General features: G+C 42.1%; 1 non-coding gene across 1 annotated transcript; it reads right to left on the bottom strand.

The window, feature by feature from the left end:
* Positions 1-16,577: 16,577 nt before the first annotated feature.
* Trnas-uga (transfer RNA serine (anticodon UGA)) lies at positions 16,578-16,652 on the bottom strand. The gene has a single exon. It is a non-coding gene; the product is annotated as a tRNA-Ser (tRNA).
* Positions 16,653-144,179: the final 127,527 nt, after the last annotated feature.

The raw sequence follows: 144,179 nt of genomic DNA, 5'->3' as shown, positions 1-144,179 counted from the left end.
CCGTGGACTGTAAATGTATGGTACGGAATCATTGGCGACCACCTCATTGGTCCTCACTTCATTGCAGGGGCCCAAACAGCTGCAACATACATCGCGCTTCTACAGAATGATCTGCCAACGTTTCTCGAAAATATCCCACTGTAAACGCGTCGACGTATGTGGTATCGGCATGATGGTGCACCTGTACATTCCGCAATTGACACTTGGCAGACCCTTGACAGGATGTTCGACGGGCGTTTCATAGGACGTGGAGGACCCATAAATTGGCCAGCCCGTTCTCCTGATCTTACACCTCTTGACTTCTTTCTGTGGGGTACGTTAAAGGAGAATGTGTACCGTGATGTGCCTACAACCCCAGAGGATATGAAACAACGTATTGTGGCAGCCTGCGGCGACATTACACCAGATGTACTGCGGCGTGTACGACATTCATTACGCCAGAGATTGCAATTTTGTGCAGCAAATGATGGCCACCACATTGAACATCTATTTACCTGACATGTCGGGACACACTCTATTCCACTCCGTGATTGAAAACGGAAACCCAGTGTGTACGTGTACCTCACCCCTCATGGTAATCTACATGTGCGTTAGTGAAAAAGACCAATAAAAAGGTGTTAGCATGTGGACGTAATGTGCTGTTCCAGTCTCTTCTGTACCTAAGGTCCATCATCGTTCCCTTTGGATCCCTACGTAAATCGGTGATCTCCGATACACTCGATCGAACAGCGGAGGAGTGGTACTCAAGCGTCAACTTTAGGTTAAATATCTCCGGATGTAATTAACATTTTACAATGCAAACAACGGCACTGATTACGTGTTTGTTTATATGTTCAGGTGTTCTAACAAAACTAACGGGGTTCCATTTTAAAAAACGTAGGTTTGTGTTAAAAAACATACGTCCGTGTATTTTTTTATGGTTTGTATTAACCAGTTACACTAGGCCCTCTCCTCACATTCGGTCTGTGGAATCGATTCGTCAGTATTTGATGTGGTTTACGAAATATATCCAGCGGTAATGTTAGGTGACTCACCATGTATATAGTTAAGGCTCACCGGCCACTTGACTATCTTCTTCTTCTGTGCGAATGCACAAACACTGCCCGAACTCTTAAGGAAAAAAAACAACTCGCCGTGAGTTATGAGTATAATGGGCGGGGGCACTGCGAATGTAGTGCGGGATAATACAATGAGAATGTGGGTTTCGCAGGCAGCGTGCCAGAGGTAAATCCCTGCAGTCGCGCTATCCTCTGTGAACTCGGTGGCTCAGATGGACAGTCGGCTCACAGCCGTGTTAGCGTGTGGAGCTGCTCCGCGCGCCGACCGACGCTCCGCTCTCGGCGGTGTTTACTTCAGCGGTGTTTGTGTCTATCGAGTCCAGTACTAACGTACTCCATGGCGCACTCATACCGCTGTGCAATGATCGCAGTAACGTTTCAGGCCGAACATCCACGACCCAGAGCTTTCGAAGTCGAACAGTTCATACAAGAGGATCTACGTTTGAACCCCCAGAACATAATCGGCATACATTTTTCCATCACTGGAAGTGTTGTCTACATCAAGATGTCGACGGAGGAAATTTGGACTGACGTAATTCACCGTCATGCCACCGGACTAAAATTTAAACACTCTGATGGATATATGGGTGCTGTGACAGTCGCCCATGCTGGATTCGGTCTACGGACACTATGGGTGTTTGAGCTCCCGTTCGAGGTGCCTCAGGATGTGGTCATTGCCGCTTTCCAATCATATGGCACCGTCTTGGGTCACGTCGCGGAGAAGTCTTAAGCATTTACAACCTACCCCGTATTAAATGGCGTCCGGCAAATAAAAATTGAGCTGACGAAACATGTCCCATCGTACTTGCAGCAGTGGTTAAACCACTGGACTCGCATTCGGGAGGACGACGGTTCAATCCCGTCTCCGGCCATCCTGATTTAGGTTTTCCGTGATTTCCCTAAATCGCTTTAGGCAAATGCCGGGATGGATCCTTTTAAAGGACACGGCCGATTTCCTTCCCCATCCTTTCCAAACCCGAGCTTGCGCTCCGTCTCTAATGACCTCGTTGTCGACGGGACGTTAAACACTAAATCTCCTCCTCGTACTTGCTAATTGGCGGTGTGAGGGTCATCGTCATGTACGGTGGAAAGCCACGAACGTGCGCAGGATGTGGCCAGGAGGGACATGTACGCTCCGAATGCTTACACAACCGTTTAATACAGACGCCGTTACGTGAAGAGATCCAGGCTTCGACGGTCACGTCCTTACCCATCACCTATGCCAAGGTTGCACAGGACCCCGTCGTACCAATCTCGATTGCGCCAGCAGCATCAACGCCACCCGCCGCAGCACAGCGCGCCGACGACGCAAGCACGGCGTCGCCTCCAGTTCTCGCTTCAGGACCGTCCGGGTTGCAGACCGCAACCGATGTTCCTGTTGGAACCATGGACGTCGACCTCGGTGTCGCTGCCTTTGTCCAGACAGGTACGGCGTCAGACGACAGACGACCACATTCTGATTCAGAAAGCCACATCAGAAAACAGCGGTCGCCTCGCAAATACAGGAAACGACGACGAACGCCTTCCGATGACGCCCTTTCTCAGACGGCCCCGCAAGATGTCGACCTGATGTCTGACGGTGATCTCCCGCATTGCGTCCAGCCACGCGATGCGGCAGCAACAGGCACCCCTCCTGTGAAGTGTCCTCGCCGTTGTCAATCAATGATGACGGCGGTCCCCTGCCGCTCATGATGCAGAATCCACAACACCCGTTCCGGAAGTACGTGACCGTCAGCTTCCTGGGCCGATGACGTAGAAGAAGAAGCAGAACAGACTGCCAGAGTGTCTGTACAGGAGTCCACCACGGCGACACTGGGGCTGGCGCCCCGCCAGTAATTATCACCACTGCGGCAACACCGGCGGATCTCCACCTGCCGGCTACTTCTACACCACGTTCTGCAAATACTGAGGATGACCGTACACAGAAATATCGTATCGCCACGATGAATCTTGCCACCATTCGTGCCCCCCATAAACTGGCCATGTTCCGAGACACTATTTACTCTGCGGAGGTGTTTGTGGCTGACTTCCTAGTTCCCAACGGATACAAAGCCCTTTTTTCCCCTGCATTCGACACCGGTATTGGCGTCCCCATCCTGCTACGCGACGGACTCCCTGCACAGGACGTCATCTACCTCACCACTGCGCGAGGTATGGCCCTCACACTTTCGGCGTGCGTATTATTAACATCTATGCTCCGTCCGGCACTCGCCGCCGTCATGACCGACAAACATTTTTTGCCGCAAGCTTCACACTCGTCTTCACAGGTCCGCAGGACGATTTGGTACTCGGTGGGGATTTTAACTCGACACAAGAGCCCGCGGACCAACTCCCGCGACATTCACCTTGTACATCTCTCTAAGTGGTCATCGACCGTCTACGACTTGTTGACACTTGGAAGAAGCTCCACGAAATTCAACCGGGCTATACATTCTACACCTCTCACTCGTCAATCCGCATAGATCGCATCTACGTTACCCGCTGATGGCACACATCATGCGGAAGTCTGGCCCTTGGCCTTTTCAGACCATGATGCGTACCTCTGTGACGTCACTCTCTCCCGACAGCGAGTGTGGCACAGTCGTGGTCTGTGGAAACTCAATGTCGCTCATGTAACCTCCTCAGATTGTCGCCGTATGGTCGAAGAAGCGTGGGCACGCTGCCGCCATCGTCGAGAAGCCTATGACTCCACCTTATTATGGTGGCTCTCCTGTGCAAAGCCGACCCTCTGGAAGACACTGATGAGTTATGGGAAGGAATTTAAGGCGTGGCAAACTAATACCCTGCACTTCTACTACACCCTACTACGTGACTGTGCGACGATGCCTTTCTCGTCAGACCGGCAATCGATGGTCCATCGCACGAAGGAGCAGATCTCCTTGATCAAGCGGCGTCACTTGGAAGGAACTGTAGTCCGTTTTCGTGCTCCTAATCGTATCCCTCAAGAACGTCCGTCGATGTACCACCACCTTCAGGAACGACAACGACGACGACGAGCTCTGGTCCAAGTCCTCACTGATGTGGAAGGGCGCCGGCACGACACCCAACAAAGCATCGGTCGTGCTCGCGATGCTGATTTTGCCGGGCTATACGCAGCCGTACCGCATTCTGCAGCACTGATCACAGAAGTCGCTCAGCTCACTACGAACACTCTTCCGGAGGATGCAGTGCATGACCTCCAAGACGACGTAACCACAGATGAAGTGGTAGATGCTATCAAGGCGGGTTCCGATAACAGATCTCCTGGACCTGACGGTATCCCCATCGAATTTTATAAAAGTTTTCATTATTTGTTGGCTACCACGTGGACGGCAATCGCACAAGAGCTGATGTGACCGATGACAGTGGTTCCGAGCGCCTTTCTAGATGGCATTATTATCACCGTACATAAACCGCAGGGGTTATCGAGGGTCCAGGACTGTCGACCAATTACTTTGCTCAACAGCGACATGAAAATATTTATATGGTTACTGGCATCGCGACTCAAAAAGGTCGCACGTTACGTCACATCCTGCGACCAGACTTCCCTAGGAGGCGACAACAACATCCGTACGGCTCTTTGCCGCTACAGAGACATTATAGCATTAGCGCATTATCAAAGTCTCCCTGGCGCCTTGGCTTCACTGTACTTTAGCCAGGCCTTCGACCATGTTGACCACTTGTATATACGGAGAGTTCTTCAGCATATGGGTTTTCCTGGCGGTATTGTCACAGAGATTATGCGCCTGTTGAGTAGTGCAACCTCTAAAATCATGTACAAGGTCGCCTCACACCGGCCCTGGTCATCGCACGATCTATACGACAAGGCTGCCTTCTTTCCACGATTTTGTATGCTTTTGCCTTGGAACCCCTGCTCCAGTGCATGCAACGTTTGGAAGATATGGCTAGGCACCGTTTTTGTTGTACAGCCTGCGCAGACGATATAGTACTATATCTGCGCAGTGAAGATGAAGTACGAGCAGCACTAACATGGGTGACGACTTACGGCGAAACGTCGGGGAGCTGCCTCAACGTGTCAAAATCCAAGGTCCTGCTCATTGGTGAGGGCTTGCCGGAGAGATGCGTTACCCCCTTAGTGTCGCCGCCAACATACGATGTCTTGGATTTGATTTCACAGCAGATCTGCGCCGCTCAGCGAGATCAATGGTAGACGCTTGCTACAGACAATCAGAGCAAATCTCGCAGATCACCGGCTACGAGCTCTCGACGTTATCCAACGCGCGGAATACGTGAACATGTATCATGCTTCCCGTATACCACACGTGGCTCAAGTACTACCAGTCCCAAATCTTCTGGCCCGACCACTGTTAATGGCTTTCGGCTCATTCTTCAGTTCGGGGATGTTATTCAAGGTTCAATATGAATCCCTTGCACTGCCTCGAGATCGTGGCGGGGTGGGACTCATCCATGTGCCGACTCGTGTCAAAGCACTTTACGTCAGCTCCCAACTAAAACTTTGGAATCGTTGTCCGCAGAGCCTTACTAGCCTCCTTCTTCATAACTTTGCGCCGGCCTCCTTGTCCGCCCCAGTACTGGTATCTACCATTCCAATCCCCTTTTATTACATCCAACGATTTTTGCTGGAGTACAGTTATGTCTACGGGTTCTTACCACTTACACTTTTGTACCTCACGAAAACAGTCTCCGAATTGTTACAGCAGTGCCGCCCGTCCAACGCCATCGAACGTAAGTATCGACAGTACGTGTGGCGACAAATATGGAAGGCGATACATGCGCGTTTTCTCGAATCAGACGTTCAATCAGCGTGGTACATCACCGTGAATGGCAAACAAGTTAACCGAGATCGTCTGCACCGCATCCATCTCGCCGATTCATCCCTCTGCACCCACTGTGGAGTGGATGACACGGATGTCCACCGGTTCCACTGTGGCACAGCGTTCCACGTCTGGACATTTGCGCGGCGAATTTTGGCGTTTCTTACTCGACAGACACCAGCTCAGATCGACATGCTTTTGTACCCCGATAAGACTTTCTACCCCTCCGCTAAAACTCACTCTGTGAATTGGATCTGTGGCCACACGATCCGCTATCTTTTTACTTCTGGAGATAAGTCTACGCTAGGATATTGGACTTACCTCAACGAACGACACTGCGTCCTGATACGCAACCCACGCTATAAGCAATATTTTTCCAATTTCTTACGGAGCACCTTCGATGACCCACCTCGTAGCTGGAACGTCCAAGCCCTGAGAAGCTGAAAACTGTATTAACCGATCCGAACTGAATAGATCTGCTACCCAGAACCCACGTCTACGCAATGAGAAGACACGTTTGGACGTGCTGGTCTGCTGTAGCCGGAGACACTTCAGGCGTTCCTGTAAGAACTGATCTTTAACTGCAAGTCGCACGACGATATATATACATATATATATATATATATATATATATATATATATATATATATATATATATATATATATATATAAAGGAATAATAAAAAGATGGATAGAACGTCTGCCATGTAAACAGTATGTCAAGGCCTGTAAGCAGCTAAGGGTGTTCATTTCAGTGTTAGCTGCAATTTTAGTTATTTAAATCGTGAAATTTTTTGCGCGTTTGTGGGAAGACTGTTTGATGCACAGAAGAAACAGCCAACACACTGATATGTGTACGTATTAAGGTATCACACACAAAAATAACTGTACTTCATCCATTACATCCTATATTGCAATAAAATTATACTGATAATGGAGACAAAAACATAAAATGTTAACAACAGCCAATACTAGATTATCTTATTTCACCATTTTGTGAAAAAAACGTGCATAGATCATAATGTTGTCCCAGAAAAACGTAAGAGAAGGGTAATATTTGATAAAATGTAATAGACGTTTATCGGAGCATCCAGATTAAAAACGGTGAAATATTTGAACTGTCCGACACTGCCAGATTAATTCCGACCAAGTTTGCAAATAATAGTGCTGTGACTACAAGATGTCAAACGCTGAATAAATACAATGAACAAAGATAAAATTTTATATTCATCTAGTACTGACAATAATTCAGTCTGGTATAGCGGACAACGCAAAATTTAATTAGGTAGCGCTGTTGTAATTTAGATGTGCTTTGTGTCGATGAGTATTTAATCAGTGAATAAATTCGCATTGCTGCATAATTAAAATTGGTATCTACGATCTTTTGATATATTAACATATTTTGTCATTCGTTTGAAAATGTTTGAAGAACTTGAAATTGTTCGAGAGCTTTAAGTCATTGGAGGTAAATGCTTCCATTACAGCACTGCCAAAAATACCACAGTTTCTGCTGGACCATTTTCATGGACGACGTGAAAATCACTTTCTGTGGAAGATGTCTGAAATTCATATAGTACATGACGTTTCTCATCTCTGCATAATAAAAACGGTGAAAAATCGAAGAGTGAAATATTTACGTTTCCAAATTTAAATTTAAGTGAAGCTTAAACGTAAACTGGACGTAATCTTGGTAAACATCCCGAATATATGATATGGAAGTGATTAATTTTTGTAGTGATACAAGTTACACGACGAGCTCGTTTCGATGTTTTGCCGTTTTCAAGTGTACCTGTGAATATGGCATAATAGGTATAATATTGTTCCTTACGTCTATGTTAGTCTGTGTCTACATATGGTACCATATGCTGACGTCTTAGCTGGTATATCGTTGCCCTTCAGACGCCTTCGAACGTAAATGTAGTTTTTTTTTTTTTTTTTGGTTATGAGATGATCATGTTATCTATACGTTTCTCTTTTGTATGCGTGATCTTCTAAAGCTATTTTTGACAGTTTTGCTATATGTTTACAATGAAATTTCTGTTTCGTGGGAAGTCAATACTTACGTTTCATTTTTCAGGGCTAGTATATTGTGGTTTTTACGCAAATTATAAGTGTTGTATTGCTTTGTGTTCCTCGCGATGACTTACTCTTCTTCTTGTATAAGGTCAAGAAAATTTTCGTTGTATTTCTTACTATGGGTGTAAATTTCGATAGGTTCAAAAATGTTCATTGTATGTCCTTTAGGTAATTTGTGTAGCATTTTTAGGGCATTTTCAATATTTCCTATTTCATTTTCTTGGCTTTCTAGCACACGAAACAGCGAATGCACCCAATCCACATTTTAGTTACATTTCAGAAGCAAAGAACATAGAGCAGAAAATGTTGAAAATGCTCTAAACATTCTGCACAAAAGCATGTACAAGACATACAATACACATTATGGAGAAGGTGGAAATTTACACTAGTACACAAAGTATCCAGAAGAAATCCTCACTGAACAAACATATTTTAAACATATAGAAAACCACGACAAGTTTTTGATAAAACAAAGGAAAAAGGATAAATTAGCGCGATAAACACAAAAAAATACAATACTTATGATTTACGTAAAAACCAAAAAAATTCTCTGAAAAATTAAACGTTATCACTGACTTCCGCAAAATAAGGTTTCCATTGTAAACATACAGCATCACTAGAGCCGAAGCTGCCAAGAAAGCCGTCAAAAATATCTTTACAAGACTACGCAAATAAAAAGTGGACATTTAAATAACATTATCATATTTATGCTCCAATATACCATATGACCAATGTCGTACCAACTAAGATGTATGTATATGTTCCTATATGTAGACATAGACTAACATACACATAAGAAACAATATTACACCTCTTATTCCATCTTCACAGGCATACTTGATAGTGGCAAAACACCGAAACGAGCTCGACCTGTAACTTGTATAAGTAAATAAATAAATAGTGCAGCAAAAACTTGCACTTGAAATGAAATTATTATTTTCATTATTATTGACTGCAGCAGTGGTAGAAGTTCTGCCATCAATATGGCATATTGTCGTTTTAGGCAATTTATAACACTTAAAACACTTGTTAATGGCACTTTTAAGCCGAGTTCATGATTGTATAAGTGTAAATGTAACACTGTAAATAAACAACAGTCTAATGGCGGTACTGACTTTAAAGAAGTATATTATGACTGTGGCCCCCCCAATATGAAAAAATAATTAAATGAACTTTATTAGTTCGTGGTCGGTATTATTTTCTCACATCGTCTATATAGGCACTCAAATAATTTACTACTATTTGACTTATCTAATATTGTTATTTCTTAGGTAACTATGATGTGTAAAAGTGACTGCATGTGGGGTAGTCGCGTATGATGTATGAGAGGGCCTGATGGCTCGTGTCAGATCAAGTTAAATAAATAAATAAAAACATATCTTGCACAAAGTTTTCTCTTAGCTTTTCTTGTTAACTGTACTGCATTCTTTATCTGATCCATGAATAACGCATAACAGGGGTTCTATCTCAATGTTTTGAACTACCGTTGTATTTCTGAGGGAAGACTTTAACATGGAATACTTTCACGAGAAGAGTATATGTTTATTAAGCTACCCAAATAGGATCTTTCACCACATTATGCTTGAAATCAAACACAGACTTTATTTGTACCAGGAATATCTGGTAAAATAAGTGCTTTGTTTAGTACTACTGGTCAGTTTCAAGCTCTTTCTTCTCTTCAAGTGCACAAATGAATGAAGACGTATCTTCCTATCAATTAAATATCTAACTTTACATGTAGATTTGCACATGGCGTGTTAAGAAACAGACTCAATCTCGGGTAAATAACCAGATACCACCAAAACACAACTGTTTATAGCCCAGTCACCTCGGTTACACAAGTATTTGAACGAATGTAAAACTATCCAAGGTACAGAAGTTTGAGAGCTTGGTGCACTAGAACATCTACACTCCTGGAAATTGAAATAAGAACACCGTGAATTCATTGTCCCAGGAAGGGGAAACTTTATTGACACATTCCTGTGGTCAGATACATCTTATGATCACACTGACAGAACCACAGGCACATAGACACAGGCAACAGACCATGCACAATGTCGGCGCTAATACAGTGTATATCCACCTTTCGCAGCAATGCAGGCTGCTATTCTCCCATGGATACGAACGTAGAGATGCTGGATGTAGTCCTGCGGAACGGCTTGCCATGCCATTTCCACCTGGCGCCTCAGTTGGACCAGCGTTCGTGCTGGACGTGCAGACCGCGTGAGACGACGCTTCATCCAGTCCCAAACATGCTCAATGGGGGACAGATCCGGAGATCTTGCTGGCCAGGGTAGTTGACATACACCTTCTAGAGCACGTTGGGTGGCACGGGATACATGCGGACGTGCATTGTCCTGTTGGAACAGCAAGTTCCCTTGCCGGTCTAGGAATGGTAGAACGATGGGTTCGATGACGGTTTGGATGTACCGTGCACTATTCAGTGTCCCCTCGACGATCACCAGAGGTGTACGGCCAGTGTAGGAGATCGCTCCCCACACCATGATGCCGGGTGTTGGCCCTGTGTGCCTCGGTCGTATGCAGTCCTGATTGTGGCGCTCACCTGCACGGCGCCAAACACGCATACGACCATCATTGGCACCAAGGCAGAAGCGACTCTCATCGCTGAAGACGACACGTCTCCACTCGTCCCTCCATTCACGCCTGTCGCGACACCACTGGAGGCGGGCTGCACGATGTTGGGGCGTGAGCGGAAGACGGCCTAACGGTGTGCGGGACCGTAGCCCAGCTTCATGGAGACAGTTGCGAATGGTCCTCGCCGATACCCCAGGAGCAACAGTGTCCCTAATTTGCTGGGAAGTGGCGGTGCGGTCCCCTACGGCACTGCGTAGGATCCTACGGTCTTGGCGTGCATCCGTTCGTCGCTGCGGTCCGGTCCCAGGTCGACGGGCACGTGCACCTTCCGCCGACCACTGGCGACAACATCGATGTATTGTGGAGACCTCACGCCCCACGTGTTGAGCAATTCGGCGGTACGTCCACCCGGCCTCCCGCATGCCCACTATACGCCCTCGCTCAAAGTCCGTCAACTGCACATACGGTTCGCATCCACGCTGTCGCGGCATGCTACCAGTGTTAAAGACTGCGATGGAGCTCCGTATGCCACGGCAAACTGGCTGACACTGACGGCGGCGGTGCACAAATGCTGCACAGCTAGCGTCATTCGACGGCCAACACCGCGGTTCCTTGTGTGTCCGCTGTGCCGTGCGTGTGATCATTGCTTGTACAGCCCTTTCGCAGTGTCCGTAGCAAGTATGGTGGGTCTGACACACCGGTGTCAATATGTTCTTTTTTCCATTTCCAGGAGTGTATTTGAATGAAACACACACAGCACGACTACTTAATAAAGTCACATAAATTAGTGAGTTCAATATGTTTACACTTTATTGACGTTATTGCACAATATTTGTGCCAACGTGAAGATTCCATTGAAATTTGCATCGTCTCTTAGGTACATAGAGGAAATTCATCCTTGCTCTCGCTGATATACATTTTCCTGTTTCACAGCTTATTCTTCATTAGCAGTCGGTAACTAACGTGCAACAGAACTCCGTAGCAACAGATTCCGCTCGTGGTCGTTCAGCGTTCAAACTTTCCTTACCAGTTGAAGATGTGGCCCTGCGGCAGTAGCTGGAACTTCTAACAACCATACCACAACAAAGGTCAAAAATTAATTATGATTGTAGTGTTGCTCACGATACTAAATATTGCATTTTCCGGCAACAACTAAGTTATATTATGTGGCAGGTGCCATTAGAGCACAGTTAATAAATTCATTTCTTGAAATAATGGATAAACTAGGCACTCATCTTTTCCTTTCTTCCACGATGGCCTCGTTGTGAACTCATGGCTCAATCGTCGAAAATCTAGGTGGTGATGATTCCAAGCTCGGATGCAAAGAGGCCTGGGTGCTATTCTGTGGTATTCAAAAGTTTTATAGATGAGTTTTATAAACCATTCTTGAAGATTAAACTTTTGCAAGTTAGCACAATTGTGATGTAGAAAAGTAATCAGCACTCCGAATTTAAGTTACACTTCTTTTTTATTGCTTTTGTTGCAACATCATTTCACAATATATAACATGCTTGAAAATATCTCCCTCACTGTTAAAGTTCACATTTCATAAACTGACTACAATTTGCGTCTTTTCGACATGACGACCAAGACTTGACTCCCTAATAACCGCTTACGCGCCCAAAAATTAGCGTTACAAGTACGTCAAAGATCATAGTGACAAAAGAAAGAATACACATAAGAATAATATCATTGCAATATAAACATATCGATGTATCAAAGTACCTCTACATTAATGAAATCAAATCTGAATGTTGTCACAGAAATATCTTAATTATTTTACAGAAACACAGTAGAATATTGCTGATATCGAGAGGTTGAGGTGAGGTGGCGTAATGGTTACGTAATTCAAGTACCATTACAAACTGAAACGTGGGTGCTCTGCTGCGACGTCGAATGCCTTCTATGTCCTCAATTCGTTCCTCCAGATACTCCATACGACCTCTCGAAAGTCCTGGAAGCGAAGTGTTACTAGTAATATATCCGTATTATCAAGATTTATGGTATTGCTAGGCTTTATCAATTGTATGATTTCGCTGATAACTCACAATCCATGAGAATGGCGAAGCATCTTAGATCAGTCTCTGGACGCAACAACTCACAGCTGGTAGAGATCACCGACACACATTCTTGGAGTATAATACATACGCCTTTCATTTCAAAAGTGCTAATTGTTATTTGACGCAATCAATTGTAATACAGCTAGCACAAATACTTTATGTTCTGCAGGGACACAACAATATGACCTCCCACTTTCACTGCTAGCAGGCTACCCTACACTGGGCAGCCTGACTGCGGTATACCTTTTTATATCGAGACGTCATTCCCAAACGAAAAACAACTCATAGCTGCCACCCTTTCTCGAAACTGTCCACCGGGTCAGCCTACTGCACATTTCAGCTTGTGAAAATGGTGATTACCAATCGGAATAAGGAGAAGGGCTCGTTCATCCTCAAGGCTAATGGTTTCCCCAGTTATTTTTCAGAATACTAAGTACTGTGCAATAATAATTTATAATACCCATAGAATGAGTTCAGACAATTTACATTTCGTCTTCATTTAGATACTTAAGGCTAAAACAACAGAAAAATACACAATATCAAATCGTCTTAAAGTTTTATAAGGAGTTGATTACATCGCTCTCCACGTTACGATCACTAAATATTCATAAATAAGTCTACTCGTATTTGCGTAATATACTACGAGCAGTCCTAGGTAACACCTTTGATTATACATTTCCTCATTCTCTTGAAATACCGCATAAAGAATACTTTCAAGGAAATGTAAATGCACGAGTAACATAGCTTTGTCATAAACTTCTAGCGTGAAACTGGCTATCAAAGCCCATAATAAATTATACATCCTTACCGAAAGTATTTCTACATATTTTTAAAACATAACATACATTTCTGCATCTGTTTGCGGTTGGACATTTTTACTTTCATACTTTTCGTTGCCTTAGCTGGGCATTTCTTCCTTTACCTAATTTCTAAATTGAACAATAACACAATTATACTGAAATTTTGGTTTCCGTCCATAACTTTACAAAGTGAAAATATACCTGTATTTTAACACACCCTACCACACTTCCCTTTAAGAGCCTTTTGTAAAAAGTCAGTTTATAAGATCAGGTTTCAATCGGTTTCTTTTTCTTTTATACTCCTAGTTTGTTACTGAAAACCGCAAACAGCGTAAGACAATTATTTTTCTAATTTTTTTCCTCTCGTAATTATCGGCCACCGAAACTTCTCAGTATCGATGCATGGTTTAACAATTTTATGAACCTGATAAGCAGTTGAATGTATTCTTGCCGTGGTTCAGCACTGACATAATGTTACAAAGAGCCATTGTCATTCCTTGGCTCATAGACTGATGAGCAACAACATTATGACCACCTACCTAATAGCCAGTATGTCCACTTATGGCACGGATAACAGCGATGATACATTGTGGCATGGAAGCAAGGAGGCCTCCGTAAAACGCTGGTGGTACTGAGCAACACATCTCCACACACAAGTCACCTGAGCTCTGTAAGTTCAAACCTCTCCATCACCCTCCTGGCATTGTGACATGGCGCATTATCTTGTTGAAAACTGCCATTGCCATTGGTAAACATGATCGTCAAGAGGGAGTATATGTGATCTGCAACCAGTGTCTGATACTCCTTAGCCATCATGGTGCATTCCACGAGCTCCACTGGACCCATGGATGCACACGAAAATGTTCCCCAGAGCATAATGGAGCCGCCACTATCTTGCAAAAAAAAAAATGGTTCAAATGGCTCTGAGTACTATGTGACTTAACGTCTGAGGTCATCAGTCCCCTAGAACTTAGAACGACTTAAACCTAACTAACCTAAGGACACCACACACAACCATGCCCACGGCAGGATTCGAACCTGCAACCGTAGCGGTGAGGCGGTTCCGGACTGTAGCGCCTAGGAACGCTCGGGCACTCCGGACGGCCCACCATCTTACCTCTGGCCCGCAGTACAGGCGTCAAGGAACTGTTGGCCTGGAAGACGACGGATTCGCGCCCTCCCATAGGCATGATGAACCGCGCCAATGTACAGTTCCAATGGTCATGTGCCCATTTCAGTCATATTTGCTGATGTCGTGGTGTTAACATTGGTACATGCATGGATCGTCAGCTGTGGAGGGCCATTTTTAGGACTGTTCAGTTCACTGTGTGCTCAGAGACACTTGCACTCAGCCCAGAATTAAAGTTTGATGTTAGTTCTCACACAGTTCTCTGCTTGTCCTATTATACCAGTATGCCCTGCCAACAACGTCAGATATCCGTAGTGATGGATGGCTGCCCAACGACATAACGTCTGCTCGTGGTTTCACCTTGGTTTTGTCACGTGTTGAAGACACCGACCACAGAATTCCTTGAACATGCAGTTTCCAAAATGCTCCTGCCAAGTGTCTGGGCCACCATAACCTGATTTCGTCAAATTCAGATAAATCGCAACCATTTCCCTTTCTACACATGAACAGCACATTTACTGATACTATATACACCAAGCGTGTGTCTGACCAGCAGTCTTTCTGCACCAGGTGACACTGCCGTCGCCTGGATAGGTTTATATCAATAGTAGGTCGGTGGTCATAATGTTCTGGCTGATTAGTGCATGCTTTTAGGTTGCACACATTCCTTTCTTATAAGCTTTTACCAGATCTGGAAAACTGTAGGTATAATGGATTTGCATGTGGTATGTCTACCAATCTGAGGAGTCCATACCATACAAAAATAAGCCCACTCCTATCTCACTACCTTTGTCATGAGTTTTTAAGGTGTCTACATTTAACGACCTTACATGAAAATTATCCATAATAATGTGCGATAAATTATGAGGTCCCAAAAAAAATAGTAATTACATTGTAAGAACAAAGGGCAATTGCAGTTAATCTGATGTACCAAAAAAATAACAAAACAATCTCTACCAATATATGGATAGTGGCATAAAACAAATAAGTTAAAGCGAAACACATTTTGGAGATGAACCGAGCAGGTGGCTAATGATATCGTAAAACTCCCATTATCAAGAGAATGGCGAGCTTCATAGCAGAAAGGGGTAATACCAGAACAATACATTATTCCTTTCAGTGTAAATAAGGCCAGGACCGAGAGTAATTGGCGGCATGTCATTAACAGGGCAAGCGTGCAACACAGAAAGAAAAATAAAACTGTAGTTTCACCTCTAGCGAGATGGTGATTGGCTGAAGCCATACTTGGCAATGTAGACGCGACATGGTTGGGAGATACCCATTATGTAAAAGCATTTTGAGACCTAAAATTAAATCTCTCTCTCTCTCTCTCTCTCTCTCTCTCTCTCTCTCTCATCTAGTAGTGGACTGCACAAGTGTGTGGAAATAACTGAAGGCGGTGAGAGTTTGGTTTCTCCGAAGTGAAGATGATATGTTTCACGTATTGTGGCGACAGATAGCAAAGCAATAGTTAAATATTCCTGCGTGAATTTTTGCGGAGAAAGAAATTGTGCATGTCACTCCAACCCATAGCGAGTGTGCAATAGCCATTATTTCGACTAGGGAAAGATTAATGTTCTACAGAATGCAGGAAAGTTGCGACTGAGTGAATTCCGTCAAGTCCAGAGTAGGGAATTAGCGTTTTAGATCCAGTACAAAGACAATGCCACTGTAGATGTCACTTGGTAAAGTACTATCGCGCATTAAGCCACAGTAAATGTTGAGTCTAGATTTTGCTCACTCCAACTTACATACACTTTGACCATTGAATATCTGAAGCCAGGTTACTAACCTACCCACACATTGAGTACTTGAGAGTTTTTTCATTGGTTCAAAAAGTAAATTTATTCTCCAACAACTTGGTGCACTAACCAGCTACGACAATGTAGATTTAAATGAGCTGATGAGGATTTTTAGAACTATTCTTTCTTGTGATAAAAATTTTTTCATGTATAGAGATAACAATTTTAATAATCATCATTTCAATATGTCCAAGAATTAAGTATCTTGTTATTCCAGAATGAGATTTTCACTCTGCAGCGGAGTGTGCGCTGATATGAAACTTCCTGGCAGATTAAAACTGTGTGCCCGACCGAGACTCGAACTCGGGACCTTTGCCTTTCACGGGCAAGTGCTCTACCAACTGAGCTACCGAAGCACGACTCACGGCCGGTACTCACAGCTTTACTTCTGCCAGTACCTCGTTCCTACCTTCCAAACTTTACAGAAGCTCTCCTGCGAGACATGCAGAACTAGCACTCTTGAAAGAAAGGATATTGCGGAGACATGGCTTGGCCACAGCCTGGGGGATATTTCCAGAATGAGATTTTCACTCTGCAGCGGAGTGTGCGCTGATATGAAACTTCCTGGCAGATTAAAACTGTGTGCCCGACCGAGACTCGAACTCGGGACCTTTGCCTTTCGCGGGCAAGTGCTCTACCAACTGAGCTACCGAAGCACGACTCACACCCGGTACTCACAGCATTACTTCTGCCAGTACCTCGTCTCCTACCTTCCAAACTTTATTGCGGAGACATGGCTTAGCCACAGCTTGGGGGATGTTTCCAGAATGAGATTTTCACTCTGCAGCGGAGTGTGCGCTGATATGAAACTTCCTGGCAGATTAAAACTGTGTGCCCGACCGAGACTCGAACTCGGGACCTTTGCCTTTGCCTTTTGGTAGAGCACTTGCCCGCGAAATGCAAAGGTCCCGAGTTCGAGTCTCGGTCCGGCTCACAGTTTTAATCTGCCAGGAAGTATCTTGTTATTGATTATCAAATGTAATAGAACATGGTGTGGTTTATCACTTGGCCCCTGAAAGCAACCATAGATAAATGATATGTAGAATAAAAAAGGGAGTAGCGGTTTTGTATTTCTAGAGTAGACCCCAAACTTTCACTCTTACTAATTCATGTATTCTAGGTACTTGACAACAGAATTTATAATGACTTGTGTTATGGTCCGCTCCTGATATTACTTGCCTTCCAGGGCCAGGGTCATATTTGTTTAGAATGCCTCTTTGACATCCTGGGCTTGAGAAGACAGTTCAGAGGTTTTGTCCATTCGCGCGCTAAGTAGTAAGCTAAGTTTGTGCACATTAGTTCACTCACTGTGCACATACAAAGGTTGGACGATCGACAAAATGGTGAATTACAGCAATCTGATAGATTGACAGTTTGCTTTTGACAGGTATAAAACACGTAATCCTCTCAAACAATAAGCTGACGTAAATTTGCAGCAAAAAATGTAAATGTTAATGTGAATCAACTGTGTAGTAAGTTTTGATAGAATTGATGTACTTCTTATTTGCTGGCGCACAGAAAGAACGTCACATCGTTGAACTGAGTAGTGTTGAGTTCTGACTCCAGTAACCAAGTCCAGTAGCCAAGTCCAGTAACCAGTCCACCAGCTTCTACGCCAACCTGTGGAAGACCTGCGGAAGACTGCCCGTGTCCTCTTATTCCTCAAACCCAACAAACCCCCTTCCATAGCCCATTCCTATCGTACCATCTGCCTCACTTCCATCTTTAGTAAAGTCTTCGAATTCATCCTCTCCTGTCATATCCATCACCACCTTAATCAACACCGCTTCCTCCCCCTTACCCAGTGTGGCTTGCGACCCTCCTTTTCCACCAAAGACCAACTCCTTAACTTTGTCCACCTCTCTCCCTCCAACGTAACTGCCGTCGCTCCGCCATTTTTGTTTCCCTCGATCTCCAAAATGCTTACGACTGTGTATAGCACTCTGGTCTCCTCTTTAAACTCCAAAACCTACTCCCTGCCTAACAATTTTGTTCGTCTGGTCGCTTCCTACCTCTCACGCCGTCCTTCTTATGTCACCCTCCACAATACCAATTTCCGTATCTTTTATTCCACTGCTGATGTTCCCCAAGGCTCTCTCCTCTACCCTCTCCTCTATCTCCTGTACACTGCCGATATCCCCAAGCCATCCTCCCTCCCCCCCCCCCCCCACCTTCCCCTGTACACCTCCTCCAATATGCTTATGACCCTGCTTTCCTGGCTCTCTATTTTACCCTTCAACGGTCCCAATGCACCTTCCAAACCCACCTTCACCACTTGGTGCCACCACTGGTTTCTTCATATCAAATCTCCAAGCCCCAGGCAATCATAATATGCCGCAACACCCGCGCCTTCCCTCTCCATGAATTCTACATAACCATTTATGGTACTCCCATTCAGCTCACTCATACCCTGAGATACCTTGGCCTCACCATCGACCGTTACCTCACCTTTGTCTCCTGATCATCCAGCAGAAAGCTCATTCCCACCTCCGCCTCCTGAAACTCCTGTCTTGCTGGACATGAGAATTGCATCCTTCCACCATCCTCCACACCTACAAATCCTTCATCCATTCCATCCTCTATCATCCACACAATGAAAGATTCTATGTGTCAAAAGGAGACTGACGTGGAGCTGAATTTGATGGAGTTAGATGATACAGAAAATTCTAAAGAGGTGCTAACCAGCGGTAACGATTATAGTGATGAAGGTGATGATGTTTCAGGTGATACTGTGACGGCGAAAGTTGTTAAGGAGTTTAATAAAGGGCAGCGTGGCATTAGTCTCGTCAGCTGTTGACGAATTTGTGTGTGTGTCGGCGGTTATAGGTGAATTATTTTTGAAGGAAGGCGCTAATGATGTTTTGTGTGCTGAAGTTACGAAATTCAAAGCTGTAGCTATATTTATGTGATGTAACAGCAGAGAGTGGTAAAATTATGAACGGTTCTTATGTTGGTGATTTGTAAATGGAGGTAAATGAGGTTTTATTTGGAGGGGTAATTTTCAATATTTTATTTTAGGATTTAGTGTACCTTGTTTTTTGTTTTGTCGCATAAAGAAATTTTTGGCACAAGCTCGGTGCAGTTATAAAGAGATAGTTTAGATGCATATGTGGGTGCGAGGAGCGTGTATAACTCAATTATTTGGTGAACAGTATCAAGTCATTCACCAGTGCACCGTATATATCTGTCTATGTGTATGTATGTGTTAGGCTTAAGTTTTTGGATGGTTTTATGTTTGTTGTAATTTCCAAGTTATAAGTTATGGTCACAACAATTTGGGTGGATGGAAGTCAGAGAAATTTTGAAAATGAAAATTAATAATGCTTACCTAGGAAGACAGATGTATGTTTATATACATATCTGAGAATATTTTGGTGGAATTATTTATTGTTGTATGGAGTATCCATATGTGTTATTTATTTATTAATTAATTTACATGTCACGTTCCGTAGGACGAAATTGAGGAGCAAATCTCCAAGGTCATGGAACGTGTCAGTACATGAACTTACAACATAAAAGTAATAACAAATAAAAATAAATGTTCATAAAGCGGAAAGAAAATCAGTCCGTAAGTTTAAGCAAACGCTATCAACAACACAATGAGAAGCAGCTTAATTTTTCAAGGAACTCCTCGACGGAATAGAAGGAGTGACCCATGAGGAAACTCTTCAGTTTCGATTTGAAAGCGCGTGTATTATTGCTAAGATTTTTGAATTGGAGTGGTAGCTTACTGAAAATGGATGCAGCAGTATACTGTACACCTTTTTGCACAAGAGTTAAGGAAGTCCGATCGAAACGGAGGTTTGATTTCTGCCTAGTATTAACCGAGTGAAAGCTGCTTATTGTTGGAAATAAACTAATATTGGTAACAAGAAACGACAATAAGGAATATACATATTGAGAGGCCAATGTCAAAATACCCAGACTCGTGAACAGAGGTCGACAAGAGGCTCGTGAACTCACACCACTTTTTGCCCCAACCGCCCATTTCTGAGCCAAAAATATCCTTCTAGAATGGGAAGAGTTACCCCAAAACATAATACCATACGACATAAGTGAATGAAAATAAGCAAAGTCGACTAATTTACGTGTTAATGTATCACTCACTTTTGATACCGTTCGAATAATGAAAATGGCAGTATTAAGTCTTTTAACAAGATCCTGAACGTGGGCTTTCTACGACAGGTTACTATCTATCTGAACACCTAGGAATTTGAACTGTTCAGTTTCACTTATCATATGCCCATTCTGTGAGATTAAAACGTCAGGTTTTGTTGAATTGTGTGTTAGAAACAGTAAAAACTGAGTCTTACTGTGATTTAACGTTAGTTTATTTTCTACAAGGCATGAACTGAGGTCATGTACGGCACTACTTGAAACTGATTCAATGTTACACACAACATCCTTTACTACCAAGCCAGTGTCATCAGCAAACAGATATATTGTAGAGTTACCCATAATACTAGAGGGCATATCATTTATATGAATAAGGAACAGGAGCGGCCCCGACACTGATCCCTGGGGCACACCCCTTCCCCCTTCCCCACTTGACAGTACCCCACTCAGATCCCACATCACAGCCGTTATCAAGATTGTGAATAATGACCTTGTTCTGGCTGTTGCTAAAGTAAGAGGTGAACCAATTGTGAGCTACTCCCCTTATTCTGTAATGTTCCAACTTCTGGAGCAATATTGTGAGATCAACACAGTTAAGTGCCTTTGTTAAATCAAAAAATACGCCAAGCGTTCGAAACTTTTTGTTTAACCCATCCTGTACCCCACAGAGAAAAGAGAATATAGCATTTTCAGTTGTCAAACGACTTCTAAAGCCGAACTGTAGATTTGACAGCAAATCATGTGATATAAAACGATCAATTAACCTTACATACACAGCCTTTTCGATAAGTTTTGCAAACACTGATGGCATAGAAATAGATCTAAAATTATTTACATTATCCCATTCTCCCTTTTTATAAAGCGGCTTTACTACTGAGTACTTTAATCGCTAAGGAAACTGACCATTCCTAAAGGAAAAATTACAAATATGGCTAAATACAGGGCTAACATGTGCAGCACACTTTAATATTCTACTAGACACTCCATCATAACCATGAGAGTCCTTAGTCTTCAGTGATTTAATTATTGACTCAATCTCCCTCTTGTCTATATCAAAGAAGAGTATTTCAGACGTCAATCTCGGAAAGGCATTTGCTAAGAAATTTGTATTATTTCCTGTAGAAGCTAAATTTTTATTTAATTCACCAGCAATGCTCAGAAAATGGTTGTTAAATACTGTACATATGTCTGATTTATCACTAACAGAAATATTGTTACTGCGAACTGACTTTATATCATCAACCTTGTGGTGCTGAGCAGACACTTCCTTCACAACAGACCATACGGCTTTAATTTTATCCTGTGAACTAGCTATTCTGCTTGCATGCCACATACTTTTTGCCTTGCTAAAAACATTTTTAAGCACCTTACAATACTGTTTGTAATGGGATACTGTAGCTTGATTGTGACTACTTCTAACATTTTGATATAATTCCCGCTTTGTTCTACATGATATCCTTTTCCCACTAGTCAGCCAACCGGGCTGTCCATTACTGCCAGCACCCCGTTTAGAATGTTCTAATGGAAAGCAACTCTCAAAGAGCATTAGAAATGTGTTATGGAAAGCATTGTATTTATCTTCTATGTTATCGGCACTATAAACATCTTGCCACTCTTGTTCCTTGACAAGTTTTGAAAAACTCTCTATTGCTGTTGGATTAACTTCCCTACGTAGTTTGTAATTAAATACGACACTGGTTTGAGTATAAAAACCTTTTAGTGTTAAAATTTGTGCAGTTAGCAGTTGGCAAGAAGGTAGCTAGGAAGAGAAGGTATTCAGACAGTTTTACTTTGCATACATGCAATAGATACGACCAACTGTCAGAGTTGAGTGGTGAGGAGCCTCGTGTAGCCGTAGATGTAGGTAACTTGCAGCAGTCCTCAGCAATTAGGAGGCCTAGGTTAGCTTCAAAATCTAGCAGAAAGAAGGTTCTGCTTCTAGGCACTTCGCACGGTAGAGGTGTGGGCCAGCAGTTGCAGGAAGAGTTGGGGAGTGAGTACCAGGTCACCAGCATTGTGAAGCCTAGTGCATGGTTGGCTCAGGTGACTGAAAGCATAGGGGAGTTATGTAAGAATTTTACGAAAGAGGATCAGGTAGTAATAGTGGGCGGAGCAGGGCACAGTCTCGATAGGGACGGGGAATATGATGTCAGTGGTGACTTGGTTAAAATGGCTACTCAAACTGGTGGCTCTAATGTGCATTTCGTGCAACTGTTTCAGCGTCATGATCGGCCTCACCTTAATGCGGCTGTTGGGCGCGTTAATGTGGGGCTGGGGAGGGCACTGATGGCGGAGGGCATGGATCACATCTCAGTCGTGCCAGTTGGGCCTATCAGTAGATGGGGTTTCACTAGGCATGGCCTGCACCTCAATAGGTATGGGAATGGGAGGCTGGCTAAGCTTATAGATGACAGTGTAGTGGGTGGTGGTAGTGGTATCACTCATGGAAAAATTCCTGTAGTAGTTGGTGTTAGAGTTGCACCTTTTTTAGACTGAAATCAGCTGATAGGTATACCTGCTTAAAGGAAGTGCCTCTAACTAAGGGCTCACTTCCAGAGGATGTAATGTTTCCAAGTAGAGAAGGAATTAGCATATTTCATCAAAATATAAGAGGTATTAGAGATGAAATTAGTGAACTGCTAATAGGTGTTAACTCTGAAATTATTGGTATGTCAGAGCACCACTTAAATAATTTGATAATTCAGAGGCTTCCTTTACCAGGCTACAGATTAGCTGTCTGTTTCTCAAGGAGTGGGGTGGGGGAGTGGCTCTATACGTAAAAAACAGTATTTCATTTGAGTCCATAGACGTATCACGACACTGCACTGAACAGACATTTGAAAGTTGTGCAGCATTAGTTGAATTTAGTGAAACTAAACTTCTAATTGTTGTTGTTTATAGGTCCCCTAACTCCGATTTCAGAGCATTTTTACTTAAGCTAGAGAGGGTTCTTGATTCACTTTCTAGGAAGTACCAGAAAGTAGTTATATGTAGTGACTTCTATATTAATTTTGTACATGATCGTGCAACAAAAAGGATGTTGGTAGATCTTCTAAATTCATATGATCTGATGCAAACTGTGTTTTTTCCAACTAGGGTGCAGGGGAACAGAAGCACAGTCATAGACAATATTTTTATTCATTCTTCATTACTAGATGGGCATTCTGTTAGTAAAAGGGTGAATGGCCTTTCAGAAAGTTTTAGAACTGGATTTGAATTCTGCAAAGTGTTTCCAAAACTGTTATCTGAACTTCGATAGGCAGGACTTCTCGGAAAAGTGAAGTGTTAGATCGGTTCAGGACTGAATATTAGCTTCACTGCACGAAATTAAACGAGGGGTGAATTTTTTCATAATTTCTTTTGTTTTGAGTCTAAGGGAGTTATTTAAATTAAAAGAAAATATTAATTTGCCGATGAAGTCCGGACGAGCCCCCAATTGCGAGCTAACATCCTAAAGATGCGGTTCCTCATCGAGGAAATGTCTTGGCTCATACTCGTCTAGGGGTTGAACCGCACGTGTCGCATTACACACCCTAAATTATACACTTGTGACACTTTGATTAAATTTTCTGGCTGATGGCAAATTTGCGAAATACAAAGTTAATATGCCATATAATAACAGTAACAACAATATCGGGAGTTAAATTAACGACCCATAAATGATGTAGGCCAGTTCTGGTGGAGGCAGCTAGGAAGTGAAACGACTTTTGTGGTATCGCCGGATTTAGTCTCTGAGCGGTGAGCAGCCGCGCGCCAGGTGTGAACTCTCAACTTCTCGCATAGTAAACGAGGTAGAGTTTGGACTTATGTTTCGTGATGAGATTGTGAATGATCGAACTGTGTCAAATGGAAATGCGCTCGAGTGCAAAAGTAATTCTAAATACGACTACTTTCGCTATTAGTTTGCTTTCTGAGTAAACATTATTCTAACAAAATCACAACAGTATGGCCTACATTATTTATGGCTCGATAATTTGTTTCCCGATATCATTATTACTCTTATTATATGTTATTTTAACTTTGTATTTCGCAACCTAGCCACCAGCCAGGCAGTTTAACCAAATGGTCACAATTATCTAATTTAGGTCGTGTAATGCGACACATGTGATTTAATCCCTAGACGAGTTCGAGCCAAGATATTTCGACGAAGAGGAACCGCATGTGACCCCGAACATCTTTGGGATGTTAGCACGCAGCTGAGGGCTCAGCCGGGATAGGAACTTGAAAGGTGTTAGTTGAGGGATAAGAATCTTGCTAAGTGTTGGAGCATAATTGGTTAAAAAAAATGGCTCTGAGCACTATGGGACTCAACTGCTGTGGTCATCAGTCCCCTAGAACTTAGAACTACTTAAACCTAACTAACCAAAGGACATCACACACGTCCATGCCCGAGGCAGGATTCGAACCTGCGACCGCAGCAGTCGCACGGTTCCGGACTGCGTGCCTAGAACCGCGAGACCACTGCGGCCGCCGGAGCATAATTGGAATCTGGAAAGTGTCAGTTGTGGAATATGAACTCCGGAAAGTTTTAGAAATGGATTTGAATTCTGCAAAGTGTTTCCAAAACTGTTATCTGAACTTCGATAGGCAGGACCCCTCGCAAAAGTGAAATGTTAGATCGGTTCAGGACTGAATATTATGTTTCTTTAATAGCTGTGAAATTACAGTGTTAATTGTCACAGTTAACGATATTCTGTGATCCAGGTCCCAAGTCTGTGGCTGTTCAGGCAGTTTGCGTAGGGGCTGACCTAACCTAACCTGCGTGGGGGCTCTGAGCTACGAATTTTGCAAAAGTTCTGTGCACCGAGTTTTACCAGTGATTAGGAGTGACAAAAAACTAACGCAGAAGAAGAGAAACTTCGAGAGCACGTGGTTCCAGCCAGCAGCGGCGTCTTCAACGGCGGTTCATCGCGCAGCGGCGGTTGCAGTACCACAGCAGGGGCTATGCCGTCTTTAGCGTCAGCTTCAACAGAAACATCAGCAGCAATACTATGGCATAAGAGTTCAGCACTAAAATTTTAAATACCTGTGCTGATATTGAGATTATATATGATTCTGTAGTTCAATTGCCATTAATAGACGTCGCTAATATTAAGCAGTCGGCCAGTTTGTGAAGATCCGGAAATGCTAGCGACCCGCTTAGCCCGAAGACTGAAGTGCGAGGTCGGCAGTGAATTTAGTAGACAAATACTCCGAAATCAGACAAGGGAAATGAATTTGGGGAGACATGATGTAGCAATTGATGCAGTTGGTAAGAGGATTGGGATTCGAAATTAATTCTGTTAAATTAATTTTGTTAACTAATTCTGTTAAAATCAGTATGGGTGACGTAAATTTAAAAATTCATTCGGTGCATTCCGTAGTAACTTCGGTTGTGAAAGACAAAGTAGATAAAATTGCTAGTGGAATCGAGGAACTGATAGACGGAAAACCATTCGCGATGAACTGGGCAAAATTTCTGATGAAGTTGGGATACTTGACTCTAAAGCAGATCAAGCTAAGAAAAATTTCAGTGATAAGGTGGAGAAGTTGCAGGCAGATCTGGGAGGCAACGTAGGAAATTGTATGAGTAGGCAAGATGCTCTAATGGCTGAAACGACAGAGGCTATTGGCAGCTTATACGTTCGTATAGGTAAAAGAGAGAAAGCAGTAGATAAAATAAAGGAACAAGTAGAATCTGGCATTAAAACTGAAAATGGCGAAGTTGAAAAACACATCAATGAAATGAATACGAACTGAATCCATTAACTGCGCATCAAATCCCTACCGTGATCATTGTACCGTGAATGAAATATTTTGAGACAACGAGAAATATCACCCAGTAAATTTTTTAGCAGTATGCAGGGACGGTTTCATTAGGGGAATGTCCCACGAGGTGAAGATGAAATTCGCGAAAAGACATATGGAAGGTGAGCTGCCGTCGAGGGCAAATATAGACAGTGATACGTTCACTACCTACGAAATATTTGAAAGTGTTACCTGAACAAGTTCTGGAATGAAGCGAAGCAAACGCGACTCCAAAATGAGTTTCTGAACGGGCCAACACAAAAATATGGGAACGTGTCGATGCAAGAATTTTGTAAAAGTGAAGTTGTGAAATTAATGCATGTGAAACGTCCATTTGGAGTGCTTACTCAAATTACAACGCTGAAAAGGCGGTTACTGGAAAATTTGCAGTGGGATCTATTGCACAGTCCTAGCAAGTCAGTAGACGAATTTTTGGACATTGTAGAAAAATTAAACCGCTAAGTAAGCAGACAATTAGTTTTCATAGTGGAAATCATAACCACAGGACGAGCAACTACTACGAAAGACATCCTGGGGTTTATCAACAGCAGTTTTGATAAGGGAAACGGTAACAGGAACACATCCAATGATAAATTTCAAAGGAGTAAAGGGAATGTATACTTTCGTGACAGGGACCTACACCATGAATGTAGATTTGAGGGACCAGCACCTTGTAGGAAAGCAAGATGAACATCAACAAAAGCAAAACGAGGATAATGGAATGTAGTCCAATTAAATCGTGTGATGCTGAGGGAATTAGATTAGGAAATGAGACACTTAAAGTAGTAAAGGAGTTTTGCTATTTAGGAAGTAAAATAACTGATGATGGTCGAAGTAGAGAGGATATAAAATGTAGACTGGCAATGGCAAGGAAAGCGTTTTTGAAGAAGAGAAATTTGTTAACATCGAATATAGATTTAAGTGTCAGGAAGTCATTTCTGAAAATATTTGTTTGGAGTGTAGCCATGTATGGAAGTGAAACATGGACGATAACTAGTTTGGACAAGAAGAGAATAGAAGCTTTCGAAATGTGGTGCTACAGAAGAATACTGAAGATAAGGTGGATAGATCACGTAATTAATGAGGAGGTATTGAATAGGATTGGGGAGAAGAGAACTTTGTGGCACAACTTGACTAGAAGAAGGGATCGATTGGTAGGACATGTTTTGAGGCATCAAGGGATCACAAATTTAGCATTGGAGGGCAGTGTGGAGGGTAAAAATCGTAGAGGGAGACCGAGAGATGAGTACACTAAGCAGATTCAGAAGGATGTAGGTTGCAGTAGGTACTGGGAGATGAAGAAGCTTGCACAGGATAGAGTAGCATGGAGAGCTGCATCAAACCAGTCTCAGGACTGAAGACCACAACAACAACAACATAGAAAGTGACATTTAGGCAGAATGGTATCTTAAGTAGGAATGTGATTCTACTGTAGCTGATTGGCCGTGGTACAGTACAACATTACGATCGTTATTGTCTCATTTGTGGACTCGAGAGATTTTTAAGATTGCGAGAGGTCCATAAGCGAGAAAAAATGAAATTGGGGAGAAAGAAGCGTTTAATGAACTATTTTGGGACGAGTACTAAATTTAAGGGTGGATCGAACATGATATGTAGTGGCTGAATGCCCGCACCCTAATTCCTACCGACTCAAATACCCTGTCTGAGTTTAAGAAATGTGACAGAATTGAGACTGTTCATTGAGAATGGTAAAGCAGGTTAAGAAATAAGTGTAACTGCGTTTAGAATGTAAGATTATTTGGAGAGATAATTTTCAATGTTCTTTGAACCATTTTCAACACACACAGTCACCATTAGCACGTGTTAACACGTCTGCATACTTAAACGCTCCACCGTACTATGACATACACCAACGCACCTCTGCGTATGTGGACTGCCGCCAGCGCCACCGTGCGACGACCGCAGGTGAAATGCACCGCATGGTCATACGCCGAGGTGATTTAAACCCGCAAACCGCCCACCAGAGCGTCGTTTCACCATTTATCACATTATCCTTAACTTATGAGCATAAGTGTAGTTTAGACGCACATTTGTGTGCGAGGAGGTCAGATAACTCAGTCGTTTGCTGATTGGTACCAAGTCAAAAATGAGTACACAGTATTCGTATAAATTGGTTTTTGGGGGTATATAAGTGATTTATTAATATGTATCTATTTATGTATTCTTAAGTTTTTGGATGGTTTTATGTTTGTTGTAATTTCCAAATTATAACTTACGCTCACGCAAATTTGTATGCATGGAGGTCTGAGAAATTTGGAAACCGATAATTAATCATGCTTACCTAAGAAGATAGATGTATGTTTATCTGCTTATCCGAGAATATTTTACGGGAATAATTTATTGTTGTATGGAGTAACGATTTGTGTATGCAGCTTCATTTCACGGAATTAAACGAGGGGTGAGGTTTTTTCATATTTGTTGTCAGTTTTGAGTCTAAGAGAGTTATTTAAATTAAGAGAAAATATTAATTTGTCGATGAAGTCGATTGAGAATCTGTCACGAGAAGCATGTCTAGTGGAGCTTGAATAACGTGTCAGAATCATTGACGAATTTACGAGCATGTTGCAAACGAGTGTAAATCAATTGTTTACTGTGAAGTTTAGATCTGTTTGTATCGATTCCATTTGGGGAAGTGTTCAGTGCAGGTCCTGGGGGGTTTCAGAAAGTGTCTGTTTTCTGGTATTTACACCCGATTAGAATTTCAACAGTTTCATTTCCGCAAAACTTTGGCGATGGAATGCAGAGCCATACAGAATTTCGACGAGGTACTCGGCTCTGAATCTGTGGAGTACTGCTGGAGACCTCGTTGTGATGAAAACGTTCTGTGAAATTGAGCGCAGTGGGGCAGATATTTCGCGGCGTGTCAATAGACAGTCGATTTTTATAAATGTGTAGTTTTATTTCACATTTAATTAATATGCTACAAGTCATACTTTATGTTAGGTATAAGTTTCTTTAAATTTAAAGCATGCTGCATCAAGACCACTACAAATTACTACACTATTGACCTGGTGCTTAGCATATTTATGTTATTGCATTATGAATATGTTTCTTGTAAATTTGGGTGCTACTTCATAACATATATGGCACACCACCACGTTATGAAGTGGAGGTGTGTGAGTTAACGAGCATGTCGCTCTCATTTAAGTATATGGCCGAAAGAAACAGCCTCCAGGAACTGTGCAACGAACCCTGTAGTTCAGGACCATGTCCCACAAAGAGCGCAGATTCGCCACGAGATGGGGAAATTCTCAGATGTCTATTGTGCTGAATGAGGCCTAAATGCTGTAGTATGAGAGTGAGACAGACGAGAACCTACGTCATAGGGAAAGCCTGTAGGAGCTGTTTGTGACCAGGGAGACATAGTGTTAAATATGGTGGACCTAAAATCAGCCATAAAGGGAAACGTTTATGGAAACTATTTAATTCCGTAGTAAATCAGGGAGTGAAGCCACAGTCATTTTAATCTACCAAGTTTCTTAAATTTTCGTGGAGATCCCAATAAAACTTGTAACGCGACACATGCGTTTCAACCCCTACACCAGTTTGAGCCAAGACATTTCGACAAAGAGAAACTGCATGTGATCGCGAACATCCACATCCTTCACACCGTCTGCAGGCTTGATCCCACACACCCCCTATTGTCTTCCTTCCTCTCCACCCCCGCCTGTTACTGCACCTCTATCGCATTATCCCTCCCTCTCTCCACCTCCACACCCATCATCTACTTCCTCATGGCAATTTCCAGCAGCTCCCCCTCCCAGATGAGCTTCGCCGTGACATCTACCCTTCCTACCAATTATAGCCTTGTCTTGTTCTCCCTCCCCCCCATAGCCAGGGCCCCTCATTTTCCTCTCCCCTTCTTCCCCCAGTGTGATTTTTCTTCCTTCCCCCCTCCCCTGAGTCTCTGCACATCCTCCTTGGCTGTTTCCCTCCCTCATCCTTCCCACGATGGCCCCCTTTGGCGCACCCCCCGCCAATCTCCCACTATCCCAACCCCCTCTAGCACCACCCATCATCCCTTTCTTCCCTTCTCCCACGTCTCTGTACCCTTGGCAGATTCTCTCAGTTTGTTCATCGTTGTCTGTGGGCTACGTCAGTGTTGTGTGCTGTTCACCAGTGATGTAAAGAGCTGTTATTTTAATCATGTGCTGGCCTTGTATATAGTTTTTCTGTTTATGATTGTTATGTGCGACGCCGTCCATCGCAAGTTTTATGCTCCAGCCATACTTTGTCTTGTGTTTCTTTTAATCATCACACTTTGAGTTTTTTTTGTACATTTTTTAGATTTTTATCACCATTTTTCAGCCATATTTCCTCCTTTCCGTTTTTTAAATGTCTCCCTGTTATGTACTGTCCCTTGGTTGAAGAGTGGCATCTATGCTGCTGCCAGCCCGCCCCATATGGGGCATTGAAATTCAGCAAAAAAAGGAGTAGATGTTAAAGTAAAAGAGGAGGTTTATTACGATATTTCTTTGTTATTTACGGACAGTGGAGTAGAATCTGCTTCCAGTATGTTAGTTAATGTAACTAGTGGAGATAATGTAGATCCTCAAAGTGACATTAAGCATGAAATCAGTAACAACTAATAGTGTGATGACAATGTTTGTAGAGTTACTGAATCAAATGTGTCAAACGTTGATGCCAAATTTGGTATAGTACCGGTGGAACGTGGTAAACAGGAAACAGTAATGCAGAAAATAGAACCTGGAAGTGTGCAAGAAATGTTTGCAGCATTAATAGGTTGTATAAAATATGGCCGTACTAATTTGGATGACAGAATTGGTCAAAAAATCAGTAAACTTGATGAAAAAATCGAAAAGCAAACTAGTGATTTTAATCCAAAAATTGAAAAGCAGACTAGTGATTTTAATGAAAAACTTGAAAAGCAGACTGCAGTTTTAAAAGAATGTGGAAAAATGATTTGAAGTCGTTAGAAAGTAAAGTGCATGGCAAAATCTTTCAAGTTGAGAATAACTGCCAAAATCCATTAAAACTGTAAAACGTGAATTAACAGATGCCTTGAACAATGTTGCTACTGGAAACAAACAAAGGCTAGATTTGATGAAAACCAGCGTGCAGAAAGTAGAGGTCAAAATACCGGCGTAGATTCCATGTGTGTAAAGGATCACAAATTGTTAGACCGTAGAATCAGTTCTGTATATGCCAAATGTATGAATAAAGTAAAAAGTGTGTCTGACCGAGTGGGTGTGTCTGAAGAAAATGTTCTTCAACTAACTAATCAGGTAGAAGAGGTTGAAAATAAGGCGGATGAGCATACCAGTAGATTATGCCATGTTGAAATTAACCTCCGACATGGAACTAACAGTAGTGGGTGTAGTTTTGTAGCAGAATCGTTTTTACGTTTTGATCCAACGGAAAATGTACATTCAAAAGAATTTTGGAATGACTTTGAACGTGTTCTATCTAGTTTATGCTCAGACAGACAAAAAATAGCGTTTATTGCGTCTAAATTCTTGGGAGAGACTAGCATTTGAGGGATTGTCGCTACTGAACAGTACGACACTCTAGATAAATTTAAAGAGGCGATTTTTAAGGAATATTGGGCAATCAAAAACAAACGGAGTTGCTAAATAGCTTCTGGGCTGGGGAAAAGTTCAATCCCAGAAAGAAAAGCGTAAGAGAGTTTGCGTTAAAGTGGATGACAAATTTAAACAATAAAGTCGAGCCAGAACAAATTGTTATGGACCTGGAAGGCAAACTGCCGATGACATGGCGAAACAAAATTATTGCAGCTCCCAGGGATGACGTTCATAAACTCATTAGTTATTTGGAAAGAGTTGGGAAGTTATTGCATGGGGAGGAGGATGCAAATAGTAATGTTAGACTACCAAATAATGCAAACGTTAACAGAATAATGTAAACGTTAACAGAATTGACGTGAACCGTGAAAACAGCAGGGGCAAAGGTGCCGGGAGGCGGCGCTATCCAGCAAATGTAAGGCGAAATAATGGGGAGCAGGTGCACAATTGTCGGCCGTATTCTCTGGTGCAAGAGGATAATGTTGCACCAAAGCGACAGCAAATGGGGGTAAAAGTAAGAAATGATACAGAATCCCATAATCCGTTAACTAAATGCCGTCTGTGAAAGGGGGGGGGGGCTTTTACAAGAAGGGAAGTTGTAATCTGAACCCGCTAGCAAAACCCTTTGTACGTTTTAGAACTAAAGAGACAGGGATAATAAATGAGGAGCAGAAGAAGATAGTAACAAACGACTAAACGAACTACATAAAGATCTGCTCATTTAACGGAGGTGTAGGGGAGTTTTTAAACAGACATAAACAAAATAAGCATTGTGTTGCAGACGAAAAGTTTGATGCATTAGCGGATGCAGACGAAAAGTATGATGCATTAGCGGAAAATGCGACAGAACTTGATTGGCAAAAACTCTCTAGCAACCAAGGTGAAGTCGAGTCATGTTCTAGGGAAGGAGAAAGTACAGAAGCTGCAAAATTACACGAGATTAGTGATGTCAGTGTAAAAGAAATAATAGCGCCTATAAATGACGACGTTTGTGAGACTATAAGGGAGAGACAGGAAAATGGTGACCAAAATGGGGCTCAGTCGACTTATTAGGGAAAAAAGAAAGAAGGAGAAGAAATGGAGAATGGTGAAATGCCCGAAAAAATTTTGAGCTAACATTAGTGAACAGAGTAGTTAGTATTGGGAAGAAAAGTGATGAGGGTAATTCTGCAAAAATCTGTGTAATTTCTGCAAACAGGAAAGGTTTCGATAGAAGCGAGGTTATGAACGATTTCTTGGAGGAAGCTTCTGACACTAGCAATGAAACAAACGTGTTGAGTCAGCCGGTAATTAGTCTGCAAGTGTGTCATGAAGAAGTACAGTGTTCAGCAGATAGTGCCAATGATTTATGTCCTGTGAGTAAGAGTTGCTTAGAATCGTTGCCAAATAGAAATGAACTTGTAATAATGCCAACAATAGGGATGCAGATAATTGTGGCTACAGGAAAAGTTAAAAAAACCTGTTCAACACGAAGTTCTATTGCCAGTAAAAACAAATGGTGCGCAAGTACTCCATAACTTCCTTATAATCCCTGTTCTATGTATAAAAATGCTAATTGTCGTAAATTTCTTTAACCAGTACAAAGGAAGGTTAAAATTTAATTAAATGTAATAATTTTTGAAACAAATCGGAAATATTTGGTTGCACCATTTTTTCGGAAAAATAATTTGACCAAAGAAAAAGAAGCCTTGCTACTAGATGACAAAAATGTTTCCTTTGATCAACTTGGCTCAGTTAAGCAGTATGAATGCTACTTAAATGTAAAAGATAACACTCCTTTTTTCAAAAAGCAATACCTGTCGCTGACCGACACAGGGAAGTTGTTAGCTATCTGCTACAAAATATGATTAAATGAGGAAATGTGGAAAAGGCTGTGAGCATGTATAACAATCCAGTGATTGTAGTAACGAAAAAAGATGGATCCTGATGATTAGCGTTGGACGATAGGAATTTAAGTAAAACAGTTTTACCAGAAAGTGATCGTCCAGAAAACACCGAAGAGACTCTGCAAAAATGTAAGGGATCTAATTATTTTACATCCATTCACGTTACGTGTATTTATTGGAGTCTGCCACAGGCCAGTGAATCTAGAAAATATACTGCTTTTTTATTTGAAGGCAGATGGTATGGTACACTTTGGTTTAAATATAAGTGTGTGTGAATTTATCAGAGCTACGTCACAAGTGTTGGGGGATGAATTACTTAAGAAAATTAAGAAAATAACACTGCATGTAGATGATGATCAAATTTCGATTGTCACATGGGAAAAACATTGTGTATGGTTAAATAAAGTTTCGGACGCTGTTGAAGAGTGCAGGCTTTCAAAACGGAAAAATGTGATGATGTGTGTTGTGGCCCTCAACTACGTACCATTTGATACTGAGTTGAAATATTAGAAGTTTTGGTTGGTTTCGTTGTCTAGGGGCTGGGATACGAAGTTGCCGCATTACAAGGCAAATACTGCTGAGTCTACAGTGTACAACATGAATATACACAAGAATCGAATGGTCGAAGGTTCCTATCACTCGGCAATTGCGAATATAATGTAGACATTTATAAATGAAAGATTGCAATTAAATAAAATGTGCAGGTACTATTTAAACGACTTTAAATAGTGAGTATGATAATAGAAGTACTTTTAAGAATGTGGTATATTTCTGCAAAACAGTTATTGGTGTCGGTGGTCCAGCAGTTAAATAAGATATAAGTTGAATAACAGGGAAACAATAGATTCCTACTTCACGGAATTAGTTATGAACAACAACATAGTTCGCGAGATATTCACTTCCAAACGCGTACTACGGCTTCACTGCAGAAGCCACGGAAATCTGACAAGTACACAAGTCGGCACTCCGAATTATTTCTGTCTCTCGCGATCACGTGCAAACTGCCCCACTCCCAAGTCTTTCCGGCGACTGTACGTCGCGCCATCACCTCGAGCACTTTCCGTGTCCTGTGCGACTGTCTGAACTCTTCTCCCGCTTATATCCGGTCTCCCTATTCACGAGCATTGTGACTGGCTAGAGCGCTCGCGCCGTGTCTTGAAGCCAATGCACCCACACAAACATAATGAAACACATTCGAAATACTGGATTTACATTTAAATAAATGAATATTCCTACTAATGGACCATGAACACTCTCTAACACACATTATTAGATTTATATACAAGTTAAGTAGACATATCAAAGGAATAGAACAAAAGGTAGGCCAGTAGCCTAATGTCTCTGTGCTTTATAAAACACAGTAAGTATTTAACCAATTTATTCATGAATATTATATATCAGATATAAACAAAGTCATAGACGAATAAATATATTTATAACCATGCTGCTATCGTTTTTTCGTGTAACTGTATAGTTTTTTATGCCCTGACGCGATCGATAGTTATCGGCCAGTTTGACTTCCAATAATTCATGTGCTATTCAAGTTACATGCCTGTAATTTATAGCAAGTTAGGTTTACACTAATAGATTTCTAAAGACACGTCGATCGACGAAATCTGATAAAGCGTTTAGAGTTTGGAAATTCGTTACTGGGCGATACTTGTATAATATAACGTCAGATACTAAACCTTAAACTAATAAAGATATTGAAAATCTGATTACACCATCAGAATCGCCGTGCAAATAATTGTAATGTACATGTTTCTTTTTGAGGTATTATGATTCCTCTGGGTGCTATTAATTTCAATATGAACTGTGAAATGTCTGCCATTATGGTCTCACAAAGTCCGCCATCTTTGGCTCTCCCGGTGCACAAGTCTCTTTCATCAACATAGCATCACCAAGTAATTTCGAGCCACGTGCTCGATGTACCACGTGGTCAGGCCGTTGTGGGGCATCAAGAGCTTGCTAACGAGCCGCTCTTCAAGGAGCCCAAGCAGAGGCCGCCAACTCTGAACTTAGAACATTTCCAGGGCGCCACAACTCGCCGATTACCTCACACACCTCCACTTATTAACATTCTGGTTTGAAATAATGTTCAGAAGTAACACCCTTTAGTAGATACAAGTACATACAAAACAAATTTCAAAGTAACAGAATTAAGTGATTATAACGCCTGCCAATAGTGTTTACAAGATTTCTGTAGTGGTGTGCGAGCTGCATGAATTTCGAAATAAACGTAAACTAACAAAAATTATCAACATAACAACATATTCAATAAATGCCTGAATTTCAATTATGCATAAAAAACCATGAATTTCGAAATAAACTTAAGGGGAGCCGAAACCATGAAAATGACAAAATTTAACGTTTTTTGGTTCTTTTCCATTATAAAATTTTTTGGAGGTTTCTGAATAAAACAAATCAAATTTCACCCTCTAAGTGAATTCTAAGTGTGTTTTTTATCGCTGCAAAGTTGACACACCGCGTAAACGGTTGTAGCGACTTGTTGTGTCACCTCTGACGGCGCCGTTCGCTGGCTGCAAGCAGGGTATCTTTGTGGAATTAGACAGTGTTTTTTTTTTCCAACGTTGTATCGCGTTATCTCTGTGACAAGTAACTGTGCATATCAGTAAACACAAACGCTATAACGCGTGTGTTGACTTGTGGAGTTTGCTTTGCGATGTTTAACTGTTCGATTTTGCGTATTTGACGAATTTTGCTCGTATCTGTTTTACGTATTTGGTTTGTGGATATCAATATGCCCCGTTTCAGCCATCGAGCGTTTAAGAAAAGGCAGAATAAGTGAACGAAGAAATATTTTGTTGTTTCGAAGGGATATGCTACTCAGACTGACTACTCCAAATGAATGTGATACTACTTCTTCCAGGAAGAAACTTTGTGACAGCAAAGAAAAATTTGAAAACTATGAAAATGACAGTAATGATGTGAATGAAATAACTAACATTTCCTTGCTCTCATATTTTGAAACATCACGTATTATGCCAAGTTTGCAAAGAAAGAGAACTGGAAGTAAAAATAACTTCACACATTGGTTTGGCATGTAAAATGTTACTGAAGTGTAACAGATGTGCTGCAGAAGTTTCGTTTTATAATTCTAACAGTACTCCTCGTAGTGGTAATAGTGGAAAGAAGGTGTATGATATAAATGTTAGGCTAGTGTATGGCTTACGTTGCATTGGCAAGGGCAGTGCTGCAAGGACAATGTTATGTGGAATTACCAACTTGCCGAAACCACCAACCAAGTTTGGATTTTATAATGAATTAGTGGGATCTTCTGCTGAAGATACTTCTCAAGCAACAATGAAGAACGCAGTTGAAGAAGCTGTGACAGATAATGGGAATCGTAGAGATTTAACTGTTGCTTTAGATGGACCATGGCAACGTAGAGGTCATAAATTTCTAAATGGAGTTGTGACAGCTGCCAGTGGAGACAGTTACAGAGTAATTTATGTTGCTATTCTCTGAAAACATTGTAGATGTAAGGGCAATGCCAAAGACGAACATATTGAAAGTTGTGAAGCAAATTTTCACGGCACGAATGGAGCGATGGAAGTAGAGGGAGTGAAAGCAATTTTTTCCAGAATACAGGAGTGGTATAATGTATGATACATTAACTATCTAGGAGATGGTGATTCTAAGGGATGTAGAGCTGTAGAGCAACTCAAACCGTATGGCAATGAAATTCACAATAAAAAACAGGAGAGCATATGACATGTGCAGAAGCGCATGGGGACTCACTTGCGCAAACTAAAGCAGACATTTGGATGCCAGAAGCTTAGTGAAGGTAAAACCGTTGGAGGAAGAGGAAGATTGACAGATGAAGCAATTGATAGATTGCAGAGGTATTATGGGTGTGCAATTTGGCAAAATACAAGAAGCATTGAGCATATGAGGAGAGCAGTGAGGGTATTAGTTTTTAATACTGCTTCAACAAATGAGCACCCACAACATGCACTGTGCCCCACAGGTGATGACTCATGATGTAAGTACCAATCAGGAAAGGAATATGCCCATAAAAACAGTTTGCCAAATGCTGTAACTGTTGTAATTAAGCCCATATTCAAAGGTTTATCACATACAAGTTTATTGGAAAAGTGTTTACATGGGAAAACACAAAATCTAAATGAAAGTGTAAATAATTTAATTTGGATTAGGATTTCCAAAAGAGTGTTTTTACAGATAAAAACACTGCATTTTGGAGTGTATGATACAGTGGCAACATACAGTGAAGGAAACAGTATCAAATGTGATGTGCTCAAACTGTTAGGTTTACAACAACACCATTTCCACAATGCGTGTAATTGATGAAGAAAGACTAAAAGTTGCAGGAAGAAGAGACAAAAGCCTACAACATACAGCAAAAGGGAAGAAATGACCAGTGAAATGGAAACTAACACTGGAAAAAGAAGTGGATGCTGATAATCCATCATATGGAGCAGAAATGTATTAAAAAACTTTGGAAGAAATTTCCCATAACTTTAATATTTTCATCTTTGAGGAACATTTTCTCAAAAACTGCTAACAGTATATCAAAGAAATCTATACACAATATTTACTTCTTTTCCTTCATTTTTATAACAAATTCTAAAAAATATTGTATAATTCATGAGTTATAGAAGAAAAAGGGCAAAATTTTAGAAAAGAATAAGCACCTGTTTAAAAAAATTGTAAAACAAAAACTAATAAATATTTCTTAACATGGCATTATAACTTCGTAGAGAAATATTCATTGAACATGTAGTCCAAATTTCAGAGCAATATGTTTAATGGTTTTAGAAGAAATGTTCCTTCTATTTGCGAAAATTAACATGGAGGAGATGGATCGGTCTGGTTCTCCTTAAACTAACACAAATTATGAACGAAACGGCATATTAAATAAAGGCCTGCATTTCAGTTATGCAGAAACAATTTTTTGAAGAAGCAATAAAGTTTTTAAATGCACTTTTACTTATGTGCGATTCTGTAAGCATTTCTTGTGCCACTCACTCATCGCTAAGGGTCCTTCAAGCACAATTTTTTTCCGTCGCACTACACACGCTCACTCGGATGTTTAGCACGCAGTATTGATCAACTCACATCAGTCTTTTGAACAATTGCCTCGCAGAAATCGTGTCTGCCTCTGAATTCGAGCTCCACCGTTTATCGTGACAAACCTGTCTACAACGAAAACCAAAAGTAGAAACCCCTCAACAGACCATTTTCCAAAACCACCCAGGATCCTCGCTAAGGATTCCCTCCAGCGGAAAACGATACTTTAGGAACAAAGTCACAAGGCAAACGGCTGAATCACAGTAAGCTCTAATTCCCATAAATTGTGTTTAATTGACTTTAAACAATCCTTCCTACTACCACACACAAAAGTTGCATGCACATACAATTACAGTTTTAATAGCTTTCCATTTGACCACTAAATTCTTTGCCACACTCTTATACAAAGCATAAATCAAAACATATTTTACTTAATTCCACGAGGTCACTGACCTCCAGGCATCCTCAGTGTCTAAACTTCCCCAATTTGCACACGTAAAGTATCACAATAAACTAAAAAATTGCTAATGAATCCTCAGATATACATATAAATTCTCCTTCCAAAATTATTACCACTAATTACAGATTAGAAAAGCTTTTCACTTCTACCCTTTCTCTACATAACCTTAACACTTTTAAACTTCTCTCGTTTCCACATACGTGGCAGCAACGACCGTAACGTTCTTCCGTACCAACGCAAATCAGTCTCAGTAGAATCACACTCTTCCTTCATATACCAGTTTGAATGAACTTCATTACACAAACTATAGCCATCCAAACTATTTACTTCAGCCCTCTCTAAATTTCCAGTTAGTTCTTCCACAGACTTCGCCGATTCACTACCCACAGCATGCACGATTTTACTGTTTTTCCCCTCCAAAACATCGACACTTTCAGCTTAAACAAAATTACACATCAGTTCACTGTTAAACACTTTATCTTCCTGAAATAATACATCGATGACTAAACCGCCATCACCATAAATATTAATCTCAGCAACTTTATCTGCTGATACACCAGATAAATCACTACGTAAATTACATCAGAAACCTTACTTGCCTCCGTCGACAAATTAACTTCACGTGAATCGTACAAAACTTTATAGTACACTGATGCACCGAGCGAGGTGGCGCAGTGGTTAAACACTGGACTCGCATTCGCGAGGACGACTGTTCAATCCCGCGTCCGGCCATCCTGATTTAGGTTTTCCGTGATTTCCCTTAATCGCTCCAGGCAAATGCCGGAATGGTTCCTTCCAAAGGACACGGCCGACTTCCTTCCCCGTCCTTCCCTAAACCGATGAGACCGGTGACCTCGCTGTCTGGTCTCCCTCCCCAAAACAACCCAACCCCAACACTGGTGCATTACATTAATTGCTACTACCTTGTCGTACAATTTTGGGACTTCCAGCCTTGCTACAGTCCACTGTGATCGGGCAAAAATGAGCACACACTGCCATTTCTATACACATTTTATTCAAATTAACCTCCGACCCTACTTCACGTACATTCACACTATGACAAAAGTTTTAGATCCACAAATTCATCAATTAGTTTCGTTTCGCCTTCATTGGTGAAAAGAAACGCGTTAATTTCTTGCTACGAAGTATCAATACCAGTATCTTTTACATCAATACAGAAATAACTATAAACAGAAATCATCTTCCACATACATTTTTAACTTCAACTGCTGGCGAGACCAACGCTAAGCCTTCCTTAGTAACATTGACGCTTTCCGCCAAAACACAATCATCCATACTTGCAACTGGCAGGACCAAGCTACGCAGCCTTCACTAACATCGACGCTTTTTGCTGACTCACTAATACTTGCTACTACGACGCCTTCCTTCCTGCAATTGCTACTATTTGCTAATACCTCTTCGGAACTCACCACACAATTCGGTTTCACAAAATTCATCTCTTCTTTAACTTCTTTTGGAACCACTGAATATTTCCATTCATTACAATTCACACACTCATACATTACACATTCATAATTTATATTATCCCCTGCAAGTTTATTCGCATTACTTTTACTTAAATCTCTCACAAATCTATGCTTCCGCCATTTCGAGCCTGCTTTTATTGAAAGAGCCACCTATATAGCCCTTGTCTTTAACATACTCCATAATACTTATTTGTTGCCTTTCTCCAAACCTATCAACATTTCTACCATTACCATTATCTCCAGTCCTTTTCATCGCCTGTTCAGATCGCCATCCCAGGATCTGAGATGTGGCGAACATCAGTTTCCCGACTGGTTGTTACGCGATTGCATTTCGCGCGAATTTTCCCCATCAAATCTGCGTTCTTTGCTTGGGTCCCGTTCACCCACGTTATCACTCCAGTTTGTTCTCCATTCATTCTCCTCATTCCAGCTAATATCTCCCTGGCAATTCCTTTGATTTCTCTCGCGATTATTACCTTGGTGGTGATAATTTGGATTCCCATTTTGTTGCCTCGTGATGACTGGCTGTTGTGTGATGTCCTTAGGTTAGTTAGGTTTAAGTAGTTCTATGTTCTAGGGGACTGATGACCATAGATGTTAAGTCCCATAGTGCTCAGAGTCATTAGAACCCATTTTGATACCTACCACCCGGGTTACTCTGAGGTTTGAACCTCAAAGCCCTCTCTAATATTTCTACAAATTATAGAAATTCGTCCACAGGATCACATGGGGTAATCGTCCTTTTAACGTGGTGATTTCCATTAAAACCCCCCAACGGATTTTTCACATGCATATGTTTACCAAGTTCAGTCTTCCAAAAATCTCTCATCGTCCCATTACCGTACCTGTTACTCGACCCGTTTGAGAATTCATTTTCGATCTGCTTTTCCTCGCTCCAAAATTTGTTCAAGAAACACTTTTCAGACTCTTCATATGATTCGCACGAACTACATTTAACATTTGCCCAACACTGTGGGTCTCCCTCCAAATGCCCTTTAAAATATTTTATTTTCGCTTCGTCCGACATGCCGCGAACAAAAGCGTCCCTACACGCAGCCAAGAAATTTACTGGGTGATATCTTCCGTCATCTGTGTAACATTTCACAGATCTGGATTTTGCCCTAGGGATATTTATAACCGGCATGGCCTTTTGAGAGGCTAACGAATTTAGACCACTTTTTATCTGTTGCATTTGTTTTTTAAATTCATTTTCACTAGTGACACTGGACTCTATTTTATCTTTAATCTTGCTCACTTCTTTCTCCCCCTCAGCTACCCGATTTCCAATGCCACTAATTGCTAAATTTATATCGCTTTTATGAGAATCTTGCGATTTTATACAGTCGCTTACCTTGACCCCAAGTTCCGTCTGTATCTTATCCATTTTTTCCAAGATATTTTTCCACTGATTCGATTTTAGATTTTACTACTACAACTTCATCTGTAAATTTCCCCACATCCACACGAACCCATTTTAATTATCATGAATTGCTTTTTTGGGGTTACCCACAATTTTTTAAACTTCCCTTTCACAGCGGAACCTATTTCAGTTCGCGTTGTAACCATATCTGTTCGAATTGTACTGATATTATTTGCCATTCCCTGGATTATTTGCATTAGCTGAGACATCATATCTCCCCCACATCCATTCCCCTTCCCTGAATTCCTGCTAGTTACAGTTTCGCGCTCTGACTTCGGACTAACCAGTTCACTTCCGTTTTCAGGTGACTGTTTTATATTCGCAAGATCTGTAAATGGATGAACTTCAGAGTTAAACATTATTTCACTATTTGCACAGGCACTTATCTGATTTGAGATGGTTCCCTCTGCCATGGTGATGCCATCGGTTGTAGTGGAAGTCGACATTCAAGACTGCCCTGGAGTACTAGAAGAAGCTGCGTCTTGCTGCTGTTGCTCTGCGTCCGCCACTCGAGTTGTCACGTGATGTAGTAGTAGCTGCTGCCGATTACCGCGTGCACCAACCGTCTCCGATACCGGTGTCCATTAAACACTCTTAGCCCCCACCCAAATTGCCTTTAATGAGGCAGATTTGGACCTCTATCTACAGCATGTGTTAGTTGTGAAAATTACTGCGTAATTTTACTATTTTCAGAAATCTAATTGCGAAGAAAAAATCGATCTCACACTGTGTTTTGTGAGAGGATCTCTCTGCACACATCACTACTGGTTTTGCAAAGGTTTTTACACTTCGCATAGTACGCTGAATAACAGAGAGCAAAGGATTTACCACGTTGCAGGACCCAAATCCCGGAAGAGAAACCCCCAATTGCGGGCTTTCAAATAAACAAATGAAATTAGTGGCCATAAACTATATACTCTCTGATTCAGAGTTGAAATATAAAACGTTTTGGCTGGTATCGTTATCTAGGGGCTGGGATACGTAGTTGCCAAATACTGCTAAGTCTACAGTATACAATATGAACATACACAAGAATCCAATGGTCGAAGGTTCGTATCACCCGGCAATTGAGAATATAACGTAGAAATTTATAAATCAAAAATTGCAATTAAATAAAATCTGCAGGTACCCTCTTAACGACTTTAAATGGTGAGTACGATAGTAGAAGTACTTTTGAGAATGTGGTGTATTTCTGCAAAACACTTATTGGTATCGATGGTCCCGCAGTTAAATAACATGTAAGTCGAATAACAGGGAAACAATAGATTCCCACTTCACGTAATTAGTTATGATGAACAACATAGCTTGCGTGATACTCACTTCCAAACGCATACTACGTCTTCACTGTGTTGTACTTGTGCCCTGACGTGATCGACAGTAATCGGCCAGTTTGACCTTCAATAACTCATGTACTATTCAAGTTACATGCCTGTAATTTCTAAAGATACATCGATCGACGAAATCGGATACAGCGTTTAGATTTTGGAAATTCGTCACTGGGTGATACTTGTATAATTTAACGTCAGACACTAAACTTTAAACTAATAAAGATATTGGAAATCTGATTACACCACGATAATCGTCGTGCAAATAATTTTTTTTAAGTATCGTGATTCCTCTGGCTACTATCAATATATGAACTGTGTGCCATTATGGTCTCACAAAGTCCGCCATGCTGGTCTCTCCCGGCGTACAGGTCTGTTTCATCGACACAGCATCACCAAGGAATTCGTGGACCGGCCGTTGTGCGGCATCACGCGCTTGCTAACGAGGCGTGCCTTGCCGAGCGGCCCGAGCGGAGGCCGCCAACTCTGAACTTGGAATATTTCCAAGGCGCCGCAACTCGCCTGTTACCTCACAAGGGTCAAAATTGAAACTGAAAAATACCGTTTTGCTAAGAAAGAATTAACATTTTTAGGTCACATTATTATTGGGACAGGGATAATGCCAGCCCCGGAAAAATTAAAGGCTATTCAGGAATACACAGTTCCGAATACCTAAAAGAATTTAAAAGGGATGTTCAGATTGTTTGGATTTCGCAGGCGTTTTGTACCAGTGTAATTATTAATTGCACCATGTTTAAGAAAACTGTCGAAAAAAGATGTACCATACAAACGGACCAATGTATGTCAAATTCATTTGAGGAATTAAAGAACGTCTTATGTGAAAGCCAAATACTTCATCAACCCGATTTTTTGAGATGCGTGTATTTTTCTTACTTGTCACTTCTTCTTCCGTCTGTTTTTGCTTTTACGAAGCTTTAATTATGTAGTGCCTGTAATAGTGTTCCATAGATTTCGTGTTTGTTTTGATTACAGTCAGAGAGAGTCCCTACAGGCAGCCATAGTGCCAGTAGTGCTAGTGTTTGTTTTCAATACAGTCCAGAGACAGGTAGTGCTATTTTCATTGTTTTCTACTAGAAGTGTCTAGTAACCACATTTTAGTCAACTATCAGCCGCCTTTAGTGAATTAGCAGTCTAGTTAAAAGTTGATTAAGTCGCTACAATAAATTGATATCTTAGGATAGATAGGATGTGTGACTGCTGTGTACGGATGCAGGAGGAGCTGGCCACTCTTCGCGAACAGCTGAACGTGTTGATGGCCGTGGTCAGCCGTCTTCAGGTTGCTGCCTCCGAGTGTAGCGGCTGTGGGGAGTCTGGTGCGTCGCAGGGTACACCCCAGGCGTTACATGCTTCACCCACGGTCCCTGCTGTCGAGACATCTTCGCGGGGGAACCGGGCGCGGTTGGGCCACCCTCTCCCCAAGGGGAGTGGCGGGTTCAGCGGCGTTCGCGGCGCACGAGGCGGAGGGTGAATGTGGAGGTTGACCGTGTGGCATCGCCCACTCTGCCTGTGAGTGGACATGTGGCCGCTCCTTCAGCAAGGTCCGAGCAGGCACACGGGGGGAGGGGTTTATTAGTTATTGGGAGCTCCAACGTTAGGCGGGTGATGGAGCCCCTTAGGGAAATAGCGGAAAGGTCGGGGAAGAAGGCCAGTGTTCACTCTGTCTGCTTGCCGGGGGGTCTCATTAGAGATGTGGAGGATGGCCTGCCGGTGGCGACAGAGAGCGCTGCGTGCACCCGACTGCAAATTGTTGCTCAATTCGGCACCAATGACTCCTGCCGTCTGGGTTCAGAGGTCATCCTCAGTACATACAGGCTGTTGGCGGAGTTGGTGAAGGCGGAAAGCCTCGCTCACGACGTGGAATCTGAGCTAACTATTTGTAGTATCGTTCCCAGAACAGATCGCGGTCCTCTGGTTTGGACCCAAGTGGAAGGCTTAAACCAGAGGCTCAGACGATTCTGCGGCGATCTGGGGTGCAAATTTCTCGACCTCCGCTATCGAGTGAAGAAATGTAGGGTCCCCCTGAATAGATCAGGCGTGCACTACACGCAGGAAGCGGCTATAAGGGTAGCGGAGTACGTGTGGAGTGCACATATGGATTTTTTAGGTTAGAGAATTCCCTCCCTAGGCCCGACAAGACGACGCCTGAGACGCGGCAAGGTAGGAGTAGGCAAAATGCAACAGGGAATAACAATATTAATGTGCTAATAGCAAACTACAGGAGCGCCTATAGAAAGGTCCCAGAACTGCTCTCATTAATAAACTGTCACAATGCCCACATAGTACTAGGGACAGAAAGTTGGCTGAAACCAGATGTAAACAGTAATGAAATTCTAAACTCAGATAGGAATGTATACCGCTGAGACACGCTGGACAGTGAAGGAGGAGGCGTGTTTATAGCGATAAGAAGTGCAATAGTATCGAAGGAAATTGACGGAGTTCCGAAATGTGAAATAATTTGAGTGAAGGTCACGGTTAACGCAGGCCCAGCCATGGTAATTGGATGTCTCTATAGGCCCCCAGGCTCAGCAGCTATTGTGGCTGAGCACTTGAAGGATAATTTGGAACATATTTCGAGTAGATTTCCCCACCAGGTTACAGTTCTGAGTGGAGATTTTAATTTGCCAGATATAGACTGGGAGACTCAAACGTTCATAACGGGTGGCAGGGACAAAGAATAAAGTGAAATTTTTTTAAGTGCTTTATCTGGAAACTACCTTTAGCACTTAAACAGAGAACCGACTCGTGGCGATAACATATAAGATCTTCTGGTGACAAACGACCTGAAATATTCGAAATAGTTAACGCAGAACATGGAATCAGGGATCATAAAGCGGTTACTGCATCGATGATTTCAGCCGTAAATAGAAATATTAAAAAAGGTAGGAAGATTTGTCTGTTCAGCAAAAGTGACAAAAAGCAGATTTCAGAGTACCTGACGGTTTCACACAGAATTTTGTCTCAAGTACAGATAGTGTTGAGGATGAGTGGACAAAGTTCAAAACCATCGTACAATATGCATTAGATGAGCATGTGCCAAGCAAAATCGTAAGAGATGGAAAAGAGCCACCGTGGTACAACAACCGAGTTAGAAAACTGCTGCGGAAGCAAAGGGAAATACACAGTAAACATAAACTTAGCCAAAGCCTTGCAGACAAACAAAAATTACGCGAAGCGAAATGTAGTGTGAGGAGGGCCATGCGAGAATCGTTCCATGAATTCGAAAGTAAAGTTCTATGTACTGACTTGGCAAAAGATCCTAAGAAATTTTGGTCTTATGTCAAAGCGGTAGGTGGATCAAAACAAAATGTCCAGACACTCTGTGACCAAAATGGTACTGAAACAGAGGATGACAGACTAAAGTTTGAAACACTATATGTCTTTTTCCAAAGCTGTTTCACAGAGGAAGACTGCACTGTAGTTCCTTCTCTAGATTGTCGTACAGATGACAAAATGGTAGATATCGAAATAGACGACAGAGGGATAGAGAAACAATTAAAATCGCTCAAAAGAGGAAAGGCCACTGGACCTCATGGGATACCAGTTCGATTTTACACAGAGTACGCGAAGAAACTTGCCCCCCTTCTTGCAGTGGTGTACCGTAGGTAGAAGAGCGTAGCGTTCCAAAGGATTGGAAAAGGGCACAGGTCGTCCCCGTTTTCAAGAAGGAACCGCGAACAGATGTGCAGACCTATAGACCTATATCTCTAACGTCGATCAATTGTAGAATTTTGGAACACGTATTATGTTCGAGTATAATGACTTCTCTGGAGACAAGAAATCTACTCTGTAGGAATCAGCATGGGTTTCGAAAAAGACGATCGTGTGCAACTCAGTTCGCGCTATTCGTCCACTACACTCAGAAGGCCATAGACACGAGTTCCCGTGTAGATGCCGTGTTTCTTAACTTCCGCAAAGCGTTCGATACAGTTCCTCACAGTCGTTTAATGAACAAAGTAAGAGGATATGGACTATCAGACCAATTGTGTGATTGGATTGAAGAGTTCCTAGATAACAGAACGCAGCATGTCATTCTCAATGGAGAGAAGTCTTCCAAAGTAAGAGTGATTGCAGGTGTGCCGCAAGGGAGTGTCGTAGTACCGTTGCTATTCACAATATTCATAAATGACCTGGTGGATGACATTGGAAGTTCACTGATCCTTTTTGCGGATGATGCTGTGGTATATCGAGAGGTTGTAACAATGGAAAATTGTACTGAAATGTAGGAGGATCTGCAGCGAATTGACGCATTTTGCAGGGAATGGCAATTGAATCTCAATGTAGACAGGTGTAAAGTGCTGCGAATACATAGAAAGAAAGATCTCTTATCATTTATCTACAATATAGCAGGTCAGCAACTGGAAGCAGTTAATTCCACAAATAATCTGGGAGTATGCATTAGGAGTGATTTAAAATGGAATGATCATATAAAGTTGATCGTCGGTAAAGCAGATGCCAGACAGATTCATTGGAAGAATCCTAAGGAAATGCAATACGAAAACGAAGCTGCTTGAATACTGCTCAACAGTGTGGGATCAGTACCAGATAGGGTTGATAGAAGAGATCGATAAGATCCTATGGAGAGCAGCGCGATTCGTTACAGGATCATTTAGTAATCGCGAAAGCGTTACGGAGATGATAGATAAACTCCAGTGGAAGTCTCTGCAGGAGAGACGCTCAGTAGCTCGGCACGGGCTTTTGTTGAAGTTTCGAGAATATACCTCCACCGAGGAGTCAAGCAGTATATTGCTCCCCCCTACGTATATCTCGCTAAGAGACCATGATGATAAAATCAGAGAGATTAGAGCCCACACAGAGGCATACCGACAATCCTTGCCACGAACAATACGAGACTGGAATAGAAGGGAGAACCGATAGAGGTACTCAAGGTACCCTCCGCAACACATCGTCAGGTGGCTTGCGGAGTATGGATGTGGATGTAGATGTGGGTACGGTACTGCAGTAGAGCTGTTCCAAGCGTAAGAAGAAGGAGGCTAAGAGATTCATAAAACTATTGCATTCGTGAGCAGATCCTTGCAACAATCTGGCAGAAATTATTGCATTTCGGAACAAGAGGCGTTAGCGATAATTTTTGGGTTGGAAAAATTTAAACAATACCTGTTGGGACACAACGTAATTGTTTACAGCGACCATAGGGCGTTGACATATTTGCAGACGTGCAAACTGAAACACACTACACGAAACAGGTGTTCTTTATACTTGCAACAGTACGACCTGGAATTTAAATACATAAAAAATGTGGGCATTTGCTGGCTGATACGTTATCCAGAGGAGGGGGGGAGGGAGTTGAAGATAATGAGAATAATGAAAATATGTTGGACAGACAAAGAAGGGATCCATGAATATTATAAGATACATCAAGGAATTTTATTGCACAGTAGAAAAAATACGGATAGTCAATGGAAGGTTTGCTTCCCTGAACAACATTTTAACTTAGTAATTGACTATATACATAAAGGGTTTGGGCATTATGGGCCTGAAAATGGGTAGCCAAAATTAGTGAAACAGTGGTCTTTAGTAATATGTGGAGGCGTGTAAAACAACAGTTGAAATATGTAACAGATGCCAAAAAGTCAGGGCCAATAAGTCAAGGCCAAATGTATAATGTTGAGCCGCAAAATAAATTGGACCTTGTTGCCTGTGATATTTTCGGTGCATTACCTATGTTTCGAAGTGGTTGTGAATACGTTTTCGTGTTGGTGGATGGGTTCACAAAATTTGTGAATCTGTAACCAATTGAGAAGGCTAATGCGAAATTGTTAGTAAATAATTTGCAGAAAGACTACTTCTGGTCTGTAGGAGTCCCGAAAGCTATCTTGTCTGATAATGGTCCGCAAGTTGTTTCCAATAAATTTAAATAATGTTTAAAAAGCCGAAACACTGATCACATACAGATTTCAGCGTTTTTTCCGCAAGCAAATATGTGAAACATTCGTGAAGGGATTGATGTCGCACTTACTGCCATAGAAAACATACGGCTTGGGCACAACCTGTAAAATATTTTGAAGATGTAATTAATAATATAAAGCCGTTAATGTAGACATGACACTAAGTGTAAAGTAAAAAATTGCTAGGAAAAAACATTAGGAAAAAAAGCATTGGAACGAAAAAGACGCCATGATGCTAAGACTCCACCAACGAATTTCCAAACTGGAGAACTGGTGCTAGTCAAAAAAAGGTAAAAGTCAAAAAAGATTAGTTAAAAGACGAAAAAGCTTGCAGACGAATATACAGGTCCATTTAGAATTATTGAAAATCCACACCCAAATGCGTATAGATTAGTATACTGGAAATCGGATAAACCATTGGTCTTAAGAAATGTCATCGTTTTGAAAAGATTCATCAGTCCAGAGTTAACTGTGAGCTAACCTTGGAGGACTCAGAGAGCTTTTCAAGCTGTGGAATGCTAGGTGTTTGACGAACACCAGGTCCTCGAGTTTCTTTTCATATTGCCAGTCTTCCTTTTATATCATTCTGAGCCGAACCTATCATCTTTAATTTTCTTCTCTATCAGTGTAGGGTAAAGTGCTTGAGAACGTCAGAGGGAGTTATGGTGTCTCATGACGAAATAAGTTTTATGGCGAAAGAAGTGGGGGTCAAATTGTAATGGAGTGAAGTGACAACATAATTATGTTAATGTAGGAAAATGGAAGTAACCGAATGTGGCAAGTACAGTTGATAAAGGAAATTTTGACGATCAACACTAAAGTGCAGTGGCCTGGAAAAAGCGTGTTGTAATCATGAAAACGGATATACAGTGGCCACATAGGTAAAGGAAGTTTGTGAAAAACATTTATTACGAAAGGAATATGAATAATTTTTTTTCTTTTTCTTCAATAGTGATAAGAAAATTATGAGGAAGAAGTGATGCAAAGAGACACTGAATGAGAGTGGTAACTATGTATTGTAAAATGTTCGTAAATAATTGGTTTGTGTGAAATGTGTTCTTCACAATTAAATGTTCTCAATTTCAGATAAAGTAAAGAAAAAGACAAGTTTTGCTTTCAATAGCAAACAGTTTTTTTTTTAAAAAACCTCATTAAGTGTTCTAAAGGAAAAAATTCTTTAAAAAAAATATCCAGCAGATCTGATTTGCTGATTGAAAAAAGAAGCAATACCCTGTCAATTAACTTTCATTTGAAATCAGGTTAAACGAATTATAAAATTTATAAATAATTTCTTGTAATAATAAGTAATTTTGCATAAGGAGGTATGTAAAGAAAGTAGTCTTAGACGGAAGTATAATTTCAGGGACAACGTTGCATGTAAATGCTGAAAGGACAGATGTGTGGAGAAGGGATGAATGTTATGAACGCTGCAATGCAAAGGCACCAGAATCAAAAGCCTGCGAAATGTAAGTGAAGACTATAGTGATGTGTTTGTGTTAAGGTAGGAAAAAATACCATTAGTAAATGGAAGGACAGAAATAGCAGTGAATTTAAATTAAAAAACCGAAAAAAGGTAACTTCAAAATACGTTCATGAAAAAGTTATTAAAATGCTGAAAATTTGTATCAATTTTGTCAAGTATGAAATGATTTTTCATAAAGGAATTAAAAGATTAGGCTAGGTTAGTTGTAGACTGCCAAGTTCGGAGTAAGAAATTTTTTTATTACAATTTAGAGGAATGATAATTTTTTAAAGATTTAAAATTTGAATCCAGGATCGATAATTTTGCGTTATTCTAAAATTTTTGGGTGAAACTTTATAATCATAGGGAGTGTGAAGCGTGGCGTCTTTATATCGCTTCTATCTGGAGCCTGTGTATCGGGATAATGACTCATGCGTGCACAGTGACATGGTCTGAAGCGGGTTCAGTGGAGTACGTAGTTCTAATTTTCATCAACCAGAGTACAGTAGCGCACAGACATTCAGAAGGCATTTTTGTTTATTTATGTTTTTTACAGTTTTGTATATGTTTTCAGTAGTATGAAAGATGCGTGAAAGTGGTCTAAAGTAAATATGTAGATCATTGTTATATTGATAAACGCTGTACGAATTAGAATGTTAAATATTTATTTCGCGAAAAAGTACAATTCGAATGTGTTATTTGTTGATTGGTTGGTTACGAGAAGCGCGGACTAACGCGGGAGACTAATATTTTTCTATTGGCCTTAAAGGAAACTGATCAATCAGAACGGAGTATTCTTGCGCGTCTTTTCTCTTGGAGACAGAGAATGCTTACAGGAGTTAAAGAGTCAGATCCCAGCCTTTCAGTGGTACGGTCGTTTGCAGTATGAGGAAGTTATAGTTTGCCGGTTATAGTTGTGCTACGTCCTTCAAAAGTGCTTTAAAGTGAAGGCATATCTATTCTGATGTGTTGTTTTAGAAAGTACGGATTTTTAAAGTAATTTTGTGTATGAGGAAAGACACTAATTCCGTGTGGCATATTGAGCAGGTCGGTGACCAAAAACTTGGGAGCATTAGACACTGATAAACTTAATAGTACGGCAAACATTTTCATTTAAGAACAATCCGTGCTGAGTAGCTATTCAGATTTCGGGAAATACGTTACCATAAACTTTCTAACGTGAATGAAAGGGCTTGTGCATGTCTGTGTTATGATTAGCACGGGCTTGACAGTGAACTTCCAGCTGTAAACTTTAGAATATACGAAAGTTTGGCCAGCATTTCCACCTTTCATTCAAAATGAAGACCTTTTCCCGATTTTTAGAATAGTTACGTTGTATGCAGCCTGGTGTGAGCAGCAGTACGGTAGGTTTCTGCTCGTTTTTCCTACTGGCTGTCTGCTGCGACGAGTTCACAGATAGTTGCCAGTTTAATCCCAAAAAGGAACCGCGCCGCTGCACCCCAAAGCCGGCTGCTACAAGTTTTTTCCATTCTTCTGCAAGAATTCGTGTTATCAATTCGCTATCATTACTTATTAAATTGATAGTTCGGTAATACCCACGCCTGTCGGCACCTGCTTTCTTTGGAATTGGAATTATTATATTCCTCTTGACTATCTCATCATCTTGCATACCAGATGGAAGAATTTTGTCATTGGTGGCTATTCCAAGGCTGTCAGTAATTCTGAGGAAATGTCGTCTTTCACTGCTCTGTCACATTCTTCTTGCAGTATCATGTCTGCCATCTCATTTTCATCTACGTCCTCCTATATTTCTATAACGCTGCTCCCTTGTATAGGCCCTCTGTATACTCATTCCACCTTTCAGCTTTCCCGTTTTTGCTTATGACTGGTTTTTCATCTGATCTCTTGATATTCATGCAGCTGCTTCTCTTTTTTCAAAGGTCACTTTAATTTTCGTGTAGGCGATGTCTATCTTTCTTCTAGTGAAACACCCTTCTGTATACTTACATTTGTTCTCCAGACGTTCCTTCTTAGCCGTTTTGTACTTCCCGTCAATCTCATTTTTTTAGGCGTTCATTGAGCCTCAGCGTTTAACACTTTGTTTATACCTGTAGTCTAAGATTTGGATTTCTTGTACAGCTATCTGATGACAGACCATGACCTGAGCTATTTTTATAATGTTTTGCGCTGTTTCGCACTTCTATCAAGTAATCTGGCATTCATTCCCCCATTTCCTTTTTCCGTTCTTCTATACTACATTCTGTCTTTGGTAATTTCGTTATTGTAAAAACAAAATTACACCCTATGGTACTGACGTTTCGTGCAAATGTACTATTCGTATTTAGCAACATTATTAGCATTTCTGCATTGAATTGTTGTAGATCTAGTTTGTTATCCTGATTATTTTCCCCATTTCCGTATTCATAATCTTCCAATTCGGTTTTATTGTTAAGCCTTTCCACAGCTGGCCGTTCATGAATATTGTTCGGTGTAAAGCCACCAGCTCTCAAGTCTCCATGTGCTGCGTAGTGTCCCACAGCCCAAGGTTGACTTAGTATGCCAGCGGCTTCACCATAATCCTCCAATTCGTTAAGCCTTTCCACAGCTGGCTTTTCATGAATACTGCTCGGTATAAACCCACGAGCTCCTTCGCCTCCATTTGCTGTGTAGTGTCCCACAGCCCAAGATTCACTTAGTGTGCCAGCGGCCTCGCCACATATGTTCTTCATCGCAATATGTCCTATGTCCCTTCGCCCACTAAATGCTACAGCTGGCCGCTGCTTTGTTCAGTTCCCCCATTTGATCTAAGTCTCAGCACGACAGCAAGAAATTTCTGTCTTCGTCTAAGGCCATTTTATTCTCACACTGATCTGGTGTGAGGGCTATTCGGAAAGTAAGGAACAGTTGGTCGTGAAATGGAAACCACAGTGTAAAACCGATGAAACTTTGCGTATATGTGTTGGGTAGCATCTCTAGTAAGTCCGTGCATAGCATCACGTCGCTCTTCTTAGTTCTGAGCGCACAGAGAGCGCGTAAGGACGTCTAGAAAATAGTCTATCCCGCCAAGTATGAGTGTCTGCCGAGAGATTTCACCTGATGTTATGCGACATCATGCAGTTCCTTCTTCATGACAGTTTTCGGCCGCACACTGCAGGGGCAATGAAGACACCCCTGCAACGTTTTCGTTGGTAAATGTTTGATCACCCATCATACAGCCCGGCCCGAGCTCTCTCCAAGTTTTATCTCTGCTCAAACGGACCACTGGATATGAAGACAACATTTTGACGCGGAGAACGAGCTGCAGTACAGCGTAGAAAATTGTCGGAAAACACAGGAGGCTACCTTCTATGACGAGAGAGTTGAAAAGTTGTTACAACGCTACGACAGATGTCTACGTGTGAGCGGCGACCATGCAGATAAGTAACTGGAAAGCTTAGGTAACTGTAGAAAAAAAATAGTTTGGGTTTTACTGCAGTTTCCATTTCGCGACCAATGTTTCCTTACTTTCCGAATAGCCCTTGCATATTATTTATTAACTTTTGCAAGTCTTTATGACGTCCTTGCTTACCTAGTGCAAGTAAACATCTCAGTAGTACTTCCCTCACAGTAATGGACGCCATTTTGCCACTGCTTACGCTTCCACGCCCCTAGACCTACCAAATTTTGCTGCAACTTTATGACGACGGAGGACATGTCAAATTTAACGTGAACCTGCTACTGTCACCACCTGTGAAGACACTTCACCGTCTTTCCTATTTTTAAAACAAAACTTTCTACAGTCGTCTTATGTTACAAGTTTTAATAGTGCCTTGCAACAACACTGGCTATTTTTCGTGACTTATAACTATCGATCTGCAAGTAAATCAAACACTTTGATCACCACTTTTTCGTAACATTACTATGGTTAACTGTGTTAGTACCTTTTTCACCTACATCATACTCCGCAAGCCACCTAATGGTGCATGGCGGAGGGTACTTTCGGTACCACTATCTGATCGCTCCAACCCTGTTCCACTCGCGAATAGTGCGTGGGAAGAATGACTGCATGTAAACCTCTGTATTGGCTATAATTTCTCTGATTTTCCCCTCGTGGTCAGTAAGCGAGATGTATGTGGGGGAAGTAATATGTAGTCTGACTCCTCATGAAAAGTGCTGTTTCGAAATCTGAGCAGTAAATCTCTCTGTGATGCACAACGCCTCCCTTGTAACGTCTCCCAGTGGGGTTTGTTTAGAACCTCCGTAACGCTCTCTCGCCAGCTAAGCGACCCCATGTCGAAACGCGCCGCTCTTCTTTGGATCTTCTCTATCTCCGCTAATAGTCCTACCTGATAGGGATCCCAAATAGATGAATATTACTCAAGAATCGGACGAACACACGCCTCATAGGCCACTTCTTTCGTGGATAAGTTACATTTTCTTCTTCCGATTAATCTGTGTCTGTTATCTGCTTTTCCCTCTATCTGTTTTATGTGGTTAGTCCACTAAAGGTCGCTCTAGATAGTTACGGCTAGATATTTTACGGCAGACGCTGTCTCCAGCTGTTTGTCATCAATAGTGTAGCTGTACATTAGCGGATTTCTTTTCCTAGGTATGCGCAATATGTTACATTTATTTATGTTCAGGGTCAACTGCATAGTCTGCACCATTCATCAACTCTTTGCAGGTCCTTCTGCAAATTCTTACTATTATCTAGCGTTGCGACTTTGGTATAGACAACTGTGTCATCTGCGAATAGTCTTAACGAGCATTCGACGCTTTCTACCGGATCATATATATATATATATATATATATATATATATATATATATATATATATATATATATATATATATATATATATATAACAGCAACTGTCCTATCACACTTCCTGTGGTACCCCAGATATTACATTTACGTCTGCCGACTTTGTCCCGTTAAGAGCAAAGGGTTAAGTTCGGCTCCAAGAAAGTCTTGTATATAGTCGCAGGTCTGCTCCGATACTCCCAAAGACAACATTTTTCTCATTAAACGCCAATGCGGGACGCTGTCAAATGCCTTACTGAAATCAACGAACACAGCACCAACCTCCACTGCGCTGTGTATCTCATGGAGGAACAGAGCGAGCTGAGTTTCACAGGATCTCTGTTTGCGAAATCCATGTCGATTTTAGTAAAGGAGCTGTTCATTTTCCAAAAGGCGTCATAATTCGTGAGCATAAAACATGTTTCTTAATTCTACAACATATTGACGTCAACGATATAAGTCTATAATTGTGTGGAACTGTCTTACAGCCTTTCTTAAAAATGGTAATGACTAGCGCTTTTTTCCAGTCGTTAGGTACCTTTCGTTGGTTGAGCGACCTACGATAAATTACTGACAGAAGGGGAGCAAGTTCTTTCTCATAATCTTTATAGAATCTTATAGGTATCTCATTTGGTCCTGACGCCTTTCCACTGCTAATCGACTGTAGCTGCTTTCCAGTTCCGCGGTCGGTTATCTCAATATCTCCCATTTCCATGCTCGTACGACGAGTGAAAGGAGGGACTGTGTTACGATCTTCCGCGGTGAAACAGCTTCGGAAGATTGAATTCAGTATTTCGACCTTCTCTCTGTTATCTTCCGTTTCGGTACTGGTGTCGTCGCTGAGAGAAGGAATAGATGATTTTGATCCACTTACAGATTTTACGTACGACCAACATCTCTTAGAGTTTTTACTCAGGTCAGTTGACAACGTCTTACTTTCGAAATCATTGAACGCTTCTCTCATTCCTTTCCCTACGCTCATTTTCGCTTCGTTCAGATTTTGTTTGTCACATAGGTTTTTACTTCTCTTGAATATGAAATGTTCAAAATGTGTGTGAAATCTTATGGGACTTAACTTCTAAGGTCATCAGTCCCTAAGCTGACACACTACTTAATATAAATTATCCTAAGGACAAACACACACATCCATGCCCGAGGGAGGCCTCGAACCTTCGCCGGGATCAGCCGCACAGTCCATGACTGCATCGCCTAAGACCGCTCGGCTAATCCCGCGCGGCCCTTGAATCTGAGATGAGGTGCTCTTTCTTTACGTAGTGCTTTTCTAGCATGGCTAGGAAACCATGGTGATCTTTCCCATCACTTAAAACCTTGCTCGTAACATACTTGTCTAGGGCATTGAACGATGCCTTCTAATTTTCCATTTGTTCTCCATATCTTCGTCCTCATCATCAAATGTTTGATGCTGACTGCTGAGATATTCTGAAATTTATATCCTGTCAGCCTTTCTGAGCAAATATATCTTCCTACCTTTCTTAACATTCCTTGTACGACCCTTCGTCATAGATACAGTAACAGTCTTGTGATCACTGATACATTCCTCTATGTTAACTGATTCGATAAGTTCAGGACTGTTTGTTACCAGGAGGTCTACGACGTTACCCTAATGAGTTGTTTCTCTGACTATCTGCTCAAGGTAATTTTAGGACAAGATATACAGAACAGTACTACACGAATCCCTGTCTCTGGCATCAGTTTTGATGGCGTAACACTCCTTATGTATCCCTGGCAAGTTGAAGTTACCCCCTATTACAACGACATGATAAAGAAAATTAGTAATGATATCTTACAAGTTCTGTCTGAAGCGCTCTACAACTACCCAGGTAGTCTATAAAAACATGCGATCACCATTTTTGACCGTTCTTTGATATTCAATTTCAGCCACGGTAATTCCCATTCGGAATCCGTGATAACCTCGCTAGATTTTATCGAATTTCTTACTGGAATAAACAAGCATCCATCATTGGCGACTAACCTATCCTTACGATAAACATTCCAATCTGAACTTAGGATTTCTTTGTCATTAACGTCTGGTTTCAATCGGCTGTCTGTTCCCAACACTATCTGTGCATGAAAACTTTCAGTAAGCGACACTAATTCTGGGACCTTTCCCTGGATACTCCTGCAGTTTACTATAATTATATTTATCTTTTCTATCTCTGATCTGTGAGCACCAAGATTCTATGAGGTCGTTGTGGCTGATTTAACAGGCGAATCGTCTTTGATCCCAATGGAGGGGTTCTCTAACCTAAGAAAGACCCATGTGTACGCCACACGTACTCCGCTACCGTAGTAGCCGCTTCCTGTGTGCAGTGCACGGCTGACCTATTAAGGGGAACCCTACAATTCTGCACCCGATAACGGAGGTCGAGAAATTCGCATCCGATACCGTCACAGAGTAGTTTGACCCTCTGATTTAGACCTTCCACTCTACTCCAAACCAGAGGACCGTTATCAACCATGGGTATGATACTACAAATAGAAAGCTTGACCTGCACCCCGCATGCATTGCTAGTTGCCTTCACCAAATGAGGCATCCGCTGAAAGGAGCCGAGGATGGCCTCAGAACCCAAGCGGCAGGCATCATTCGTGCCGACATGTGCCATTACATACAACCGCTTTCACCCAGTGCGCTCGATAGCCCCCGGCAGATCCTCCTCCATATCACGAATGAGAACTCCCGGCAAACATACCGAAGGCACACTGGAGTTCTTTCCCGCCTTCCTTGCTAGCTCCCTGAGGTGGTCCATCACCCGCCTAACATTGGAGCGCCCAATAACAAGTATACCCACTGTACTCGTCCGGACTGGGCTGGAAGATCAACCGCTGGCCCAACAGGAGAGGCAACCCGTGCTGGTTCAGAGTTATCATCAACACTGGGTAGCACCTCTTACCTGTTGCAAGACGTAGGGTGCTAGCTGCGCGGCGTGCTCCCTCATTCGACTTCTGCTCAGTATCACGCGAACCCACCACTGCCTGCCACCTACTCTGCAGTGCGAGCAGACCGGTCAGAAGTTGCGTATCAGAAGCCAAAGCTACGTCCAGGTCACCAGTGTATTCCAGTGTCACCAAAGGTATTGCAGGTCTCGTCAAACTACAATGGACTGATCTAAACTGTGTGCTGTCTAGTGGCACAAAATAAAAACTTAGTGGCATGACGGAGTTTTCACCGACGGCAAAATTTACACTAGAAGCCGCCCTACACAAGGATATTCACAAGACTTACGCAGAAACAAAAACTACTATTAATTTTCTAACCAAAATTCTACACAGTAAAATACACACGTATAGTTCACTTCTTTGCAGAAACACGTGAAAAGAAAGAAAAAAAAGACTAAACTAATTTACTGTGTATCAGACAACTGCTAGTGGTGGTGGTGGTGGCAGCGCTGTTGCACGTCCTCTCGGCTCGGCGGCTTCAAAATTAACTAGCCAGTCTCACCTCGGCCGAAGCGTTTTTGCAGAAAAACCATACGGTGGTTGTGAAACAAAGTTACGCAGTTCACTCCCTAACTTCATCTACCGTTCTGATGGATGACGTTTTCCACTAAAGGTAATGACAGCATAAATACAAGCCAAGATCAGTACTAACTCACTTTGCTCGCAATCGTCCTGATAAACAATTTACTACTAGCTGAAAACAGTCGCCTGCTCCTAAAGCGACGAATTTTGGAAAAGTTTGCTTCTTCTTGCAACAAAGAACAATCACTTCATCCGTGGTTTCATGAACATGATTAACGTTTTCTGTACCAGAATGGAGCTTACAAACTTTCAGTTTTATTATATTCAAGTGTTACTTCATGAAACTTGTAAATAAAACTGAAGTTAGCACAGGTTGTTAGGCATCAGTTACGTTACTCTTAGAAATTTGAGTGAAGCAGTTTAAGCCAGTGAAAGACAGCAAAGACTCAAACAAAGCGACCAATTAAAACTGTTACGCTCATTTCCTCGGATTAGTACACAACGGCAGCATTGCTTTCAGTAGTGCAACATCCACACCAGAAACTACTAACTTTAAGGTATGGTTTAAGCAAAGTGAAAGGGGTGTTTTAAATGAAATGGTGACACTTACATTATTGGCCATTAAAATTGTTACACCGAGAGGAAATGAAGATGATAAACAGGTATTAATTGGACAAATATACACTCCTGGAAATGGAAAAAAGAACACATTGACACCGGTGTGTCAGACCCACCATACTTGCTCCGGACACTGCGAGAGGGCTGTACAAGCAATGATCACACGCACGGCACAGCGGACACACCAGGAACCGCGGTGTTGGCCGTCGAATGGCGCTAGCTGCGCAGCATTTGTGCAACGCCGCCGTCAGTGTCAGCCAGTTTGCCGTGGCATACGGAGCTCCATCGCAGTCTTTAACACTGGTAGCATGCCGCGACAGCGTGGACGTGAACCGTATGTGCAATTGACGGACTTTGAGCGAGGGCGTATAGTGGGCATGCGGGAGGCCGGGTGGACATACCGCCGAATTGCTCAACACGTGGGGCGTGAGGTCTCCACAGTACATCGATGTTGTCGCCAGTGGTCGGCGGAAGGTGCACGTGCCCGTCGACCTGGGACCGGACTGCAGCGACGCACGGATGCACGCCAAGACCGTAGGATCCTACGCAGTGCCGTAGGGGACCGCACCGCCACTTCCCAGCAAATTAGGGACACTGTTGCTCCTGGGGTATCGGCGAGGACCATTCGCAACCGTCTCCATGAAGCTGGGCTACGGTCCCGCACACCGTTAGGCCGTCTTACGCTCACGCCCCAACATCGTGCAGCCCGCCTCCAGTGGTGTCGCGACAGGCGTGAATGGAGGGACGAATGGTGACGTGTCGTTTTCAGCGATGAGAGTCGCTTCTGCCTTGGTGCCAATGATGGTCGTATGCGTGTTTGGCGCCGTGCAGGTGAGCGCCACAATCAGGACTGCATACCACCGAGGCACACAGGGCCAACACTCGGCATCATGGTGTGGGGAGCGATCTCCTACACTGGCCGTACACCTCTGGTGATCGTCGAGGGGACAGTGAATAGTGCACGGTACATCCAAACCGTCATCGAACCCATCGTTCTACCATTCCTAGACCGGCAAGGGAACTTGCTGTTCCAACAGGACAATGCACGTCCGCATGTATCCCGTGCCACCCAACGTGCTCTAGAAGGTGTAAGTCAACTACCCTGGCCAGCAAGATCTCCGGATCTGTCCCCCATTGAGCATGTTTGGGACTGGATGAAGCGTCGTCTCACGCGGTCTGCACGTCCAGCACGAACGCTGGTCCAACTGAGGCGCCAGGTGGAAATGGCATGGCAAGCCGTTCCACAGGACTACATCCAGCATCTCTACGATCGTGTCCATGGGAGAATAGCAGCCTGCTTTGCTGGGAATGGTGGATATACTCTGTACTAGTGCCGACATTGTGCATGCTCTGTTGCCTGTGTTTATGTGCCTGTGGTTCTGTCAGTGTGATCATGTGATGTATCTGACCCCAGGAATGTGTCAATAAAGTTTCCCCTTCCTGGGACAATGAATTCACGGTGTTCTTATTTCAATTTCCAGGAGTGTATTATACTACAACTGACATGTGACTACACTTTCACGCAATTTCGGTGCATAGATCCTGAGAAATCAGTACCCATAACAACCACCTCTGGCCGTAATAACAACCTTGAAACGCGTGGGCATTGAGTCAAACAGAGCTTGGATGGCGTGTACAAGTATAGCTGCCCATGCAGCTTCAACACGATACCACAGTTCAACGAGAGAAGTGACTGGCGTATCGTGACGAGCCACTTGCTCGACCACCATTGACCAGACGTTTTCAATTGGTAATTGGTAAGATATCTGGAGAATGTTCTGGCCAGGGCAGCAGTTGAACATTTTCTGTTTCCATAAAGGCCCGTACAGGACCTGCAACATGCGGTCGGGAAATTGGTTTTGCAGGGATCGAATGAAGGATAGAGCCACGGGTCGTAACACATCTGAAATGTAACGTCCGTTGTTTAAAATGCCGCCAATGCGAAAAAGAAGTGACCGAGATATCTAAAAAATGGCACTTCATACCATCATGCCGGGTGATACGCCAGTATGACGATGGCGAATACACAGTGTGCGTTCAACGCGTTGTTGCCAAACACGGATGCAATCGTAATGATGCTGTAAAAAGAACCTGGATTCATCCGAAAAAAAATGACGTTTTGCACTCGTGCACCCATGTTCGTCGTTGAGTACACCTTCGCAGGCGCTCCTGTCTGTGATGCAGCGTCAAGGGTAACCGCAGCCATGGTCTCCGAGCTGATAGTCCATGCTGCTACAAACGTCGTCGAACTGTTCGTGTAGATGGTTGTTGTCTAGCAAATGTCCCCAGCTGTTGGCTCAGGGATCGAGAAGTGGCTGCAGCCATACGGATAAGATGCCTGTCATCTCGACTGCTAGTGATACGAGGCCGTTGGGATCCAGCACGGCTTTCCGTATTACCCTCCTGAACCCACCGATTCCATATTCTGCTAACAGTCATTGGATCTCGCCGAACACAAGCAGTAATGCCGCGATCCGATAAACCGCAATCGCGATAGGCTACAATCCGACCATTGTCAAAGTCGGAAACGTGATGGTACACATTTCTTCTTCTTACACGAGGCATCACAACAACGTTTCACCAGGCAACGCCGGTCAACTGCTGTTTGTGTATGAGAAATCGGTTGGAATCTTTCCTCATGTCAGCACGTTGTAGGTGTCGCCACCGGCGCCAGCGTTGTGTGAATGCTCTGAAAAGCTAATCATTTGCATATCACAGCATCTTCTTCCTGTCGGATAAATTTCGCGTCTGTAGCACGTCATCTTCGTGGTGTAGCAATTTTAATGGCCAGTAGTGTACTTGTTGCAATCAACTGTACCAAAGTTAGCTCAATTACTCTATGTACATCACAACATGACCTCTCACTTCACTGCCAGCAGACTACTATCTACTGACCAGTGTATGTGTGGTATCTCTTCCAGTAGAGAAGAGGCGCTCCCAAAACAGAAAACGACAAGACATACTGCCACCCTTTCTCAACGGTATCCACTCGATGAGCGTACTGAGAATTTCCTATTATACAAAAAAAGGTGTTTACAAAACGAAATAATTCTGAGGCCCTACTGTTGCCACAGTTATTTCGTAGAATACTATGCACTGCGCAACAAGAATTTGTGATCCCCTTAGACATTTCTCAGACATTTCACAGTTCATGTTGATTTAGATACTCGATGTTACGATGATAAATAAATACATAATTTCAGATCAGCTCAGAGCTTCAGCTAAAACCAAATAAATATGATTGTGAGATTTGAGGAGATGACTGTTGTACCAGCTATCAATGTTATTTATATGCAGTACTTTTTTATTTGTGCAGAGTCGCTGTATGAAAGTTAACAGATCCAGAGACCGCACAAGTACCGTTAGTTGAAGGAACAACACCATGAAAGAGAAAATGATATGTTTTAGACAGTACCAACTTGGTTGGCAACTGTCTTGTTGATTATGTATATTCGCAATTTGACAAACTGCTGGTCACATTAAATGATCGATACTTTACCACTTATCGCCACTCTGTCGTCTACATCCAACTTTATGCACTGAGCTGTAGAGCTAATTTAACAAATGTACAGAAAGTATCTGGCTATATCGTTTAAATTCCTGGTACACGATTTGATAGAATGATCCCTGTGAGATTTGATATTGGACTACTGTGGTGTAGATACATTATGTGATCAAAAGAATCTGGACACCTGGCTGAAAATGACTTACAAGTTCGTGTTGCCCTCCATATATCAATATAGTGTTGACCCACCCTTAGCCTTGATGACAGCTTCCACCACTCTCGCAGGCATATGTTGTATCAGGTACTGGAACGCTTCTTGGGGAAAGTCAGCCCATTCATGACGGAGTGCTGCACTGAGGAGCGGTATCGATGTCGGTCGGAGAAGCCTGGCACGAAGACGGCGTTTCAAATCATCCCAAAGGTGTTCTCTAGGATTCAGGTCCGGACTCTGTGCAGGCCAGTCCATTACAGGGACGTTATTGTCGTGTAACCACTCCACCATAGGCCGTGCATTATGAACAGGTGCTCCATCGTATTGAAAGTTGCAATAGCAATCCCCGAATTGCTCTTAAACAGTGGGAAGCAAGAAGGTGCTTAAAACATCAATACAGGCCTGTGCTATGATAGTGCCAAGCAAAACAACACGTGGTACAAGCCCCCTCCATGAAAATCACAGCCACACCGTAACACCACCGCCTCCGAATTTTACTGTTGGCACTACACATGCTGGCAGACGACGTTCACCGGGCATTCGCTATACTCACACCCTGCCATCGGATCGCCACATTGTGTACCGTGATTCGTCACTCCACGCATCGTTTTTCCATTGTTCAGTCGTCCAATGTTTACGCTCCTTACACAAGGCGAGGCGTCGTTAGGCACATACCGGCGAGATGTGTAGCTTATTAGAAGGCGCTCGACCATGAAATCCAAGTTCTCTCACCTCCCGCCTAACTGTCATAGTACTTACAGTGGATCCTGATGCAGTTGTATGATGGTCTGAATAGATGTCTGCCATTAGGACCCTCTTCAACTGTCGGCGGTCTCTGTCAGTCAACAGACGAGATCGCTTTTGTGCTGTACGTGCCCCTTCACGTTTCCACTTGACTGTCACATCGGAAAGAGTGGACCTAGGTATGTTTAGGAGTGTGGAAATCTCGCTTACAGGCGTATGACAGAAGTGACACCCAATCACCTGACCACGTTCGAAGTCCATGAGCGATCCGTTGTGCTCTCCCAAGATGTCTAGTGACTACTGAGGTCGCTGATATGGAGTATCTGGCAGTAGGTGGCAGCAGCACAGTGCACCTAATATGAAAAACGTATTTTTGTGGGGTGTCCGTATACTTTTGATCACATAATGTACATCGAAAATGATACAGCATGGAAAACTGCATATTGCTGTAACATGGGACAATGTGTTTCTTATAACATGAGAAAGTTTGTGACAATCTTTTCTTTAATGTCAGGGTATTTGTTACAATTTTTACTATAACATGGATTGAATTTGTTGCCATTTTACACTAACCTTGATTAATTTGTCACACTTTTGCTATAACATGGTGGTGCTTATTACAATATTTGCGGTTCCAACCAGTTGCGACACCTACCAGCAGCTGACCCCACCACTCTACATATGCATACTCTCTGCTATTAGCTTAGAATACTATTTTAGATCCAGGAGCTGAGACCCACTGCACGCTCACATTGTCAGCTTCTGCTGCTACAATACTGTTTTAAGATAAAACAGTGTCAGGCACTTACAGGTTTTGGTGATGGAATACTGCTACATTTATGATTGTCTATTCATATTTGTGAACTATCTCTGTCTTGCCTGCTTAGCATGTCATTTTGTTTGAGGTTTACAACCATAACATGAGATGAGAAAGAAATACATAACAAAATTCTCAAATACGAAGAACATCATTTGCTACAAGCTTCAGAAGTAGTAGAAAAGGCGGGATATCCGTAGCAAGTGATAGTTAATTGTATGAATTTCCACGAACAAATCTGATGTATGAAAGTTCTGGAAACGGTCCAGTTCAAATACCGATGGGTTGCTCTTGCACACTGGGTGAAGAATGTATAGTAGTTAAGTGCAGAGTCACAAGATTTTTTTTCTCTGTTAGTAGAAGCCCACTAATACGAAGTCTTCACAGACTAGCTAGAGAGGTGAAGCTGCATACTCCATTGAAAGATGGGAAATGCCTCAAGAAGAGAGTAGAGTTTTTTTTGCAAAGACACTCACATGTCACACAAAGAATTCCAGAGACCATCAAGATACAGTCCTATTGATAAAAGACCAATGATGGAGATATCATCATTATTTCAATACCAAGAACTTACAAAGAATATCAAGGAAAGAAGGATAAACTACTACAGCTAGCTTGGTAAAAGAAATGAAGAGTGAGCGATAAATGGTATAAAATAAATAATATTCTTTTTTATTTGTATATATATGTATAATTAGGTAAACCATGTTTACAACAGAGGTTTTGTTTATTTCCTTCGCGCCTAACCATTATAAATGAATAAGCCAACATTACAAATTACTTTAAACACATTATGTGAAACCTGTAACACAAGAGTCTTACATCTACTTTTTTGTTCTGTTTTGTCAGTAACATAAATAACTCATTGATGATTTTTGTTTTTGGGAGAGAGATGTATAAGATGAATGTATAAGCATTATGAAATTAGAATTCACCACATTATTACAGTCTTACATTAACATGTGTAACAATAGATAAAACAGAAACAAAAAAAGCTGCACCGCCAAGGAATAATCTGAATGAGTCGGTAATCAATACACGTGATGTACATGTAGAGACAAACAAGTGATTACAATTTCAGATAATGTATATGATTGATTCAAGAGAAAGAGCTTCACAAATTGAGCAAGTCAGTAAAGTTATTCACCTTTCCATTGATTGACAGAATTTCTGAATGTCCTCCTGAGGTATATCGTGCAAAATTCTGTCCTACTGACGTGTTATATTCTCAAAATTGTGAGATGGTTGGAAGGCACTACCATAATTCTCCAACCGTTCTCAGTTTGGGACAGATCTGGCGACCTTGCTGACCAAAGTAGATTTTGGCAAGCCTGATGGCAAGGCTGGAATATCAATGAAGGAAATATAATTATTTCAGTGATGAGTTACACTTCGAACTGAGCCCCGATGACGATCAAAGACATCACTGCAGTACGTCAATGATGTTCTACGCTCTGTTTTGGTGCCCTTCATGGTAAGCCATCATAGGCTTACATTTCAGCAAGATAATGCCCGCTTGCCCACCATGATAGTTTGTACTGCTTCTCTTTGTGCTTGTTCCCCAAAGCTTGCCAGCAAAGGTTAGAGGAGCTCTCTCCATCTGAGAACGTTGGAGCATTATGGGCTGCACCCTCGATACAGTCAGCCAATTGCACGGAATTTGGCACGATATCCCCATGAGGACATCCAACAGCTCTGTCAGCTAGTGCCAAGCCGAATAACTGCTTGCATAAGGGCCAGAGGTGGACCAACGTGTTATTGGCCTGCTCAGCTTGCGAAGCTTTTTCCCTTGATTGAAGGGAAGGCCATTCCTTCTATAAGAAAAGAAGATATTGCAGAAATGGTGCGAGAAGGGAAAAAGCTGGGCAGTTAACAGGCATCGTGGATTTGTTATTTTGGTAGCTGAATACATCCTTTTCTTTATAATAAACTAATCTGTGCCTCATTGACTGGAATAAAACTGTCTTAAGTGATGAGTCCCCCTTGGAACTGAGATAATAATGCAGTCTATGGAGGAAGGTGGTACTGAGCACTTTTGCAGTAATACGCGCAAGTCTTCTCATGGTCGATAGTTCCTGGAAAAGTTATGGTGCTGCTAGATTTACACCATCATTACTTGGCGAATAGATCAAAAATGAAAACACTACTGCTTTTTTGGTATATCTACGTAACATGAGACGTAAAGCTATTGTGAAAGCATATTTGCACCACATTCGCAACCACATTGTACTTGAAAAAGCTGGTTACTGACAGTTTATTTCGTACTTCATTTTGTAACAGGAGAGACAGGCCTTTTTTGAAAGAAACTGTGATGACTGCGTTTTTGGGAAGTATACAGTAATAATTTACTTTTCAACAGTGTTACATTCTTTTTCCAAGTGCCTTATATTTATTTTGCTTAAATCCTATCTAAAATGTCATTTGTTAACTGGAAAAGAATCTATATTTTACATTGAACTTTTGTGATTCATTTGCGCAAGAGAAGGAGAATTGCAAATATGATGGGCTGCATCTAACAGTACTTTTTAGAATTAATTTGCTTAGCTTCTAAAGAATAATGTAAATTTCATCTGATAATAATAACTAACTTTATTTACATATGATTAAGTTTCGTAAAGTGATCCCAAAAATATAGACGTCACATACCTTGTGAGCTTTTTCTGGTGCAAAATTAAAGTTTCACTTACTTGTGGACAAATTCATTAACTGTTTGGAGCTCCATGAACAGAACTAAGAACTTAGAAGGCAGAATTATTTATTTTTTGGAGGTAAATTATTTAAGGTGCGATTGATAGGTTTCTGGCTTAGTTGCAAACAATGGCATTGTGATGTAACGGGAAAATTTAATTATAAAAACGATAACTCAGAAAATAGTGAAGTTTCAAATGAGCGGGCAACCCCTCCTCAGATTTCCACTTAATGCTTCAAAGTAATAACGATTGCTTTATCAATAATCAAACAGGTATACGTGGGGTTATCACTTGTAAGAGAGTTCATTTTAACAAAATAGAGATTTAGAACAGCAATTTTTTTTTTTGTCTTTGCAGGTCTGGCGTGACTGGGCTATATCAAATTTGGTATGTAGAATGGCATGAAATGGATCAAGTTAGTGAGCTCAGTGAATAATTAATGCTAGGTCACAAATAACCAAAAGTAGCATTGGTTACCTTAGACAGTTTGTGCAGAAAGACTTATTCCATACTGGATGAACTTCAGAGACATGAATTTTCAGACAGTGGACGAATAGATTACATTACGTTAAGTAAGGTTTTATTGGACTGTATTTAAGTACTCAGAAGACAATACGAGTATATAGATCAGTTTTATGTAAGTTGCAAAATATACCAGAATAATTAGAAAGTGAAATATCATTGTATGATGTCTGGACAAACGCAGTCTTTAAGCATGAATTCACTGACGGATAAGAATCTGTCGGGGATGCGTTATGAACCTTTTCGGCAGGGTAGCGAGTGATCAGCGGCTGTTTTACGACTACATGGGGATACTGTGAGGTGGCCAGAAACATCTTTTAGACTAATGGGGCCGCAGGACACGAAACAGTGCATGGTGGAGAGAAGAAAGCGAGTGACTTAAATATGATCCATAATATCGAAATTAAAGTCAAACCTAAAAATATGGAGATTTCGAGGTTAAAATCAAACCGAAGAATTCTGAATATGAAGGGAGGGCACCGTGTAGGAGTGAAATCAGTGTCATTTAACGCACAAATGATCGCAAATGTTGCAGCTATGAATAGCAGTTATTCCAACGAAATGACTGTCATTGAAAGCAATTTTTCGGGTAAAATTTAAACCATTTGGTAATCGATCCCTTTAATAAGACAGAAAATATTTTTAAGTAAGTTGATTAATTTAGGAACTGATACTTCTCATAAAATGTAGTTCGCGCTCAGAAATCAGGATGGGGGACTACTTTACTTTCGAAATACTTTAGCCAGGAAGATACCATCATCATGATGCCACGCAGTAGATCTGCATGAGCTGCACGTTCTGAGCGTATTTAGGATGACAAAAATTCGCTTACTGGGAGGCGACAATTCGTTACCTCCCGAACTAACAGTACAAAAATTTCTTACAAAATTTTATTGTGCGCAAATATTCGGTAGCAAACGTCGTCAAAAAGGCATTTTGTCAGCACTACAAAATGGTTCAAATGGCTCTGAGCACTGTGGGACTTAACATCTGAGGTCATCAGTCTTTTACAGCTTAGAACAACTTAAACCTAACTAACCTAAGGACATCACACACATCCATGCCCGAGGCAGGATTCGAACCTACGATCGTAGAAGCCGCGCGGTTCCGGACCGGATTGGGATTACGCTCCGTTAGGGTTCATAAATTTCCCTTTGAAAACATTGAATCAGTGTTGACGGTTTATGGCAGGGTTCTTCAAATCAAATAACAGAAGTGGACAACGAATACTCACTCAAATGTCTTAACGGTTCTCGCCGATTTAGAAAAAAAATACACACCTGGAAATGGAAAAAAGAACACATTGACACCGGTGTGTCAGACCCACCATACTTGCTCCGGACACTGCGAGAGGGCTGTACATGCAATGATCACACGCACGGCACAGCGGACACACCAGGAACCGCGGTGTTGGCCGTCGAATGGCGCTAGCTGCGCAGCATTTGTGCACCGCCGCCTTCAGTGTCAGCCAGTTTGCCGTGGCATACGGAGCTCCAGCGCAGTCTTTAACACTGGTAGCATGCCGCGACAGCGTGGATGCGAACCGTATGTGCAGTTGACGGACTTTGAGCGAGGGCGTATAGTGGGCACGCGGGAGGCCGGGTGGACGTACCGCCGAATTGCTCAACACGTGGGGCGTGAGGTCTCCACAGTACATCGATGTTGTCGGCAGTGGTCGGCGGAAGGTGCACGTGCCCGTCGACCTGGGGCCGGACCGCAGCGACGCACGGATGCACGCCAAGACCATAGGATCCTACGCAGTGCCATAGGGGACCGCACTGCCACTTCCCAGCAAATTAGGGACACTGTTGCTTCTGGGGTATCGGCGAGGACCATTCGCAACCGTCTCCATAAAGCTGGGCTACGATCCCGCACACCGTTAGGCCGTCTTCCGCTCACGCCCCAACATCGTGCAACCCGCCTCCAGTGGTGTCGCGACAGGCGTGAATGGAGGGACGAATGGAGACGTGTCGTCTTCAGCGATGAGAGTCGCTTCTGCCTTGGTGCCAATGATGGTCGTATGCGTGTTTGGCGCCGTGCAGGTGAGCGCCACAATCAGGAGGACTGCATACGACCGAGGCACACAGGGCCAACACCCGGTATCATGGTGTGGGGAGCGATCTCCTACACTGGCCGTACGCCTCTGGTGATCGTCGAGGGGCCACTGAATAGTGCACGGTACATCCAAACCGTCATCGAACCCATCGTTCTACCATTCCTAGACCGGCAAGGGAACTTGCTGTTCCAACAGGACAATGCACGTCCGCATGTATCCCGTGCCACCTAACGTGCTCTAGAAGGTGTAAGTCAACTACCCTGGCCACCAAGATCTCCGGATCTGTCCACCATTGAGCATGTTTGGGACTGGATGAAGCGTCGTCTCACGCGGTCTGCACGTCCAGCACGAACGCTGGTCCAACTGAGGCGCCAGGTGGAAATGGCATGGCAAGCCGTTTCACAGGACTACATCCAGCATCTCTACGATCGTCTCCATGGGAGAATAGCAGCCTGCATTGCTGCGAAAGGTGGATATACACTGTACTAGTGCCGACATTGTGCATGCTCTGTTGCCTGTGGTTCTGTCAGTGTGATCATGTGATGTATCTGACCCCAGGAATGTGTCAATAAAGTTTCCCCTTCCTGGGACAATGAATTCACGGTGCTCTTATTTCAATTTCCAGGAGTGTATATCCGCACTTAGATTAATGTGAACGGTTTCTCGGCGCTGGCTATGTGTGAAGGTCAAGCCAAAACCTGTTCTATGCTTGGAGAAGTAGGTCACTTACCGGGTGCAACGTACTCGTGTTCGTAGACCCCTTGAACTACCGTCAAGGGTAGCACGAAGACACACAATATGGTAAAGGCGCCAACCTATGTTCCCGCCAATAATAATTCAATCCAGCTGGTGAATCTGGCTGGCAACATATTATAACAACAGACCACATACCAGAAACAATGACACTCAAGAGAAGAAAAGTTAGGGCAACCCAGTATGCCCATCGACGAACTACCTAGTGCTCCGGCGAAGGAGTCACTGACACAATAACTTTCAATCTATTTGCAATCACAATTACAGCCGGAAGATTTTCAGCTAACGACAGAGGAAATTCCTTTCGTGACGTACACGTCATTTCCACTGAATCACTGATGATCAGTTTCCAAGAACTGCGGAAACTCAAAAGGATATACTCCCGCCAGTACATAAAAATAAATCATCAGAAAATCTCTTCAAAGCTACGTCTTTCATCCGGTTACAAACTAGAGACAGTCGAGACCTAAACGACACGCGCATCATAATTCGTTGCTTTCAAAGAACAGGTCAGAAGGAGTCAAAATTAAGAAATTAGGTAAAAAACAAATTGGATATCTTTTGATATCAATTACAAACGAGGCCAAGACGAAATCAACTGTGAATGTCATGTTTGCTTGGACGACAATCAAAAATACGAGAACATATCGTTCATCTCGTACGAATGTAAACGGGATAACTTCTTCCACATAAAAGCTGGAATGAAGGAAACATTTAAGCTAACAGATGGCGATGGCGTCATTTTGCCAGAAGTATGCTTCCCTGGCAATGCAAACGCCACCCGATTTGTCTCAGTTATTAATATCGGTCCATAAACGGGTACAACGGTCTTCTTCAGTCAAGGAATATTACGCGCACCTACAGCTTTGTACCCATCTGAATAGGCATTAGTTGCCACCACTTTGGCATGCGGATTGTAAACATTTGTGCTCTGTCAGGATCACTGTTCCAGAGCGAGAGAAAGGAATTTTTAAAGTGCAGTTAAGTCAATTTCTCACTGCTTTCGGACCGAATATGATTATAGTGGGAGATGGTAACTGCGTGATGGAACAACAGGACCAAAATCCAAATATGAACTACTGAGCAGAACTGTAACGAACTACAAACAAACTACTGTTGGTCGATGTGTGGTCCCAATGGCACCTATTCCGCTCAGGCTTCACCTACGTTACAGTTACTGTGGTTAGCCGTCTTTATAGAATATACACTGACATATAAATTCCGCCGGATACGGTAGGCTGTGAAGTACTACCACTTAGGTACTCCGATCATTCCGCCTGTCACGTAATGTGGCGTCGTACACGACAACCTATTACATCATAATAAGTCGTTGTGCTCTTTGCTGAGCGTCGTGACCCCATGAACCAAGCGTCTCCATCCGGGACGGTTGCCACCTTCTCTTAGTGCCTGCTGAAGAGGTAGACCGGAGATCATCTTGATTTGATCCATCCATCTGCTCGCTGCTCTTCCTTTTGGTCTCAACCTATTTACAGAGACATAAATTTGTGGTGACTAAATACAAGCTGCCTAACAGACGCAGTACTAAACCATGCGATAGGAGCACTTTGAGACAACTGAGTTTCTCCCCCCCCCCCCTCCACCCTCCCCAAGATATAAAAGTGGAATTGAATTGTGCAAAGCAGAAATTCGCTCAATTTTTAAGGCATTATACTTGGATACACGGACGAAAGCTAAATGGCGACGTTCAACTCAGGAGTATTATTTTTCAGCTCCTAGAAAACTACATTGTCCAATCACATTAAGGTGACCACCTGTCAAATGCCTGAAGAACCACCTTTTCCAGTGCGGACCACTGAAAGGTATGCACCAAGAGAGTCAGGCAGGTTATGGAAGGAACCGACAGGGCTTGTGGAGCCTGCAGGATCCCCTCGCTTGTAAACTGATACTGTTATTACTCAGCTTAGCCGCGAGTCCGTGGAGGGTGGTATATGTGACGTACAGTATAACTGGTCAGCATTTCCACCCGAAATTTGCGAGTGTAGTTCGGATCTTCCTTGATCCGCCTTGGTGTGTCGTGTCGTGTCGTCGGATTTCCTCCTACCTGTGCGCGGTGCAGCTCTCGTAAATGTCGTCCCGTGCAGATTCTTCATTGGCGCATTGGATGTCTCTGTTGGTGGAAACTAATTATCTGAAATTGCTTTCGGTCAACTTTGGGGTATCTATTTACGCAAAATTAACATTCAGACTGCCGTAACATCACATTTATTCCTATCAGATCAATAACGAAACACTCATGTCACAAACTACTCGTAACCGAGAGCATGGCTCATCAAACAAGACAGGAAGAGCTCTTAACGCCGACTGCCGACTTTGGGGCGCAGTCCGTATCTCTTACTAGTTTCGTCACAGTTCGTGGATTTCCGATCAAGTTCGTACTTACTAATATATGCATTTGTTAATGAACGGATGTGAATTTTAACGAGGAAAATTATGATAAATAGCTTTAAACATCCAGAGGTTCCTCCTAGTATTGATGTTGTCATAAATGACTTTAATTATCAAATATAAATAAACAAAATCGGTGACTTTGCCGCCAAAATGCCGGTACTTCCCGTCATGTATATTTCCCAGGCTAACGCTTGTTGCTACGGTCCAGCGCCGAGCCCCACTCCACTACGCGCGACATATGGTCGCTTCGTCACCTAGCCAGCCAGCGTGGTAAATGCTCTCCGATTCATGGTCGGCTACGGACTACAGCATTTCCTAACTATCGTGAATACATCAATGAGAGACAATAATTTATTAAATCTGGTAAAAATGTCTTCAGCTTGTAAAGCCATGCAGGTTCCAGTTGAGTACCCATGGCGAAAACAGTCCGCTCGAGGCAGTTCCACAGATTCTCGATTGGATTTAAATCCGGGGAGTTTGGTGGACAGGAGAGTACGGTAAACTCATCTTAATGCTCTGCGAATTACACATACACACTGCGAGCTGTGTGACACCTGGCATTGTCCTGCTGGTAGATGACATCCGGCCGAGTAACAGGGAACTGCTTGTAAGTATGGACATGATCCCCAAGGCTAGATGCATTTCATGTTGACCCATTGTTCCTTCGAGAATGACGAGGTCACTCAGGAAATGCCACGAAAACATTCCCCAGAACATAACACATGCAGAGTGTTTGCTTTCAGAGTTTCACGCCGAACAAATCGACGGCCATCTGTTCCACGGAGTATAAAACATGACTCATCTCACAAGTCCACCAATCGCCACTCCCTGGACATCCAGTTGCGGTACTGGCTTACAGACTCCAGTCTTTGAGCCGGTGAACTGCAGCCAGCATGTTTGCATGAACCGGGCAGAAACATTTTGCTGAAGGGTCATAGAGGAGACACTGTTGGTAGCCCACCCTCCGGGTGGTTACTCCTAGATATTTTACGGTATACAGGGTGTTACAAAAAGGTACGTTCAAACTTTCAGAAAACATTCCTCACACACAAAGAAATAAAATATGTTACGTGGGCATGTGTCCGGAAACGCTTACTTTCCATGTTAGAGCTCATTTTATTACTTCTATTCAAGTCACATTAATCATGGAATGGAAACACACAGCAACAGAACGTACCAGCGTGACATCAAACACTTTGTTACAGGAACTGTTCAAAATGTCGTCCGTTAGCGAGGATACATGCATCCACCCTCCGTCGCATAGAATCCCTGATACGCTCATGCAGCCCTGGAGAATGGCGTATTGTATCACAGCCGTCCACAATACGAGCACGAAGAGTCTCTACATTTGGTACCGGGGTTGCGTAGACAAGAGCTTTCAAATGCCCCCATAAATGAAAGTCAAGAGGGTTGAGGTCAGGAGAGCGTGGAGGCCATGGAATTGGTCCGCCTCTACCAATCCATCGGTCACCGAATCTGTTGTTGAGAAGCGTACGAACACTTCGGCTGAAATGTGCAGGAGCTCCATCGTGCATGAACTAAATGTGGTGTTGTGCTTGTAAAGGCACTTATTCTAGCAGCACAGGTGGAGCATCCCGTATGAAATCATGATAACGTGCTCCATTGAGCGTAGGTGGAAGAACATGGGGCCCAATCAAGACATCACCAACAATGCCTGCCCAAACGTTCACAGAAAATCTGTGTTGATGACGTGGTTGCACAATTGCACAAACACCGAAGTCAACATTACCTTCCTTCAATTGGGCCAACTGGCGATGAATCGAGGAAGTACAGTACATACTGACGAAACTAAAATGAGCTCTAACATGGAAATTAAGAGTTTCCGGACACATTTCCACATAACATCTTTTCTTTATTTGTGTGTGAAGAATGTTTCCTGAAAGTTTGGCCGTACCTTTTTGTGACACCCTGTATACTGTGTCCAGCGGTTTGTCATCAATAGCGTAGTTACACATCAGTTGATTTCTTTTCCTATATCTGCTTAATGCGGTGTATTTATTTACGTTCAGTGTCAAGTGCCAAAGACTGCACGATTCATCAATTCTCTGTTGCTCATGCTGCAAATCGTTACTATCTTCTGGTATTACTACTTTGTTATAGACAACCGCGTCATCTGCGAACAGCGTTAGAGAGCATCTGACACTTTCTACTAGATCGTTTATACCGGGTGATCAAAAAGTCAGTATAAATTTGAAAACTGAATAAATCACGGAATAATGTAGATAGAGAGGTACAAATTGACACACATGCTTGGAATGACATGAGGTTTTATTAGAATCATAAAAATACAAAAGTTCAAAAAATGTCCGACAGATGGCGCTTCATCTGTTCAGAGTAGGAATAATTAGCATAAGAAAGTAAGACAAAGAAAAGATGATGTTATTTACAGGAAATGCTCAATATTCCACCATCATTCCTCAACAATAGCTGTAGTCAAGGAATAACGTTGTGAACTGCATTGTAAAGCATGTCCGGAGTTATGGTGAGGCATTGGCGTCGAATGTTGTCTTCCACCATCCCTAGAGATGTCGGTCAATCACGATGCACTTGCGCATTCAGGTAACCCCAAAGCCAATAATCGCACGGACTGAGGTCTGGGGACCTGGGAGGCCAAGCATGACGAAAGTGGCGGCTGAGCACACGATCATCACCATACGACGCGCGCAAGAGATCTTTCACGCGTCTAGCAATATGGTGTGGAGCGCCATCTTGGTTCTAATAAAACTCCATGTCATTCCAAGCATGTGTGTAATTTTTTACCTCTCTATCTACATTATTCCGTGGTTTATTAAGTTTTCAAATTTATACTGACTTTTTGATCACCCGGTATATATTGTAAACAATAATGGTCCTCTCACACTTCCAAGTGACAAATCTGCTCCGGTACTCGATAATCTCGTTTTTTTTTCACTAAACAGCAGCTCATTATGTACTGAAGGCCGACTACATAAAAAGGCTTTACAGAAATCGATGAATAAAGGATGCTCTTGAAGTTGATCACTGCGGAAACAGCTAATTTTATAGTCCTTCCAGGGATGAAAGTCTGATTTTTTCGCTGCCTCATGAAACAACGGTGGCATCCTGGTGCTAATAGCTCTGGCGACAGTTTTTTAGTCAAAGTTCAGCAGTGGAATAGGTCGCAGACTGGCGAAGTTTTTCAAACAGCTACATTTTTCTACGAGAACAGTTTTGCCCTCGTTCATCTCGTTATGCACCATCCAACCACTTCTTTTGTCGTTTAAAATTGCAGGATAAGGTATCCCGATGATGTACCAGAATTTCTGATAAAACTATCCGCTGCTGGAGCTTTGTGAGCTGGTGATTTAACAATGAATTCAAAAAATTATTCCACGCTGAAATCAGCTTGAAATTCTCTATTACCTCCTCATCAATTTCCCTGTTTAGTGGCTGTATGGCTTCAGCTATCAAATTCGCATCGAAATGGCTCTAAGCACTATGGGACTTAACATCTGAGGTCATCAGTCCCCTAGACTTAGAACTACTTACACGTAACTAACCTAACGACATCACACACATCCATGCCCGAGGCAGGATTCGAACCTGCGACCGTAGCAGCAGCGCGGTTCCGGACCGAAGCGCCTAGAGCCGCTCGGCCACAGCGGCCGGCCAAATCCGCACCGCTGTGACTCAAGGAGTAGAGGTTCTGGTAATGCTGTTGAATTTCACCTTGTTCTGGTAAATGAGTATGTTCCGATCCTCTGTTTTCTTCTCGCCTAGTAATGTGTATCTGCTGTTGGATGGGTGATGAGGTGATACATGGACGCTGTTTCGGCTTTAGCTATGGATCTGTATTTGATCTTCAGGGCATCTAACTGATATTTTTGTGGTAATAAGTTTCGCTTTAATTCTCCTTGTCTGCTGCATGTGCTCGTTTGTAAGGCTGGTTTTCACGTACAGTTCTCTAACGATTTTGAAAGAAAAGTGGATAATTTTCTTACTTCTTTCGTTTTATGTCTTCTATGAGCTTTTACACATGTTCGTAAATGTCTTTTATCACGCCTAGTCAAGTAGTCGGCATCTAACGCGAAATTGTCGAGTGAACATAAGCAGTTGCTCCAAGTTCTTCTGGCAGCGACACGTAAGTCTTCGTCATCCAGATGGGAGCGTTTAAGATACTTTGGCCTCTTAATATTTTTGTGGTCTGTTTGTATAGATTTAACGTTACAGATAACACATAGTGGTTAGAAAATGGAGAGGGAGCGAAATTTGTAGTGAGACTCGTCGACGAATGTTCTCGGTTATCTACATTTTATCAGTTCGGTTGGCCTAAGTCGATCGAAGGAAAGTATGTTTCACAAGTGTGGAGTATTGTAATATCCATGCAGCCTTGAGCCGCAAGTTATCCACAATGTCGTGTAATTCTTTACAGCTGTTAAAATACGGTCACTGGTCATTCGCGTGGAGCACACGGTTAAAGACGCCTCTTACAAGTAGATTAGACGGATTTCGTTTGAGAAGATATATAATTTCCTCTTTAAAGAAGGCAACGTGTTCCGCCTTTTTGCTACTGCCTAACGGCGCGTAAACGTTTAAACGTTTAGAAGGGGCGGATCGTAAATTTTGCACGTGATCCCCCCTCCGGATTCTAGTTCCTCAATATCTCCGGCTGGGATAGCTTCTCGCACAAGGATGGCAGCGCCTGTGTTTTCTTCGAGTGCGAAGTTCACGATTCTTTGAATCACAGATAACTTTTAGATTACTTGTGTGACTTCTTGTAAGAGGACAACGTGGGCGTCAGACTCACGTGATTTACTGTAGTGCAGCTATTTTGAAATTGGATATGATCCTACAAGTTTTCAGGGCAAGAGCTGTGTATGACTGAGACGTTATTTAATTAATCCGTTTTGCATCCAGTCGGATTATTTTAAGTCCTCGGACCACTCCAATTTTGTGTCTATTGCAGCGTCGGATTCGTGACTTTCTTTATCATTAGCTTTGCGTGTTTTATTGAAGTTCATTTTTTGGTGACGTATACGTTGGCTTATAGTTCTGTAAGACTACGTGTACTGATGATACCTCGTTCTACAGATGAAGCCGACGAGAAGACCCTACTACCAGCCAGTTCCTGTTACTCATCAGTGGTTTCAAGTGAAAGTGAAGCCAGGTACACTATGTGATAAAAAGTATCCAGACATCCCCAAAAACACACGTTTTTCATATTAGGTGCATAGTGTTGCCACCTACTGCCAGGTACTCCATTTCAGAGACCTCAGTAGTCATTAGACATGGTGAAAGAGCAGAACGGGGCGCTCAGCGGAACTAACGGACTTTGAACGTGTTCAGGTGATTGGGTGTCATTCGTGTCATGCGTCTGTATGCGAGATTTCCACACTCCTAAACATCCCTAGGTTCACTGTTCACGATGTGGTAGTGAAGTGGAAATGTAAAGCGACACGTATAACACAAACCCGTACCGGCCGACCTCGTCTGTTGACTGACAGACCGCCGACAGATGAAGAGAGTCGTAATGTGTAACAGGAATTCCAAACTGCGTCACGTTCCACTGCAAGTACTTTGACAGTTTGGCAGGAGGTCAGGAAACTTGGATTTCATGGTCGAGCGGCTGATCGTCACGCCGACAAATGCCAAACGACGCCTCGCTTGGTGTAAGGAGCGTAAACATTGGACAACTGAATAGTAGAAGAACGTTGTGTTGAGTGACGAATCATGGTACACAATGTGGTGATCCGATGGCACGGTGTGGGTATGACGAATTCCCAGTGAACATCATCTGCCTGCGTGTGTAGTGCCAACAGTAAAATTAGGAGGCGATGGTGTTATGGTGTCGTGTTTTCCATGGGTGAGGATTGCACCCCTTGTTGGTTTGCGTGCAACTATCACAGCACAGGCCTACATTGATGTTTTAAGCACCTTCTTGCTTCCCACTGTTGAAGAGCAATTCAGGGATAGTGATTGCATCTTTCAACACGATCGAGTACCTGTTCATAATGCACGGCCTGTGGCTGAGTGGTTACAGGACAATAACATCCCTGTAATGGACTGGCCTGGACACAGTCCTGACCTGAATCCTATAGAGCACCTCTGGGATGTTTTGGAACGCCGACTTCGTGCCAGTCATCACCGATCGACATAGATACCGCTCCTCAGTGCAGCACACCGTGAAGAATTGGCTGCCATTCCCCAAGAAAACTTTCAGCACCTGATTGAACGTACGCCTGCGAGAGAGGAAGCTGTCATCAAGGCTAAGGGCGGACCAACATCATATAGAATTCCAGCATTACCGATGAAGAGCACCACTAACTTGTAAGTCATTTTCAGCCATGTGTCTGGTTCCTTTTGCTCACATAGTGTAGCACGAGCTCGAGGCGAATCCTCCTCGCTCACATCAAACGACTCCGCATTTCCTATACTATCCCCAAACTAGATTCCAATCACCCTGCTGTCTCCCCTTTAATCACCAACCGTAATACACTGCCGCGCCTTTAGAAACACGTTTCTTCGTCCCAACACCTACAGACACTCCATATCCTGTCCCAAAGCCACATCAACCAACTCTCTCTCCCAGACAATAAGATCCGCCGCGATATTTATCCCACCTACGAACGTTAACTCTTCTCCATCTATCCCACTCCACATCACGGCCCCTATCACTTCGTAGTTCTCCATCTATCCGCAACACTTTCATCTTGTAACCATTGTCCTACCCACACAACGCACTACTCCTCGCCGTCTGTCTTCCCCATCGATTATATCTCCCACACTCATCTCCTAACAGAGCCTGATCTCTTTACGCACACCTCTCAATCATATGAAACATACTCTCTCCTCCGGCAGTACTTCCCAGCAAGTGCAGGTCCTTCAGATTTTAAGTCAAAGTGCAGTGCTTCATTGGTTTCATCAGTAGAATTTCACCTCCCTGCGATGTGTTTTTAAAATGCATATATTTTCGTTTTTTAACCATCCGTCTTTGATTTTTAATTTGAAATAGCACCAAGTTCTGTTTCTAATTCTCATTATAAATTATTTTTAATTTGAGTGACTGAAGAGAGGAAAATTGTACCACTCACGGCCCACCCTCCGCTCATATGCGGCAAAGGGGATGAAATAACAATGAAGGGGAAAATGTCTAGACGAACGTATGTGCTGTTCATGCGCGGCTGAAACAGCTGCCTTCAGAGGGAAACAGTTGGCTGATCGCCGTTCGACGATGTTTACTTCGTCGGTAGCCCCATCGGTCGCTCCAGCTACGACGACATACTGAACTGAATTTTTTTTTAATTTTATGGGACTTAACTGCTAAGGTCATCAGTCCCTAAGCTTACACACTACTGAACCTAAATTATTGTAAGGGCAAACACACACATCCATGCCCGAGAGAGGACTCTACCCTCCACAGCGAGCAGCCACACAGTCCATGACTGCAGCGCCTTAGACTCCTCGGCTGGAACTAAACTGCAAGATGTTTCCTGAAACGGACTCAGTCAGAGGAGGATATATGGAGGCGGAACACCTTACCTGTAAATCCAAGAGGAAATGTTCCGAGGTGGCCACTACGAGTGACGCACCGCTAACATCAGGCACTACTGATGGAAGTTGCGTGAAGCTACCAAGGGAGAACCAAACCAGACGAACGAAAGCGACAGCAACATCTGCACCACATACGCCAGAAACAAATAATTCATCCAACACCCTACGAGACTAATAACCAGCTGAATAAGTACCCGGAGCTGAACAACACCAGCAACAGCAACAGTTGCAACAGAAGATACCTGGCTACAGAGAATCTGCTAAGGACATATCACCGCTAAGCAAACTGGAGCAGATAGACTGAAGCTTATGCTTACTAGCACTGCTGAGTACGTCGAGGTAATGGACATGGTCGGAGTTTGCCGACGGGTGAAGCCAAATGGATGAAGGCTATCAACAAAGCATCAAAGGTATCCCCAAGTCTGTCCCTCACGACGAAGAAAAGAAGAACTGGAATAAGTGGGACACACACCACAATCGTCGACTGGCTCAAAATTCCAGGCTCACAAAATACTCTGAAGAGCCAAAGAAACTGATACACCTGCCTAATATCGTGTAGGGCCCCGCGAGCACACAGAAGTGCAGCAACTCGACGTGCCTTGGACTCGACTAATGTCTCAAGTAATGCTGGAGGAAACTGACACAATGAATCATGCAGGGCTGTCCATAAATCCGTAAGAGTAAGAGGGGATGGAGATCTCTTCTGAACAGCACGTTGCAAGACACGCCAGATATGCTCAATAACGTTCATGGGGACTTTGGTGGCCAGCGGAAGTGTTTAATCTCAGAAGACTGTTCCTGGAGCCACTCTATAGAAATTCTGGACGTGTGGGGCGTCGCTTTGTCCTGCTGGAATTGACCAAGTCCGGCGGAATGCACAATGGACATGAATGGACGAAGGTGATCAGACACGATGCGTACGTACGTGTCACCTGTCAGAGTCGTATCTAGACATATCAGGGGTCCCATATCACTTCAACTGCACACGTCACACACCATTACAGAGCCTCCAGCAGTTTGAACAGCCCCCTGCTGACATGGAGGGTGCATGGATTCATGAAGTTGTTTCGATACCCGTACACGTCCATCCACTATATACAATCTGAAACTAGACTCGTCCTACCAGGCAAAATGTTTGCAGTCTTCAACAATCCAATGTCGGTGTTGACGGCCCAGGCGAGGCGTAAAGCTTTGTGGGGTGTAGTAAAATATCCGCTACCAGTCACAATAGGTTTGACCATAGCCTACAAGTTTCTGTATTAGCAACATCTTTACATCTGCTACATCTAATTTCTTTGACCACAGCCACATGTTTTTTATGAAAACATAGTCTATTTCACGAGTGCACATAATAATTTTGTAATATGAAGCTGACATATGGACGTGAAAATGACAATAAGTGTGTAACTAAGTGGCAAATCTATCACCACAGCATAATGGTGCTTCATCTTTATGTAAGTACAGATATATTTTCATCAAATGCTGCCTTACCACTTACAATTGTCCCACTTGTATCTGTGTAGTCAGCAGTAAATAATTTTTTTGTATTTATACAGTGATCTCCACAGTATAAACATGTACATGAATGTATAAACACCTGAAGATGGGCGCAAGCCCGAAACCGGCCGTGTGACAAATAAATAACCTTTTATTGTGACTGGTAGCGGGTATCTTTCTATACCCCATAAAGGAACAGTCACGGAGTTCGACAGCATCCACTATGGATAAAATTCATGTAAAGCTTTGTGTCGTGCAGTCATCAAGGATACAGAAATAGGCCTTCGGCTCCGAAAGCTCGTATCGATGATGTTTCGTTGAATGGTTCGCACGCTGACACTTCTTGTTGGCCCAGCACTGAAATTTGGAGCAGTTATTGGATGGTTTGCACTTCTGTCACGTTGAACTATTTTGTTCAGCCGTCCTTGGAACTTTTTCCAGCCACGGCGATGTCGGAGATTTGATGTTTTACCGGGTTCCTGATTTTCATGGCACACACATGAAATGGTCGTACGGGAAAATCCCCACTCCATCGCTACCTCGGAGATGCTGTGTCCTAACGCTCGTGTGCCGACTATAACACCACTTTCAAAATCACTTAAATCTTGATAACATGCCATTTTAGCAGCAGTAACCGATACTTGTTGTCGTATATAGGCGTTGCCGACCGCAGCGCCGTATTCTGCCTGTTTACATATCTCTGTATTTAAATACGCTTGCCTATACCACGTTCCTTGGCGCGTCAGTGTAAATCACATAAGAACGTCGTTATCCTCAAGTTTTCCACATGGACGGGGTTCACACGCTAAAATTAATAAGAATTTTATCATGTGGCGCATCGTTGTACAATGCTGCCAGACGTGTGAAATGTAGCCAGGCACATGACAGGAGAGAACTTCCACAGAAACGGAAATCTACAGCGGTTTGCTGCCACTGCGAAAGTGACCATCCAGCCAATTACAAGGGCTGCATCAAATACAAAAATGACAGACTACGACTAACGGGTCTTCCACCACTCACGTCGAAGACGTAGCCCAGAAGGCAACATCCAACAACAACATTCAGCCTAAAATCATCATCGCTCCACCACACCAGCAACGCAGCAATCATCAGCCACAGCCTCCTATTCTGGAGGATAAACTAGTCTCTGAAGTCGTCAGAGGTGCACGTGCTGCGAATCAAGCAGAACTGAGAATCGCTCAGGAGCAACCGTGAAGACAAGAACCGCACGTTTCGCCACCGACCACGGCAGAACATTCGTATGTTACTGAACCAGTACATTCACTTCTTTAAATAGTTGCTGAATGATGGTGTGTTGTAACTGACTGTAATTATCAAATCAGCCCAAACATCTACTGGAGCAGAGAAGCTACTTCGTATTATGGTTCTATAAAAGAGATGTCTGTGCACTCTAGTATATATAATTTTGTGCACTTACTTGAAAGAGCGGCGCAACAGAAATGTGGCAACACGATAAGAAATAATAAATAACATTTATTAATGTGATAATACAAAACTTTACTTAACTATGGTAAGGGATGACGAGTGTCAATTGATGCCTTATAAGTGACACACCAAAATTCTATGTTACTTTGCTGTCTCTTGGCAGTCCATAATTTTGCCACTATGACTGAAAATACTGTAGTTGAGAGTATCTGTTGCTCTCTAAATACCGACTGCTAAACAGAGTTGCAGTCTTCAGAACGGAGCTCGCAGATCTGTGCTCCCTATCGTAGTTGCAGGAAGTGCTGCCTCTGTAGGAACAGCTGAATTGCAGAAACTGTACGTCAGCAGCGTGTTGTCTTTTACTGGCGTTGGTAGAGGAATATACATCGTCCGCCTCAGTAGCAGCTCGGTCAGCGCTGCAAATTGCTAAGTGAAGCGACCCGGTTTCGATTCCCCGTGGTGTCGCAGATTTTTCCTGTTCAGGGATTGGGTGTTGTGTTGTCCTTTTATTTGTATCGTCATAATTGACATTACTATTGAAATGGCTGAATGGGCACAGTCCGAAGGCCAATAAATTGAAAAAGAGAAGAATATCTGTCCATGCCGGTACTAAGAGGAAACGTAACAGTTCATTAACGGCAGCGCTGTCTCTGGCGGTTAGCAACACTTGGCGGCTGTTAGGGACTGTGAAGGCAGCACGCGAGTGGTTGTGCCTGTATGGTGACGGCCTCTCGCAGTACCTCTGAGTATCTCTTGAGCCATGATCACAACTCCGAAATTAAGGAAACCCTTTCAGCCCTACGAGCAATAATTGCTGTGGCCAAACAGAAAACCATCAGAAGCATGTTGATCACCATTGGAACCACTTAGAATGGCTACGCCCAGAAATAGGCAAATTGAAATCGTCACTTTTGCGACTTGTAATACCAACGCCATACACCATCAACCGCTGGAATTCACGCTATTCCTGACAGACAAGAACATTGACATCTGTCTAGTGTCCAACACTTGCTTAAAACCGGCAATACGAGCCAGCAATTTTTGTGTGCTATCGCACTGTCTGTCCCACAGCTGGAGGTGGAATTGATGTCTACATCAAAACCTGCTCCGCCACTACGCTGTACTGGAGCCAAGGCTACTCGATGCAGATGCCACTTCAGTCACAGTGGAGACCACACAAGGCATCATCGCCTTCATTGCCATCTACAGATCTCCTGAAGGTTATCTGATAGAAGCAGCAACCCAGCCACTGGAAATCTGCCAGAGGTACTCGGTGTGTGTATCGTCAGGGGAATCCTTGGATTCATTACTCCAGAAGTCGCAAACGTACTTTCGTCTCTTAACCTCCCCACGGAATTGTATGCAGAGGGAAAATTCATCCCCACTAATAGTTGTAATAGCACCGCCAAGACCAGGTAGATGCTAGGGTGACTACAGCCGGTGCCACTGCGGACGAAGCAGTTATTTATTTCACTATGGCCATTACTGAAGCAGTTACCTCCTCCGCTCCACGATCACGGAACAAAGGCACAGGGAATAGACCATAAGTTACCCCCCTGCGCATTCTTTGACTTATCTTGGAGAAGAACAGACTGAACAAGGAGTGGCGCCTTATAAGACAGCGTGCAGTTAAGGCCATAGTGAATATACTTCTGTGGCTTTAATTGAGTACCAAAATATGATGCAGGAAAGATGGCTTCACTTCAAGCTAAAGCCACTGCATGGGACCTCGTCCGCTTCATTACGAAGAGATGGCCCAAGATGCCGCCGTTGGCAACTACTGCTAATTAGGCCGATATTCTAGCGGGCAAGGCAAACGCTATAGCTGATGTATTTCATAGCAACTTTAAACCTATGTCGAAGCCCATCAAAGACGCCCCCTTTCAACAGCTGGAGAAACGAATCGGAGTTTATTTTTCTGCTGAACCGGAAGAAGATTATCTGGAAATAGATCCCATCAATGAGGAGGAAGTCCACAAACTTTCAAACAACTGCCGAACAGGAAACCACCTGAGCATGATCAAATTAACGCCCATATGCTCAGGAAATGACTTCAGCAGTAATTGCGTTCAATGCCCGCATGCTTAACAGCATTCAACTCAACGCCCATATGCTCAGGAAATGACATCAACGGTAATTACGTTCAATACCCGCACGCTTAGCAGTATTATGACTCAGAAGAACTATTTCTCACCTTCAAAGAAAGCTATCGTTATAGTAACCCCTAAAGCAGGGAAAACCGAGTAGGTCCTACGATCTACAAGGCCTATCAGTCTCCTCACGACACTCATCAAGGACTTCGAGAGGTTACAGCTGCCACGGCTCCACCTACAACTGGCCAGTGAATCCGTGCTGCCGACGAAAAGTTCAGGTTCAGAGCAGTACATTCCACAACTCTCCCTCTCATCCGACTGATGGAAGCAGTAACTCTGCATTTAATTACAAGGCACACTGTGGCATGATATTCCTAGGTATCTTAATGCCTTTAACGGCGTCTGGTATCAGGGTCTGATTAAAAAATTGTTCACACCGGGACAGGACGCCTGCAGGGACATAGAATCGTCGGTATCACATTGGCGCAGCAAGTTTAACACCGCCAAGAGCCAGGCAGTTTTCATAAAGCAAAGGCCCGGAACTACAGGAGATACCACTGTATACGAAAGTCCCATACCAAGGATATGGACAGCAAAATATCACAGGGTCACGCTTTACCGTCAGCTCACGTGGAAACACCACACCGATGACATCTGGCAGAGAACTTCTGCCGTTCTAGGAACCCTTTGTCCACTGCTTAATGATGGCTCTGAATACTGTGGACTAAGTATTTTCCGAGTGACTATACGATCAATCACAGACCACGCGTGTTCTGCATGGGGAACAAGAGCTAAAGCTCATACTGAAAATCCGTGCACATCCAGAATAAAACTTTCCTGTGCATATACAACATCTTCAGTAATTTCTCGGGTTGCTGTACTCGCGAAGCTGCAGGGGAGAAACAAGTGATCTGCAGACTCAACGAGCACGCAGAACACGTGTATAGTAAGTTGCGACACTCACCGAATACTCTCATACAGCGAGTACGTCAGTGCAATGAAGACATAGACCCCTGCAAGCCTGTGGCTCTACTGGACAGACAGTAGTGTCACATCAAATTAAATGTCAGCAATTGAAGTACGACACAAGAGTAGACATATTCAACACTAGAAGCTGAAATACATTACCCATCACCAGACCTAGCAGACAATACCTCTGGGTAATACACTGCACCCAACAGCCTAAAAGGAGGAACCCATTCCGAAGAACATAAGGAAAGTTTCCAACCGATTTCTCATACACAAACAGCAGTTGAGCGACGTTGCCTGGTGAAACGTCGTTGTGATGCCTCGGGTATGGAGGAGAAATGCGTACCATCACGTTTCCAACTTTGATAAAGGTCGGATTGTAGCCTATCACGATTGCGGTTTATCGTATCGCGACATTGCTGCTCGCGTTTGCCGACATCCAATGACTGTTAGCAGAATATGGAATCGGTGGGTTCAGGACGGTAATACGGAACGCCGTGCTGGATCCCAACGGCCTCGTATTACTAGGAGTCGAGATGACAGACATCTTATCCGCATGGCTGTAACGGATCGTGCAGCCACGTCTCGATCCGTGAGTCAACAGATGGGGACGTTTGCAAGACAACAATCATCTGCACGAACAGTTCGACGACGTTTGCAGCAGCATGGACTATCAGCTCAGAGACCGTGGTTGCGGTTACCCTTGACGCTGCATCACAGACAGGAGCGCCTGCGATGAAGTACTCAACGATGAACCTGGATGCACGAATGGCAAAACGCCATTTTTTTCGGATGAATCCAGGTTGTGTTTACAGCATCATGATGGTCGCATCCGTGTTTGGCGACATCGTGGGTTACGCACATCGGAAGCGTGTATTCGTCATCGCCATACTGGCATACTACCCGGCGTGATGGTATGGGGTGCCATTGGTTACACGTCTCGGTCACCTCTTGTTCGCATTGACGGCACTTTGGACATTGGACGTTAGATTTCAGATGTGTTACGACCAGTGGTTCTACCCTTCAATCCATCCCTGCGAAACCCTACATTTCAGCAGGATAATGCACGACCGCATGGTGCAGGTCCTGTACTGGCCTTTCTGGATACAGAAAATGTTCGACTGCTGCCCTGGCCAGCACATTCTTCAGATCTCTCACGAACTGAAAACCTCTGGTCAACGGTGGCCGAGCAACTGGCTCGTCACAATACGCCAGTCACTAATCTTGATGAACTGTGGTGTCGTGTTGAAGCTGCATGGGCAGCTGTACCTCTACACGCCATCTAAGCTCTGTTTGACTCAATGCCCAGGCGAATCAAGGCCGTTATTAGGGCCAGAGGTGATTGTTCTGGGTACTGATTTTTCAGTATCTATGCGCCCAAATTGCGTGAAAATGTAATCACATGTCAGTTCTAGTATAATATATTTGTCCAATGAATACCCGTTTATCATATGCATTTCTTCTTGGTATAGCAATTTTAATGGCCAGTAGTGTACAGATCATACAAATATAACAATAAATACCATTAGGGAGACAGCAGCAGAGCAGATTGTTAATGAATTATTAAGTGATCAGCTACTTTTGCTCTTATTGTAATTGTTATTCTTTGAAACAAACGAATCAGCCTTCTGAGGTACTTTGCATATTTGAATCCGGTAGCATCTTATGGGATAATTTTCTGAGGTAACTCATCACTTAGAAAGAAAGTATTAATTGCACAGAAGCAAGCAGTAAGAATAACATGTGATCTTCACACACGGACGTCATATAGGCACATCTTCAAGGAGTGGGTACTTTATCTGCACCTTCCCCATATGTACTAGTACATTCGCTAAAGAAAATCATGAGAAAGAATCCCTCACAATTTTAGACAGACAGTGATGTCCACACTTACAACACTAGAGGAAAAAATGTCGTTTACTTCCCATTATTAGAACTGTCAATGGTATAGAAATAAGTTCAATTTGCATCAACAAAAATTTTTGATTATTTGTCCAATCTCATAAAATGTCTGACAAGTAGGAATACAAGTTTTAAAAATAGCCTAAAATCGTTTCCCCTGGACAACTCTTTCCACTCCACTGATGAAATTCTGTTTAAAAACTGGTAGTGTTGTGAGCTTTCGCAGATATAAAATGAAATAAGGATGTGAGGTGGTGTGCTGAGGCGGCCCTCAACTAGGTACCCTCTGACTCACAGTTGAAATATTAAAAGTTTAGGCTGGTTTCGATGTCTAGGGGCTGGGATACGTAGTTACCATATTATAGGCCAAATACTGCTCAGTCTACAGTATACGATAAGAATACACACATTAATCGAATGGTCGAAGGTTTCTATCACTCGGCAACTGCAAATTACGAATGTAACATATAGATTTATAAATGAAAGAGTGTAATTAAATAAAAGCGGCAGGTACTATCTCAACGAATTTAAATGATGACTACGATAGTAGAAGTACTTTTGAAAATGCGGTATATTTCTGTAAAACACTAATTGGTGTCGATGGTCCAGCAATTACATAAAATATAAGTTGAATAACAGGATAACAATTGATTACTATTGCACGTAATAGGTTATGAAGGACAACATGGTTCGAGAGATATTCACTTCTAAACTCATACTGCGTCTTAACTGTAGAAGCCTTGGAAATCTCGCAAGTTCACAAGTCCACACTCCGAAGTATTTCTATCTCTCACGACCAGGCGCAAATTGCTCCACACTCCAAGTCTCTCTCGCGACAGTGTGTCCCTAGCGCCGTACTCAGCGTCCAGCAGTCCCGTGTTCTGTGCCGTACTGTCCAGAACTCTCCTCTCGCTTCCATCCAGTCTCCCCATTCACATTTGTGATTGGCTAGAGCCCTCGCGCCGGGTCTTCAAGCCAACGCACCCACACAAACACAATGAAACACATTCGAAATACAGGATTTACATTTCAGTAACTTGAAATTAAATAAATATTCCTACGTCTAGACCATAAACACGATCTAAAACACGTATTAAATACATAAATAAATTAATAGGCATATATCAAGGGAATAGCGAGCAAAAGTAGGCCAGTAGCCTAAGTTCTCTGTGCTTTCTAAAACACAGTAAATAATTGAGCAATTTCTTCATGAATAGCACATATGGGATATAAATGAAGACATAGAAGAATAAATATATTTATAAGCATGTTGTTACCGTTTTTTCGTGTAACTGTGGAGTACATACGGCCTGACGCTATTAATAGTTGGTTCAAATGGCTCTGAGCACTATGGGACTTAACATCTATGGTCATCAGTCCCCTAGAATTTAGAACTACTTAAACCTAACTAACCTAAGGATATCACACAACACCCAGTCATCACGACGCAGAGAAAATCCCTGACCCCGCCGAAAATCTAACGCGGGGACCAGGGCGCGGGAAGCGAGAACGCTACCGCACGACCACGAGCTGCGGGCACAATTAATAGTAATTGGCCACTTTGACCTTAATAATTTATGTACTATTTACTTTACATGCCTGTAATTCATAGCAATTTAGGTTTATACTAATATATTTCTAAAGACATGCCTATTGACAATATCGGATGAAGCGTTTATATTTTGGGATTTCGTTGCTGGGTAATACTTGTATAATTTACCTTCAGATACTAAAGTTTAAACTAATAACGATATTGAAAATCTGATTGCACCATCCGAATAGACGTGAAAATAATGGTAATGTACGTGTTTATTTTTGAGGTATCATGAATCATCTGGCGATTATTAATTTCTATACGAACTGCGAAATGTCTGCCATTATGGACTCACAAAGTCGACCACCTTTGGCAGTGCCGGCATACAACTCTCCTTCATCGACACGAAGCACTGTCCTCGTCACAGCGTCAACATGGAATTCCCAGCCACACGCTCGGAATGGACCCCTCTTGCTTAGGCGAATGTCGAGCACCACGTGGTCGGTCTGCCGAGCGGCCCGTACGACCATGCGAACTCCGAACTTAGAATATTTTCAGGGCGCCGCAATTCGCTGTTACCTCACAGCGTTTACAAAACTAAAATAGTTTTTAGATGTAGTGACATGAATTCTACTGAAAATTTTCACATAAATGTTAACACTAATCATGTATCATGTGTACCTGCAAATAGAATTTAAAGATGAAACTATGATTTACACAAACTACGTTAATGTAATTACAGAAACATAGATGGATACAAAAAATTCATGAAGCACAAGCACGGGCTCTTACATACAAGGGGTTTTCTCTTTGCCAGTCTACTTTAATCTTGTAGTACGTCATCTCAAACTAATGTCGAGCAGTAGTCTGCAAGCACACAACAGATCCACCGAACCTGATATCTTCTTTCTGTTGTTGATATGTCTTTTTGGAATCATTCACCATGCTCATGATTCACTGCACGGCACTTTTCTTTTGATAAAAATCTAAATGAGAGTGGAGAAAGTATATTTTCAGGGCATGTTGCAGCCTTTGTGGCGATATTTTTCTATCAGTTTGCTCACCAGCTCAGTATAATCTGCAGCTCTTTTGTTGCTAAGAAGTCACGCACAACACTTTTAAAAGCTTCCCAAGCTGGTTTCCCATTGATCTGAAGGACTAAATTAAAGTTACGATTCAGAACAATTTTACAAATTTCAGGACAAGTGAAGATACCATCCTTCAATATCTCCTTGCTCAGCCGTGGTAATTTGTCTCTCAGATACCTGAATCATTCTCCATTTTTATTCATGCCCCTTACAAAGCTAATAAAAGAAAAGGACTACATAGCTTAACAGGATTAATTTTATTAAGTAAACTGGTTTATGGCTTACAAACCCGTAATGAGACTTTAATTGACTGTTGTCGCACAAACAAGTTACTTTGTTTGTAAATAACAATGGAAAAGATGTTACTCATCTAGATTGGGGCACAAACATACAGTAAATGTCATATTTACCAGTGGGATTGTAATGCAGTTTAAAAGGTAAAAAGTTCAACAACAATTAAATATAAACGGAACAAACAGGGAAAAACATTAACACTGTACTCGAAAACCGAGGCTTTATAATAGTTGACATCAAATAAACAAATCAATAAAATAAGATTAGTACTTTATGAGACTACTTCAAGAGGTACTAAACATGGAAAGTGATACAGAAACCATTTAAAAGAAAGAATTAACAACGATGACAACAGAATACATGGAGTACACAGGCTATCACAATAAAGTAAATGAAAAGAGTAAATACAGGTTCATGGAGGAATATGAAGGAACAGACCATGTGGACAGTAATGGAAAACTGAGAGAATTCGTGTTTGGTCATTTAAGATTAAATTAGTACTGTGGGATAGACGTTTTTTGATTTCCAGGCCTTCCAACAGACTGAGGTTTGACCTTCGTTTGCTAAGTGATGGACATAGCACTGTGGCTGGTAGTTGTGACCCTCACTTAACACATGCTCGGCAAATGTGGGTTCATAATTCTGCTGTACCTCAGCGTGACTGACCAATACAAACATTATCGCTACCAGGACAAGACATCCTGTATACCCCACTGTTGGCTAGTATTTGGGTCTTACGTTTGCTGCTGAGAATATGCTGGGGTGTGGAGTTCTTCACAATGTAGGAAATCATATAGTTCCAGTTTTTCAGTGTTTTTGCTACGCTCTGTGATACCTGTCCTAGTTATGATACAGAACACCACTCCCTACAGACAGTGGATAGAGCAGCAGATGGAGCGTGGAGGATGAGTGTAATTTTCAATTTTTTGTTTCCAAAGCTAGATGTGATCAATCGGGACACACTGCAGCCACGGTTTGAGGATATAAATTTTATTGTATCTAACTTTGCTGTGAAATCTTCTTTGGAAAGGGAACAAATATAAGACGATGTACTGTTGAGTATAAAGCTGCATATTTTTGTGTTACTGGACGTTGTAAGTAAGAAGATATTAATGTGTCTGTAGCTGTAGTTTTTATATAAATTTTCAAATGCTGTGTCCATGGCGAGTTCCATCTTTGCAACCACGACACCATGCAGCACGGTACAAATGGGTCCAACCACATGCCGAATGGACCGCTCAGGATTGGCATCACGTTTTCTTGACCGATGACTGTCGCATATGCCTTCAACCAGACAATCGTCAGAGACGTGTCTCGAGGCAACCCGGTCAAACTGAACGCCTTAGACACACTGTCCAGCCAGTGCAGCAAGGTGGAGTTTACCTGATGTTTTGGGGTTGCATTGTGTGGGGCCAACGTACGCCGCTGGTGGTCTTGGAGGCTCTGTAACGGCTGTACGATTCGTGAATGCCATCCTCCAACCGATAGTGCAAAAATATCGGCAGCATATTGGCGAGTCATTCGTCTTCATGGACGACAATTCGCACCCCATCGTGCACATCTTGTGAATGACTTCCTTGCGGATAACGACATGGCTCGAATAGAGTGTCCAGCATGTTCTCCAGACATGAACCCTATCGAACATGCCTGTGTTAGATTGAAAAGGGCTGTTTATGGACGACGTGACCCACCAATCACTCTGATGGTTGTGAGCCGAATCGCCGTTGAGGAGTGAAACAATCTGGACCAACAGCGCCTTGATGAACTTGTGGATAGTATGCCATGACGAATACAGGCATGCATCAATGTAATAGGACGCGCTACTGGGTATTAGAGGTACCGGTGTGTACATAAATCGGAACCACCACCTCTGAAAGTCTCGCTGTATGATAGTACAACATGCAATGTGCGGTTTTCATGAGCAATAAAAAGGGCGGAAATGAGGTTTATGTTGATCTCTGATCCAATTTTCTCTACAGGTTCCGGAACTTTCGGAATCGAGGTGATGCAAAACTTTTTTTGATGTGTGCATGTCACTGGTAAGATCCACTTCACACAGTTCTTCGTGAGACTGAGTTTGATGTATAAAATCGGAAGAATAATTTTATTTCAGTCTACCCATCTAGCAGGCCAGAGGGTTTTGGATGGGATGTTTACTCTGTTTTGGCTACATCAATTCCTGCCTGCAGATTATAATCCTCTGGTAGACTTGGTACAAGCCCATGATCTACCTTGTGGAAGCGGGAATATAGGTCTTCCTTGATAGGTCTTTCTGAAAATCAGATACTATGCCGAAATGTTAGATATATACATGACTAGTCGGCTTCCTACAAATTATAGGGATGTGAAAGGGCACTAACTGTCCAGTTTTATTGATCTATAAATTATAAGAGGCCGGCAAAAGGCTTCAGTTTGAGATCATTGCTTCATCGTAGGCCCACTATGCAAACCACCGCGACTCCCATAAGGGTATATGTGCACCAGTATTTAAGCACGGGATTAGTGCGACCTTCGAAGGGAAACTTTTTGATCACCGCTAATGAATTTGCAAAACAGGGTGAAGGAAACATTACATGCCCGTGATTTTTCTTGATCACCTTATTTCACACCAAAATAATAGGGGTAGGTATTCTCCAATAGTGAAGTAATGTGGCGTTTTGGTCTAGCAAATATTGTATTCTCACAGATATAGAAGAATTCGTAAGGATGGCTTACACATTTGCTTCACGCCATGGCTTCTTTGCTGTCTCTGCCTACGATTAAACAACAAAAGGCAATTTTTGATTTCACTAGGAGCAATCTTGAGATAATGGAATCAAGCAAGTTATGTTTAATGAACTTAGTATGACGACAGTAGTGAAATGTTTCACGCTTACATATTGTAAAACACAATTACGTACTGTATCTCGAAAATATCAGCTAACGAAACAATTTTAAATGTTATTTTCGCACTTTACAGCTCAAACTACACAAGAAATAGTTGCTTTCATCTCAGTCACCAGTCACATCTTCATTGTTGACTTGTGTTTTTGTTTGCATCGCATTACTTCTGTGAATAAAGAATAGGTAGTAAGCAACTCAATATGTAGCTCTTTTCTAATTCGCTGAGGGACTAGACAGTCAAACTTTACGCTAGAGACACGATCGAATGCCATTAGCAAATCGCGTTCTTTGTCTGACGGTTGAGTACTCTGTCTCGCATTACTTCTATCAAGAATAAGTAAAAAGCAACGTAAAATGTAGCTCGTTCTAAGCCCCTGAGCGACTAGGCACTCAGACGCGACGCAAGAGACACTACCGAGCCATTAGCAAATCGTCTTCTTTGTCGGAGGGTCGAGTACTCATTGCTCTGACAACCTGGCCCCTTGGGAGATCCTCCTGCCAATATAGAGCATCGCCTGTCGGCTTTGCATGTCTAACAGCAAGTCAGTTTTTCTATAAATTTTACTGTGTAACCCACCTCATTTTCATTTTTTTAAATAATAATAATCTTCACGTACGTTTGTGGGTAAAAGGGGTTAGTTACATCAGATATGCAAGTGGCTGCTGAAATGAACGGTGTCTAAAGCACCCTGCGAAATGCGTCCTTCTTTTTACAGAAGTAAAAAGGAAGAAGGAAGGAAGATCAGAATTTAACGTACGTTCGACAGTGAGGTCATTAGAGAAGGAACACAAGCTCTAATTAGGAAAGTATGGGAAAGGAAACCTGCCGCACCTTTTTAAAATAACAATCATGGCATTTGCTTTAAGATGTTGAGGCGAATCATGGGAAACCTAAATCTAGATGCCTAGATCGGGATTTGAATCGTCGTCCTCCAAAATGCGAGTCCAGTGTGGTGACCACTGCCCCAACTCCCTCGGTTAGGGGAAACTATATTTAACGAATGTTTTAGAATGATAAAAGTCGCTCAGCTGTAAGACAGTTTTACTTAACATAGAGCAGGTTTTTGGGCCCTGATAGTTTCTCTCAGACAACATCATTCACCTTACTCAGCCACGTAAGTCAGATTATTTCATCTTGTTCGCATTTAGAATATTTCATTTGTTTCGATTTCTATAACGACTAAAATAACTTTTGTTATCACTTTCAGACTATTTATTCTTCAAGAGTAATCCCTTGTGCACGGTTCTGTGTTGCAGCCCGAACGCCGCCCTTGTCCAGAAACCACCGACTGACTGACTCCAAAGGCTCGAAAGCGCGTGGTGTCTACCTGAGATTCGCCTATTATTGGCACAGTACTTAGCATCTACAGCCTTCTACAACATCAGCGATACCGCAGCCGCCGAAAATAAACTGTTAAGGGGAGACAGTGGCAGTCTTTCACTGATATTTTTGTAAATTCATATCTTTGCCATTCTTTCTTCAATCTCATTGAAATTTTGAACACTTATCTATAGAGAGCTAATATGTTTTTTTTTAATTCAGAATTACTAATAACAATCTAATGCAGTGAGATAATTTTGAATTTTTTATTGCATTGTTATTTTAAGGTACACTTTTTCATAATTTCGAGGGAAATTTGGCAAATTTTTTTAATGGTAAAATAATCTACACTAATAGGTGTACAGTTAAGTGCAGTAACTTTTTGGTCAATTAAAGCTATTATTTTCTGTGATATTTTGGATTCGACATTTTTACAAGCAAACTTTTCAACATATTATCAACCTCAAAACTGTGTATAATATCTCGATTAAAATTTTGGTACACTTAAATATTGCTTCAAAGTAAAAGAATAGGTGTGCCAAATTTCATAGCAATCCTTCCAGTAGTTTCTGATATATGTGTTCCTGAAAGCAGAAAACCTTAAGTTACAGAAAAATCATTTTAAAGTTTGGATGAAATGCAAAAAAAAAAAAAAAAAAATCTATCATATCTTAGCTAAAACTGCCCATATTCATATTCCATTTCTTGATCATCGTCCTCTACAGCTCTTTTAGCTTCTCTGCTCCTTTGCCTAGCAATTTTTTGTATGTTCTGGACTGAAGTCTCCGCCTTTGCGATTCTTTACTTATCGATGATCTGCAGTATCTGCTCAGTGAAGACTCCAGGTGTAAAGCCCAACTTGCTGAGGATGTGAAGTCTTGGCACATTCCCATCATTAAACACTGCTGCAGCTTCCAAAGCAGAAATCTTCACCACCAAATTGGAAACAAACACAGTCTTTGGACATCTTTTCCAAATAAGAGCATTGAAACTTTCATTTGGGTTCTATGTTTTCCCATGCAGACATTTTTCTAGCAGTTCTGGTGAAGTCAGTGCTCTAAAAGTTGGTTTAATGACCTTTGAAACCTCATAAGGAAGATTATTTTTATGGGTATAAGCTTCCCCACTTTCCTTTCTTTTCAAAAATTTGCACTATTCATTAGAACAAAGGCCATGTTGAGGTGTAGTGTCTGTGGACAAGTAACGAAATCAAATGGCCCATACTGCTTTCCTCACACTGTCCTAGCTTGCGAGGTTACTTCTAATTGCAGCACCGTAATAGACTTGTAGGCTGTCAATTCTCTTCTTTGTTAGTCTGTTTTTACCTCCCAGTGGCTTCCCATCCTCTAGTAGCTTGCCTTTATTGTCTGCAAAAGTCTTCGGAGTCGTCCACCCATCCTCTTCTGAATATGGCCTAAGCACTCCAGTTTCTCAGTAGTGCAATCTTTTCCATAGGGCTGACTTTCAACCACATTCTTGAAAGCACTAGAGTCTCCATCTCCTAAATACTGTATGTATCTTAATCCATACTTTTGCAAAGATCTATGGAAAATGAATTTCATACCTGCAGCTTCCATCCCACACTGGAGCCTGCATATTTTCTGCTACAAACATCTTTATGGGCTTCTTGCCATTCTGTTCCTTTACCTGCATCAACATATTTCTTGTGCAAGGAACATGCAGAACAATATTTAGACATCATCTCTAAGTCTAATACTTTTCTACTGTCGACACTAATGATTGTTGAAACTCCATGCAGTGAAGTATGCCCCATATTCATCCAGGAACTCTGACAGGAAACTGCTATATCATTGCTATTAGTTGCTTTGCAATTTTCTTGAACTGCCCCCAGGACTTCCATTTTCATGCTCGTTTCACTTACTTCTGCTACTGCATTGAGGAGAGCAGTATTCATAACAGAAAATTTTAGGGAAGGACCAGGCATGTTCATAATACCACATAAAAGATTTTCACCATCTCTTCGAATCCCTGTACATCTTAGTCCATAAGGAAATCTCATATTGGCTTCATAGATTCTATTACTGACCTTTGATGTCTTGAATGGTCTGTCAGCAACACAGTTTTGACACGAAATGTGCAATGTGCTAACCAAACCTTCTCTCTTTCCGTCATCAACGAAATCCACATTTCCTCCACAAACAGAGCACTTGCAGGCTTTTCTAAGTGCTTCTGCCATCATTTCCAAATCCACAATTCTGAAACCTGTATTTCTGTCATGATTTGTTTCATCTGACACAACCTCTGTTCCAAGTTTTATTTTAGATGCACTTGGAGACCAGCTAATGTTTGCATCTGCAGGACCGACCCTAACCTCAATGTCGGCTTTTCGCTTTTTATTGCAAATATGGAATTTACTTTATTTTTAAATACTTTACCAGGGCTAGGCATTGTAAAAAGCAATCAACAGATTCAACCTTGCACAAAGAATGGCACAATAAATCAAGTGTCACTCGAATTCCACTGAACAGCACAAAACTTGTTTACAACACTCCACAGCCTTCTATACCACAGCCGGCCAGGGTGGTCGAGCGGTTCTAGGCGGTACAGTCTTGAACCGCGTGACCGCTATGGTCGCAGGTTCGAATCCTGTCTCGGACATGGGTATATGTGATGTCCTTAGGTTAGTTAGGTTTAAGTAGTTCTAAGTTCTAGGGGACTGATGACCTCAGAAGTTAAGTCCCATAGTGCTCAGAGCCATTTGAACCATTTTTTCTATACCACACTGATTGAACCAGAAAATGGTTCCACAGCTATCTTTACAACACTGCTGTTATGTATACAAAAAATCACAGCCTTCTAAAGCTATATTTTCTAGGTTCACAGACCAAATTCTGCAATAAAATTTTTTCTCCATTTGGTACATTGAAAAGCGTGCTTGGCGTATTACACTGCTTAGGATTTTAATTTTTTTATGCCATTTGTAGTTCGAATTTCAAGGAAAAAAATTGGGACAATAATCTCAATTATATTTAGTACAAATAAGCAAATAAAAATAATTTGTAAATTTTTCATTATTTCTGCCACCGTCTCCCCTGAACATCGATCTTCAGCAAGGGTGTCGAGAATGGTACATTTATAGCTTATAATGCCATTACTATTATTTTTATCATTATGACCACGTATTTTGCGTAGCACACTGTAAAAGAGGTATAGTTTTGACGGGTCTGCACCCTTCATAATACTATAAACTGCAAATTTATATATATGTAATTAAATTTTCACGTGTGTTGTCTTCTTTAGATGTATGTTACCTGCTTGACTTTCTCTGTTCATCGGGATCGACGTCTCTCCGGTTGTCAGGAAGTAGCCCTCCAGGTTTCTGAGTGTAACGGTCTGGCTTGCACCGAGCTTGAGATAAAATTCCTGTATTTAATGCAAGACTAATATGCCACCGATAAACGCAAGAAAAATGATATAAAACCATTATGATTGTGTACGTTATCACTCACTGTTGTGTGTCGCGACCTCATTCCTTTATTCATTTCCTAAGTAACTACACGTATACATCGCCAGTGATCTTCAGCTCCTTCAGATATAATATTAAGAGCTAGACTGGTAATCTTCTTCTCTTGATCTAACCATCTACTTCCTGCTCTTCCTCGTGGTCTTCTGTCTTCGATTTTGCCTTGTAAGACAATCTTTTCTAAATTATCCCCTTATCTTCTCAAAGTGTGCTCACGAAACTGGACTGACATAGAAATATAAAATTCTGCTTCTTCTTTCTGTCCAATGTACACGTAAGGTCTTCCGTCAACACCACATCTCAAAAGCATCAGTTCGGCTCTTGTCTCTAGCTGTCACAGGCCAGGTCTCGCAGTCGTAGAGGAACAAAGGAAACACCAATTATTTCACCAAGCGCATCTTCATCGTATTGGATATAGCCTGATTCTGCTACTTCTTAGTGAATTCAACCATTATGGCTCGGCCAGGGAAGATTCTTCGCTTTATTTCTTTTTCGCTCTTTCCTGTGTCATTGACCAGACAACCCAAATATACATAATCATTCACTACTCCAGATCCTTTGTGCATCCTGTAAGATGAATGAATGAAATTTGGTTTTTCCATGTTTATCTCTAGACCGAAAATTAAACTATTAATTTTCACTCTCGAGATAGATCATTAAGTTCCTCCTCAGTTGCTGCAATGAGCATATCATCATTTCCAAGCGTATACTGTTGAATTTCCTGCCGCCAATCGATATTCCACCATCCAAGCCATCGAAGGGTCTCCTGATGACATACTCTGCATAGATGTTATGGAGCTGAGGTGACAGTGTATAATCTTGTCCCACTCCATCTGGCACAGCGGAAATCTTCGAGTATTTAACATCCATCTTTATGGTTGCAGTATGACTTTTGTAGAGATCTTTTAGTCATGGTACTAAGTGTTTTTGAACCCCACACTCATTGATCATACGCCACAACCTGTTCCACTTGATACAGGGTGTTTCAAAAATGACCGGTATATTTGAAACGGCAATAAAAACTAAACGAGCAGCGATAGAAATACACCGTTTGTTGCAATATGCTTGGGACAACAGTACATTTTCAGGCGGACAAACTTTCGAAATTACAGTAGTTACAATTTTCAACAACATAGGGCGCTGCAAGTGATGTCAAAGATATAGAAGACAACGCAGTCTGTGGGTGCGCGATTCTGTACGTCGTCTTTCTGCTGTAAGCGTGTGCTGTTCACAACGTGCAAGTGTGCTGTGGACAACATGGTTTATTCCTTAGAACAGAGGATTTTTCTGGTGTTGGAATTCCACCGCCTAGAACACAGTGTTGTTGCAACAAGACGAAGTTTTCAACGGAGGTTTAATGTTTTTCAGATCCGAAACGATTACTGCATCACGCTACCTGGACATTCTTCGTGAATTTGTGGCGGTACAAACTGCCTTAGACGACACTGCCAACACCTCGTGGTTTATGGAAGATGGTGCACGGCCACATCGCACGGCCGACGTCTTTTATTTCCTGAATGAATATTTCGATGATCGTGTGATTGCTTTGGGCTATCCGAAACATACAGGAGGCGGCGTGGATTGGCCTCCCTATGCGCCAGACATGAACCCCTGTGACTTCTTTCTGTGGGGACACTTGAAAGACCAGGTGTACCACCAGAATCCAGAAACAATTGAAGCAGTACATCTCATCTGCATGTGAAGCCATTCCGCCAGACACGTTGTCAAAGGTTTCGGGTAATTTCATTCAGAGACTACGCCATATTATTGCTACGCATGGTGGATATGTGGAAAATACCGTACTATAGCGTTTCCCAGACCGCAGCGCCATCTGTTGTTGACAATTGTAACTACTGTAATTTCGAAAGTTTGTCTGCCTGAAAATGTACCGTTGTCCCAAGCAACAAACAGTGTATTTCTATCGCTGCTCGTTTAGTTTGTATTGCCGTTTCAAATATACCAGTCATTTTTGAAACACCCTGTACAATCAAAAACCCCTCTTATAATCTAGGAAACAAATGAAGGCAAGGGTCACTGAATTCACGATCATTTTCAGTTATCCGCCTCAAATTCAAGATTGTTTCCCGTATACCTTCAGCTGCAAAGTAACCTAGTTCGTCTCCAGAAACCTGGAATTCCAGGAATTCCTTTAGTCCTTGATTCATTATGAGTAGGAGGACTTTGCTGGCATTGGATATTAATGCTATAGTACAACTTTAAACATAGCTGTGTGCAGCAACCGTGAAAATATTTTTATAGAAACACAGCATATTGGTTGCAGTGGATTTTATAGTCGAATTGGCCAGAGTTTCGACTCCTAAAGTAAGGGAATCTTCATCCTAATTTATATTACATACGTAAGAAGTTGAGCATAACAGCTCTCGTGATACAATTTTAACGCCAAAAAGGCCACGTCACATAATAAAACATCCTACGTAAAAGTTTTACTGTCATTTCTAGTTAATTGCCTTAGCGGCAATCTTTAATTTTTAACTAGAAATGACAGTAAAACTTTTACGTAGGATGTTTTATTATGTGACGTGGCCTTTTTGGCTTTAAAATTGTATCACGAGAGCTGTTATGCTCAACTTCTTACGCATGTAATATAAATTCTGATGAAGACCCCCTAAGTTTAGGAGTCGAAACCATGGTCAATTCGACTATAAAATCCATTGCAACCAGTGGTCTGTCTTTATTATATAAAAAAATGCTATAGTCATCTACTGAAGCAGTTCCTACATGATGCTTTTTTCTGAAGAGCAGTTGGAACAGAAGTAGTCCAGTATCTAGGCCGTTTACCACTTTCCGCGCCGTATTAAATATCATATATAAAGAAGCATGCCTTCCTCTCCAATCTGGAAATACCATAGAAACTTTTGAATTTGTAAATTTACTCAATTAAATGAAATTAAAGAAAAATGAAATGATTCTGCTAGTGCTAAAAGACAGCCAACCTTATCATACTTTACTAAAAAGAAAATTAAAGTTTGTCCACCTTGTTTTCTTATTAGTGACTACACCACAGAGTATACTATGGGTCTTTATAGAAAACGACCCTGTAGCAATGCTGAAGTGTGTGTCCTTTTCCTTGCGCAGAAGATACGAGGGCTATTCGGAAAGTAAGGAACGAGTGGTCTCGAAATGGAAAACACAGTGAAAATCAAAACTCTTTTATTTGCAACAGTTAGCTACAACTTCCAGCTACATATCTCCATTGTCGCCGATCCGACTTGGACGTTTGTCGTAGCGTTGTACCAACTTCCCAATACCCTCGTTATAGAAGGCAGCCGCCAGTGCTTTCCGCCAATTCTCTACGCTGGCCTATAGCTCGTTGTCTGTACCAAAATGTTGTCTTCATAGCCAGCGTTTCATGTGAGCAGAGATGAAACCCAGAGGGAGATAATTACGGGTTGCATTGTGCGTAGTCAAACATTTCCAATTGAAAATGATGCAGGAGCATCTTCATTGCCCCTGCAGGATGTAGCTGAGAATTGTCTTGAAGAAAAAAAGGCACTACAGTTATGTAATGTTGGCTGCATAACTGCAGGTGAAATTTCTCACCAGGCCCTTGTACTTGGCGGGAGACACTATTGTTCAGGGTATCTTCATGTGATCTCTGTGCGCTCAGAACTAAAACGAACGACGTAACGCGAACGACAGGCATACTAGAGACACTGCCCAACACACGTGTGCAAAACTTAATCGGATTTTCACTGTAGTTTCCATTTCGTGACCGATCGTTCCTTACTTTCCGTATAACCCTCGTATATATCTTCTGACAAAGGGCTGACATCAATACGCCTCCAGGGGTAGATGATATTAGAGTCTAACAGCACACATTGCGCTTTGAATGCAATAGAGTCTCATTCTCTAGAACCTCATTATGGGCACAAAGTGTGATCATATCGCCACTTTATTCAGCACGTGCACTATCACAAAAACTGTAATTTGGCAGTTAGTGGGAGAGGCAACGAGCGGTTTCCACAGTGATAGGTACCAAGATTAGGCTGCGAAGGAGGGTCATGGGTCGTGGCTGGCTAGCTCAAATGGAGTTTATCTGCGTCTGAGTAAAACCTTCAACTTCTATAATTACACTCCTGGAAATGGAAAAAAGAACACATTGACACCGGTGTGTCAGACCCACCATACTTGCTCCGGACACTGCGAGAGGGCTGTACAAGCAATGATCACACGCACGGCACAGCGGACACACCAGGAACCGCGGTGTTGGCCGTCGAATGGCGCTAGCTGCGCAGCATTTGTGCACCGCCGCCGTCAGTGTCAGCCAGTTTGCCGTGGCATACGGAGCTCCATCGCAGTCTTTAACACTGGTAACATGCCGCGACAGCGTGGACGTGAACCGTATGTGCAGTTGACGGACTTTGAGCGAGGGCGTATAGTGGGCATGCGGGAGGCCGGGTGGACGTACCGCCGAATTGCTCAACACGTGGGGCGTGAGGTCTCCACAGTACATCGATGTTGTCGCCAGTGGTTGGCGGAAGGTGCACGTGCCCGTCGACCTGGCACCGGACCGCAGCGACACACGGATGCACGACAGGACCGTAGGATCCTATGCAGTGCCGTAGGGGACCGCACCGCCACTTCCCAGCAAATTAGGGACACTGTTGCTCCTGGGGTATCGGCGAGGACCATTCGCAACCGTCTCCATGAAGCTGGGCTACGGTCCCGCACACCGTTAGGCCGTCTTCCGCTCACGCCCCAACGTCGTGCAGCCCGCCTCCAGTGGTGTCGCGACAGGCGTGAATGGAGGGACGAATGGAGACGTGTCGTCTTCAGCGATGAGAGTCGCTTTTGCCTTTGTGCCAATGATGGTCGTATGCGTGTTTGGCGCCGTGCAGGTGAGCGCCACAATCAGGACTGCATACGACCAAGGCACACTGGGCCAACACCCGGCTTCATGGTGTGGGGAGCGATCGCCTACACTGGCCGTACACCTCTGGTGATCGTCGAGGAGACAATGAATAGTGCACGGTACATCCAAACCGTCATCGAACCCATCGTTCTACCATTCCTAGACCGGCAAGGGAACTTGCTGTTCCAACAGGACAATGCACGTCCGCATGTATCCCGTGCCACCCAACGTGCTCTAGAAGTCAACTACCCTGGCCAGCAAGATCTCCGGATCTGTCCCCCATTGAGCATGTTTGGGACTGGATGAAGCGTCGTCTCACGCGGTCTGCACGTCCAGCACGAGCGCTGGTCCAACTGAGGCGCCAGGTGGAAATGGCATGGCAAGCCGTTCCACAGGACTACATCCAGCATTTCTACGATCGTCTCCATGGGAGAATAGCAGCCTGCATTGCTGCGAAAGGTGGATATACACTGTACTAGTGCCGACATTGTGCATGCTCTGTTGCCTGTGGTTCTGTCAGTGTGATCATGTGATGTATCTGACCCCAGGAATGTGTCAATAAAGTTTCCCCTTCCTGGGACAATGAATTCACGGTGTTCTTATTTCAATTTCCAGGAGTGTAGCTTTAGCACTACAAATTACTGATGCTAAAGACAGCTATAGGTGGCAGTAACGGCTAGTAGATTTTCTTCATGCAGGTATAGGGATACGAGATTCATTCCTTCTGGAAGTTGCGACTTCACGTAGCTCAATCTCGAGAGCAATTCACGGAATGCAATCCCTGGTTCGTGACTGGGGCCTTCCCACATCTTCCACACGTCTTCTAGCCTCTACAGGCGAGCTTAGTGTGGGTCAGCGTAGTTTTCTTCATTCCATCCATCTGCGAGTGTACTGATTTCGTTAGAATGAAACCATTCATTTTTCAATCGAATCTTGGGGTCTTTAAGCCACCATGAAGTTTTACACCGACCCCATGATCTGCACAGTTAGAACTTTTTTGATCAGAAACCTCTCTGTCAAAATTCCTTTGGCCACAGACAATTGTTTCGTACATTCATCTGTGTAACTGTAAATGTAAACCAGCGCACTTCAGTGGTGTGCGCAGTGTGACAGATCGCAAAAGGGAGAAAGCTGTTCAAACTGTGAAACTGACTCGAATCATCATTACAGATCCTGCACACATTAGCAAGAAGTACTGTCACCACAGAACACTGTTCGTCGGACTGCCCTACACTTCAGCGGCGTTATTCGAACATTCAGCCGTGATTGTGAGATACAAAAAAGTGAAGATTCGCCTCGTAGTGGTCGCCTACAGCCAGCAACATCAGCTGATAGTCGCTACATATTCTAGGCACCGTGAGCACAATGCAACAGAATTGCGCGCTTCGTTCTTGGAGGTCACCTGTGACCATCCAGAGAGTACGCAACCGTCTATTAAGAACAACAGTACGAACACCCCCGTATAGTGGTGAGCGAAGAAGCTGAGCAAGGAACGCAACCTCTTTGCTTTGTTAAAATTCCAGTTCTGGATCGCAATCTTTATTTGTAGTCTGGTTATCAAATTCAGTTGTTAATAACTATCCCCATACTTAGAATATATAAACACATAGAGGTAGCCTAATTTACAGAACACTCATAACTATACGAATGTAAAGGCGCAAACAACTATGAAAAAACTGTAAAACATATCCATACCTGAGTAGAACGTGTTTCAGTACACATCTCACTCTATTACATGTGATGGTGCAGTCAAAATTGTTAGCCATTTCGTATTCGCCAAAGAAATAAAATTAAGGTATGTAAGAGAAATGATGCGAATTTCCCCTTTAATAAATATGAAAAAGACGCTCGTAAAATTATGACCTGTGAGCTCCCCCAATTACGTTCGCAGGTATGAGTCCATAAATGTAATAATCCGATACACCCTACTGTAAACAATATGACGTCACCTACATGTGTACTAAACAATATTTTGAATACTAAGTTGACAGAAATGCACACTTTCGAAGAATATTACGGGGTAAAGAATACTACAGAGCAGGCAAATGACATTAAAGATGAGCAAATTCCAATAATGTCCGTAATTTATTGAAGCATGTGAAGGCCAGCACTACAGAAATAATAAAACTCAATGAGCTTTTGGAGTATATTCTGTCTTAAAGTTTCTTTGGATTTAACAACAAAATATACTGACAGTAAGAAGGGCTAGGTACGGTGAATTGTCTAGATAGCTACAGTGGTAGCTATTTTCATAAATAACGTAGAATGTACACTCTTTTAAAAATTTTCACATATGAAAGTAATGAATATCCTTATTCTCATAAAAGTTGACAGAATTGAGGTTAAAGAATTTTCGTTACTGATTTGGGACATGAATTCGAAATTATTTTTTAAAACAGAACTGGAAGAGATAGTTCCATAAATTACATATATTAAGAAAGTAGGCAACAGAAATAAATCAGCAATAAACAGGAAACCGACATGTATTGACGCAACAAATATTGCAGTTCTTGCCACCCTTCGAAACATAAGAAAGCCTTTTTCATATCTATGATTTATCTGGTACTTCGGTTATCTTTAGCACCTAAGGAAACACGTGACCAGCTGAGTACCCTAAAACAAATAGCTATAGCTAATGGATGTACTCAAAATAACCTAATGCCTCCTTATAATAAAATAAAGGAAAAGAGCAGAGGAAAATTTCATTACTGTAAGCAAACGATGAAAAAACACTGCTGAAGTTAGAGCCGTCGCTGTGACAATTTATGTTAAAGCATCGTAACATGTCGAGAAATTTCAGAAGATGTACCATCAGATGCGGTTTCCAACTAAACAATATAACTGGGAACAACACATAACATAAAAAAGAGACACAAGTATTCAGGATTATGCGTACACAGACCATTACTGTGTGGGTCACAATGGAAGGTGGTTTCACGTGAGGTTTAATGAGCGTTTGCGGATGCAGAATGGGTCTGCGTTTGGCAAGCGTTTCTCTGAAAGTGGACATAAGCTAGAAAATGTAGAAAGACAGAGTGCGTGTTCTTTACAACAAGCAGAAGGGGAGGCACTCTTTATCTACTGGAAGCTTTGAAGATATATAAAAGTGGAAGAATCAACCTGACACAGTTCTTCTGAATATCGTGAGCAGAACATTCACTATGAAAAATCTTTGACAAACATTTTAATACAATTTTTTTCTCGTTACACTTTGGGTTTTCGAATTATGCATTATGTTATCAAGAGTATCCGGACACCCCCAAAAACATATGTTTGTGCTGCCACCTACTGCCAGGTACTCCATATCAGCGACCTCAGTAGTCAATAAGCATCGTGAAAGAGCAGAATGGGGCGCTCCGCAGAACTCACAGACTTCCAATGTGGTCTGGTGATTGGGTGTCACTTGTGTCATACGTCTGTACGCGAGATTTCCTCACTCCTAAACATCCATAGGTCGATTGTTTCCGATGTGATAGTAAAGTGGAACCCTGAAGGAACACGTACAGCACAAAAGCGTACAGGCCGATCGCGTCTGTTGACTGAGAGAAGCCGGCCGGAGTACCCGAGCGGTTCTAGGCGCTACAGTTTGGAACCGCACGACCGCTACGGTCGCAGGTTCGAATCCTGCCTCGGGCATCGATGTGTGTGATGTCCTTAGGTTAGTTAGGTTTAAATAGTTCTAAGTTATAGGGGACTGATGACCTGAGCAGTTAAGTCCCATAGTGCTCAGAGCCATTTGAACCATTTTTTTGACTGACAGAGACCGCCGACAGTTGAAGAGGGTCGTAATGTGTAATCGGTTCACATCTAACCAGACCATCGCTCAGGAATTCCAAACTGCAGCAGGATTCACTAAGAGTACTTTGACAGTTAGGCGGGAGGTGAGAAAACTTGGATTTCATGGTCGAGCGGTTGCTCATAAGCCACATATCACACCAGTAAATGCCAAATGACGTCTCGATTGGTGTAAGCAGCGTAAACATTGGACGACTGAACAATGGAAAAACGTTGTATGTAGTGACGTATCACGGTACAGAATGTGGCGATCCAATGACAGGATGTGGGTATGGCAAATGCCCGGTGAACGTTATCTGCCAGCGTGTGTAGTACCAACAATAAAATTCGGAGGCGGTGGTGTTACGGTGTGGTCGTGTTTTTCACGGAAGGGGTTTGGACCCCTTGTTGTTTTGCGTGACATTATCACAGCACATGCTTACATTGATATTTTAGGCACCTTCCTGCTTCCCACTGTTGAAGAGCAATTCGGGGATGGTGATTGCATCTTTCAACACGATCAACCACCTGTTCATAATTCACGGCCTGTGGCGGAGAGGTTACAAACAATAAAATCTATGTAATGGACTGGCCTGCACAGAGTTCTGACCTGCATCCTATGGAACACCTTTGGGATGTTTTCGAACGCTGACTTCGTGCCATATCTCACCTACCAACGTCGATACCTCTCCACAGTGCAGCACTTCTTGAAGAATGAACTGCCATTCCCCAAGAAACCTTCCAGCACCTGATTGAACGTATCCCTGTGAGAGTGGAAGCTGTCATAAAATCTAAGGGTGGGCCAACACAATATTTGAATTCAAGCATTACCGATGGATGGCGCCACGAACTTTTAAGTCGTTTTCAGTCAGGTGTTCGGATTCTTTTGATCACGTAGTGTATAAGGTAGTAGGAGGCTCTGCGTCTAATGATATTTTAATATATTATCGCTATTTGGCAAAACGCTTTTGAAGGTTCCTGTTTTGTCGAACGGATTGTGGGAACACAGCACGTACGATCGATCTATCTTCTTAGTTTTATTTCTCAAGCTGGAGAGTTTTTTTCTTCTTCCCTCTTTTTCCCTCCCTTTCTTCATTATGTGTATTTTAATACTGATTACCTTGTAGAAATATCTTGTGAGTAGTATATTAAACTGTTTATAACTTACTCTTTAACAAAATACTATTAATGTTCGCAAGCGTAGATAAGACTGTTTCGTAGTAATGTTTTACGTCGTCTGATCGTTTTCCTGGGAACTATTTTATCGACTCTCGATTAGCGAGTGGAATACGTGAGAGTATCCTACCAGCTAAACCATTTGTTTTATTTACCAGTCAAACGTTTGAAATGTCAACAGTTGTACATTTGGTATAGTGGTGTGAGATTCGTAATGCAGCACAAATGCATTCTATAATTGGAGGGGTCGGAGAGATACAGTTATAATCCACATTCAACTAGTTTTGAGATACAGCGACTTTAAAGTTTCGTGGAAGTATACAAATGTTGAAGACCAAAGAGACACTTCCTTTTTGCTTTTAATTATACTTTAACACATTGCAAGCCTTGTGTGAAATAGACGATCTTGCTTCTGTTATGAATGTTAAGTTGAGAGTCATTTTAATTATGATGTCGAAAACGGCTTATGACTGAGTCTCCGTGATAATAATTTGGAACAAAAAAATACGTTTTTAAGGTTTTATTTTGAAAATTATATAACAACTAGTAGTTTGTAACCATTTTTGCACTTTCACGTACACACATACAAAATAGATAAGTCAGTCCAATAATTTATTTTACATTGTAAATTTGGAATCAAGGAAGTTCTTCTACATCATCAGCGTTCACATTATTTGTAGCACATGACCGAAAAAAGCTTTGATATGCTCCAGGTATGTATACCATAAGAGACAGTATGTCATCAGTCCTTTTCTGATTAATTTGAATTGGCTTTCTGTATTTTATTAGCAGCTGAAATAGATCAGGTTCAGCTGGTCTTCCTTTCCTCTTGTTACGTAGATCCACTGACGTGGAGTTTCCTATATCTGAGTAGCAGTGCTTCACACTTAGTGTGAAGGGATCTTTCTACTCAAACTTATATTGAGTCGCTTCACTAAAACGAATGGGATCTCGAGATCTGAATATAGTGGGTATCGAGACTAATGACTTCAGATCGGTGAAGCTTCTAAAGTATTGTATGTGCATTTTCGTCACAACGAAATTGTTTGGACTTCTTCTGCCGATTCATCTTGCATGTATGCTATTGGACATCTGTTTCTCGCGTAGATTTCAATGCGCCCAAAATCAAGATGACAAGGCTCAAAAATGGTTCAAATGGCTCTAAGCACTATGGGACTTAGATCCGAGGTCATCAGTCCCCTAGAACTTAGAACTACTGAAACCTAACTAACCTAAGGACCTCACAACCATCCATGCCCGAGGCAGGATTCGAGCCTGCGACCGTAGCAGCAGCGCGGTTCCGGACTGAAGCGCCTAGAAACGCTCGGCCACAGCGGCCGGCGATAACAAGGAATTCTGACATGACCTACCACGGAGAAATAATGCTGCACAGACTGAAATCTTTTGGTGGCAACGAGAGTTTTTTCCAGGCAATAAGAGGCCAATTCTTTGCCTGGCTCTTACAGTTATCTGTGATTATGTGGAGATTTTTGGCTTGAGTCTTAGTTATCTCCAAGTATTTCAATACACAGTTCCAGAATTCACGGAAACACGTAACGCTCATTTGACCCACAATTTTGTATGCCGTAGTTGTATGTTCGTATTTTTGTTTTATAGAATGCTGGGCCAACTGTTAGTTCTGGCATGGGAAACTTTTGTTACTTGTGCATTGCTGTTACGTGATACTCTTTCACACTCTCTTTAGCCAGAGATGTTAAAGAAATGATGATTTTTTGCCCGCTATCAGCCTATCTTAGATGCAGCTCATGTTTTTGTCTTTATTTAATTCTGGTGTACTCGTTGCTGTTAGGAAAACATCACATGTTGAATAGGTGTCGCTTTTTAGCAGTTTGAAGCCTATGTTAAATTCAGACACAAAAATCTTCTTTTGGAACTGAGCGACCCAACTTCATTTGCTGTTGCAAATTCATCGCTCTTCTTGTGTGGTTCTGTAAGCTATGAACCCTGCGGAAAACTTGCTGGAAAAGCATGACTTCCATTCCACTAACTTTCACATTGTATGAAAATGTCACAGCTCTAGATGAAATTTGCTTTGTAGTCTTTTTTGCATAGCTGTGAAAGAAAGAAATGTGAAGCAGAACAAGGTAAAGTAAATTTGGGACAAATGGTCCACTCGTGTTCAAAAAAAGAACAACGAACCTTCTCTTTTTTTTGGTACCATTTTCATACAACACATTAGGTAAGTATTATGGGCATTAAAGTTTCATGTGTCACACAATGAGTGGAAAATATTTTCTCCTTCTTCGAGTAGTTTCATATGGCAATTATTTGAACAACTACAGGTACTTCCCAAAGATGCTGTCTGAACAGTCTTGTTGGTTTTAGGAGACACGTACTGCTGACCCATGTTACGTCCACATTTTGCCATAATTTTTTTCACTAATCGAAGTTACGCTTTCTTTTTCTTGAAGGGCTTGGTTTCTGGGGTGATACTTCATTTGGTCTAATTATTTGAAACTGTAATATGAATAGAAAAATAGTCACAGAACTTCCGTGAGATATAGTCACAAGCCACAGAAATTATTATATGCCACCAAAATGGCATTGATAATAAAAATATTCTTACATATTTGTAGCCATGAAAACTCTATTATTATCGCTATCAGTGGTCATTAAAATTAGGCACTAAAGGTTTCTCATTAACACAAAAGACGACAATCAACTGAGCGAACAATGTTACGAGAAACGAAGTCACAAGCCACTGAACAATGATCACCACTAAAAAATATTTTTGTATAGTTACCAAAAGCATCTTCTGAGCTAGTACTGTTGCTTGATGGACACCACGACTCATCACCATCACTGTCAAAAGGATCAGAATCCTCATTTACACTACTGTCACTGCCATATTCGCCTACAATCTGTGAAGCTCCTTCAGATGTACGTGAGCATCCAGCCATTTTGATGTGACTATGTATCTTCTGAAAAAGACACCAGGTGGCGTATTATAGAACTACACTACGTCATCACTTGCCTCCTATTGGAGAAAGAGGGGACTTCTTCAATCCAAGATGAGGAGGACATCGCTAAGAATGTCATATCGTGAATATCTCAATTTCGACAAAAGTGTGGCTTATGACTATATCTCTCCGACCCCTTCAATTTTATAACACCTATTTTAGCTTATTGACGCCTTATAATTATGGTTGTTGTATGGATGACGTGCGGCAGTGATGCTGCGGCGTCCAAGGACATTTTTATTCCATTTAACTGTTGTGTCTTTGGTTTATAGCGAGTTCACATCTGGTGGGCATTTTGAGTGAGTGTATTGTCCACATTTAATAATATTTTTACATTCTGCAATTAAATTGTTTCGACCGTGTAGAGAGACTATATAATCTTTTAACACAGGTGACTGTTTTCATAAAGCCTCCTTCCTCGTTAAATTTATTATATAAAGTAAGCACAGTCACTTCCGTTTCATCTTCTATATTTTCTTTTATAAAATGTGCACTTAGTTTTTATACAGGGTGAAGAAAAAGTGCAACACTTGGCGATCAGCATGCAATTCCTCATCTCATTTCAAGACAAAAGTGTTTGTAGCAAAACCTAGTCCCGCCAGTTGGTGTAATAGAAATGTAATTTGTAAAACGGGGCTCTGGCAATGCTGTAACTGCGTGCAGCATGGCCAAGAAGACATAGCACGAATTATGCGCTGTGCCGGAGCTGTCCCATTAGCACAGTGATTTATATCCACTTGCGCGTCCGGCGACTTTAGTTCTGTCTGTTTCCGCCTCTATTATAGCGCTGCGAGAGCTTCCTTGTTTCCCTTCATTTTCGTGTGAGTCCTTATCTCTGTTACACTACTGTTTGTCTCTAAATATCTAGTTTTTATGACTCAGGTTTGATGTGGTGTTGCATTTCTCTGTGATGATGTTCATGGCTCCCAGGAACATTCCACGTACAGGTATTATCACCTAACTTCAGAACAGAGTCACACGACTTACTTCGATTCTGAATCATATGTGTTTTATGTCCAGCTTCTAGAACCAATACCGATTTACAGGCTCCTTTCGCGACGTGGACAACGAGCGTGCTTACTCATCGCGATGGTTCTAGTAGTATGGTTATATTGGCGGATACGAAGGTGGTATATACGAATCTCATGGTGTATAACATTCCATCTGAAGTTGATAAAAGTTTCCTCAAGACCGTCCTGGTTCCGTTTGGGGGCATACGGAATATACACTAATGCTCATTAAAATTGCTAAACCACGAAGATGACGTGCTAAAGGCGCGAAATTTAGCCGAAAGGAAGAAGATGCCGTGATATGCACATGATCAGCTTTTGAGAGCATTCACACAAGGTTGGCGTCAGTGGCGACACCTACAACGTGCTGACCTGAGGGAAGTGTCCAACCGATTCCTCATACAAAAACAGCAGTTGACCAGCGTTGCCCAGTGAAATGTTGTTGTGATGCCTCGCGTAAGGAGGAGAAATGCGTACCATCACGTTTCAGACTTTGACAAAGGTCGGATTGTAGCCTATTGCGATTGCGGTTTATCGTATCGAGACATTGCTGCTGGCGTTGGTCGAGATCCAGTGACTGTTAGCAGAATATGCAATCGGTTAGTTCAGGAGGTGCCATTGGTTACACGCCTCGCTCACCTCTTGTTCGCATTGGCGGCACTTTGAACAGTGGTCTTTACATTTCAGATGTGTTACGACTCGTGGCTCTACCCTTGATTCGATCCCTGCGAAACCCTACATTTCAGCAGTATAATGCAAGACCACATATTGCAGGTCCTGTACGGGCCTTTCAGGATACAGAAAATGTTCGACTGCTGCCCTGGCCAGCACATTCTCCAGATTCCTCACCAATTGAAAACGTCTGGTCAATGTTGGCCGAGTAACTGGCTCGTCACAATACGCCAGTCACTACTCTTGATGAACTGTGGTATCGTCTTGAAGCTGCATGGGCAACTGTACCTGTACACGCCATCGGAACTCTGACTCAATGCCCATGCGTATCAAGGCCGTTATTACGGCCAGAGATGGTTGTTCTGGGCACTGATTTCTCAGGATCTATGCACCCAAATTGCGTGAAAATGTAATCACATGTCAGTTCTAGTATAATATATTTGTCCAATGAATACCCGTTTATCATCTACATTTCTTCTTGGTGTAGCAATTTTAATGGCCAGTAGTGTACTTAAGGAACACTGGTACGCTCAGCATCGTTTACAAGTTTGTAGTGGTGTTCTATGCGTTGTAATGACACATTCCGACGCAAAGACATACAATACCTTAAAGGCTGCACCAAAGATTAAATTGAGAGGCATGTGGATTATAGTCTTTGTAATGTTCACGTTGGATTCTCTTTTGTTTCATACTCCAAGAAGGAGCTAAGAGACACTTTCCATTGTTGCCTTGTGGAGGATGGACGTAATTTTGGATGGTGCGGAAAGGCAGCCATGTTGTTAGCAATTATGGTTTTTGCGACGAGCAGAGCAAGTCTTATTGTCTTGTGAATTAAAAATAGTGAGAAGTATCGAAGTGTTACGAAAATTATTTAAAGTGACGTAGCATTATATTTCCTTGGTTTCCGCCGTCTTCGTGAAGTGAACCGGTGCCGACTTAGGAAGATACACACGGTCAACAAAGAGAAGAACATCGATGACGACTGATGACTTAAAATTGTGGCAGAAGAACTAATTCTACGTCTAAGGTGAGAACTCTGATTAAATCAACAGTGACGTAGAATTCAAAAAATGTAATTAATCGGAATGGTAAATTATATTATAGGCATATTTCACGCAGCACTGAATTTGTCCGCATTCAAGCCGGTCAATACAGTCCGTAAAAAGAAGGCCTTCCAAAAATTCTGAAGTCACAATTCCATGTCCGTAATTTTTCCTCTTTTCAAAAAACCAATAAATTCCTTTTTTTTATTTATTTCGCCACACTACTGATTCTCTGTTATATGACGCACATGGGAAATGATGAATAAGGTGAAACGATATTAACTGTATAAACGGATGGCACAATAACCAGAAGGAACAAGGACAAGGATTTATAAAACTAACGTAATCGTGAGTGACGCAGCTCAGCCGGAATTAAGATAGGAAAGCGAAAACGCATGCAGCGGCTGCACCTTGGCTAAGCTGAATTTAAAGATTCAGATTAACAGTAAAGTAGAGATAAAAATAATATCTCCACAATGGAATCGGAGAATTTTAATTTGACAAATTTTCATGAACACGTCACCGATTCTGACAATAGTGACGTAAATGATGACACAATTAGTTTTTCAGCACAACATAATGTAGAAGTAAATACAATTCAATTGCACTCCACAGGGATTAACAATAACGAAACACTTGCAAATGAAACCTTATACACAGTCGATGAAGCATCGGTTACCAGATCAGATAAAAATATTTCGCGTGAAATCAGTGAACCTAGCCCGGTTTCGATTCAATCAGACCGTGGTAGAGAAACAATGGTTACAAATAATGGCATAAATACAAACACACAAGCTTCGTCAGTTACGCTTGAGGCATTATACAGTCTGATGTCAAACGTGAGCGAGCAATTATCTGATTTAAAGATCAGTCACAACACAACGAACACAAAACTGTCGAATCTAGAAATCAGCCACAACACAACGAACACAAAACTGTCGAATCTAGAAATCAGCCACAACATGACAAACACAAAATTGTCAAACATGGAAATTGGGTTCCAACAGCAGTTTTCAAGTGCAAACACGCAATTTGAAAATATGCACAAACATTTTGATCAACGCTTAAATAAACTGACCAATGAAATCAATCAAAAGATCGAAGACAAAGTCATCAAAACAGTCAGTAATGTATACAATGTATTGGCAAATGCTTTAGAAAAGAAATTGTCAGATCTTACAAACAAACAGGAACAGGAACTGTCAGAAATCGTAGAAACACACAATCAAACACAAACGGTACAAAAAGCAATACTTGAAAACGTACAGGCTATTCAATTAAATTTAACCAGAGTACAGTCCGCATGTGAAGAAATACCTGACCAAGTTGGTAAAGTTACCGAAGAAGTCTGTTTTCTGAAACAGGAGACTCGACGTATCAACGCGGACATTATCAAAATAAATGAAACTTTAGGAACCGGTAATGTAAATGAATCAATAACTGACCGGGAAGCAAAACTTTTTGAAAAATTAGGTAATGAAATCAAAGTAGCCGAAGACAGAATACGCAAGGAAATTGCTGGTAGACTGAATGTTACAAATGATTTGCCTACGTCAAGCAACAGGCAGCCTGGCACTTATTCGCCCGTGCCAGATTACGATGTTAATAACGAAGAACATGACGCCCCCAGTCCGGCGTATGTGCACGCACCGGCGCAGGCAAACAATGGCTATTCGCCAAACGCGGTGCTGCAACAGGCAGCAGGCGTGTCGCCTTGCATCTCGACGATTGTAGTCGATGAGAGCCTGTTGAAACATAGACAGTTTCCAGTTTTCTCCACAGAATCCAGAAAAACTCATCCAGTCGTATTCGTAAGAGCATTTAAAAATGTCTTACCAAGAAACTGGACTGAGGCACAGAAGATGAGATATGTAGTAGGCTTCACGCAAGGAGACGCACTTTTGTGGGCCACAGACATGGCTGAACAGTGCATCACCTACGAACGATTTGAACGAGCTTTCTTGGAGAAATATTGGTCAACTGCGGTCCAAGAAAGACTGCGACGTGAGGTATTCAACCCACAGCCATTCAACCTAAAAAACGGCGGGTTCAGAAAGTATTTCGAAAAGTATTTGAATAAGACGCGCTATTGGAACAATCCAATACCGCATGTAGATGTACTCAAAATTCTGAAAAACAGACTACCCGCGAACTTACGCGAAAAATTGGTAACCATACCGGAGAACGACCTTGAATACTTTCTTTCCGTGCTTGACTCAATTGATCTAATATATGAAGAAGAGCCGAGCACAAGTAATCAGAATGAACATTCCGTAACCAATCAAAACAACGGTAACGGGAATCATTTTAATGGCGGTGGACAAAACCAACACAGTTGGCATCCGTATGCGACAAGGCCAAATAATGGAAACGGAAATTACAGAAATCGGAGGAATTCGGCGCCACAGAGACGTGAAGACCGAAGATATAGTACAGATTACGGTCCACGCCGGAATGGAAATGATAGAAATCACGTGAATGATTGGTCAGGTCCGCGTTATGAAAGGCGGCACACAAATGAAAATTACAATAGTTACGGTAATAGGAATGACCGACCAAGGAGAAATAGCGACGACCGGCCGCAAGGAAATGTTGCACGTAGCAGTCCGGAAACTAATTGGCGACAGAATAACCACTCAGTACACTTCGTACAGTTAACGGACAGTAATGGAGCAACGCCGTTGTCTCCCCAGGTAAACAACAATCGGTTGTAATGAGCCCCCACCGGCCGACCGATTTGACAACAGGGGGCACAAACAAGCACACATTACATCTTAAACAATTATTTTTAAGATATGATCAGGATGCTACCGTAGAAGAAGATCTATGTGACGAAGAGCTGAAAGCACCGGACAAGGTAAGTGACCTCGTGCAGGCTGTAATAACGTAATTTTAGATACAGGCGCATCTACGGATATTATTTCTAAAAGTTTATTTAAAGAAGTTTCGAAAGCATTAAAAGTACCAGTGTTGCCAACGGAAAATTGTAAAATCTTGACAGTGGCAGACGCAAATACCTGTTACCATTAGCGATGTCACGATAAACTGTGCATTCTTAATCGTTGACAAATTAATCGTCAATTGTATTTTAGGTATGGAAATTCTCCGGCAGTATAAAGTAAACATCGACGTAGGCAGTGGATTTTGCTATTTCCGAGTGGGCAGTCGTAGTGTGAAGGTCAATCTTATTAAGTCAACAATAGAGCGTAATGGACAATTACAGAAACAAGCTGAAGTAAAATTAGTTTACCCAAAAGTGTTATTGATAGAGATTCCTTTCCCCGAACAATTAGACACGGAAATAATTAACCAACAGGCCGCCCACGAGAAGGTAAGAAAATCCACTTGTCTTTCAGAAACTCAACAAAACGAACTAGCAGATCTTATTTATGAATACAGAGACATTTTCAGAAAACAGCCGACAATAATTGAAAATTATGAATACAAAATGGAAGTCCACCCCCATAAAACGTACTGCCATAAATCATATGCGATACCATGGACAAAGAAAGAAGCGGTTCGCAAAGAAATAGATAGAATGGTTCTGTGGAAGGTGATAGAACCTTCGCATTCACCGTACTGCAGTCCCATCCTAGCTGTCAGCAAACCTGAGGGGTCAGATTAGTACTTGATTCGCGGGAAATTAATAAGATCATCGTACCAACACGTACTAGGCCGGAGAACTTAGATGAGCAATTGCTTAAATTTCATGGAGTGAAGTATTTAATATCCGTTGACATGAAGGCTTCGTATTGGCAAATAGCCCTACACAGTGATAGCAGAAAATATGCTGCGTTCATTCATGCTGGCAGAAGCTATCAATTCCAAGTACTGCCATTCGGACTCAACGTGAGTGCTGGGGTGTTTATAGAGGCTTTAGACAGAGTATTGGGTCCAGAACTGATTAGCAAAGTGACGTTGTATGTAGACGATCTCTTGATAGCCACGGAGACCTGGCAAGAGCATGTAGACTTGGTACACAAGGTGTTCTAAAAATTCCGAGAATATGACGTCACAGCAAATTTTAAGAAGTCCGAATTCGGAAGGGATCGAATAAAATTTTTAGGCCACATTATTTCACCAGACGGAATTGAAAGCTTTTCTGGGGCTCACGTCATTTTTTCGAAAATTCGTGCCCAAACTGTTATTGAATAGTGATTCCCTACTCAACCTTTTAAGGAAAAACCACACGTGGTTGTGGACAGAAAAATGTGAGGAAAATTTCGTAAAAATCAAACAGGCACTCATAAACGCACCCATTTTGAAGCATCCTAACATGAACTACAACTTTTGTTTGAGCACGGGTGCCTCATGTCAGGGATTAGGCTCTTGTCTGTTCCAATTACTAAATGATAATGGAGAACAGAAAGTAAACATAATTAGTTTTGCCAGTAGAACGTTAACGGAATGTGAAAGAACCTATTCGGCAACTGAACTTGAAGCGTTAGCTGTAGTGTGGGCTTTCCGCAAGTTCCAATACTATCTCTGGGGAAGGCATACACAAGTGTTTTGTGACCATCAAGCATTATCGTTTTTACTCACATGTAAATTCTTGCACAAACGGATTGCACGTTGGTGTTTATTCCTCCAGGAATTTGATTTTGAGATAGTTTATATCAAGGGTGAACAGAATCTAATTGCCGACGCATTATCGCCCTTGCCACAAGGCTTGAGCGAGTTCAATGAATTGATCGAAAAGACTTCCGATTTTAGAGTTTTTCTGATGCATGATGGCACATTTCAACCATATTACAAAAAGATGTGTAAAGACATAAGCAAACTACAAAGGGAAGATAATAGATGGAGACAAGTTATGAAAAAACTGCAGGCAGATGACAATAGTACATTGAAACAATACTACAAAATGTCAAACGATGTTCTTTTCTACAGGCGCATTCCACAATACAACACCTGGTGTGTCCGCATCCCGGAAGAATACATAGACAATTTGATAAGACACACACATAGAGTATGGGGACACTATGGGGTATCAAAATGTACAGCGAAAATATCAACGTATTGTTACTTCCCGAATCTCAGACGCAGGATTGAACAAATAGTAAAAAAGTGTACAATATGTCACAAGGTTAAACATCTTAATAGATCTTGTTTGGACGTATTACACCCTATCATTCCAACTAGACCAAGAGAACTAGTTTCCGTGGACGCAGCAGGACCATATCCGCGAGCTAGGGGAGGTGTTAGATATGTGATCGCATTTTATGATGTCTTCACAAAGTACTTAAAAATGTATGCTATGAAAGCAGTACTGCCGGGATCAATAATCAAACGCATGGTAGAAGAGTACATACCACTAGTGGGAAAACCGAAAATTATATTAACTGATAATGCAACAAACTTAACTAGTAATAAATGGAAAACTATAAAATAAACCATACGGTACTTTTGTAGTCTAACTCAGTTATTTAAGAGAAAGGAATAAAGACAAATTAGCGCGAATGTCAGAGTTTGGTCGTTTGAGACGAGCAACAAACCACGCGTCAAAGTTGCAATACAACGCTCAGTTGGAGAGCACGAGATAGTGGCATGGCAAGACGAGGGCATTGGCCGCGCTGTAGGCAGCGAGCCGGGGAGAAACCTTCCCCCTTCCCTGTCCGATCAGCTGAGTGTATACAAAGCGCGAAGGCGCATGCGCGGTCGAGTCCAGACGACACGTGACTCATATTACACGAATAATGTTCACCAACAATGCAGTTTTCTCCGCGCATGCAGTCCAGTCATGGTACGTAAGTGCAACATGCGCCGAACGTCTAAAGTTTTGAGACCACGCTTACTATGAGACACAGTGACGAGAGCCATTCAAAAACAAGAAAGAAAAGGGTACACAAGTCTTGTAAATAGTAGCTTAGAAAATTTAATTATAAGCTTGTATTACGTAATAAAAGTGAACATACAAGTACGTACGGGTCATGGACGGTATTGTCATATTATATTGTATTGAGTCAAATCTTAGCTTGGACGGAAGGAGAAAGAAAATAGCACAATAGAAAATAAATAATGCAGATATATAACCGGAAGAAAGGCTATGTACACGAGAACAACACACAATTACATATAGGGAAAAAGCACCAAAGAGGAAAGCAAAGAGATAACGCATACATTTATGTTACACAGTAGATAGTGATTTTCAGAATGAACAACAAGGTAAACGCGTAACTTTTTGTGACTAAGGATAAGAATGGCACAAGCTTTAAAATAGCAAAATAATAAACAGATCTATGCAGACTGAGTAATGAACTGAACCGCTCTCAAAACAAATACCTAGGATTTATATAGAGAGAAACACATTAACGTTAGGAAACACCTAAAGTACTCAGCAAACAACTTTATAGAATATATATAAGCTATACATGAGGAAAGGAGGAAAATATGGAATGATTGCGCATTAATGGACCGTAAGGCAGTTATGTATGTAAGAAGAAATATTTAGTTGTAAGTATTATTCGTATGAGGGGATGATGCTCAGCACACCTTGAATTATTTTGGAATATTGAGGGAATGGTGCAGGGTACCGAAAAAGGGCCCCACCAGCAAAGTGTATATTATAGTGGTAGATGATTTTTGTGTGTATAAATGTATGTATGAACGTGTGAAAGGCGAAAGGAGCTCTGTACATGTACGGAACCTAAACAACATAGAAGTGTATAAGGAAATTGAAACTCTAACACAACCTCGTATAAACATGTATACCTAACGTCAAGAAACAACTTAATTAAAACCGTAAGACTCTACGAGTTTACGAGAAAATACGAAAAACCTGATACAAAGTGCAACATTAGCGATGCTTCACTCATGTATGCAGAAGAAAGGTATGAATTAGTTTACATACTTGAAACATGAAATGATAAATCATGTCAAAATTACATCTTTCATACATATCACGATTTACAGTCACAAAGAATGAAAAGGATATTGCCGCTAAACGAGATACAGGTAAGTAGTGTGATCGACGACCTGTAAGCAAAGGAATCGTCTATAAAATGAATTATTAACAAAAACGTCATACAGAATTCTATGCTGCACTGAAGCTATGAAAGTCGGATTATTCGTGTACATAGATTTTCATGACAACCGATGCATTAAAATGTCTATTTTTTCTCCCATGATAACATAAGACGCCTATAAGTGCACTTTAATTGAAGATGATACACGCACACAAGGGCGTGCCGCTATTATGAAACACTGTACATAGTAATAGAACTTCAAGATTTTATGTTTATATGTCCATGTTAATGTAGGAAGTTTTATTAGAGATACTGATTTACAAGCACACCAGAACGTGCTTAAGCACAAAACACTGTACATATTAGGGTTATGCTGCATATAAATGATTACTACGTGCATTTTCAGATTTTATACGTAAAAACCGTAGCATACACGTAGTCGTTGCCACTACCTTAAGTAGAAGGTAGAAAATTCCCTGCCCAAGCTTTAGTGGAGCGGCTACAGGTGTATTCTCTGCATGGTGATGCATGTCGTTGCGTATGAAGAACTCGTAACGAAGGTAAACCTTAACTTATACTCGAGTTCAAGAAGGAAAACAAAGGACTTGTTCCTTCTAAGAGATTAATGGAAAAAGGTGTGTGGGTCAGTAAAATCCAAGACGAAGAAGCCACCATGAGCGGTAAAAAATTTTTCAATTTTAGTAGAGAGCTTTTTCCTGTAGTTAATGTAATCAATGTATTGTATGTGTAATATGTTATTCCATTGTATGTGATGTACTTTGTATTTCATGCCAAGTCGCGTGACTTACAAATTTGTGAATTCTTATGTACATTGACCAGAAGTATTGAGGGGAATGAATCTCGGTACAATAGGTAAAAGGGGTTAATGCGAAGAATAAAGTGTAGTGATAAAGAAAGTTTCGATCGCAATACTCCCAGTTAAAGTGGTGTGTGTAGAAATTAAAATTGTGCAAAGTAGTGCTACGTTGCAAGTGTCAGCGAGCCTAAACAAGTGACATCGAAAATTGAAGCTTGTATCGTCAAACGACCCATCGCGTCACAATGGGAAAGGACAATGCCAAACAAGTTTGACATGGTACGCTTCTTACCTGGAGCTGCATCGACGGGATCGTCCTCCGCCTCGCACATAGTGTGATGTGTTCTTCGGGGCACATATTCCAATGTACCTCATCGTATCCAGTCTAAGTACTGGAAGGAACTACAAAAAGCACACGCATACTAAGGTTCGGAAGTGTCGACGGTACCTGCACCTCGGTGTATATTAAGTGCACTGGCGCGCGTATTCAACCATCGTCGCCCCCTAACGGACAACCAAACAATCTGGCGCGCGTATCACCCGCCCATATTCAACACTGGGGCTAGCGAACGAAGCTCGTCGCCCCATAATAAATACAGAAAGCAATACAAGGACTTAATTTTCACCTATGATGAGCAAGGAAACATTGGTAAATAACGTTGTATTCATTGTATATTTTATTGTACAAACTTTACTACATGATGTCGTTTTCTCAGTATTAACCAAAACTTTGTATATTAGGATTAAGGTTTGTAAATATTAGCATAACTATAAAAAATACCAATGAATTCACAGTGCCATGAAAATGAGACAGTAAAAATGAAGTTTGTAAATAAAAGACCCACAAACCTATCAATTCCAAGGTCGACTACTGTATCCTGTCAACCAAATAAAATTTTCTAGTGACAGTACACAGTAGGGGGGCAGTTGTAATGACACATTACGACGCAAAGACATACAATACCTTAAAGGCTGCACCAAAGATTAAATTGAGAGGCATGTAGATTATAGTCTTTGTAATGTTCACGTTGGATTCTCTTTTGTTTCATACTCCAAGAAGGAGCTAAGGGACACTTTCGATTGTTGCCTTGTGGAGGATGGACGTAATTTTGGAGGGTGCGGAAAGGCAGCCATGTTGTTAGCAATTATGGTTTGTGCGACGAGCAGAGCAAGTCTTATTGTTTTGTGAATAAAAAACAGTGAGAAGTATCGAAGTGTTACGAAAATTATTTAAAGTGACGTAGCATTGTATTTCCTTGATTTCCACCGTCTTCGTGAAGTGAACCGATGCCCACTCAGGAAAATACACACGGTTAACAAAGAGAAGAACATCGATGGCGACTAATGGCTTAAAATTGTGGCAGAAGGGCTAATTCTACGTCTAAGGTGAGAACTCTGATTAAATCAACAGTGACGTAGAATTCAAAAATGTAATTAATCGGAATGGTAAATTATATTACAGGCATATTTCACGCAGCACTGAATTTGTCCGCATTCAAGCCGGTCAATACAGTCCGTAAAAAAAAAGGCCTTTCAAAAATTCTGAAGTCACAATTCCATGTCCGTAATTTTTCCTCTTTTCAAAAAACCAATAAATTCAATTTTTTTATTCATTTCGCCACAGCGTGGTTATGATGGTGATATGGAGTATCCCCTCTAATTTGCAGGACTGTGGATACCGGGTGCATATAATTTACACTTCTTCTGCGCCCCCGGATGGGGGAAGCACTAGCCACTGTTGGTCGGACTCAGACTGGCACAAGTGTGTCAGTGTAGGACGTGATGACGGTGAACGTCATACCATCAGTTTCCGTTTGGACTGATTCTCAGGAATCGCGCCGCCCACCTGTGGAAGAGTGGGGTGTGTACTTTGCATCTACATCTACATCTACATGGATGTACGGTACATGGCGGAGGGTACCCTGTACCACGAACAGTCGGTTCCTTTCTTGTTCCACTCGCATGTACAGTGAGGCTGTCTATATGCATCCATATGAGCCCTAATTTCTCGTATCTTACTTTCGTGGTCCTTACGAACAATGTATGCAGCCATCACTATAATCATTCGCCATTCGGCTTCAAATGCCGGTTCTCAAATTTTCTCAATAGTGTTTCTCAAAAAGGACGTGGCCTTCCCATCAGGGCTTCTCATTTAAGTTCTCAAGCATCTCCGTAACATTCACGTGTTTTTCGAAGCTACCGGTAACAAATCTTGCAGCTCGCCTCTGAATTTCTTCAGTGTCCTCCTTCAATCGGATCTGGTACGGATCCCAAACCCTCCAATAGTATCCAAGAATAGGTCGCACCAGCATCCTTCATGTGGTCTCCTATACGGATGAACCATACTCTACGAAAGTTCTCCTAATAAACTGAAGCTGACCATTCGCCTTCCCTATCACAGCCCTAACATTCTTGTTCCATTTCATATCGCTTTGCAACGTTACGCTCAAAAATTTAAACGATGTGACTGTGTCTCGCAGTACACTATTAATTCTATATCCGAACATTACGGATTTGTTTTTCCTATTCATCCGCATTAGCCTACATTTTCCAGCATTTAGAGCTACCTGCCGTTCGTCAAACCAACTAGAAACTTTTTCTACGTTATCTTGTGTCTTACTATAGTTACTCAACTTCGTCACGTTAACGTACGCCACAGCATCATCAGCAAACAACCGCAGATTGTTGCCCACCCTGTCCGCCAAATTATTTACGCACATAGAGAAAAACAGCGGTCCTATCACACTTCCCTCGTGCACGACTTACAATGCTCTTGTCTCTGGTGAACAGTTGCCATCGAGGACAACATAATGGGCTATATTACTTAAGAACTATTCGAGCCACTCACACATCTGTGAAATTATTCCATACGCTCGCACCTTCGTTAACAACCTGCAAATGGGCACCGTGTCAAATGCTTTCCGGAAATCTAGAAACATGGAATCTGCATGTCTTCCTTCATCCGGGGGCCGTTGTTTTATCGTTCTTATATGAAGGAATGACCTGCGGTTTTTTTAGGTCGCTTGGGACTTTGTGCTGGATGAGAGATTCGCCACAAGTGCAAGCTAGGTAAGGGGCAATGCCTTAGAGTACTCTTTGTGTAAAACCGAATTGGGATTCCATCAGGACCTGTTGACTTATTTGATTTCAAATCATTCGGTTTTTCTCTACACCAGGTATGTTTGTACGATTCTCCTGCATAACGGTTTCTTGAAAGCTAAATTTAAAATTTCGCCTTTCGTTTTGCTATCTTCAACCACCACACCATACTGGTCGAGAAGGGACTGAATGGAAGCCTTCGACCCGCTGAGTGAGTTCACATAGGACCAGAATTTTCTCTGGCTCTCTGCCAGATCGTTTTCTAAGGTATAATGGTGGTACTTATTGTTTGCTTCGCACATATATCTTTTCAGAGACTTACGACTCTCCACTGAGCTTTGCTTGTCACCCTTTGTGCGCTCTCTTTTGAACCGAGAGTGCAACACCCTCTGCTTACTCAGAACCTTCCGAATTTTGTTATAAAACCACGGTTGGTCTTTTCTATTCTTTATTGACTTACTAGGCACGTAAATCTCCAGACCACGATTTAAATGTCCTTAAATTTGCCCCATAATTCATCTAGATCCATTTTACGAGAGCAAAGTGATGACGATTCACTGTCTAATTGATACGCTAGCATCTGCCTATCTGCTCAGCCTAACAGAAACACTCTCCTAGACTTCTTGACTGATTTATTGCCTTTCGTAACTATAGTAGCAATAATGACACCATGGTCGCTATTCCCCGTTTCTATAATGACATTGTCCATAATATCCGGCCTATTTGTATCTATAAGGCCTAATATATTTCCACTGCGCTCAGGTTGACTAGTTGACTGCTCACGACAGTTTTTCAGAAAACGTGTTCAAAAGTATTTCGCATGTCTGTCTGTCTGTATCTCTCGCAATGAATCCACAAACATCCCAGGGTATACTCAGTAGATTAAAGTTGCCTCCAACTACTTAGTATTGCATGATCTGGGTATTTACGCGTATGTGCTATTGACTGCAGACTTTCCTTGCAGAGTCTAGAACTATCACAGTAGAATCGGGTGGCCAGTAAAAACATCTAGATATTAACTTGGTTTCACCTGCACCTGTCATACGCGACCAGATAACTTTACTGTTACCACTCCACTCCGACCCCAACAGACAAAATATTTTTGTCAATTGCAATGAACATTCCCTCTCGTACGGACCTGTCTTTTCGATATACGTTCCACGACTCACTAAATGTGTCAGAGCTTTCCACTTCGGGTTTCAGCCAGCTCTCGGTCCCAAGAATAATTTGAGCGCGGGAACTTTCCTGGAGTGCAGTAAATTCGGAAACTTTGTTACGAATACTTCGACAGTTTACTGATAAAATTTTGACAGTCGAAGTGTCTTTACTCTGAACGTGGCCTGACTTCCCTTGCTGCGTATCGACTGTCTAGTTTTCATCACAGTATCTCAAGAGAACCTCAGACTACCGTCTAGCCTGATACTGAATTTCCGCACGACCCCTTCCCTTCGTCCCGCCACCCCTCTCCCTCCCCACACCCTTTCACGTTGCCGCAAGCAGCTGTCGTCTTCCCGCAAAGCTGCAATAGACGGCGTTTTCAGCCAGAGCGTGCGGCGCCGCTAACAAAGAAAAATCGTAAAGAGGGTAGACGAGAGGGATCCACCAATTTACGGTGAGACTGATCTGTTGACTGTGCCATGGAAAGATACACAATCTTAAACGTCACTTGTGAGTAATCATATGAACTGTTTTGGCACTAACCGGATGCAGTCACATTACCTTCTCTAACTTGAACGTATACTGAATTAGGTCCTACCTTAGGCTTACGGCGTTGCGACAATTAATTTATGATTCGAGCGCAGATGCGATTCTTCTGTAAGAAGTGTTATTTGAACATTTTTCTGTTCCCGGCTTTCGTACTTTCCTTAACGTAGCTCCTGAATTGTCTAGTGGTACTGCCTTATATTAGAGAAACAGAATACTACTGGCTAACATCGAAGTTGTTGATCAGGTTCGAAGGATAGCCTGCAATTTTTGTGACCGTATTTTAATTCCTCTTAAGGATCTGGCCATTCCACACATGGAACGCGTTTCTATAAAGAGGATACAGCTTATTTATTTCGTAAAACTCGGCAGAAATGTCTTCTAGGCGGAGATTTTAATTGTATTTTGCGTTCTGTGCATCATACCCCCAGTTTTAATTTCAGTAAGGAACTAAACGTCTTGGTGCGCTCTTCGCAAATACGTGGTGCATGAATCCATCACTATCACACTTTCATCAGGTATAAACATTTTACAATTACTTCCAGTAGCAGACTCTATCCTTTTTATCTTTCTGCTTTTTTATGTGGGCAACGGTTAGCGATAGATGTGATACCCATTCGTTTGACTGATCACTGTGCCGCAGCAATAACCTTAAATCATAAGCCGCAACCAGTAAAACTGTATCACCTCCCTTGGATGTTGAACAAATCTCTCGTACAGGAGCCGGCCGGAGTGGCCGAGCGGTTCTAGGCTCTACAGTCTGGAACCGCGCGACCGCCACGGTAGCAGGTTCGAATCCTGCCCCGGGCATGGATATGTGTGATGTCCTTAGGTTAGTTAGGTTTAAGTAGATCTAAGGTCTAGGGGACTGACGACCTCAGAAGTTAAGTCCCATAGAGCCATTTGAACCATTTTTTCCGTACAGGACCCTTCCCTTCAGATTATCGTTCCTGATATTTGGACCGGTAGATTGCGTTCCCAGGACCGCTATCCTTCTATTACGGAATGGTGGTTAGCGCACGCACAAAAGCGTTACAGCACTGAGAGGGTATGGTATCCCCGAAGTCCCAGGAATTTTGTTATTCCTTGTTACCACAACTTTATGAAGGTGCCAGACAACCTCCCTGAAGATGGTTCTAGAAGAACCGAAGCCGGTCATGTGAATAAACATTTTTGCAATCAAGACGGATTATAAGTAACATTGTAAAACCAGTGATTGCCGTATCCCATCAGACATTGTGTCTGGTTTTGAAAAAAAATGGGTGTGTGTTGTTCTTAGCAAATGTTAGTTTAAGTATAGTGAAGGTCTAGTTACCGATGACCTCAGCAATTTGATCCGTTAGATATTCACATTTGAACATTTTTGGCCTTTTATGGATGACACCATTACGTCACCGATAAATCAGATGATGCAGTGGGGTTTGATTCCTGCCCCTTCGAGGTTGGTAAAATCGTTCTGATTCCAGAGACATCGAATGTCCAGACATTGATAAATTCCGCGTGATTATACTCCTTTACTTCGATTACAGAACTGATGCCTGCTCGGTTAATAGCCAATTGTCTATATTACAAGGTTCCAAGATGGCCGCCGAGTAAGTGACGACAGAAACTATTTCCAGAAAGTTAAGTGATTTAGACAGGAATATAATTTAGTTTAACACCGACAACAAATTAAATACGTGCATAAGTGTATCGTTTAGTCTTGCCGTAAAAGGTTTCACTTTTCTTTACGTATTTTTTCAGAAAACACGAAAAGATCGTAACTTGGCGAAGTCGCGTTTAGGCATAAATTTTGTAAACGTGTTTGTTTCTTGTTTCACGGTAATTTGACTAGTTTCTCGGTAAGAAATAAGTAAACTACCGTAAATAGCGTATAACTTCATTGTTTTTATACAGACGTCAGAAGAACAGCGTAACTTTATATCAGAAACTTGCTTATATACATTTGTTTATAGGCCTAATTCTCGTAACGTTTTTGGAGAATCAAACTTAAAGTATTGTCCTTTTTTTCATTCCATGGAGTGAAATATATAATAAATAGCGTATACCTTCATTGTTTTAATACAGATCCCAGAAAAACAGCGGAATCTTAAATCAGAAACTTGCTTATACACATTTGTGAATAGGCTTAATTCTTATAACGTCTTTTTTTGATTTTCGGTAATTTAATTGATTTATTCTAGCTAAAGTATTAATTTTTGCCATGAGTGAGAAGTGTCCGACTTGCCGTAGAATTGTTAGTTCCGGGGTTTGGTGTGATGGATGCAGTAGTTTTTTTCGTTGGGGGGACTGCAGTGGCGTGGGTGTCGGGAAAGTGGATCAGGCTCATCAGTGGTTATGTAGGATTTGCGGCAGAGATAGGAAGATAGTGGAACAGGAGCGGAAAATTGCTGCCCTTCAGGCTGAGCTAGATCAGGCTAGGGAAGATCTGGACATGTTAAGGAGGGAGAAGGGCAAAGAGAGGTGGGAAGTGGCAACAGGTAACAGAAGGAACAGGCCTAGAACTATGTCTGACAGTTTTGTGGTGAATGTCAAAAATAAGTTTGACCTGTTGCTTCAGTTAGAAACTGATGAGCCTCAAGCAGAGGTAGGCGTCGACAGGACACAACAAACTTTCAATAGGAAATTGAAAAAGAATGTAGGAAAGTCATCGAAAAGGAAGAAAGTTCTGTTGTTAGGCAGTTCTCATGCCAGAGGTGTAGGCCAACTTCTGCAGGAGGAATTACGACGGAATACCAGGTCACAAATTTTTTCAAACCAAGTGCTAGTCTGGATCAGGTGACAGAGGATTTAGGTTCACTCTGTAAAGGATTTACCAGGAAGACACCGTGGTTATTGTGGGTGGGCCAGGGAACAGTATCGACAGAGATCCTGGGTACAGTATAGAGTGTGACCTGGTAAAGATTGCGTCAGCATCGAGACACACCAATGTTGAATTTGTATCTGTCCTGAAACGCCATGACCGGTCTCATGATCTCAACAGGAAAGGGAAGGGTAAACTGGCTGGGGTAATAGCAGGAAATTTAAGGGGGGAGGCACTGTCGTGAATCGTAAAATACCAGTGGTTACAGGTGTTGGAGCAGCACCTTTTTTAGGATAGGTAAGACAGAAAGATGTCAAGTTCTACGAAAGGTCAGGATTGAAACACATCTTCAGTTTAGGAAAGAAATTAAACAGCACAATTCTAACACATTAGATCACCAATCACAGCTGTCAATTATAAATATTCACCAATCAGCAGAAATTTTATCTCCACCAAGTTGTATCTCAATCCTAGGTAATTGCATGGATGAATTAAAGTCACCCAACACAGTTGACATAATCTGCCTCTCTGAACACCATGTGACCATTGGTATAGGAACTAGGCCTAAGCACAATGAGAAACTCAAACCAGAGAGTACTGCAAATGTTAGAATAAGGAAAGGTTCTCATTAAAGTACAATTAAAAATAATGTAAGTATATTTCATCAGAATATTGGGAGTTTAAAGAATAAAATAGATGAGCTTCTGGTTTGTTTAGAAGATTTAGAAGCAGAGGATGAAATAGATATACTATGCCTGTCTGAGCATCACATTGTTACTGATATGGATAAGGTAAATGTAAGTGGATATAAGCTCTCTGCACATGTAATTAGAGAAAATATGGAGAAAGGAGGAGTTGCCATATATGTCAAAAGTTATCATTGTGCAAAAAATATAGAACGAAAAAAGTTTTGTGTAGAGAAACATACAGAAGCATGTCCCTGTGAGCTTAATTATAATTGTAACTGCATATACGACCCCATCGGGAAATTTTCATCTATTTCTGAAAAATTTGGACTCCTCATTGTGCTCTCTGTCAGACAGGGGGACGCAAACTATTATTTGTGGGGACTTCAATGTAGATTCTGTGAAAGAGGGTAATAGGAAAAATGACCTTGAAGTATTACTCCGTTCTTTCAATTTGACACTCGTTATTGATTTTCCTACTCGGGTGGTAAAGGATAGCAGCTCACTGATACATAACTACTTTATAGACCAAGATGAGTTTAACCAGATAAATGCTCAGCCTGTTGAGAATGGTCTTTCTGGTCATGGTGCACAGCTAGTTACAATATATGACATAGCTGCATTCAGAAGTACTAAACAATCCTCCAAAGTAGTACGTTCAGTCAACGATTTAACAATTGCAAATTTAAGGGAAGCCTACCGCAGTTAGACTGGGATGAGGTGTACCGTGAACCTGATGCCAGTTTGAAATATACTTTATTTCATGACGCATTTGCAAATGCATTTAAAATCTGCTTCCCTAAGAAAATAATTAAATATACTCCTAAGAAACCAGGTAACAAAGCATGGTTTACTAATGGTATATAAATATCTTATAACTGGAAAACGGAAATGTATATGACAGGAAGAAAGAGTGGTGACCCAGAAACTATCAAACATTATAAAAACTACTGTGCTATATTAAGAAAAGTTATTTAAAAAATCCAGAAGTATGTCTGAAATCAGCAACTCTGATAACAAAATTAAAACAATTTGTGATATTATTAAAAGAGAAACAGGTCAACCAAGAGCACAGGAGGACAGTATTACGATCAAATTGAATGAAAACTTTACAAACAAAAAGTAAGAAGTTGAAAATATTTTAATAATCATTTTCTAAATGTTGTGGATATAGTAGGATCCAGGTGTTCATTAGAAGATGCTAGGCTGTTAATGGAAGAGGCCATACCTATGCAATTTGATACAATTGAAATCTCACCCACTTCTCCTTCTGAAATTAGGAAAACTTACTTAAAAACAAAAACTGACATGGAATTGATGGAATTTCCAGCAAAATAGTAAAAGCTTGTTCTCAACAGATAAGTAAGATTCTCAGCCACCTGTGTAATAGTTCTCTGGAACAGGGCATTTTCCCTGATAGACTGAAATATGTTATTGTTATACCTTTGCATAAAAAGGGGATGGATCTGATGTCAACAATTACCGTCCAATCTCCCTTCTAACAGCTTTATCCAAATTTTTTGAGAAAGTAATGTATTCAAGAGTAGCTTCACATATCTGCAAAAATGATATACTAACAAAATGTCAGTTTGGTTTCCAGAAAGGTTTTTCAATAGAAAATGCCATATATGCTTTCACCAATCAAATTTTGAATGATCTGAATAACCGAACACCACCCATTGGGATTTTTTGTGATGTCTCAAAGCCTTTTGATTGTGTAAATCATGAAATTCTGCTAGACAAGCTCAAGTATTGTGGCATGAGTGGGACAGTGCACAAATGGTTTAATTCGTACCTAACTGGAAGAGTGCAGAAAGTTAAAATAAGCAGTTCTCATAATATGCAAAGATCAGCATATTCCTCAAACTGGGGAACTATCAAGAATGGGGTTCCACAAGGGTCGGTCTTGGGCCTTTGTTGTTCTTAATATGTATTAATGACTTGCCATTCCATATTCAAGAAGAGGCAAAGTTAGTTCTCTTTGCTGATGATACAAGTGTAGTAATCACAGCTGACAAACAAGAATTAACAGATGAAATTGTCAATAATGTCTTTCAGAAAATTACTAAGTGGTTCCTTGTAAACGAACTCTCACTGAATTTTGGTAAGACACAGTACATACAGTTCTGTACAGTAAATGGTATGATGCCATTAATAAATATAGACCTTAATCAGAAGCATATAGCTAAGGTAGAATGTTCAAAATTTTTAGGTGTGTCCATTGATGGGAGATTAAATTGGAAGAAACACATTGATGATTTGCTGAAACGTTTGCGTTCGGCTACTTATGCAATAAGGGTCATTGCAAATTTTGGTGATAAACATCTTAGTACATTAGCTTACTACGCCTATTTTCACTCATTGCTTTCATATGGCATCATATTTTGGGGTAATTCATCAGTGAGGAATAATGTATTTATTACACAAAAGCGTGTAATCAGAATAATATCTGTAGTCCACCCAAGATCATCCTGCAGACATTTATTTAAGGATCTAGGGATATTCACAGTAGCTTCTCAGTATATATACTCTCTTATGAAAGTTGTTATTAACAACCAAATCCAATTCAAAAGTAATAGCAGTGTGCGTAACTACAATACTAGGAGAAAGGATGATCTTCACTATTCAAGATTAAATCTAACTTAGGCACAGAAAGGGGTGAATTATACTGCCACTAAAGTCTTTGGTCACTTACCAAATAGTATCAAAAGTCTGACAGATAACCAACAAGTATTTAAGAAGAAATTACAAGAATTTCTGGATGACAATTCCTTCTACTCCATAGAGGAATTTTTAGATATAAATTAAGAAAAAAAATAAAAAACCAAACAAAAAATTATTAAAAGAATAAAAAAATAAAAATAATAAAAACACAAAAAATAAAAATATGTTATTTTAACTTAATTATGTTGTTAAATAAACTTAATTATGTCATGTATTGGAAAATTTGACTCGTTCCACATCATTACGAAATATCGTATTCATGATCCATGGAACTAGTATTAATCTGTCTAATCTAATCTAGAGAAGATTCTAGCTGTTCTCCAAAGCTGTATGCCTGGGTCACGATCCTCACTTCTGTAGACGAATGCTGGGACGTCGTCTCGGTACCTGCAGGTACATCTGTTTCTGGAGTCCTACTTGTTATTTAGACATGTGTCCGTGTCAGTCACATCTTCTTGACGCAGGTGCTCGAGGTGACCGGTCTCAATCATACTGCGTGTCAGGTATCATCAAATCATTTTGCTGGTATTCAAGCATTTGTCGTCGTGAATAAACTTGCTCCCCACATCACAATCCGACGGAGCTTATCGCAAGGGAGCCCCCTCTCCATGTCGGTTTTTGTCTTGTCCCTAGAACCTCTGATTCGCCATATTGCTGATCAATTATGTGGGTGGAAGATGGTAGGAAAAACCTTCCCGGTACGAGCGTACGCGGATGATGTCATTGTATTGCTACGTCATGTCGATGACATATCCTTGCTCAAGGACATATTGGACTCCCTTTATTCTCTCTCTGCGACCCGCACTAGTGAGGAGAAATGCACCCTGTTATCACTGTGGGTTTTTCATCCAGTTGTCATTCCATAGGTAATGGTGATAGCTCGCTACAAATCGTTCGAGATTACTGTGGGTCAATGCCCGATGAAAATGGCCGCACTCAATTGGTGGGAGGTGACGGATCGAATTCATGGGGCAATTCGTGAAAACTAACGCCGTTCCCTTAGCCTTTTTCGCAAAGTACGGATCTTACATTCTTATATTTTTAGTAAAGTGTATTACGTTCCACAAATATGCCCGTCCATGCGATGATGAGGCACAAATTCATGTCGTTATCCGGTCGTTTCCTATGAAGACGTCAGATTTTCCACTCCAGTATACAGTAGAAGCGAGGTCCCGTCCCCTGGGGGGGGGGGGGGGGTTGGGACTTTCCAGTAGCAAAGTAATGTCTTCAGCACTGTTTATACGGCATGACGTTTCAAGATGTACTCGAGCTGCTCATTCCATTACATCTCACTTATTTACTTGTCTTCGACCGGTCAGCCTGACCCCTGCAGATGCTGTCCGGATTAACTCTAAATTGCGGCACATACGTGAATTTTATATATCAATAAGTTTCCTGGGAGCTGAAATTTTACCAGTGACACACTACACCACCGGATCTTTGCTTTCTTCTTGGGAGTACATCATCCCTCTCCCCGATTGAAATGGCCGTCCTATTGATATCCTGGAAAACAGTGTAGTTTCACGTTAGTCTTCCTATCCCCCGATGTCTGTCACCTCATTGTGGTATAAGGTGACTTGCAATTTCATATCTACCAGCGAACGTCTCCATCGCTTTGGTCTTAGTTTAGCCTAACTGGTCTTTGTGACATTTGTCATCAGCCTGACACATAACACAAAAACTTGTCTCTCGCGGACGGAACACTGGTATCGGATTCACTGACTATTAACTTTCCTTACCCAGTCAGCTGAAGCTGCTTCCTCAGCTGAACTTCTTCTCTGTCAAGTCTTCTCCGTTTTATCTCGGACGAAGGGTTAAAAATGGTTCAAATGGCTCTGAGCACTATGGGACTTAACATCTATGGTCATCAGTCCCCTAGAACATAGAACTACTTAAACCTAACTAACCTAAGACAGCACGCAACACCCAGTCATGGACGATGGGTCCTCGGGCACTACGCTCAGTATGTAGTCAGGCATGAGAAGCATCCCGACCTCAGTGTTTTCCCGAATATGTGGTGAAACAGCATTGGAAGTGGTAGAGGCTTTCACATTATCGTGCTTTATTTGCAAATATGTTGCACCTTGTCTTTAATCGTCAATGTTTTGAATAGCTTTGTTTTTTCCCCCTGTCCTGTAGCTTTCTCTCGATATGTTCTTCCTAGAGAAATAGTTTATTTTCTGTTGAGTCCTGGAATTATGGAATTTATTTCAATCAAGTTTTATTTAAAAAATAAAAAGATAGAAATAAAAAAAGCAGGCCAGGGCAATGTGAGGCATCAGCACGGTGACAGGCGGGGGTAGGTATCGTGGCCAGGCGTCGGGATTTGACTCCTGTCCATCTTGTCTCCACCCAGCCTGAAACTGTGACCGTTCATTCCTGTAATGTAACATAAAAAATATTTAGAAAATAAAAAATTGAGGGAAACAGAGTCCTAGCTATAAATTAACGTGTTATTACGTTTACCGAACAAACTATTCATTTGTATCATAACAAAAATAGTACGGGTAACGTGGTAACAAAAAAAAAGGGAAGTAAGACGAAGGTATGCCGTGGGGATCGGATAATCAGACTAGCCAATGTTCGAGTCGCATTAGCGCCAAACACTTTTTTCAGTTAAAGCAACAAATTGTATCCAATTTACACCTCCACTATGTGGTATCTTGTGAATTTCCTTATGATACCGTTACCTTCATTTAAACATCAGAACATAACATGAACTTCTTACAGACGTAAAAGACCACTTTGTTTCGTCCATGACAGAAATAAAGCCAGTCTAAAATAACAGTGGACGCAGTAATGTCGTCTCTATCCAATGAGATACAAAACTCAGAATAGGTCGGCTAAACTATATTGTACAGTATGTTACGCTCAATAATTCCACTCTCAATGTTTGACGTCCAGGCTTATCATCACGGGATCGGTACTCACACGTACGAGCAACGTTCACTTTAGAGCAGATGTTCAAAGCGACCACCTTGCATATGCAAACACTTCACCATTCCCTGGATGGTACTTGGATAGACCCTAAGCAACTCACCTGTGTCCACCATTGCCGAAGTGGAAAGCACGTGAGTTATTAGGACGTGTACAACCATGGGTGGAGTACTGCGGGCCAGAGTGGCCGAGCGGTTCTAGGCGCGTAGTCTGGAACCGCGTGACTGCTACGGTCGCCGGCTCGAATCCTGCCTCGGGCATGGATGTGTGTGATGTCCTTAGGTTGTTAGGTTTAAGTAGTTCTACGTTCTAGGGGACTGATGACCTCAGATGTTAAGTCTCATAGTGCTCAGAGCCATTTGAACCGTTTGGGTGGAGTACTATAGACTTGTTCCTTTAAGTGTCCTCACAAATAAAACTCTAGTGGATTAAGGGCCGGGAAATGTGGAGGCTGGAATATTGGACCTCCACGACCAATCCATTTTCCTGAAAACGCTTCATTTAAATAGTTACGTACGTTTATTCCAAAGTGTGGCGATGCACCATCATGCTGAAACCATACGTGTCGTAGAACACCAAGTGGAACGTTCTCTAATGCGTCAGGCAAAGTATTGTAAAGAAACATACTATAGAGGGCCGCATTCAACTTGTCCGGCAATAGGCAGGGGCCAAAAGCACTCCTCCCACGATTCCAGTCCACACGTTTATGCCAAAGCGTGCCTGAAAGCCACAGTCACGGGATTCATGTAGGTCGTTTCCAGCCGCTAACGGCTGATGTGGATACTGAAAATATCTTCGCGAGTGAAACTAGACTCGTCAGTCCACATCACGTTATTTATAAAATATTCTTCAACTTCCACTTCGTGCAAAATCCAGTCACAGAACTGTGCTCATCGAATTCGGTCTTCTGGCCGCTGATGTTGAGCGAATGTGTAATGATATCGATGCAGTTGTTCACAGCGCAACACTTCAACTACAAGTCTTTAAGATATCTGGTGCTGCCTTGTGCTACCACGGGTACATCGCCGAGACGATCGGAGAACAGTTTCAAGAATCTCGTCCACTGTTTATGGAGTACGTCTAGTCTTGGACGAGCTCTGTAGATTACTTGTGGACGAACATTAGCGGTTTCCCGAAGGCGCTGCTGCAGTCGACGCAAGACATCCTTATCGGGATGACGCCTTTGACGGTACCGTGCAATATACGCACGACCAGCAGCTTCTTTTATCGGATACACCCAGCATCAAAAGCATATCGATGTATTCATCGTTTATGTACTCCAATCGGTAAGCCGCCCTACATGAACTTCACACGACCAGTTACGGTTTTGCACCGCGCTGTTAGTAGAAATACTCATGCAGCTTAATGGCTACCACTGTCATGTCATAGACTATTGTCCTGTGACAATATGATGTCCTGCTTATAAACAGGTAACTAGGGAACGGACGTATAAAAAAAAGAAACGGAACCTGACGAGGAGCTTTTTCTCTTCATTCTGATCCTTATTGTCTATAGTCTGGTCGGACGCAAAGTAACACCTGTTCAGGTTAGGATTCGAGCAGTAGCTCCATTGTGGGTGTGTGGTTGACGGCCCAGTAACCAACTCAGTGAGTTACGACGGATGGTACGGTAGTACGGGTTGATACAAGTATCCCTGTACATCCCGATGCACTGCACGATGTGACTGTTGCAGCTTACCCCAAGTTTAACATTTCCTCGCTCCCTCTGATGCTGTCTGTTCGGCTTCGTGTTAGTCTTTTCACCATATGTGTTTCTCTTGCCTTGTAATTTTAGGCTGGAGATTCTAGTGTGTGTTGCGTCGAGTGGCTGGCTCGCCCTTTTGTATTATTGAGATCAGTCAGGCCAGGCCATCTCCTATATCGTTTTAGCACCTTAACCGTTTTTTTTCCTTTTAGTTAATGTTTTCACTTTTGGCTTGCTTCTTTTATTTTCTCCTTCTTTGTGGTTACATAGTTCCTTAGAGTTTAGATGGTTGGATTCTTTTGGGGTATGGTTTTCATCCGAGGCCCGTGTGACCACGAAAAAATGGACTGATGACCAAGCAGTTATACATGGCTTTTTCACGAATTCGCACATTCAGTGATTTTATGAAGACGCATACAGCCAAAAAATAAACGATGATCACATTATAACTGCTAACATTCTTTTCAAATTATTTTTGTGAAATAAAGAAGTTTAAAAAATAAAATTAGTCTATATTTTGTAATTAACCATATTGTACATAATGATGTATATTTGTTTTACAGTGAGACTAATGGTTGTTACTGCTGTTCAAAATATAATGTCTTATATTAATAAATACTTGCATTTATTTACTTCTCCATCAGGACAAAGTGAGAATTACTGGAACAAGTCGGATAGTTATTATCATCATCATCATTATTATTACTATTGTTTAATTACTGTTTAATATTATTACGTTTTTTCCAACAGCGCAACGTGCTGGGTACGTTAGTATTGGAAATGCTGGAGGACAACACAGATGTGGTCCACTTAGTACTGGCTGTGCTACCACAGTAGCACCAGAAGCAGTACACAGACCGTCTTCCTGATCTGCAGTGCGAGCACCCAGCACAGCCACAGCCATCGGAACTAATTCAACTCACTGAGCATTAGTTAAGTGCTGCTGGAATATTACTTTTCACCAACGCCTATAATGTGAGAGCCAGTGGATCTAAACATGTGAATGTAGGCCTAGCATCCAGCAGTTATTTTGATGTAGTAACTGAAGTAACCAACATCCAATGTGTCGGTGCTAGAATGCACTACACATGATATGAGTGTGTCTACCTACTCAGAATGGTGGACTACTTTGAGAGGAAGATGACAACTGAGTGTGATCCATCCGATACACCTACTGACGTCCATATGTTTGGAAGGAAGGTGTCCAGTGTCAATATATATGAAGAAGCGGTGCTGGCATTAACTTCAGGAGACACATGCATTTACATTAAACAGTCAAGTTCCATGAATTTGTGCAACCTTTAAGTACATTAATAATCACGACATGTCTGTATGTTGGCGCCGAACACCATGCGTTAGGTAACTATTTAGATGGGCTTAATTGCAAATATGAGTCAACTGGAGCACTGGATAAATGGCTGTATTCATCCAGTGCCAAAGTCTACACCTGTTGACTATAAGCGCTAAGGCCAGAGAAACACAATTTATGAACGGAATAACCATTTGTGTAGTTGTTCTTATAGGGTTGACTAATATACATAGTGCCCACCCGGTTGGCCGTGCGGTCTAACGCACGGCTTTCCGGGCGGGAAGGAACGCCTGGTCCCCGGCACGAATCCGCCCGGCGGACTTGTGTCGAGATCCGGTGAGCCGCTCAGTCTGTGGATGGTTTTTAGGCGGTTTTCCATTTGCCATGGTGAATGAGGGCTGGTTTCCCTTATTCTGCCTCAGCCACACTATGTCGGCGATTGCTGCGTAAACAAGTTCTCCACGTACGCGTACACCACCATTACAATAACCCTGGGTTCGGTGTGGGGCGGCAGTGGGCGGCGGGTGGTGGGGGGGGGGGGGGGGAGGGTGAAGTGGACTGCTGTGGTAGTCGTCGTCGGGTTGTGGACCCCTGCGGCTGCGGCGGGGAGAGAGCCTCCCCGTCGTTCATAGGTCCACGGTTAACATACAATACAATATACATAGTGAATTTGTGTGGCTGAGATTAGACATTTGGCTCACTATTGTTGTAGAGGCTGCGCCTCACACAGATCAACTTTAACGCCCTGAGTAGCTTGACTGCTTTACATACAACCACTACCACTGAACTATTTACCAGACATTGGCTAGTCACTGCAAATAAAAATTAACATAAATGCAGCTGGCTGCATTAAATAAAATAAATGATATCAGGTGCTGTCACGATTAGATTATGTAGTCGACCAGGAAGATTTTAACTTAAATGATTTGTTTATTCATTCAGTAGCTCTTTGAATTAACTATATGTAGTTATCATACATAAATTATTTAAATAATTAATTATAAAGTAAATCCCACAGAGAAGCTTTCTACAGCGCATTAATATGAAAATGTATCAGATTCCTCAATGCTAACTGTTCATAAAGTTCAACTCGACAACACGTCCCCAATGCAGAATTTTGACTAAGTCCCGCACGACACGAATATTTTCAGAGTCCCGACAACTGTTGAAGTATCTAGGGCGATCGCATGCAGCGCAATCTAAACCATCACATAAAAATTGTTCTTACGACTCCCTGAATGTAACTGCCTTTTCACTTTCGTAACACGAACTTCGCTTTACCCGCCATCCCGTGGCTACCAGCGGGCCTCCAGACATCCCACCAGTGGTGCTCAGCGCCAGTAAGACATGCAACCACATACAGATATGTCCCCTTCCAACTTACACGCTTTCTTAAATCTAATGCTTAATAAAATGAAATTCTTAATAAAACGGATCTCTCGCTTTGCCTTGTACTATTACAGTAGAATTATTAACATTAAATAGAAGCTCAGTTCTTTCTGGTTCGAACAGTACCAGACAACATATATTACATTCAATAATTTCATACAAATAATTAATAATGTACTTCTGCACAACACAGTATTAAAGAAATAATTAACTACTAGAGTGCACAGATGACTGGTGATGAAAGTATCATGCTCGATTCAATGATTGCGTTCATGTGGAGGACATGATGGACTTACTCTAATATGCACTGGGTCTATGTTATAACTTAATACTATATTGAGTCTGACTGTGTAGCAATCACGACTGGTAGTTAGACTGAGATGCGACGGTCTGTTACAAAATCTGTAGAGATTGTGCACAGTTCTTACACTTGTTTGAACTTTACATAATTCTCGGCTGATTTGCTTGTATTCAAAGGGTAACTCCAGTAATATTAGAGGTATCACAGACATCGGTATTCCAATGGAAGTGTTATGAGTGCTTGGTGATTTTGCTGTACTCTGATTAGTTCTATGACGAACTGAATTACAGTTGAGTCTTTAATATTTGGATATTCTTTCACTTTCAAAAGTAACTGAAGTCTCAGTTCTTACTCTTGGTTAAGTATACCGTCTGCCGCCGTCCCCTTAAGGACCATGGAATTGCCCGTCTTGTACCTGCACTGACTAGTCCTTGATATCGACTTGCTAACAGCCGCTGCAGTTCGAATTCCCTGGTACCGCTCAAGCACGTAATGGGACCCCTTAGGGACATGGCAGCAAGAGAGGGGAAGAAAACCAATGTGCACTCCGTGTGCATACCGGGGGGAGTCATTCTAGATGTGGAAAGGGTCCTTCCGGTTGCCATGAAGGGTACAGCGTGCAACCATCTGTAGGTGGTCGCTCATGTCGGCACCAATTATGTGTGTCGCTATGTATCGGAGGAAATCCTCTCTGGCTTCCGGCGGCTATCTGATTTGGTGAAGACTGCCTGTCTCGCTAGCGGGATGAAAGCAGAGCTCACCATCTGCAGCATCGTCGACAGGACTGACTGGGGACCTTTGGTACAGAGCCGAGTGGAGGGTCTGAATCAGAGGCTGAGACGGTTCTGCGACCGTGTGGGCTGCAGATTCCTCGACTTGTGCCATAGGGTGGTGGGGTTTCGGGTTCCGCTGGATAGGTCAGGAGTCCACTACACGCAGCAAGTGGCTACACGGGTAGCAGGGGCTGTGTGGCGTGGACTGGGCGTTTTTTTTTAGGTCAGATGGCCTCGGCCAAGTACAGGAAGGGCAACAGCTTCAAAGGGTGCGGGGCAAAGTCAGGACATTCGGGGACCAAGCAGCAATCGGTATTGTAATTGTAAACTGTCGAAGCTCCATTGGTAAAGTACTGGAACTTCAAGCGCTGATAGAAAGCACCGAAGCTCAAATCGTTATAGGTACAGAAAGCTGGCTGAAGCCAGAGATAAATTCAGCCGAAATTTTTACAAAGGCGCAGACGGTGTTTAGAAAGGATAGTTTGCATGCAATCGGTGGTGAGGTGTTTGTCGCTGTTAGTAGTAGATTATCCTGTAGTGAAGTAGAAGTGGATAGTTCCTGCGAAATATTATGGGTGGAGGTTACACTCAACAACCGAGCTAGGTTAATAATTGGCTCCATTTACCGACCTCCCGACTCAGCAGCATTAGTGGCAGAACAGCTGCGAGAAAATTTGGAAGACATTTCACATAAATTTTCTCAGCATATTATGGTCTTAGGTGGAGATTTCAATTTACCAGATATAGACTGGGATACTCAGATGTTCAGGACAGGTGGTAGGGACAGAGCATCGAGTGACATTATACTGAGTGTACTATCCGAAAATTACCTCGAGCAATTAAACAGAGAACCGACTCGTGGAGATAACATCCTCGCACAAATGAAAAAGTGGCTGACATCGAAATAAGTGTCCAAGGAATAGAAAAGCAACTGAAATCACTCAACAGAGGAAAGTGCACTGGACCTGACGGAATACCAATTCGATTCTACACAGAGTACGCGAAAGAACTTGCCCCCCTTCTAACAGTCGTGTACCGCAAGTCTCTAGAGGAACGAAAGGTTCCAAATGATTGGAAAAGAGCACAGGTACTCCCAGTCTTCAAGACGGGTCGTCGAGCAGATGTGCAAAACTATAGACCTATATCTCTGACGTCGATCTGTTGTAGAATTTTAGAACATGTTTTTTTGCTCGAGTATCATGTCGTTTTTGGAAACCCAGAATCTACTCTGTAGGAATCAACATGGTTCCGGAAACAGCGTGTGAGACCCAACTCGCTTTATATGTTCATGAGACCCAGAAAATATTACATACAGGCTACCAGGAATATGCCAATTTCCTTGACTTCCGGAAGGCGTTATGTACAGTTCCGCACTGTCGCCTGATAAACAAAGTAAGAACCTACGGAATATCAGACCAGCTGTGTGGCTGGATTGAAGAGGTTTTAGCAAACAGAACGCGGCATATCGTTCTCAATGGAGAGACGTCTACAGACGTTAAAGTAACCTCGGGCGTGCCACAGGGGAGTGTTATGGGACCATTGCTTTTCACTATATATGTAAATGACCTTGTAGATAGTGTCGGAAGTTCCATGCGGCTTTTCGCGGATGATGCTGTAGTGTACAGAGAAGTTGCAGCATTAGAAAATTGCAGCGAAATGCAAGAAGATTTGCAGCGGATAGGAACTTGGTGCAGGGAGTGGCAACTGACCCTTAACATAGACAAATGTAATGTATTGCGAATATATAGAGAGCAGGATCCTTTATATGATAGCGGAACAAACACTGGTAGCAGTTACTTCTGTAAAATATCTGGGAGTATGCGTACGGAACGATCTGAAGTGGAATGATCATATAAAATTAATTGTTGGTAAGGTGGGTGCCAGGGTGAGATTGGTAGAGTCCTTAGAAAATGTAAACAATCAACAAAGGAGATGGCTTACAAAACACTCGTTCGACCTATACTTGAGTATTGCTCATCAGTGTGGGATCCGTAATAGATCGGGTTGACGGAGGAGATAGAGAAAATCCAAAGAAGAGCGGCGCGTTTCGTTACAGGGTTATTTGGTAA

Source organism: Schistocerca gregaria, chromosome X (assembly GCF_023897955.1).
Source record: "Schistocerca gregaria isolate iqSchGreg1 chromosome X, iqSchGreg1.2, whole genome shotgun sequence".
Taxonomy (NCBI): Eukaryota; Metazoa; Arthropoda; class Insecta; order Orthoptera; family Acrididae; genus Schistocerca; species Schistocerca gregaria.
Note: the sequence above shows the minus strand (reverse complement) of the source record. Positions and strands in the feature narration are given on the sequence as shown.